General features: G+C 35.1%; 6 protein-coding genes and 1 long non-coding RNA gene across 7 annotated transcripts; 4 read left to right on the top strand and 3 right to left on the bottom strand.

Annotated features, from left to right (window-relative positions):
- Window positions 1-19,155: 19,155 nt before the first annotated feature.
- LOC135117742 (uncharacterized) lies at window positions 19,156-20,427 on the bottom strand. Its single transcript, XR_010277105.1, has 2 exons — window positions 20,244-20,427; window positions 19,156-19,832 (listed from the first exon to the last, which is right to left on the bottom strand). It is a non-coding gene; the product is annotated as an uncharacterized LOC135117742 (long non-coding RNA).
- Window positions 20,428-41,950: 21,523 nt separating this feature from the next.
- Window positions 41,951-43,318, top strand: LOC110380396 (protein zerknuellt 1). Its single transcript, XM_021340366.3, has 2 exons — window positions 41,951-42,046; window positions 42,230-43,318. Exons 1-2 carry the CDS (start codon window positions 41,951-41,953, stop codon window positions 43,316-43,318), a joined length of 1,185 nt encoding a protein of 394 aa, XP_021196041.3.
- Window positions 43,319-49,292: 5,974 nt separating this feature from the next.
- LOC110380789 (homeobox protein Hox-B4) lies at window positions 49,293-61,917 on the bottom strand. Its single transcript, XM_021340902.3, has 2 exons — window positions 60,641-61,917; window positions 49,293-50,770 (listed from the first exon to the last, which is right to left on the bottom strand). Exons 1-2 carry the CDS (start codon window positions 61,170-61,172, stop codon window positions 50,118-50,120), a joined length of 1,185 nt encoding a protein of 394 aa, XP_021196577.1. The 5' UTR covers window positions 61,173-61,917; the 3' UTR covers window positions 49,293-50,117.
- Window positions 61,918-112,866: 50,949 nt separating this feature from the next.
- Window positions 112,867-115,051, top strand: LOC110380676 (homeobox protein Hox-A3a). Its single transcript, XM_049836888.2, has 3 exons — window positions 112,867-113,622; window positions 113,863-113,932; window positions 114,111-115,051. Exons 1-3 carry the CDS (start codon window positions 112,978-112,980, stop codon window positions 115,043-115,045), a joined length of 1,650 nt encoding a protein of 549 aa, XP_049692845.2. The 5' UTR covers window positions 112,867-112,977; the 3' UTR covers window positions 115,046-115,051.
- A 1,248-nt stretch (window positions 115,052-116,299) lies between these two features.
- Window positions 116,300-117,275, top strand: LOC110380386 (homeobox protein EMX1). Its single transcript, XM_064037926.1, has 3 exons — window positions 116,300-116,365; window positions 116,486-116,594; window positions 116,686-117,275. Exons 1-3 carry the CDS (start codon window positions 116,300-116,302, stop codon window positions 117,273-117,275), a joined length of 765 nt encoding a protein of 254 aa, XP_063893996.1.
- A 791-nt stretch (window positions 117,276-118,066) lies between these two features.
- Window positions 118,067-120,252, top strand: LOC110380685 (homeobox protein koza). Its single transcript, XM_021340757.3, has 3 exons — window positions 118,067-118,200; window positions 118,335-118,401; window positions 118,632-120,252. Exons 1-3 carry the CDS (start codon window positions 118,147-118,149, stop codon window positions 119,192-119,194), a joined length of 684 nt encoding a protein of 227 aa, XP_021196432.3. The 5' UTR covers window positions 118,067-118,146; the 3' UTR covers window positions 119,195-120,252.
- A 4,252-nt stretch (window positions 120,253-124,504) lies between these two features.
- LOC110380378 (homeobox protein Hox-D3) lies at window positions 124,505-125,784 on the bottom strand. The gene is made up of 2 exons (XM_021340344.3): window positions 125,637-125,784; window positions 124,505-125,518 (listed from the first exon to the last, which is right to left on the bottom strand). The coding sequence occupies exons 1-2, from the start codon at window positions 125,763-125,765 to the stop codon at window positions 124,523-124,525; spliced, it is 1,125 nt and encodes a 374-aa protein (XP_021196019.3). The 5' UTR covers window positions 125,766-125,784; the 3' UTR covers window positions 124,505-124,522.
- Between the last annotated feature and the right edge of the window lie 8,499 nt (window positions 125,785-134,283).

Raw genomic sequence — 134,283 nt, 5'->3', positions numbered from 1 at the left:
AGCCTATGTGTTATTCTGATGTATAAGCTATATTATTGTAAAGTTTCATTAAAATCCATTCAGTAGTTTTTGCGTGAAAGAGTAACAAACATCCATACATCCATACATACAAACTTTCGCGTTTATAATATTATAGTAGGATAAATTGAACATTATGGAGATTTTGAATTTTAAATACGTTAATTAGAATAAAAAGTTCGTGTAAAAATGCCAAACAATGGCTGACGGTCACAATATTTGCTCTAGTTACCTACAGTAATTAAGCCATTCAAATTCCTAAATATTAATTTACATTCCTACATAAGAAATGCCTTAAACGTTTTTAAATTACACAGTTTGCTTTTTTTTATTATGATTGGGTTATGGCTGTACTTTATAACTGTAAATGTAGTTTTAATTTATGTTCAGAATATGCCAATTATTTTCTACGCTAACGATTTTTATAAGTGCCAATTTTACAAAAATTTATTGAAGAGAACTAAACTAGATCAAAATACTATTGAGATAAAACAAAGATTCCTAATGTCTCTATTTTATCTGTATAACACGAATACAGATTTTAGACTGAGGCTTGCAGAAGCTAGTCTGTGCAAAAAAAATATTTTAGATGACTCGAGCGCTTTTCCCGACGTCCTAGGAAACTATTTTATTTAATAAATATTTTTACGAATCAGGCTATTTTATCTAAGCATATTTTTCAAACAGTTATCAATCAGCCATGGCACTTTTTAAATACCAACGCGATACGTTGTCCGAGAGATACCTAGTCATTTTCCGAGTTTCGAATGAGTTCCGATCTTCGTGAAACTAGTAGTAGGGGTCTCTTAACAAATCCTGTTACACATACAGTCTGGGTTGAGTTTGGCTAATATTTTATTTAGAAAAAAAGAAACAGCAAGTATTTCTGTTCTCTTCTGGACAAAATGGAAATAAGGTGCAATCCGTGGAAGGAAAAAACAACACGTTTTAGATGTAAATAATTTTAAAATATTTAAATTAAATACATTTTCAAATAAAATATTAGATATAGATAAAATTCCACGATATAAAAATGATAAAAAATAACAAAAAAATATTCTACACGTGCATCATTTACCTAAATCAAAAATCTGCAACATCATTATTCTACAACCAAACCCGGTTCATCTTCTAAGATAAAAATACGTTCTAAAAATCAATCTTTCAAAACAGCTGTTTTAAACGAGTTTCCTATGAATAAATTAGTCAGCAGATGTAAGTATATTGTATAGTCGTGATCTCTTTTGCTCCTGAGATGGTAGCAACAGTTAACATGATGACTCATTCGCCCATAAAAATATGGGTAGGTTACCTACCTATTCATATCGCGTAGTTACACAACTTGTATGAAATGTGTACCTATGCTATGAGTTAGATTGTGATAGGCGCGAGAAAAAAATATTCCTCTTATCATGTGAATTGAAATTATTCGATTTATCGCGTCAAAAGGAAAGGCATATTCAGTGTCAGCGCTTTTGGCATTATTCGTATAATACCCTATTTTATGAAAATAAAATCATAATGATAAAAAGCTTTCTATACGTTCATGAAATGTCTGTTCCGGTAAATTCACACGTGGATAGCTTTCCTTATTTATATTTGCTATTTCCAGCCAGTAGCTTCAATCTTATAATATCGATATCTAATCATCGAAGAACAAAACTATTTCAAACTCTTTTAATTTTCGATGAAAAACTTTCAAAAAGAGAACACTTAATAATCTGTTCGAGAACGACACTCGGCAAAGCGCCGCCTGTCAGCTATATTCGAGGGGAGCGGATTAAATTGAAATTCCTTTTTTAAAATTCACCAATAAGGGGAGGGGTGACGTCGGATTGGCTGCGAGCGTCCGAGCAAAATAATCCTTCGCTTGAGTGACGTGGGGCATTGCAGTGTTTGCAACTTATAATTTTTGAGTTATTTTAAACGTCTTTTTCGTTGTAGCAGCTGTCAGCTTACAACTGAAGAAACTACTGACTTACAAGTCTTACTTTTTTAAAGACACTTAAGTGTACTAAAAAAGGGACAAGCTCTTTCTGCACACGTTCCGTGAATCATTTTTTTCTCATAGATACTCCTATAGGTACCTAATTGATTTCAACTCTCCGTTGACTTTTATAATTAACAACACTAAAAGTGTTATTGTACCTTGTTACGTAGTTAGTTTGATTATCACAATACAAGCTCTCACGACTTGAGCAAACGTTCACGGAATGACGAATTCTTTATACAAGACGTCATACCAAACTAAATATCCAGCTAATTAACGAGTCAAATAATAAAATATGTCTATGTTCAATTAATTAGAAGGTTAGCATATCATTTTTAAATGTTTCTAAGCCTGGTCTTCCAAAACGGTCAACGGTCAAAAATTTAAAATTCGAACCAGCCGCCATGACGCAAGGCGCAGCCCATACCTACGACAAATTAAGGACAAGCGCACTACAAACAATAAATCTATAATACATTACCTAATCGCAATGATATAAACGCATAAAATCGCACGCACGAACGGTTACAAAGAGTTACATACAAAAATGTATTGAGTCATTCGCCCGTGAACGCCATATGGCTTGTTAGTCCGACATAGACACCGGACGAACATGTCACGAAGCATAAGCGCCGTTCAGAATGTAAATTCTTGCTCTGCGACAGTTTTGTCGCACGCACATCGCCGACAAAAACGGTAATTAAAATTGAATATTCTAAGACGAATAAATATTAGCATAGAATGCATTTCACGTAAAAAATATTTTATTTATTTGACATTGAGATGTCGTGGTATGTCGCTATTGTTAGACAGAGGCCGACTGTGTCTCTGGAGAATTAACATCCTTATTTCGAAATTATTTAATAGTTTCTTAGTTGTTAAGTAATTTGTCTTTTTCGAAACAATCGGTACTGATTTTGGATTTAAAATATACCTAATATTAAAAATAAAAAATAAATTACATTTACCCTTTGATGTAAATTAAGAAAAATATTATCCGTAATTAAAATTCAATTCCTTCATTAAATCTATAAATCGCTGCTGCAATATTTTTTACCTTAAAAATATAATCGTATGGTAAAAGATAACCCATGTGAACCCGCCTCCAAAACCGGCAGGCTTGCTTACGTCATACGTTAACGGTTTCACTGTCAATAGGTAAGCACGCATTTTACTTTTGTTTGCTCATCTTTGTACAAACATGCTCAACTTGCGTATTTTTTCCATGACAACTAACGGGCTTTTTTATCTTTTATATAGGTAAAGTAGGTAAAATTAAAATATCATATTTTTCCTGTCTTAATCCTAATTTTATTTGGGGCAAGCGCAGTATGTTTTCTTCTTCCATACTCTTCTGTTTGCCGTCATTTCACACGTTAGGCACAGTCTTTATAGCCATGTAGAAGAAAGATAATTTCTACCTATTTTATCCTAGTTTATGGTAGGAAAATTATCACAGGTTAGAGTATTAAACAGCCTAATAAAGGGCAATTAATAGGTATTATTAGATCTAGAGCCTGTTAACTCAGTAGCGAGGGGTTGTGTAGACAAATCTGTGAGGAGTAAGTCGGGGGCGGGGCGTCGGGAGGGGTGACGCGGTAGGCTTGTGTCGCCGCTCGCACTTCGCCCAGCGCAGCTGCCCTGCGCGCCTCACGGTAAGCGAATTTTATAAAAATTTCTCGCGATATCACCGCTTGACAATATCAAATTAATATCAGTACCGTAAATGAATATCAATTACAAGGCTGTTTGATTTAATTCCTTTGCGTGTTTTAGAGTAGCATTTTAGATTTTATTGTCGCTTTATTCTAATTTTGAATTAATTAGGGTACTTGATCGAATTAATATTTTTGTTTTATTGTCTTGTTATCGTATTTTATTTTTGCGAAGATGCTTATTTTATTCATAGAGAAAGGACTCGAAACATTATTCAAAGAAAAGTGGTTTCGATGACATTTAACCCGTCCACTACAGCGTGCGGTCAAATGGTACGAAACACATCTGTTTTAAATTGCTTGGAACGAATTGAGTTTCTTGGAGCCGTATTTAGAGAAAAAAAAATTCTCTAAATACGGCTTTTCGTCGAATATTTTTGTATAGCGTTGTCAGGGTGTGAATACCTATCTACGCTTTTATATTTTATTATATTTTCCGTCTTTTCATTTTGATGGATCATAATTAATTAATTTTAATGAATAGATCCAATCAATGAAACTGAGACTATTATAATGTTATAAACAGTAATTAAATTGTTTTTGCACTGACTGCGAAAAGGTTTCTCTTAAGACTGCGATTTTGCTAGAATTTCCCATTCTGCGTTGATGGTCGACAGTTTACGTATTCAAATTATCACTCAAAGCCTAATCTACGAAAAATTTCCTTGTCAATATTGATACGAACCGTTATACCGACGAGGTCATCCCATCAATTATACGGCTGTCATAAAAAAAGTCTTAAAACCGCGACAAAATCTCATATCGAGCCGCTTCAACAGTCCATCAGGCTATGTACCTACAGAAAACAGAGGACATTCAAATCGAGTGGGATTGTATTATTTTTATTGTATTATTTACGTTATCGGGGAAGGGAAGTTGCGCGCGACGCCCGACGCTCGTCGATACTCGCGCGCGTTCTACGCATGTGCGGAATTGCCCGTACACTGATAATATTCTGATTTCTCCTTTTATGCATATTAATGCGTGATATCAAAAAAGGTTTGACCTTTCTATTCTCCGCCCATTGTCGTGGTATTTGGAGTATGGTTTTATTGGTCGCTTTTTGGGAACATCGCTGCCTTTTTCGAACTGTTGGACCGTTTCGAAATGTTTGTAGGTTTTATTCTTTTATGTTTAGGAATTTCGCCCTTAGACTAATTAAATTGGTTCGTTTCATCAAAATAATGTTAGGTACTAATAAAAGGCAATTCATCAAGAAAGTTCCATCGATTTGGAAGTAGCTCCTCAATACTTTAATAACATTACAAATGTATATTTTTATAAGTACATAGACGATCCTATTCACGACTCAATAATGAACCGGTAACAAAGGCTTCCGGGTCTGAAAGAGACATCTGGGCTTTAGTCACTCAGCCAAAAGAGATTCTATAACTACTGCAAGATGCCCCATCTTTCTTGAATATAAAACAGACTATATGGGAAAACCGAAATTCTCATTATACACGAAGTGTGTAATCTACATGCACATACATAAAGCTGTGTTTCCTCGGTCCTGTGAATTATTATGCAATTATTAAAACACCGAGTTTTTTGCTACCTCGGAAAAGTAACATAAAAATTAGCCCGTCTTGGTTGCATGTAATCCGCGCGTATATTTTCATATAGTCGGATACCCTTTATTATTAGTTATGGGTTAGAAATATGAATGCGACGTTTAACAAATAATAATACATTTCCGTTTTGTTTTTACTACTCATATTTTTGCTTAGCAATTTTATATAATGATGTAGATATTTTTTTCGTATTTTGATTAAATTAATCGGTCACGCATGCTAGGGTTATGATAAAAAGGAAGGAATAATTAATTTCTAGCTAATTAAAATGACCTACCAATTCACATTTGAATTAAATTAAGTAAACATACATGTCATTATTATTGTTAAATTCTGTCAGACTTAAGTTGCACAGATATAAAATAAAATTTAGACTGCCAACAGACAATAAAAGTTCCTATTTTGAACCCAACTATGTTTTCAATAGACAAACACGCAAATAAAAATTCAATCGTTCACACTTAGTTCTACGTGACTCGAATCGTTCAAGTTTATGAGTTGGTGTCATGGAAGCCAACATGTACTTATATTTTGTCTATACCATTACGTTACCTCTGTCTGTATTTGCATAAAAATAATTGCAGCCATAAAAGTAACGTCAGAAATTCAATATACTCTCAAGGATACTCGTAATATTCAAAGGAAGACCGCCTTAGAAAAATACATCGAGGTAATTTAAAAGGAAACATTTTCGCTAATACTTTCCTTAATAACAGTCTTTGCACTTTGATATTACATTCCTTACTTTTAAAAACAACATCTGCGCTAAAAGTTGCACCTGCAAAGTTTCCAAGAAGCTTCCAGGAAACTCAACGGTCCCCGGAGGAAAAGTCGCGTGACAAACTTGTGTAAGAATTAATGTATTTTTATTACCGACGTAAGTTATTTTCATTGTCATTAAAACTTCCCAAGTTCATAAACAGCCCTGTAAATAAATAATAATGTTCTCAAGCATTGCGTGACTACGAGGATATTTTCTATTTGACTTATCATGGCCACGTTTTACAGTCCCTAAATATTTTATTATTTAAAAAGTCAGTTTATCGTCTCCTCCATGCAAGCTTTAAAGTTTGAGCTTTCCTCTTTTTAAGATACCTTCTGGAATTGCGTGATGAATAATTAACTTCTTCTCATAACTTGAAACACGTTCGCTGTAGTATTTTATTTAAATTGAATAAGCCGTTGAATCTTCTCATTTATTCAGCTACTACATTTCATCATTAAAGTTTAAAACAATTCCTACAATAGTAATCTTCCAAATACCTATTCAGTAAGTACTAATCATTCGTTTCGTTTAAAAATAAACTGCTAATTGCCCGTGGAATCTTTTCAAAACTGAATAGGAAAAATAACCTGTCTAACTGACCTAACCTACCAACATCGTGATTCGTTCAATCTCAATAAAAACATTTCAATACGAAGTCAAAACATTTCCGCAAGATGTACAAATACATTCCCATTTCATCTGAAATCTCGTGTACATTCGCGCAAAATTCGAGGCTTGCGGGATATGCGAGGTGCCTCCTCGATGCCGATCGATACAATCGGCACGCCTCGCTCCTCGGCAGTCATCGATGTCAAAATATGCTTTTGCCGATAAAACAAACTGATGGTACAAATAAATACAGGGCATTAGTTACAGTCGATCGATATCAATGTAATTACCAACAACGTCGCAATGTACTCTGCATTTGTGTTTTAAACAAATAAGTACAATACCTTTTTGTTTTTCAGACCGTTATTAATATCAGAAATAATTGTGGCCTGAATGTTAGCTAGGGATCATTTACAACATTGGATTATTTTTCCCATTATTTCCGACTTACCCAACAGAATCTTATTTGCCACAAAAGATGCTGAAATGGAACGACATAAAGTATTCACGCTTTTTAAGCCTATTCACCGGTAAGAGGAAAAGAAGGATAATGTTTTTTCGAGACCCTGGAAAGTTCTTTGTTTATCTTAAAGTCGGTGTCGTAACATCCCAACTTAATTACAAAATGGAGTCAAAATTAATGAGCCCAACATTTTCGTCGACGTTTCTGTTTTGTACGTTCATTTGAGGGTTAAAATCTATCTGTTCTTGTTTCTTTAAAATGAATTATCTTCTACAGAATTTCACACCGGCTCGTTATCTAAGTTAAATAAAGATTTATCAGCTACCTACAGGTGACATACTATACAACCTTAATCTTAGTTGATACGATATTATAATGTGAATGCAAACACGGCTTCCGTTGCCTTAATCTCTTATCTATGATATTAAGTTTAACGTAAACCAGGTTAACATAATAATCGGTAATCTTATCTTTTCTTAGAAGGTATCTGGCAAACTCAACAAAAATATTATATACGATGTTCGAGGATCTTCTCCTAACGCCAGGAATATACGTGTTTTGATCAAAGCAGAATACCTATATCCGTATGTCTCCTTCAATTTCAAGTACTCAATATAGCTACTTGTGATACAGACAGAAATCTACCTAGTATAACATCAAACGAGACAGACGCTCTTGACAGCTCCACTGCGCAGGTGCGCTAGCCAATCCGGTGGCCTGATGCAAACCGTATCAGCCAATGGGAGGTGTCAGCGATTCCGTCCTATACGTTGTCGTACATGTCTATCTCATTCCATATCCAGTACAAGGAAACGCTATAATGTTTATTACTAGCAGATGTAACTACTTGCTTAAACAAATGTATCTTGCGTCGATATACTTCGATAAAGTTGTAAGTGATAAATAAGATTACTCGGCTAGCTATTTCTCATTTGCACTAGGCATTTAATTAATATCTAAACGATTATCGATCAATTATACAGTATATCGATAAGGCCTAATACATATGGATGGATAATCGATATCTAAGCTCGAGTAATAAACTCGTTCGATTGCAAAAACGTGCATCGATGGTTTTAAAGTGTAAATGGTTAAATGAAACCAGTTTATAGAGTGCGATTCGAATTAATACTGTACTATTACAAATTACAGATATCTAATATAGTAATTATAGGTTTTTGTCTTTTTAACGATACGCTGCAATTTATAAAGGTGCTAGAGCTGAATGCGATTATTAAGGCTCGTTGTCTATTATTATTACAGTTGAATTTGCCAATTAGGCCTCTCGCATGTAATAAAAGTCATTAATATCTTTATAGTGACAAGTATGCAGACCCCAATCATTATTATCTTAAAAACGACTCTTAATAACTTCAATACCAGTATCGATACTGCCGTTTCAGTCGGCTTGACATTATAAATGTCAAAATGAGTCCATAATATGTCATTAGCGTCCATTCATTTTTATTTCTCTTCCAATTTATTTGAAGCAGTATAAAAATAAATAGTGCTTATATCAAAAAAGTTGTCACGATTCTCACGCTTTAAAGAAAAGTAAGTCTTGGCACGCAAAAGTGCCGTAAACATTTAACTTAAAGATATTTCAAATGTTAATATCCTGGCAATGCTATAAAAGTCTTCGAGGACAGATTTGGATCTATTAATCAAAATAAGTTGACTTGATTGAAATATTTCATCTATAACTGCCATCGAAGGGAGGAATGTTTCAATGGTTGTGTTGCCATAATGTGTAATTCAATCGCATTTTTTAACTAAGTAGTAAATGAATTAAGTTTAAAACTGAGACTGTAGTATTTGCGATTACTTTATAAGCACATTTTAGGGAAGGGTAAAATTAATTTTATTTTTTACAAAATACGATAAGTCATCATTCCTACAACACTAGTAGTATTTCTGTGTGTCAGTGTAAAGGTTGTAGATTCCTATATAATTATAGGTAGGACAAGAGATATTAATTTCAACTTATCCTCTAGCACCTGCTTCTGGCATGACAGCCAGACAATCAGGTGCTTGTCTCCTATTTTACCACTGTATTACGAACTTTATTCAAAAGTCATTAGGGTTTAAAATTACATTTTAATGTTTGGAGCTCAAGCCAAGTCTCAAGTAAGGTCTCGATAAAGAAAAGATGTAGATTGGAGAAATAATTTATTGTTATCGAGACAAAAGGTTGACGACATAGACTGAGCTTTACTAGACTTAATGGAATCTTTTAGTCAAGTATCCTTTCAAAGACCTAACATATTAATGGGTGCTTCTAAAGGACCTATTGAGCCTATAAGGAAAAGACGTGAGCGGTGTTCATACATCACGGTTAAAAATAAAATACATCGATACTTAAAACACGGTACAACTACCGATGCAATCTCATTTGCTCGTACGTGTGTCCCACCTCTGCAGAGGAACAATCGACTTTACACCTCAGGTATTAAAGTTCAATTTAAAAGGATGTGTCTCATCCAGAAATGATGTAATTGATCGTGCATATCGTTCGTAAAATAATTTATAGTACTATGCGACTAAAATAGAACTACAATGATAGTCGAATAAATAAAAAGCGGAAGACACATTTGGTCGGTGAACCCGGGTTTAGGAAAAATATGAAGTTTAATAAAACGGCAGGAAACCAACAATAAATCCCGAGTCAGTGACCCCGTGACTTGAATACAGCTAATTCTGTTATGCGAAACGTGTTTTGTTAGAACAAACATAACCACATGTTAAAATTATCATACTAGAAAAGAATTCCGGTTGTATCATAAAAATGCCCACTAAGGAAAACTGGCCTGACATTAAAGACTAATGAGATTTTTAATTACTCATGTCAAATATTTTAACTTTACCTTCATATTATTTTAGGTAAAATTGTAACAGTAATAACGCGGGGCTAAACGTTTCTGTTCATTCCCGAGACGATGGACTGCGTCGCAGCAATGTGGCAAAAATGTCGTTCAATTTATGCCCAAATTTTAGTCCCGACTGGTCCCTTTTTGTTGCCATCTGCGCGTCTCGCCGACCCGAAACTCCAGACAGCTCCACCCTAAAAACCGTTTAGATGAGATTCTTATCCTTTCGCACTCCTGTCAAATCGCATATCGTTATCTCTGTCTAAAAGTTCGAGCAGCCAGGACCTGTCGTCCGTCTCTTTTTTGCACGCGCGTACAGATTGTTCTATCCTTTCTGGCTCGTAGTAATTCGTGTATTTCCGCTTCCCACACGAACGGCAGCCATGTTTGGCGGGACTGTCAAGTCAACGCCAGTTTGGCGCGTATCAAGCAGGATGAACAAGGTCGGTTTCCATCAGAGGAAGCTTTTTGTAATTCCTGCTACATTGAATTACGCTGCAGTGCTTTCATCTTTTGACATAACATTTGTGATAAATATTAATGTTTTATGTGGAAATCATTTCAGATGGCGCCGAGAGGGGAGGGCTGAGAAAATTATCACGTCTTAAAATGTAAGTAAGTACATAATATATTAACTGCTTTAATTACACTTCGCGGATGAGTTTCGATAAAATTGTTTCGAGCTTGTTTAAGTTTCTCAGACGTTCTGGCATCGTGCCAAAGGACATGTTTAACCAGCTAAACATTTTATGGGCAATTGTCTGCTTCCGTTATTAGATGTGGTGGAAACTGTGATGATATTTTTGTGATTTACTTTATTGTCGTAGGGCTTTTATTACTATAGTCTGATAGCATTCAAGACATAAGGGTTCATTTCAAGTAGGCATATGTTCTCGAACCTACTGCTCTTCATTTTCAGTATTTCATGAAACAAGATACCTATAAATCCGTATATCATCTGATTAATAATTTACTTATTACCTACTACATGATCCGAAAATACTGAAACTGCAATATTCGAAGACATCTCTAACAGAAACCTTTTCCAATGAAGTCTAAACAACATGGAATATGGGTACCAATAAAATCGGTACACGCTTTGATGTTGCACCTCAGGTACCTAAAACAAACAAAGCTGTTTCAAATAAACTCATAAAGCCTATAAAAGGTAAAGATGCTCAAACAATAGATCCAATGTGTTCGGCTCTAAAAGATGTAACAAAGCGTTCCCGTTAATTGTTTGCGCTCGAACAAACTTTCTGGGTCGGTATTTATTAGCGCTATAACTACGTCGTATTAGTCATTGCCTCTGGTATTTTTGGACATGATATGCAAAATTGCTCAATTTTTTATACATAGGAAGTACTGCTTCTTTCACAGAAATCCTTTTGTCAATTTTTTCTCTAGCGTCTTTGAGTCTATATGAATTCAAATATCTGTCCGAGTCGCGCCTTCCATTTCGATCATAGTCATTGGCCAAATCCGCAGCAGTAACATTAGATCTATTTTTGATTTAGAACAAAGTTATCTCTTCAAACACATCTGTTATCTGCTTGCTTAATTTAAATGCTACCGGACTGCTTTTGTCCATCACCAAGTCATAAATTATGGTTGCATTATTGTAATGATCTAACTAGCTATTCATTGTTTTGTCTTAAGCGTATTCAACGTCAGATACTATGCAAATAACTAACCGGTCGCACACATGTTCAAATGTATTATAAAATTCGTAGTCGTAACTGTTCATATTTGACCGTAGTTCATGGTTTTTCTGATTATTTAAGAAATCTCTTATTTACATATTACTCAATCGTGTCGTGTTGAATAATTTATTCAGTTGCTAGGTCAAAGTAAAATCTATTTGCAAAACCTGTATGGCTCTATGAGATTATCTGTTCAAAAATCTAAATTATCTTCTTCGTTATTTACTTTATGTTTCAAGTTTTTGGACAATATCATAAAATTTGGTCAATCTGTGGCTATGTTTGGTCTTTGTAGACTGGCTTCACACATTTCATCTTTCGTAAGACTATCTCCACCAAAGACCTTAATGAGCAAATTAGAACATCCTCTAATATGTCTATTAGCACCTTTAATACTTGCCCTTCGAACATGCTCTGTGGCTCGATTTTTTCACCATTCGTGGTTGGCAAATTCGTTTCATCTCCCATGTAAACAGGCAACAATTATGCACGCTGGACTAACGAAATGTGTAAATGGGCCAATTACCGCCGCCTATGTAGGCTGCCGTACAATTAGTGGCTCACTAATAGTTTTCATCACCAATAGTTTCAAGCGGTACGCCCGTACAGGAGCACATCATACCGAGATCGTCTCTCGTTGTGTTCACATCGTGTTTTGTTGTGGTTTTTTTTTCTATCATAGAATATCAAATACTGTTTCGTAAATTACTTCCATCAATTCAATTTTAATCAACTTTCGGATTTCTATGGTGAGTTTTCAATTTTCTAGTTTAATTATTTCAACAATTCGGCTCATAAATTCAACTATAGAGTAAAGCGTTGGCTAAGTTAGATTTATTTGACAGAACTAGGTCAACAGTGCAGGCTTCTAGGGTTGAAATGTATTATACAGCTTCGTATTTAGTGCGCAAGAAATTTATGTTAACGACTACAAAATGTAGTTGAATCCGTTGTATAAATCTTAGCCTTTTTCATTTTATTTCTCAGACGTCCATTCCAATTGTTCTCCCGCAGCATTTTTATTTCGTTTGTTTATTTGAAATTCTGAATCTCATTTCTTTCAATTTAAACTAGAAAGGATTTTATTGTAATATTGAAATACTGGACTGCTTTAGACTTCAGCATTACTTATGAGTTTGGAGCGTAGGGTTCAGTGTATGTAAAATAATGGTTCAACAATTTGACCTGTGTACTATGTGAGTGTTAATGAAAGAAAGAAAGGTTTATTACTTTATTAAGTTATTCTTGAGAATAACTTCATTTTGTAAACAGTTGAATGATGATTGTAAGCTTAACTACGAGAAAACAGAAGCTCTTCTTGATGGAATTAATTCCATTAGTGAAATCAAATATTTCTCGCGAAGTCAATAAAATGTCTCCAGTGAAGGTTTCTTTCATAAAAATTTAGTAGAAAGATACTTTATGTAACACTGTTCTAGAATACAAGAAAATAAAATGGAAATAATGTACATAAAGGAACTGAGAAAAGTTCGCTTCCTTCATAAATTATTCTTATGTTGAGAGCTGAAACTGAAACAAGATTGTGTTTGTTCGAAGGTTCAAAGGAAAATGTGATTATTGGACATGAAAATATGGAATGTAATGATATTACGTACATAATCATACATTCACAATAGAAATTGCTTTAGGTGCGTCTCTTCCTTTGTCAGAGACACAAGAATATACTATTGCGACATGTAATAGAATGAGTTCATAACGTAGGTATATTGAATTGACGCTAAGCTGATTTTATCTGATTGGTAGTTTATTTGAATATCCTTGAAATAAATAATTCACTCGGAAGCATAAATCTTAACCTTTGATGTTTATTGGTAGGCGTTATATTGTGAAGTGGCAATAGCAATAATGAATGCCTACACAGACAATAGACAAAATCAAACTTCCCAAGATTCGCTTAGCAACTAGTGGGCTGAGCGCTCAACAGATTTGTACAACAGCTGCTAGGACTGCGGACCAGGTAGGCAAGAGCTCTTCCAGCCTTTGAGCCACCCCAAGTCATGCTGTCATCGTAAATAGGATCCTAGGAAGGGGAGGTCAGGGAACGCTGGTTGGTGGGTCTAAAGTGGGGGGTCCGGGCCATTCATTCGAGGGCGGGGGCGGCGCTCATTGCTCGTGTCCGGAGCGCATGCGCGTCCCCTGACCCACTTGCCACCGCCGCGCCGCCGCCGGGCGGATGGCGACCTCGTTACGCCAAGGTTGGCGAATCAACCGACGAATTCGCGGCCCGCAGACGTAGTGACGCGCTCATCACTTAAAGTTCGATGAACAGTGATTAAATATAGAAACGATGTCGATGTCGTCATTATCGACGTCCCGGATCGCAATAAGGAACCGAAATGATCGATCAATAATAACGTAAATATTTTAGGTAAGATCTTTTTTTATTAAAATACAATGTAGAAAGAAGATTTTCGTATAAAAAAAAAATGTTACCGTTATAACTGGAATACTAGTTCAAGTACTCCGTGAAACCGGTTAAAATATTTTAATGATTCATAAAAGTTACGTAGCCCAAAGTTTTTTGTGAGTCAGCATGATGCAACCTTCGCGAAACAATATTACGTGTGTATAAAAACAAACGTATCTTTTTTGTATTGATTAGCATGCCTAGTCTAAAATGCGTCTGTTAACAAGTTCCTTCTCGTGATGTTAAAAATATACTACGTAATAGATTTTTTCACACAACTTTCTCTATTTGCCTACTTTCAGCCTCGTGTTTAACGCGATCACGGGGCCATTATTCATCTGGGGACAGTATAAGGCTGTTCAAACACTAATGTCCTTACCTGTCCCTGATGTTTACCTTACTCTTGTCTATAGATAACCAGTGTAATTACGATGACCGATTGCGACACTCGGCTTCTGTTACACGCTTATTAAGGAATCCGATTGTGTAGGTGACGCCGCCACCGTACGATGATATTGTAATCGATAAAATCTATCGCTCGTTGACAACACTATTAATTTTGATGGATGTATGTTTTGACGTTATATTCAAAATGTTGCGGTTATTTATTGTTAGTTAATTTTATATTGTTGTGTATATTTCTACGTATTTCAATGGAGTTTTCTTTTTTATTTCAGGTGCGAAACGGAGCGTGTGCCGCGGTCGGAAGGCAAGAAAAGCATCATCACTGACATCCAAGGACATAGAGAAGTTTTTCTTTTTTATTATTAATTCTAGTCAATCTGTAAAAGTAATCGTATACTTAACGTACGATTCTAAAATCTTTGACTTTGGCTCTTTGACTTCTCACCTAAAAAACTAAAAAAAAACTGCCTGAACACTGACATAATTAGTCCAAAGAAGAGACTCATAATATGACTGAAAATATCAATCTTAATATTTGATTAATAGTAATTTATTGGGCCTTCTAATCAGAATAATACGAGACATTTAAAGTAGCTTCTTTATATAGGTATTTACTTCACCTAAATCATGTGTAATTATAAACATAAATTAAAATAACAAGCCATAAACTTTTACAAACTCTTGTATGAGGGTATAAAAATATCACCTGGGAATTCAATAATCTAGCAAGAAGCAGCCAGAAAAACTGGCTTATCTTACACGCAAAGTCACTTAAATAGGCAGTTATTATTAGTTAACGGGTGTATTTTAATTAATTAATTCCCTATATAAAAGCAAAAAAAACCTCAAGTGTTGTATTAATATATTTAACAACCATCTGACACGTTTTACAACACACCTTCCGTAATTTAAATGACTAAATAAAATATAGCACATAAAGTTTACTTTATCCAGCATTGATAAAAAAAATATAAACTCCGCCCTACAAAAAATCTAAAACATCATAACCACCACTGCATAATCGTGCAAATATAACTCTTATATTTACAGGAACAAGGTGCAGAATGCTAGAAGCAAGTCGGTGCCCATCGGCATCAATATTAGTGCCCTACATCTACCCTGTAGATCCGAATTTGTTTGAAGTCAGGCGACAAATTCGGTTCTAGAGAGGTTTGTGTGGTGCATGCACCGCGACGTTTCAAGTCTATGGTGACCACAGAATAAGGAGAACAGACAGCAGCGAGCTTTAGTAAATAAGTACATTTTTGTCGTAGTAATCTATCCTATCTAGGGAGTAAAGAATTGTTGCATAAAATTACACTCAAGTAGGATCTCTCAAAGGATAAATTACTTCGATAACGGAATTTTTAACAACAATGTATTTATTACTCTTGTGTATTTTCTTCTCAGCATTTTCTTATACTATTATTATTTTTTTAAATGTGCGAGAAAGGTCATTTGCTCTAGGCTAATCTATGATGAAGAACTGTTCACATATTATATGGCAAATAAAAGTATTAATCTTCAAATTCACCGAATAGAACGTGAAAGAATAATTTTCAGGAAATAAACACTCGAGTAATACATGTAATAGCTTAGACCTTAATACATAATAACTGAACTATTTCATTTCGCAGCTCAAAATACATGAAAAAAGCTGAGCACGTACAGCATAAAATCTAACTGAATATATCTAGAAATATGAAATTCCAGGCATGTACTAGGAAAAATTGTATTCCCGACACTCGTTCGGAATGAGTGTTCCTCATTGCGTAGAATATGGTAATAGGATAGAACCTTGTAGGTATTGTGTGAATATTTGCATCAGTATAATAAAAGATTTTCACATTTTTTATACTGTGGCCCTTATATATAATATGCCAGTAACATTTAGTTATTACTCCAATAAAAAAGTACTGATTTGATGATCATTAGATACAATAAAATAAATGTCGGTCTGTAGTATCTACCTGTCTACATTAACACTTTCATGATATTTCAAAAATAATCTTAACTTTTATTTTAATTGAAGAATGCCGTAATTATTTTATATTATGTTTTTAAATGAAAAATAATACAAAGCATTGTTCATATTATAATGGGTAACACAGGTACTACTGGGTACCTACAGTAATCAACATATTATCATTATTATACTTCCTTAGCATAATTGTTCAACTACACATATAATATACAGTCTGGTTAGAAAACTCAACATTATGTAGGTATGTTATATAAATACATAATGTACATACATACAAAGTCTCAATATTCAATATTCTCGGCGCCAGTCCTAATACGATGATTAGGTACAAGGGTAGCATTTCAATGAATCTCATGCTGTACCAATGACTTTACTTGGTAAATAGTTATACAAATGTTTGTTTATGAACCTTCAAGTACCTACATTGACGTAAGAATTTAATGTTTCAATCGATACGTCGATTTGATTTTATAATATTGTTAGTTTTATAGGACTTGGTGTTATACAGCAGTCACTATTACGTGTTAACTTAAATGCTCTCTACTATTACGGAATTATTTTGTGGGGAAATAGCACAGACACACCTTCTCTTTTCACTCTTCAAAAAAAACTTATCCGTATCCTAACTAATATAGACCAAACTGATAGTTGTCAACCCTACTTTAAAAAACATCAAATACTTACCTTACCATGCATCTACATTCTGGAAATATGTAAATTTGTGAGAAACAATATTGCCTTCTTTACAAAACGTGGAGACAAACATGCAAACAGATCACTAAGACATAAAAACCGACTAATGTTACCTACTTCTAATATGAGCCTACATTCCAATAGTCCGTATGTAATGTCTATAAAAATATATAATAAGCTACCAGAAGCCCTAAAGGAAGAACCCAGAAATATAAAATTTACTAATAAATTAAAACAAATACTCATAAATAAAGCATACTATAGTATTAAAGAATATATTAATGATAAAGATTTAAAATAAATACTGTAATTAAAAATTAAATATATGTACGACATATATAATATTAATGATTAAATCACCTATTACAATACCCATATTTAAATATATAACGAAAAAAATGTATTAAAATAAATGTTTAATATATAAATATATAAACCTACATAGAATATATAAGTACATTTATAAACATTTTCATAAATAATACTAATAGCATTACAAAATAAGTTGAATAAAAAAACTACTTATAACTAGTAATAAAAAATCTGTGATACATAATCTAAATAAAATTAGCGTCCTCCTCTCTTCTGCGTTGCCGTGCCCTACAGGGTCCATACTGTACTATATTATTATGTAACACCTTTTAAACATATGGAGTGCAATAAACGTATTGAGTATTGAGTATTGAGTAATACTAAATACTCTTTATAAATGTAGAACTTACTTTGTCTGGAAAGAAGTTAGGATGAAAAGTGTACCTAATAATAAGGCCTATTTTCATCAACAACATATACTACACTACGGCATCTGTTTAATATAAATTTTCACGTTCCATTTTCAAAGTACTTTTAGAGTTGTTCGAGAAGAACTGAAGTTTATGTTGTCTTTGACAATGGGTCCAAGCTTTGAACTTACCTGAACTTTTGTGTAATAAATTGTGTCGAAATGTTCTTATTTAAAATTTATATCTGTGTATTTGACTATTTTTGTATCTGTTTATACATTTGTGTGTCTTCATCAGGTATTGCAAATAACCAGTTTTCCCCACCACATAGTGCAAGTGCATCGATTTACACGAAAAGTTCCTTGTACTTGCAAGTTATGTGTAATCTAATAGATTGAAACTGTATTATTTGCAAATACTGTGTTTTGTATATTCATTTGTTCATTGTATAATTTGTGTGTTAATTCTATGCTCAAATTAAAATTGTAATCATATCATGTCTCAATACTAGGCAGGTATGTGTGGTCTGTGATTATGCATATTAAAAGTACATAATCTTAAGTGTGGAACCTGATTCCTTGATTTCCTCCATTAGCATTGTCCAGATAATATACCTAAGTAATGTGTTGCTTCTAATCTAACTGGTTAATTACACTAATGAAAAACTGAATGTTTGAGGAGTAAGGTATTTTACGTTTTAATGAAAGATACATTGATACACTTTAAAGGAACTTGTTGTTTTACCTACGTAAATAAATTATAAAAAAATAATTGAATCGTACAAATCTACGTTACAGTTAAAGGGGATTGGCACTGTTTCTCCTTAACACAGACTATCTAATAGCCTAGCAAGGAGAACAGCACGTCCCCACTTGATTGTTATAAATATTTGGATCTACCCTTTTTGTTAATGTGTAACATTAAGCTACAATCTGTAGGGGAAAGTGGTTACCCTTCGTACGCTTTTTAGATTTTATTTTTTTAATTTATGATTAATAATCGAATTTATCTAGTTTATAGACCTAAGTATAACAAATATATTGTAGTTTGTTACCAAAAAATCCGACACTATTATGTCAAAAGGTTATAGAGTTATAGTCATTTTTCTACGATAAGATATTTGTACGAACTTGCCCCATGTACGGGGTACGCTCGTACAGTAGGTGGGGTACTTTCATACGCATGGGGTAGATTCATACAGGGTAATTAAAAAGCCTATTAAAGCCGTTAAATTTTTATTAATTATTATAAAAAATATGTATTTCTCAAAGAACTAACTTAATAATATTTGACTTGACTCATAGTCGATAAATCTTTCTTTAGAAAAATAACAAAACATTAAATCATTCATCCTTAGTTTACTTATTGATAATTCGTAGGCAAGTTTGCGAATTTGTACTGTTGTAAGCCCATAATGCATTTTGCAGCAATTAATAATGTAGTCATTTAAGCGTGTCTCTTCTTCCAAGGAGAAGACTTGTAGACTCGTGAACTTAGAATGCAATGTTCGTGAGGGTCCATCGCTGTTAGAGCCTTCGTTGAATTTCTTGACTCTGCTTTCCAACGTCGACGTCTTGATGTTATACTAGCTTCCGCCAGCGGCTTCGCCCGCGTGGTGTGTTGATAAAAAGTAGCCTATGTGTTAATCCAGGGTATCACCTATCTACATACCAAATTTCAATCAAATCGGTCCAGCCATTTTTGCGTGATTGAATAACAAACATACATCCATACATTTCACATTTATAATATATAAGTAGGATATAAGTAGGATTTCAACGCGGCTTTCCTATACGACAAGCGTCCATGAATTACGTCGTCAACTGCTAATTTTATGGACTCCTCATCCACGTCTTGAGTACGCATGCCCTTTTTTTTATTTTCGCACCATGATTCTACAATAAAATATTAATTGTAAGGCTTATTTAATAAAAATATTTCATGTTGTTAGAAGAACAATACTTTATAAAAGGAATGTAATTGTGCTTTTTGCCTGGTATTTTAAAAGTTTACTATATTTTACTTCATAAAAATCTAATTATGATATTGTGGTGGTGAATAAAACCTGAAGAAGAGCGTTCGTATGCGTACGAATGTGCCCCCTGTTTGGCTGTACGAAAGCACCCCCCCATACCTTGCACAAAATTAAAGTACAACTTTATACAAATTCTAATTTAGTTTGAGAAATATAACAATTAAAGCTCAAAATAAACAATATTATCATTAAATAATCATCACCATATTGTCAAAAACATAACAATTCTACTAACAATTGCGAATTACACCTAAGGAAAAAATTTACTCACCGCGCGCGAAAACACATTACGTCTTGTCAGCCGTGATACACCGTGGTGCGACTGTCGCGCCACTCCGCTAACAATATGGCGGCTGGTATATCAATGCACACAAGCAAAGGAGTGTTTGTGTGCCGTTTAGTTTTTCTGCTATACTAACTGTACGAATGTGCCCCACGTACGAATGGTGACCACTTTCCCCTATTACGTTTTTTCAATAAAGATTAAGATTATATTATATGTATAATTAACGTTACTATTGCTTTTTTTAAATAATGATAGTGATGAAGAGTTTATTTTATATCAGAGTGCAGGTATCTGAAGAGAAAAAATACCCACTGAGGATAGGATCACCGAGTTATAAATCATTCCCGATCTCTTGGTAACCTAAATTCTGCTTAGTTTTTTCTTTGAATAGTTCTTTATCAATTATTGTTAAATTCCATACAATTAATTGGTGTTCATTACCATTAACGCTGTGTTTTGAAGATTCACAATATAATAATTATGTTGATGACTTAAGCTTCTATAGACAAGGCTTTATTGTGTTTTACATGGTTGTGGTTTAACTGTTATTGTCTTCATATGTTTATGTGCTTTCATGTCATTGATGTGTTAGGAAAATAAATTCATTAAATAAAACATATTTCGTATTTATTTTATTATTATTTAACCTTCTTTTAAGTACTGAAGTTGAATCTAGAGTGGCAGAATTATATCATGGGTATCTAACATCAGACCTCATCTGATACAATTTCAGTACAAACAAAATAGACAGTATTGTAAAGAAACATTTTGAAAATGGGAGCAACGAAAATATTTAGATACAAGTTTTCCTGCTAGAGCTCGCTGAAAAAAGTTTTGTTACAGCGATATCCCTGATTTTAAAGTTATTATGAAGTAATGAGATAAATACTCGTAAAACAAGCTGAAAAGAGATGCTTCTAATCACGTTAAAGGTCCTAGAATATATTACATATAATTAGTTTCAGCAAAGATACTAAGCTACAGAAATAAGTTATTATTTTAATAAAAAAAAAAGTACTCAACAGATTACACTAGGATATTTTATATACTGTCCATAGTCATAAGTTGATGCACTACGCAAATAAAAATACTCAGAAAATTGAGCCAACGATTTTATAGCCTTAAATAAAAACCAAATTATACGTTGCAGCAATAAATTAACCGCCCCTAGGGACGTAAAGCGCACTAATGTATTCAAAGTTCCGAAAATCAATACTTTGGCTGCATCCCTTAGTTACTCTATTGCCTACTAGATGGCGCTAGTGGATGATAAAGCAGTGCAAAAAGCTTTTGTGCTACGATGTTTGTTCTATTCGATAATAGATGGCGTGAATGTCGCATTCCTGTGAATTTTATTCTGTGCATCTACAGGTCAATTTGTACAAGTGGAGCATTTGAAATGAATTCATTATAGCTGAAAGAAGTCCTTGTTCTATATTATTTTAACTTTATTAAAATACTAGTTTTTTTTTGGCTGAACCGAAAAAACCCTTGCCAATTTTTTTAGAGGTTGTTTGGGATGTCTGGCAATTGGGATTTGCTAGCTGAAAATCTTTAAACATAGTTCTGAAACACGTTTAAGTCATCAATAATTGTATAGTTTACGCATATATTAAGCTAGACTAATCAAAGTAATAAAAACTGCTGTTGAACTTTTATTGCCAAGCCAGCAAGCAACTTATTTAACTATGCTTCTCTGAGGCTAGCCATTTGTAGTCGTACAGATCTTATCCAAAAGCTTTGCTTATTTAAAGTTGGTTCCTTCAGACTCCAAGATTGTCAAAAATGCAAGGGCGCATGTGCGAGATGTCCAATGGTGAACACCCTGTCTGTAGCACTTTACCGAAAAAGGAACCGAGCGCGAATTATTTTATTGAATTCTCAATTATACAAAGAGCTATGAATTCGTATGGACACTCGCACACGAGAGGTCGAATCGCTCGACTTCGTCAGAATTACAGAAATGACAAACGAATTCCGATGACTTCTTTGCTGCTTATGGTTGTGTTTGGTGGTGTAGGATAAAGGAAATATAAACGATCCTCAGTGACGCCTATTATCTAGAATTCGATTAGTTCGTTTCTTCAGCATAGGTAATGGGAAACTTTAGAGAAGAAAAGTTATTAATTGTTGCGAATTTTAAAAATATAACCAACAACTAATAATAATTATTTATACCAAAAATCCTTTAAACCATCTAAATAAAACCTTCTATTTTTGGAGCGAACAATTTCATAGAGCGAAGAGCCGGTATGAGGTACCAGGAATGTATAAGGAAAGAAAAGATTAATGACTATGGCAGGATGGCAGACAACCGCGGCCGCGTTTGACAAGCGCAGGTGCGCTATTTTCATAATTGGCCCGACCCGCGCCCTTTCAGCTTTCAGGAACTATAGTGAGTGTGGTCATGTGAGTTCACGAAGGCTTTGTTCTTTGTTGTAATTGGAGTACGCCATAAGGCTTGTACGTAATAATATTTTCGTTGGTGGTTTCTGGTATCAGCACTTCGAGATGGGTCTCCAATGCGATTGTTCTGATCGCTATGTTCTTATTTACTCGTAGATATGTCAATGAGAAGCGAATGTAGAATGAAAGTACATGAACACTATATCATCAGTCTCTCATTTTACTGCCCTACTTCAGGGCATGGGCCTCTTCTCTTATGGAGTATAGCGGATTGGCGATTTCAGATTTTTAAATCATGATTTTCCTCATACATTTTTAACCTTTGAATTAAGCTAGATAATGGCATTATTATGAAGAAGCCTTTTGGAGACCTACAGTAAGTTACCATATGCATATGAGTATTTTATTTAAAGACCCCTAAACATGCATCATCTCACAAGCTTACCATATCAGCTCAGTCACTTCAAGACATTGCACGCCACACAAAGTGGATTACGTCACTAATCCCGCACCGGACAGGGGTGCCACGTGTGCGAACATGAAAATCTGAGCTACAGGGGCTCACCTTTCTCGTAATGAGCACTATTAATCACTAGAACCGTACAATGTTCGCCTAAACATAAGCACTACTTGACATGGATCTTCGGCCCTGCATCTGTGCCAAAACTAACGACATCTGATGGATTAGAAAAAATATAAGACCCCTATTATACTTTTAAAGATAGACTTTTTTCGTGAACTTTTGAACTGTCAAGTTTTGAGATTATTCATTAATCTTTTTTTGTTGGAGGATTAAATGCAGTATGATGTCTGAGTTGAATTTAGATATCCAATCCAAAAATCACATTGAAATTTTGTGTATTTACTCTCAAAGACGTATTGTCGTCCTGCAAATTCGGTTTCAGCAAACATGTACACCTTAAATATTAGCAACATTATATGAACTGAACAATGAACATATTTCAGCATATACCCATTTACAATGACTACTAGGTACATCCGAGAGCCACCTACTACTCAAATTACCGATGTGACACAAACATCTTCACCTTACTGAAACCTACACATAAAAAGGTTTTTGATAACAAATCGACAGCTACCAAAGCCAAACCATACCATAGAAAGATTGTGTAACTGAGCGAAAGAATTGCAGGCAGGAAGGGCCCCGTCAAAAATTACTATTATACCCCCGACATAATTAATGAACTGCTTATTCAAATACATTTAAAACTATTATTCATGCCGTTTACGTTTGAAACGTTCCGACCTTTTCTTTGAAAGGACTCCTTTATGTTATTAATTAAAAAAAAAGTTGCCTCATGCGATTTTTAAATAGTCCAGGTTCAAGCCGTAGCGAATTTTAAGGATAAATATTTTTTGTCCACAATAGTTCGTTATTAGAATATTATGTAATGCTTAATGATCTTTGCACAATTAAATTAACATTGAATAGTAATAATTTACGTCTTGTTAGATGTCTGTTTGTTACTTACATTATAAAGAACACAGATTATAAGTTTGTCGTTTTGTAAGAAGTTGCAGAATATTTTGCACATAAAAATGTTCCCACTTTTGGAACTTCATCTTACAGTTATACCTAACAATAGGAAAGTGATTTCATGATATTTTTTTGTAAAAATACGTAACGTGATTTAAAAAAAAAACAGATTTCAGTAATCCCGACCAGTTCCCACTAAGTTAATTAAATAGCAAGACAGCTACCAAGGCTTCGAAAAACAAAAGAAAAATACTTTACCAAAGTAACGAGAAAACGTATTCCGCAAAAACAGTGTTTCATACGTACATTTCTGACCAGATTAGGATGACCTCCCTCGCTCTTCTTACTTCATGAGAAAATGGGCAGAAATGGGGTGGGGTAGTTAGCGTTTAGGGTCCTAGTTATATTGGTTGGTAGAGATTTCCCGAATGTTTTTTCCTTTTGATATTTTCGCAGTTCGTCGGCTTAGTAGGCAAGTTCTTTATTATTATTGCTGTAGCGAATCCCTGGGAAAGGTGACTGGTGTTTTTGGTATTCGGAGCCATGCTTGCTGGCAGTCGCCTGCTTTCAATTAGGTAGTATTTTGCGTCAGTAAGACTGTCGTTATATTTGCAAAGAGCTGTTTATTGTTGATAATTATTCATGAAAGGGTTTCGTATGTGGGCTGTCTTCATATGGTAAAAAAGTAATGACTGGAAATTGTCTTTCGTCTAACAATTTTGTAGAATCGTTAAACTGAAAATTATGTACATACCGTCGTCTTAGAATGAAAACCTCGGAAATGCATTTTTTCTCAATATTTTTTATTGCATTTTTTTGGAAGATAATCGTAAAAAATATCTAATACTAATCTTTATCCTGAAAATTTATCTCTTGCACTAACGAGGTTTTCACTCTAAGACGACGATACGCAGAACGTGTTTTTTGTAAATACATATATTGCAAAAAAATTATGACAATAATTTGAGATAAACAATAAATCATCTTCCAAAAAAGCTGAAATATTAAAGTGACGTGTTTTTCACATGAAAAAAGACTCGTATTTCTCGCGTTGCATCATCCAATAACTATATTTGTACAAAACAAATTATTTTTTGCGTCTAGAGACTTATAATATTGCAGTTTCCATATCGAAATCCCATTGCAACATTGCACAGCGAACTTTTAATCAAGTCCTGGAGAAACGATTTACTACGAACAAAGAGTAATGACAAATACGCAGAGTGGACAGAGCTGCAAATACTATTTTTCTTTTCTGTACCTAAAGCATATTTTTACCGTAGAACTTCAATAATACCTTCACTTGCTGACTTTTTACAGCATAAAACAGAAGCATACACAAACATCTAGTGGCATTAAAATAGTTTAAATCAAAGAACTTGGAGATTTTACGGTTTTACAAAATATTTGTAATCAACCTTCAAATACATATCTTTGTATACGGTAGTCTCACCTGGAGCTATCTATTTTCTAGCAAAATGATGTTGTTCTCAGAAAAAAAATCATCAACGTAATTATCTACCTAAGCATAATCATTTCAGAACTCATCAATATGATTACACTTGAAGCATATACTAAATCTTGCTAATCTAATCTAGCTTCAGTAGAAACATTATTCTTCAGAATATATCTCAAATGAGTACCTTAAAAATCGTTTTTTATTAGCCTATGCTGTCCCACTGCTGGGCAAAGGCCTCCCCCATAGCCTTTTAAACAATCGGAACTACCAAAATGTTTTTTCAGTAGGCAGAAAACTACAATAGCATTGTCACTTCTACAGTTCGCTAGTCTAGCCCGCCCGCAGCCGCAGTCGTCGGGCGGCGGCGCCCGCGGCGGGCGTCTACCATTAATCACTAGTTTTAGCTCACGTTGAACGTTGACTAGCCGTACCTACTGCACTGTACAGCTTGCGGTACTGCGGAAAATTGCTTTTCTGTTATTTGCAGTACCTATCCACAATTTTTGAAATTATTTTTATTTTATTTTAGATATAAATATGGACTTGATTTTAGATCGGTTTTAGGTTCCCCAAAAATCATCTTGATAGTTTTGCCATATCAAGGCTTCCTGGGCTTCAAGAATTGTTCAGAACATAGCCCATTTATACCCATGTTATTTCATTTTCAAAGAACGTCCAGATAATACTGTCATACCAGACTCGTTAAAGAGGGTCTCTGTTCTGAATATACCATGTGTAATTGTGTACCCATTTAAGCTGTATTAAAACCATCAATTGAAACAAAGTTTAATACTTCAGCTTAGAACCAACCCTGATATTGACCTGTTACTTAATCTTTAGCATGATATTTTTGAACAAGATTCATCAATACGTTGGCTACTAGTCTAAACAGTAGTTAGACGTAATTCTGCTTCTTCAGTACCGTATTTCAATATATGTCTATGCCTTCATTTGAGCAACGCTGGAATAAACGCTAAATAATCTAATATTCCTCAGATCAAAAATCATCAAAAAAGATTAGAAATCATGAGCCAATGATTACCAGCACAACCAAAATCGGCAGTAGCTACCAATATCATACCAATCCTTATCAAGTTACAACCGATCAGTATTTCTATCTGTACACCGAAACATTGTTAGTATATAGTTGTCGAGTCATCTAGGGAGCCAGTATCCAACAGTAGTTAGCGCTGATCAGCCATATGGGGTTCCAGGCTTCAACGAATTAGATATGCCTTTGTTGTTCAATGAAAGTTTTGGGAAAAATAATAATGAATTAATTTTCGATTGTGCATGTAAGCATTACGGTTGTGAAGAGTATTGATGCGTATCTGTAGCATGTTGCTGCTGTGCCGGTTGAAAGGGTGCCTATTATACTGATGTAAACTGTTTGCCAAACTTGACCAGTACTCTCACTTCGAAATTTAATTTTGATTTAGCGCAATAGGACACTATTAAATAGCAGCTAAATCTTGTACTAAACTCCTCTTTGGCTGGTTACGGGCATCAAAGCCTCTTAACTTCCCGTCTCATTGAGCTTTTTAATACCATAGAACTTTATTCTGGTTGTCCCCTAGGTCATAGAAGGGGAAATCATGCTTCAATTTTCGATACTTTTCATTCCAAACTAAAAAAAAACTTCTTATAAGCCGGAATGAAAGATATGTATATTTTAGATTTTTTCTTCTTCTTACAAACACGATCATTAGCATTTTTTCAGATACGTTCATGTGTAATACATCAGCATGTGTTTTTGGCAATTGCATTTAACTGCTTCACAATAGAAGAAAAAATACATTGTAACTGTTTGGAGGCGTCCCAAGATCATTATATCCAAGACTTTGCATATCACAAAGAACAGTAGCACAAAATGATATATTGCTTCTAAACAAAAATGTTTATTGTTACAATTTGCAACAATAACAACCCTTTTCTTGAAATTTTCGCAAACTACCGTTTGTAACTGTTACAGTTTTGTCTGTGGACGAATAATTTATGGTGTCGTAAAGGTGGTCTATGACAATGGAAGGTTTTTGCAAGTCACTACCCTTTGTAGGTCAGTTACTGTTTCCCTATATCGATAGTTTAATATATCGGTTGGTCTGTGGTGCTCAAACTGAAATGAGGATGGAAACCTGAAGAAAAAAGCCGGGGTATGCGTACCGTAGGGGCTGCTAAGTGCTTTAGACAACAATGCGTATAATGTGATACTTAGTTGTAGAACTACCTCAAAATCTGCTAATGACAAATCGCAAGGAAAATCGACAGATAACCGAATTATTGTGGTACCAAACCTCTATTGAAAGTATATGAATGGTAAATGATCGCAAACAATACGCACACGCCACTTTTTATCCACCACAACACCTACACAGCACAAACATTTTCCATAAAAAAATAAAATATAACTCCTTCTAATTGAATTCAATAACCTCGCAGATAATAGTAAAATTAACCCTCAAGTGCTCGTACAAACGGAGGCATTCATTGCATACAATGAGAGTTTGAGAATCGCCGACATACCGTGCCACAATACCTCACTAATGATCTTCTTAACATTCAAATCGCCCACGATACTCTTTTGTCTCCGAAAACCCCATAGTTTTTCGTTCGCACAACTATTTTTCAAGCAGCAAGACACTAAATAAAAATTGCCAATGATTGAAGCTTGTGGGTCAACGGGTTACGTATGAATGGCGTCCGGTGTTGCGACATGTAAAAAAAACTTCTAAAAAGAAGGTTGATTGGTTCACGGGCATTCGTTGTTTTGCTACCGAGTGTTAATTAACGTGCCATAGACGAACTTTAATAGATTCGTGTTAGGAAGGCTATGGGTATGTATTACGTGACGCTTGTTAGAAGTTTCAAAGTTAATTCAAAACAAAGAGCGTACACGTTTGAATTCTCATTTTTTACCCATCCTTAATCTTAAAGTCGTGTATCAAATTACTACATCAAATATAAACTTCAGCCTTTTCTATATCAACATATGCAAGCAAGCCACATTAGCAGACCCGAGAATCATATTTGGGATATTCATGCAGGATAGGAGCAATCGTTCTTGCTTACAATTCTTGGTTGACGACAAAGTCCTACAACGCAATACCTGTGAACATTACTTTAATCTAAGTACAATAACGAAGTAATTCTTAGTATTAGAAGTGCACCAGTCAAGGTTACTCTGACTAGGTGATTCCCAACAATGTCATTTAAAATGCGATTTGCGGTTTAAAACCACTGGCTCCTTTATTATATTCAAGCTAATCATGTAAATTGAAGGCTATCTAAATTAGTTTCAGTTAACACCATAGGTATGGTTGATTTGAACATTACCTCATTATATTGGAGTCTAAGTTGACATTTGTGCCGAGATGTAGGTCGATGGAACTATAGAAAAGCTTGATAAAAATTACCTCGTTAATGCCTACTAAGAAGGTCGATTAATACAATACTATTGGCATTTGCCATCCTTTTATATAGTCTTAGATTCCACAGGCAAGACCCAGACTAGTCAACCGCTGTTTAAAATTAGGAAAACGACATTTCTCCGCATGTCAATAAAATTATAATCTTAACTAGAGCATCACACTACAAAGCTACTGAAGCCTTACAAGTGGGCTTCTTCAACAAAAACAACCTAAGAATAATATGAACAGCAACTCCAAAAAAACTTTCAAGCACATTCCAAGGCTGAAGCTGAAAATGTCAACCGAGTTCCGTGCTCTCTTGAAATAATAAGCAATGCGTGCCGCATGGAGAACAAAATGACTAGCAGAGATGCCATTACGGAAAATCTCCTAAGAAAGTAAGCTCACCAAAATATGGGTGTTCGGGGGACGAGGAACGTTGCTGGCTCCAAGCTTAGACGCCTTCTTTGGACCTGCCCATGTTTTGGAATTAAAAACATCATTGATGTCTTGAAGAACTCGAACACTTCGTTAGTTCATTCGTACGTAACTGATCTTTACGACCACTGTACGTATTGGACCTAGAAGAAGGCGCCTGACCTACCTACATTATAGCATCTCCGCTCATCTCCTTACTCCGTGTTGCCGCGGATGATCCGTGACGTCACAGCCATGTGACATTGCCATCTATTAATCATGAGCAAACCGCCGCGTACGATCGGGGATGTAAAATCGTTTACAAACATCCGCAGCTTAAAATATCTGTTGTGGAGTTTATTTTTAATAAGGTTGCTTTTTAGGTTGGTTGGGAAAAGTTTTGATATGTGAAATCTATGTAATGCATTATATACAGATCAGATACATTGATACTTGTGAAAAACTGCATGCTAAAACCCGACTATTTTGTCATATTTGGTTTAAACGAATCAAGACAGTCTTATGATTAATCCTAGTCCCGCTTAGCTCAGGCTTTTTTCCAGTACAGTTAATAAAAAATACAGGTTTTATAATGCATTTTTTAATCGACATACTTAGATAATAAAATAAATTATGTTTCATTACTTTATATTGTCCAACTAACGCAACACACACTTATTGGTACTTACTTGGTAACCTGTAATTCATAGACGAATCGGAAATAAAATAAAATTAGTTTCATGTACCTACCTAACTGAAAAATCATTTCCCGAGCAGTAAATATAGGTTTGTGGTTGACGGCTCAACCATATCGGAAAATCTGTGCTAAGTTATTTTAAAAAGTTCTGTGGAGAATTCGAATATCAGACTAGCAGATGTTACCCAACATTGTTTTGTCATTGTGATAACGTCACAGTGATTTTTTTTTTTTATAAAAACGTAAAAACACAGTCCGTTTATCAATATTATTGCAAAAATCGTGAGAATAACTTTAACATGATCATTAACATCACAAGTTTAAACCGAATTGTATTGTAGCCCTGAAAATGGAAAACCTACCGATACGTGTAGGAATTCACACAATGCAACAATTTCATGCGCCATAAAACATCTCTACAGCATCCGAACATTTCGACGCGAGATGAAAACGAAACGAGTGGCGTCCGTATCGAATAAAATAAATCGATTTATTTTCAAAAACGATTTCGTTATTTTCTTGACGTGCGATTGAGGGGCGCCGATGACAGCGTTTGTTATTTACCAAAAATTCTAAGATCGATGATGGTCCAGGTTTTCAACAATTGTCATTTGGCAGGCATGGTCGCGAACGATTAACAGAATTTTTATAAAAATGGATTGAGAAATTCCTGCTGATATCTGTGTGTCCAAAGATTCCTTTTTTAATTTAACTGATAATACACTAATGATGTAATTTGTGAACCAATACTCAATTGGATAGATTTAGTACCTATCTATAGGTATAAAGTTTTACAAGCAATTTTCTTGAGAAAACTATTATTTTGGTATTCTATTGTACTTCTTGTGTGTTTCTTGCTGTTCGTTTTCTCCCTAAAACTTGATTCCGACCCACGCCAAACACGGTCCAGTCCCCATCACACTGGTGTTAATTCCCAATTCCCAAATGGCGAGTGGTCATCATAGTGCCCTCTGTAATCCACTAGAGCTGTACCAATCAGCACTGCAAGGGACGTGTGGCCCATAGGGATGTGACAACGAGGGAGGACCACGGGAGGACCGGGAGGCTGCGGGGAAGGGGAGACGAACGCCGAATTGCGAGGGGAGCAAAAGGGAGTTTTTTAAAATCACTCGCATGGAATGGGAAAATTGTTGAAGTGTAAATTTGTCGCTGAAGCTAAAAGATGAAGAGTTTTTGCTCGTGTTATGTTATGGGGCGGATTTTGTGTTATGGTTGTAAGTACTGGTGTATAGGTAAGTTTAATGTTTGATATGAAAATAACAGTTCAATGCGATGCGCATATTTGACTTCAGTTTATCACTGAGTTGAAATTCCTGGAAACTTATCTATAAATAAACAATTTACACAATCTCTTCTCCGTATACATCTGAAAGGTACAGTCAACTTCAGGTCAGTGGTAACCGTTTTATAGAAAAATCGTACTTATTACTATTGTGTTAAGGTGCATGACAGTTACCACTGATGTGCGGTCTACTGTACCTATCCCGCTTTAACAATAGCGATACTGTAAATTACCAAAAAGGTTGCCCTGATTTATAGTGTGACCACTAGCCTTTTAAAATTGTTCTGTAACTTTCCAGGGTAAATTCTAAAACAGAACAAAATCGCCCAACTTTGCTTTCAATCAATTCGAACTTTTAACCACATTCAACCAAGCCACACCCTTTGGAGGTGCTAATTAATTGTGGAAGTGCCCAGAGGCTATCCAACATAGTCCATTAAGCATAAAGCCCTAGCTTAACCGTTACTGTTGTTTTCCTGACCCTCGGAGTGAAATCCCTAAAGTCCAGTCGAGTGACCAGGGGAATTAGACCTTCTCCTCTTCCCTGCTGCGTTTGCAAATATGATTTCGCAGGTGCGATGGTTTATACCGCGTGGGTCAATTAAAAGTGGTCAGCAAGTGACCGCAACTTTTGTTTTATTCATCGCCGTTCTACCTGCTGAGAGGTGGCCTTTAATTGGATTAAAGATGGCTGATAAAAGGGCTGTTAATGTAAGCACTGAAGCGGTCGCTGGCCGTTGACATTTAATTAAGGGATGACTATTGATTTTAAATGTCTGGCACGCTATTGGACTGTATTTGTTACGCCTCTATGATGTAAAAAGAAAACTGTTTATTTACATTGTTTGAATACTTTAAACTCGGCACATGGAGCGCCTGGTCTTACATATTCATGTCTCTACGTCGACAAGTTGTTAATGTAGCTATTTATTTTTGAGAAATAATTGTAAGACAATTAATCAGCATCAGATTCCAATGCCTTGTTTTATTAATAGAATTCAAAATTAAATCATTAATCTGTTACCCGCGGCTTATGTATAAAAATAAGTGCCAATGCGAAACAAATTACTTTCATGAAAGAGAATACTAAGTATGTTGAAATTTTTGGTATAACTACTAACAGAAATTCAGACTTATGTATAAAGACATTCTTAAGCATAATTTCTAAGTGTAGCTGTATACCAATAGTATTTATGTGAGACAACATGAAGTGTTTGATGTATTACAATATGATACATTCCTGAAACATCTAAAATCTCTTTCTAAAACATTTGCTTCAAAGATAATCGAAAGAAGAACATAATTTTATATTTTCTGCAAAGAAACCTCACAAAGAAAGTAGGTACATGGAACGGAAACCTTTCAAAAGTATAAATAGTCGCGCGACTTTCAAAATAGATGTTCGTGGAATGCGTGAGTCAATATATCGGGCGTCGCTGAAGGTGGGCGTTCACGAACGATTTCAGCTAATTATTACACGTAAGATGTTTATGTGTGGTCCGCGGCTAAGAATATACCTGCGTTGACATCGATGGACTCGTAAAATGTTTGATATTTATCTTCTTTTGCAGCTTATCCAGGTATCTTCTTTCATTTGTTTTGTATCATGACAATTATTGCTACTTTAAAGAGGAATAAATTAATTTATTGGGAATTAAATTTACACCGTACTAATTACTCAAATAATAATTCTGTTGTAAGAATAATGTGCACTTCATGCTTATGGATTTTCTGCTGGCGTATTTTTTTCACAGATCGATCAAATGATGAAAATTGCGGTAATGCCATCGAACCACAGGCGTAATTAATTACATTTGGAAATATGCATAAATTCAGAGTTTTCCTACAATTTATATAATTTTCGAATACTAAGTAAATAAAGCAATGAACGATTTTTATTACACCTGAGGCATAGACAATGCAATTCACACGCAGTTTTTACAACATCTAAAAATATACCTAACCTTTTTTACCGAACAAAAACGCAACCCAACCTCCACACAAATTAATGCCGCCTCCAAAAAAACTCATCCCACTTTATTAATACCTATATAAAATATACAAATGAAAACGGAAATAAATCCACACAATATATCAAGCCGTGGGTTCGGCTCGGAAGGCTCGCCGCGCCGTGTCAACCAGCAGGATACCTCCGGTTAAATTGAAAAACAATCTCTAACCATTTTCGCTCGCCGAACGTAATAAATCTATGTACAAAAATTGTACAATGTTATTTATGAAAGGTATCAGGCGGCGCGCCGAACTATGCGTTTGTTGTGGCGGCCCGTGTATCGGGTTAGGCGCGTACTTTTTGATGAGATGGAAATATTTTTCGGTTAGTTAGTTTAGGGTCTTGTTTTATATGTAAAGTGCAAGAGCATCATTCTATACTATACTCTATCCACGGAAGCAAGAGCTAAAAGGTAAACAAAGAATGACACTTTTTCAAGATGGCGGTATAACCCGACCGATGACAAAATCACAGATACTGCGAACATTTTACACAAAAATGTGACGTTTTGTCATCGGTCGGGTTATACCGCCATCTTGAAAAACTGTCATTCTTTGTTTACCTTTTAGCTCTTGCTTCCGTGGATAGGGTATAGGTATGTATTTGTGGTACGTATTTGTTGTACGTTACTTAGGGTTTATTGATGTAGGTAATACAGGTCCATATCATTTGTTTCTCCGTGTCGGTCTGGCGTTTTAAAGGCTATGAAATATGCAATCATGAGTATTTGCTTCAGTGTCAATGATAGTAGAAGTAATCTTAGTAATTACACACACCTTGTTTTAAACAATTACAACAAAATCCAAAATAAAACAAAAGCTTTAAAAATTGAAACGCGTCGCTTTCAATGGCAGCCAGTCTACTGCGGCCATTGCGGGATTAATTGCATTAATCATTGCCACTGACAGCTATTACATTTTTGGTGGCCGACTTTGGCCGACTTTTGGCTCGGACGCGACAGACCGAGTTTCACTATACAATACAACAATGTAACGTTTTCGTTTGAAACAATTACGAATCTATTTCGACTGTCAGTCGGTGGTCTGAAATTGATTGAGATGCCTTTTCGGTACATGTAAGAGTTTAAATTGATATGTGAGGGGCGTAAAATAATATATAATAGGTATTCTGATGTTGAAACCAACCAGATTACTTATATTAAAATGCACCTAAACCTGCACTGCGAATGCCAACTTTGGCTGTTTCAAACCATATCAGAAAACGCTTCCCATTCACAGACGTGGACTTTTCAGAACGTTCAATTGTTAAGGCTTATTTCAGGGTTCAAACAAGCAGTTTAAGGCATTTATTTGTCACTCTTCTATTTTATTAAAATCGGAATATTATTTTTCTCAATAAATAAGATCTTCACACTTCTGAGCTTGAATACAAAATTCAAATAACTGTAAAGTGTACTTTTGGTACAATGACGCAAAATGATTCATGGTAGTCTCACTGGCAGTGACTACACCCACTTGTGTTTTATTCGCTTTGCATTGCTCCGCCCTAAGCGCCACGTTTCTAAATACGATGATGACAGTGTCAAGAAATGTATTCGGAATCCATGCTTTCCATCTTAAAATATACGAATTATACTGCGGTGTGTTAAATAAAAAGGTAAAACATTTTACATATTTTTTTCTTTCTCTTTATTAAAGCTTAATCGTTCACAAATAACTCCACCAGAACATAAAATACATTTAGAGTCCGCACACTGCAGATTATACAGTCGGAGGACAGTCGACCCGATAGTTGGCAAACATATTTATTAAAGAAAATCTTGATTCCAATCAAAGTTTTCAGCCGTTTTGATACCAGCTAAACACCTGGTCTTTGTAATTGACGATTAATTAATTTATGAGCTCAAGCAAACTGTCTGCCAACAAAAAGTTACATACACACTGCAATCTTTTAGTCGGCAGTGTGTGAGTCTTCTTAGGTACTCCCAAAGCGCCATTTACATAACCACCTAAAAACCATCGAGCACCTAAATAATTTACATAAACACTCCTAATAATACCCCTTACCTGCCTCGCTTAAACTTAGATGTAAAGTCCATAATTTTAAATTGCAACACAGCTCAAAAACATGAAGATCGATTAAGTTTTAAGAGCTTTTATCCATTAGGCTGATGGCTCCGGGATGTAATGACTTCATTAAAGCAATTTTCCATGCGGTAATCGTCGCGACGCTCATCTAAAGAGGATTGAAAATTAATATACCTTGCACATAATAAGCTGTGCACTGTAATTACGATCGTATATTGATTTTGTATGTTATAAGTTAGTATTAAAACTTTGCTACTATGTGGGACAGTTTTTGTGGGAGCATCGTTTGAAATCTGTTGATGTAAATGTGGCGCCGACCTGTACATCATAGATTTGATATTTTGTTCTTTAGGATGCTTAATATACCTAAATTTATATTAAAACATATGTAATTAAGAAAAACATATCATAGAATATAACATTGTAACAATTTTCATATCATCGACTATGTCCGGTGTATTATTCTCTAATTTTGATTATTATCTGTCCAGATCGACTTAATTTACACTTGGATTTGGTGCGAAAAAGAAGTATTGTAAAGAGTTTAAATAAAACATTAAACCAACAACTTCTACATACATCACCAACATGCGTACAGTACTTATCTAAAAGATTTGGAGAAGTTAAAAATAGCAAAGCAAAATGTTTAAAGGTATGTATAGCACTTTCCTCTGCCAGATTCTCGAAAACTCTCGAAACATAATATTCACGTAAATATCTAGATAGATGCATTGTAGTAAGTTTTCCTCACACACGTAGGTATTTCGTAGCTCGTAGAAGAGGCATGCGCAGACGCACGGCTCGGCGTGACAGCGGCGCGCGCGTTCGATTGGTTTCGCTTTGTGCCATGGAGTACATATATAGCAGATGGACTGGTGAGACGTATTCGGGTACAAAAGTAATGTGATAGCCATGGTCCGTTATATTCACGGCTGCAATTTTATTTCGATTTCAATAAATAATTGAAATTCATTTAATTTTGCTATATTTAATCATATAATAATGGTTTTCACCGTTCGCAGGGGGACCTTCAACTATTATAACCAACAATTTATCGTCTATTATCTTCAGAATAAATACGGCAATCATTTTGCCACCACAAAATGTTATTATTCACTTTTTAGATTCACCTCCCACAATTTTCTTTACATCTTCCTAATAATGAACCCTATTAAATTAAGTATCAGGTGTTTAATCGCATCTGTAATATTGTATTATGAGCAAGTCTTCAAACAATCTCTAGTCTACCAGCCTCGCTGCTCGCCAGACACTATGTTTTTTATTGGGAAGTATCGAAGCAAATTCCCCAGCTACGTTTTTGTTATCTCCATATAACTACTACTCCATGTCCCACTGTATATGGAGTTGGCTTGCAATCATCAATTACGTCCGATTGTAACGGAGATCAAAGCGGCCGACCACTCATGCGCAACCAGAATGTAAATTATGATATACATTGCTAAGAAGGATCGCATGAAAATTTCTTAGGTCGTAAACAAATCAATAGAGCATACATAATCTTGGGGATATTGAGATTCGAATGTAAAATCCTGTAGGTAGATATTTTTATTTTATCAGTATGTCATTTTATATGGTAAGTATTATTTTATTTTATTCGCTAGCAAATACCTACATAATTGTCCATTATTTGTTCTTAATTATTTGTTTTCTTTCTTTCTTCTATTTTATTTTCAAATCATTTTCTGATTTTTTCGGACTTATTTTTATCTGTCGAACAAAAACTAAATAAGTAGAAATAAAAAAGCCAAAAAGAAGCTGAGACTCGTTGAGTGGAGGTTGTCTTTCACTCCACGATTTTTTCGATGACTAAATTGAAAGACTGTTTTGTACCTACCGTAGCAGCCAACGTAGATTAGTAGCCAGTGTAGAGTAGATTTCATATCTTGTTCCAAATTATTCCACACCTGCGTAGACACATTAGTATAAAAACTAATTTGTATAATTTGGTAGCACAGTAGGTAATACATTTTAGCACTCTCAATAATAAATCATATTTTGCTTGAAAAATCGCTACATGGTTGCCTCCAATCAATTAAACAGCACTAAAAGCGAATGTTTAACACCCTTTCAGACAGATAATAACTTATAAAAGAGCAGATCGCTTGAACTTTATAATTAAGTACTTCTCAGCTTAACCGTTCTGTCTCTCACACAATTGGAAACTAGGTTAACAGAAATGAAATCACTGTTCGCAACAAAACAAAAGGTAGTGATCGTGAGGCACCAAGCTGATTTGATATATTCAGTGCTGCAGAATCGTGAGCACGAATGCGACCCAAGATTTATTACCCGTCAATCCTCCACGCATACAAACATACAACCATCCTCATTCTCAAACCTAGTGATAAATATTAACTGTTTTTTAGAAAATTTCAAATATAACCTATTAATTGATTGGTTGAACTACAGTAATGACAGGTAATAAATATTTTCTTTTGGACACATGATGCTTCGAGTGATTGATCGTATATTTTTTAATGTACCTAATGCGCTTCTGACTAGACTAAACTGTATATTTTCGTGTTTATTATAGAGTGAGATATTACGGTTCAGGGGTCAGATTTCAAAGTTATTGATCTTTAGTGTAAAATAAATCGATGCTAATTTTATGTTGATTTAATTTTGGAAGCCTTAGGTAGCATTTTGAAGAAAGTCCATTAATAAAGCATGTAAAATATAAATTATATCTAATGTATGAAGACCAGTTACTGGAACATCTATCGTTTAACTATGAGATCTTTGACACAGTATGCAAATCGCCTAATATTTTTTTACACGGGTACCTACTGTTAGATTTCGTTTCGAAATAATAATTTTCAGGGCATCCACTACATAAAATATGTTACACATTTTTTTTGCAAACTCCATTAAACTTACCACGCCAATATTCAATAATTCTATTGTTCAATCACTCAATTATTCCACACAGAGAAAAATCGTCACATACATTTTACAAAGTGACCCAATTACACGGGATATGACCGCTGAATGGAGGCTATGTTTACAAACAACTAACCTAGGCTAATGATGAACGACAGGCCGAGGTAATCAGCGTGCCGTTGACCCCGTAATGACTGCCCGATGACGATGCATGTACTGAGCACGTGCTCGAAGGGAATGAGACAGATGTGGGCTTTTTATGCTCATTTTTATTGGGGGTTATTGATTGGTTTTTGTTTTGAGGTTTTTGGAAGTAGCCGTTGTGCAAATTTTTGAGAGTGTAGCTTGTTTTCCTCATGTTTCCCCAGCGTCCCGTGAGAACTTCATCGTGCACCCAAAAACCTACAGATATCCTCGATAAACATGCTATCTAAGTCTGAAAGACTTTTAGAGATCGATCCAGAATTTCTTGAGACTAGAGCGTTCAAGCAAACAAACGAACAAACTCTTCAAGTTCATAATATTAAGGCTCTAAAAAATAAGTTAGCAAAAATATTTCTCACTTGCATTACAGTGCCTACAGAAGTCCATACAACACTACATGTACATAGTTGTAATGGAGGTGTTATCGCGATCACTGCATTCCACACAATAGAGGACCATTGTCATGCAATGCACAATTTTATGCATGCGCTACAAATGTACGACTAGTAGGTACCTACACTGCGCCTGTACTTAGTACATAGTTGTGCAGTTTGTTCCACCACTTCTCCTGGAAAAACACATACCTGTAATTGGCGACTGTGTAAGTCCCAGTAATAACTGAAATTGTACTCTTAGATTTATTTACACGGAAGCTGTTGGTAAACCCTTTAATAAATAAATAAATACCTACCAGAGTGGTGTAGAGCGAACATTTTAGTAGCGTACTTAAAAAGACGTGGATTTTCAGTTACTTTTGTAGAAATCATATTATTTAGATATTCATTAAATATCAGTAGCGGGTAGTTGTTGATCTTCTTGCCATCTTACCGCGTTCTAGTTTTCCATTATCTTTTTTCGCTGCAAAAATTAAGCTCAATAAGAGCTAATTATCCCACCAAACCCAGTCACAACAACTGACAATATTTACGTTTGTTTAGAACTGCAGATTAGCATGATAAGAACATTTTCACCAAGCCATTTGTCTCAATAAAAACTGACAGTAGCCACGGTTTTTATCATTTTTAATTCACACCATTGTCTCACTTTGTGTGTGTCAATTCTGTCAGATTTCTGGTCATAGCGTCCAGCATTAGGCCGTCACTCGAATGAAGACAAATTTATGTTGGCATGACTTTCAAAAAGAAAGTGTTTGCGCAAATTGAATAAAGTGCAGTTATGGTGGTAAGGCAGTAGACATCTCTATTACGTTTTGGGGGCATTTTAATAAACGATCTGATGAGTAATGTTTTGAAGGAAATTAGTATGTGGGACTAGTGTTTGAATGAGGATAAGACTAATTATGTAGATCATTAGTTTATTGACAGTCGTTACGGATAGTAACTACGTAATCAGGAGCCAGCAAGTCTGTCAACGAATTTACCAAGACTCAGAAAGGCACTTAACAAATATACATATTCAAATAGGAAGGAGGATAAAGCAATTTCTAATAATAACTAGAAAATGGTTCACAGTACTCTTTTTTGTTGATGTGAAAGGGCGTTGCCAGCTGTTAACACATATGCTATGCAGGTAACAAAACCTTGCACATTGGAACTTCAACAACATTATGTAGGTAATATTTGAAAACTTTTAAGGGAATCGAATATGTAAGAGAGTAACCATGGAGTATCTTTGTTCCATAGGTGCTTGTAAATGTTTCTGTGGAATAAACACGAAGTATGGTGGGTTATCTAATACAAAGAAAACGTATTCTTAATTTGAAAATACAAAAATAAATGAGGATCTGACTAGACCATCTTTTCAAAACCTTTTATTTGATCACACAAGCCTAAGTTATATGCTCCATGAAACAAAAGAGTATCGATAAGTTCTTATGTTCTCATGATTTGAAATAACGTTCTACAAATATTGGTAAGTCAGACTGACTTAACAAAACTTGTCATTGACACATTGTATTTATGTAAGTACACACATACACAAAACATTTTTGTACAGTTTATAATACATACATAAACTGTAGTGTTGGCTTACGGCCATTGAGTTAGTTATTGGCTCAAATTGATATGTCCGTCTTCATAACGGAAACCGACGGATTACGTTCAACCCGAAAATTGTGAGTTGCTGTGTCAGTGCTTTATTTTACAGATTAGTAGCACTACTATTTCTCATTTATAAAAATGCAATGACCAAAGAGCATTTAGGACATAATCTCATTGTAAGTAGATTACTATTTCATGTAAACTGCATGCACGCCTGAGTTTCAGTAAATTTGCCTATCAAAGAAATACTTTTTACTGATTTTCTGGTTACTCGTACATATTTCAACGCATAGTAATTGTATAACCCTTATTTCCTTTGACTAGGTAAAAGTATAAACAAGATATCTATTCCCCAAAAATTTAAATAACCTTATCACTTACAAACGATCCCGTCGTACAATACCACCGAAATCCGCATCAGCATAATCGTATTCAATACAGACAGAATGACTAGCATAGTTAGACACAATCGGATACCGAGCGGCACGACTGACATGTAAATTGTGATCGACCGGGATTCGAACCCGCTACCACGGACTACCGGTGCCACCGCGATGATTCAGCACTTATTCCACACCTGCCTTAGTAACCCATCTAACATTATAAGTAACTAGAAAAATAAATCTTATTTCAAAGTGTTAGTAGTGGTTTTTCGTTGAGTAATTTGGGAAAAATAGTCTGTGATGCTGCCTCAAGATATGGCTCGTTAATTAGAGTATTTACAAGGTTATGTTTTTGTATTTGATTTTATTAGCGTTGTTTATTTATTTTGGTCTTTTTGAACTATATATATGCTAGGAACATCATCATTTGAGTTGCACGTTAAAGATTCTACTGAACAACATTTTCTTTAGACTATCAGAGAAGTAGCAATAAGCATGATCAGAATCCACCTTCAGCAAGCGTGATGATTAACACTCATTTCAACTTTATATCACAAGAGCTTATACCATCAGTAACACAATAAAAAGGCTGATTGCGATGTTAACCTGTAGTATAAGTGGTTCGATGTAAATACGCTTATCATCCAAACACAGACGCACATTGCACATGCTCCACTCTAACATTTACTCTACCGATAACCACAGTATCATTACCAACCAAAATATCAACAGCAGTATCTAATTAAAACAGAGTATACACGTTTTTAGCCACAACACACATTAAGTAATTAATAAGACACATTATCATAATCACTAGTGGCCTGACTATAATTAGTTAATAGTGTACGATTAGGTCATGTTGTCATTAAATAATGATTTTCCAATCATAACTATATATAAGACTAAATCATTCTAGAATTCTTAGTCACTTCATATTGGTGGTGCCAATTGTTTGATAATGAAATACTTGTGGTTGAATCAAAGTGGTTTGAAAGATAATTTTAATATGCAAGCCAGTGGTGATTTTATTGGAAGAGAATATCATATTAAAGTGGTAAGTGATAACATTATTTATACATTTTAGAGTTTTTAGGTCCACGTGCTGTGTCAAATTATGTTGCAAACGTGTTCATTTAAATATATCATTTTGTGGTTATTGGTGAAATTATAATGCAAGAGTTCTTCTTTATTCTGTATCTTTAATTATTTAAATACCTTATTCGTATGTTACTTTCAGATGGACAATTCGCAATTTGATGGCCCGAAAAAGGTCAAAAGATTCAGAAGTGCTTTTACAACGGACCAAGTTAATTATTTGGAGAAGCAGTTCAAGAAGTTTCCGTACATAGGAAACGCTCAACGCAAAGAAGTGGCCGCTGCATTAAATATACCTGAACGAGCTGTCAAAATATGGTTCCAAAATCGCAGAATGAAGGAAAAGAAAGAGAGTACTAAAGAATTTGATGACGAACAAGGAATTAGAAAGTCTGTAGAATTCACTAAAGATCCATTAAATAATTTGAGTGCGCCATCAGCTAATGAACAACCGCGTCCATTACCACAACTTACTAATGTGAATCAAGAAACTTGTTATGGCAACATGAGCACGAATAATTTGATAAGTAATAAACCTCAACAAATGGTGCAAAGTGTTGCAGTCAGAGATTCTACAGTAAAAATGACTGCACCAGTCATTCAAAATATAGTGACAACTGCTAAAGTGGTCCATCCGCCTCCCGTGTTTGTTAAAGCCAATCATTCACCTACTGAATTCAAAACATCTGCTGAATTCTCTATTGGTTTATGTAAGAAGTTTAAAACCAACACGTTTACTACACCTGCTCACACTGCACCATCTTTTAAAAAGGAAGTTGAAGATATAAAGAAATGTGAACAACCAAAGCCTGTGGCTTTTGCAGAACAAATGTTACCAGAGGATTTATCGCAGAGTAGAAAGATGAGCATGCCTTCTATGGTACAGCAGCAATCTCTTCCAGCAAATGCTTCTAATAATCCAAGTTATGTATCCTTGGTACCAGCTGTTTCACCGTTTTATACGCAGCCTTATATTTCTGCTAGTGGTGTAATCTGGAAGCCTGTTAGTGTGATGCCTGTTGTCACTTCTAGTTCGTCACCTACATCGGGAGGCAATCCATTGATGAACATGTCTATAGCGCAAGATAATATTTCCAAAGGTGTTTGTAATTGCAACTGTCATGTGAAACAAGTAATGCCTCAAGTTCCGTATCATTTTCCACAGCAATCTCCAAATCCTCAGTATATAATAACTGCGGTGCCTTACCAAAATCCCAGTACAAAGTTTTAACTAATTGTATTGTTGTTATGGGGCTTTTGTTATTTATGTAATTGAGCTATTTGTTTATTTTTTCAAATCTAGTCTTTATATTAGAGGAGACTTTTTGTTTATGTAAACTAATTATAGGTCTAAGTAAGGTTCTAAATTATTGTTTTTTTTTTAATGTGTTTGTATAGATATTAAGTTTATATGGTTTTATGAATTAAAATTAATTTACTAATTGCGTGGTTTTAAGACTTTATTCCAACATCAAAATCTGAACTTTTCCTCTGGTAAGTAATGATCACAACTAACTTAAATATTTTTTTTAATATACCATTAAGTAGGTATATCATAGTTTCAAATCAAAAAGTCTATGCAAATAGGTAGTCATCAGATTCGGAAATCTCTAGATGAAGGAAATTGTACATGAAACCTCTACGTCCTCGGAAGTCATAAGTTTTCAATCGTTGATTTTGTAACAGCATTTTTCCGCTTTGTTATTCGAAGGGACTAACTCTGGCGTATACGATTGTAACTTTGAAAGTCTCAAAATAAACCTCTAAACAGGTCGCCCACAAACACATACTCCTTAATACCCAAACCGAAGGAAACCTACCTGTATCTTATATACAGCAACAAACAAAATACATAGCCACGGATTCTCACCGACCTTCGTCAAAACTTTATCTAACGCCTCATAATCATACAGCCCGAGTTTTTTTTTAAACATAATTCCTTGATCCTCTGAATGCTAAAAAAAGTAAAGATGATGTTTTTAATCTAACGTTTGAAAGATTGACAGGTCGGCTGCCCGCGGCCTAGCAGGTAACCAGTTTGATTAAAAATATTTCAGCAAAAGATCGCTGGCGATGGTATCGGGTTTTACCTTTTTATTCCCCGATTATTATATTCCGTTCAGCTGTTCGAATTTCGAATTTTTTATTTGTATTTTTCTTTTGCTGGCTGGAAAGCTGCCAGGATGTGTTGTTTTTTTCTGGTATTTCGACAAGATGTCTATAATTTTGGTTTGAGATTTAGAATTTGAAGAGTAACCTAATCCAATCTGATAGGTATAATGGCTTAAGTGACAAAGATTATGGTGATCTTTGAAAAACAATACCAGATCTGGAATAATAATTATCGACATTGAATTCCAACATAACTTTAAATCAATCCACGCTCACTCCAAAAAATCAATATCAAATAAAATAAAATAAAGCAAAAGGCTCATTCATATTCATCAAACGTCTTTACAGCGATCTGAACACAGTTGAACGATTTCAAATGTACAGAGTTAAAGCAACACGCACATAGAACTCAAATGTGCGTAAAAGATATATCACAGTTGCAAACGTCTCAACCACTAGTAAATGCACCCTACAGAAGCGGCCATTTCTCAAATTGTACGCATTCACCGACCCTTCGTAAAAAAATATTGAACTAAAACCAACCCCCTAAAATTATTTTAGTGAAAAGAAAGGAACTTAATACAGTCCCCACCATGCCTCGGGCGCACCCCTGGCGTGTGTGTATGTGTGTAAGTGTCGACTGTATTACATTGTGAGTGTGTGAGTGCCCTCGGAACGAGCGGCTGACAGCTAAGTGTGGGAGGACGAAAGTACGGACAGAATGATACCTAAAAAGTGGTGAATGTCGCAAGTAGACATCTTATACAAGGTTTAGTTAAGTATAAAAACTGAAGCATTTCTAATGGTATACAAATACAATAATTAATACACTCCTTAACTTTTAAATTTCAAGATACGGAATATTCCAGCAAATTATACCTTCAACTGAATTTATTCTACGAATAAAGCATAACAATAAAAAAAGTTTTTGTTATTATTATTATTTATCTATAACAATATTTTTCAATATTTTCATAAGTTCGATTACGAAACCACTCCAGCCTCTACACAAATTCTGTCTTAAAGACATATTTAATTCAATAAACCACAGCACTTTCTTCCAACCGTACTTCAGAACCATACCAAGCGGGCGCGGCGCGGCGTCGCGTCGTGTCGGGAAATCAACGCACACATACACATACTCACCACCACACACACATATCGTACGTCGCCCCACAGAAGGGCACAAAAGCTTGGCCGACTGACTACCGAGATATTCTATAGGTACCTACATACAGCTGTGATATATTGTATGTCTTTATAATAGTCTATGTAGTATATGGAGCGTCTTGAAACGCGTTTGTAAAAGCAAAACCAGAGTACAATGCTTCAGTGATTTTAAGACTGGGACGTAATAATTGTGACAGTTATGTGTTTTTATGAAAATTAAAATTTGTTAATACATAATTAAAAGTTGTAACGTTTGACTCTTGAATCACTTAAAGTAACGAAGATGATGGAGTGAACAATTTATTAAAAAAAGTTACTTCTGTCCTAATGATTATTTTTTCTTGACACTTTAATAAATCAATGGAATATTTCTAAATAGGCCCCTTATGTTTCTATTATATTAATCAATGAAATCCCCAGTACAAGAAATACTTACAACCCTAAATGAATTCGAAACAATATCGTAATTATTTCGTGTATCAAATGTTTGCGCAAAACACAGAAATCCAATATCTTAAGAACCCCAGCGCATATGTTCGCTTCTCACGTACATTTCTGCAGCTCTCAAATCGACTTGAGTGTGGATTACATACAGCCGACGACTTGAGCCACCCTATACTATGATGTACAAACGCAAGTTATGAGAACTAGCGATCAAAATATTAATCTTAGTTTTATGGCAAGCTTTTGAAGCGATAGTCATCATCAAAAGACTTGCTTGCCTTGCTTGTTTTATACAAATCAAGATGACGATAGGAAGAAAAATCGATGCCTGCTTCACAATAATCTGTTTCAATTTGTTTTTTAAATAATTTTTTGCACTTACGTTGTGAATAAATCGGACTGCCACAAGGTAACATTTTAGGTTCCTTGTTATTTTACTTTACTTCTTCAAAATGCAGTCACTATCAAACCAAGATAGTACATTTCAACTTAATGTCAATTTAAAAAGTTGTGTGAGTAACGCAAAACCTGGCCTCGTCTTCAACAGAGGAAGATAAAACGTTAATCACTCAAGCGTGAAATATAAAACCACTTAAAAATTCGAAAACTGCAGCAAAACAAAAATATTAATATTATAAACTTGTACCACAGGAAAACCATCCGCCATATTCAGTTGGCTGGCGCCCCTAGGCAGCGAGACGATGTATTGAAATTTGTCGCATCGCAAGCCCTTTTGAGTTCAGCCGCTGAAGTTGCTGACTGTAGCTGAAGTACGTCTACGAAGTTCGGCTTATATTTAAGACGGCCTTTGTTCTGTGTGACGTGTATCGCTAATTATGTAAGTTGGTTTTCAACTTGTCCAAAAATTTTCAACGTGTTTGAAGAAGTTGTTGATTGAAACACTACTCGCTACACTCGGATTGGTGATCGATATTTCTGTTTGTGATTCAATTTAATTCATAAAATTAAATAAGTTATTTTCTTTTCTTACAGCTTTATTAAAATTTATTCTTAAAGTTTCAGAATCGATATTTCAGTCTTCGATTCAATTTCACATTATTTAAAGCCCTAGTACTTATGAGCAAAGAATTCTAGCGCAAAAAATTTTCACTGAAATGCTGACAATGATGATTTGATATTATTTTCTTTCACGTTATTTGTAGACAGTCATACTTACAGGCTTACCTGAATACTTACCGATGTTTCTGCAAATCGGCAAGTCACGCCAAGGAGTAACACTAAAGTCTTCTTCAGAAAAGTTACCGCACTTTGTGTAACCAGTCCCAGGAGAGTTTTGGACTCTTCTAGTAAATTGTTCTAATATTTAAGTCCGGTTGATGTTATTGTTTTAGTAATAAATATACGCTAATGATTGAATTGTATGCTAAGATTTTTGGAAGCATTAAATTCAAGTTTTTTTGAATAATTTCCAAAACCTTTTCTTAGTAAGTGAGATGGTTAAATACAATGTCTTGGTATTTTGATCAAAATCATCACTTCTTTTGACTTCAACTCGTTTGATAAATGTTAAGTTAGTTATTTTTTATTACAGGCATTCGTTGTATCTCGTATAACTCACCTACCGATGCCGTGTAACTTCTTATTTGATGAAGTAAGCAAGTCACTGTCTCGGCGGCACTTTTACTCTACTTCCTCCAACCAGTCCCGCGGGACTCACCTGCCGAAGCCTCCACTGTCTGGGACCTTTTACTTTACCGCCCTTTGTTTCCCAAATGTTAGAAGGTAGCAAAGTAATGCCTCATTCCCTAAGGAACTGTTGTCTGCAAATATAAGAGCTACCTAAGAAGGAAGCTCTATTTTGCTGGTCAAATCTGGTACTCCTTAAATATACATCAAGAGTAGAGTTGTAGCTTTGTGCAATTGTTGATTAGACCTATTTTGCATTTTAATAACACACATACAGTACATGTTTCTAAATCTTTACCAGCTCATACGTATCATACTCGAATATATATTATTTTCATATCCGGATAAATATATATCACAACCTATAATTTACTGTATCTTTGACTTTGCAGTTTACCCTACAGCTGTGTACCCTAGCATCTGTAGCAGTGTTAAATATTTGGATGGACAACTCAATACAAGGAACTAAAATAACAGTAAAGCAGCTACCGTCTGATGTGACAAAAGGGCCTCAAGGGACAAGAAAAACACTAAACATTTTACAAGCGGCAAAGTACAATAAATCCTTCAAACGGCGACGGTAGCATAATCTTGTTATTTGCATACAAATCTCAACAACAATAACATCTTTTGTCTACACTAAGAAGATCTGCAAAAATTATAACTCTTTAACGCGACGAGCAAAAAAAGGGTTATTGTGAAGAAACCTCGCCAGTCTTTTGCGAATGAATAAGAAAATGTTTCGGCTAATTTGGGAGTTTTTGCAATATTTTTTGCACATCATCTGAGACTAGGACAAAAACAAAAATCTTTTCGTAATATACTGGTTGGAGTTTTGCCAAAGTAACTGTTATACTTATTCAGTGACAAGAAGTAAAGCTTCCAATCAGTTTTAGTGTAACACATCTAGGCAGCCATTTACTTCATTATATCGTGTAAGATTAGCGGTCACTTACTGAACAAATGAGGCACGCGATCTATTTTTTGTTGATCGGCAATTTGGTTAATGGCTTTTAATATCTGTAATTGGTGCCTACTAATTTATTTATGTAAATTACCGTATCGATTTGGAACTTTTATTGCTAGATAGAGGTTTTTCTATTCAAAATATTTATTTTACTATCAGAATCGTTTCAATGTAACATCGGCTATTCTTTAGACCCTGAGGGAGCTATCTAATACCCATTGTGGTTAAGTTAATAAATTAAAAGAAATCAAATTAAAAAGCTCTATAATTTAAGAGTGTTAAACCTTTAATATCGTACATTAAAACTGTGAACACAAGTACGAGTTATATCAGAGAGTTGATAAAACTGTAGTCGTCAGCCGCGCAGGAGATGTTGCGTGCCGGCCACACAATGAGCTGGCGACGTTGATTAATGACCTCACATTCAACGAATACATTACGATTTTTGCTTTCATTTCGTTCGATACGAATGTCACAAGGTTATGATATCGATGCCAGCGGAGCTGCGTAGGAGTGACTCGTGATGCTTACCGATATGCTTCGATGCAATTTTCGTTGAATTTAAATTGGGTGCTTGTTTAAAGAGATGTGTGGGGAGTCGAAGTTAAAAAGTTGTAATTGAATTTGGAATGGATCATTAAATTGCTACGAATCTTGCAATCAATAGTTTAATGGTTTATTGTATGTTTATTGTAATGAGCTTGTAGAAATTATTTTGTGTGAACCATTTGGAACTAATTCAAAACATTTTATTTCATTCAGACCTTTACAAGCACTTATGAACGCCTTTGTAAACATGGAGGTATGGGGATTTTACATTTTATTTGTCAGATGATAAATAAAAATAAATGCATATTTTTCATTACTATATTTATTGGTTTTGTATTCACATTTTTCTATTTCAGTTACAAAACAATTTCTCGTTAAAAATTAAATCCACATTTTGTACCTAAACCTAAGTCATTGTCTACATCACATAAGTCGTGAACTTTATAAACGACATCTTTATTATAATGATTATTTTTAAACATACACAGTATTTCTACCCACCTGTAGCTTTAATTAGGAACAGTATATTAAATAATTCAACATAATTATTATATTATGTTACATCAAAGCTTTTGCTAATCACCAAAGCATACAAAAATCAACCTCTGAAAATTCAAAGAAATTTTTTTCTATCTCCAAAATTAAAGATAGATCCTAAAGTGTAGTACAAAAGCTACATTTTATAAAAGTGTTATTCAAATGGACTGCTTTGAACAGATTAGTGTGTATTTAAATAAATTAATTGAATAATTAAAATGGTAACTAAAAAGTAAGTAGACAGCTTAGCAAACATCGATGAAAAATATTGTTATTTCCTTGCAACGTATAAAAAGTTAGTTATTCATTTAATAAATACAATATTGTTACTACTGACAATGACTTAAAATAAAATGTACAAATTCAACACTCAGAAGATGTTTACCTACCCTAAAATAATAATAATCACACTTTTGACATTGTAAAGTTTTCCACCTAACTATCCAAACATCCGATTATGACTGGTTACTCTAGAATACTTACACAACTTAAAAATAAATCTTAAATTAATTTAATCACTTTATTACACCTTAGACATAAAGGAATGGTAAGAATTACAGTTCGATAATGAAAAATAGAGTTTTCTTCTTTACACATCTAAAGATTATAAGGCGGTTAGACCGTAGTCTGATTTGATGACTGGTTGGTTGGTTGGGATGCCGGTGCCGCAGCCTGCCGAGCCGACGGGGGAGCCGTGAGCTGCGAGGTTCGCCAGCAGCGCTGGATCCATGCCTCCGTGCATGCTCATCATATGAAGGTGATGCGGGGTCATGGGATGCCCTGGATTCATCTGGCTCCCTGGATGAGACATCGGACTGATCGCTGGGTCGTGTGACAAATTCTGTTGCGCTCCAACACAATGCAAATCATTCATTATGTTATCAGTAACATTTTCTATACTGTCCGGTCTACCATTGTTGTTTGATTTCTTCTTATCATTGTTATTTGTATTCTTATTCGATCTACTCTTTGGTGTACCTTTAGTCGTGGTTGTGGTGACGCCTGCCGGATTGGTTTTTCTTCTTACATTTTTGGTGTTGGGCAACTTATTGTCTTTCTTCCACTTCATCCGCCTATTCTGGAACCAGATTTTGATTTGCCTTTCGGACAAGACTAGAGTGTGGGCGATCTCTATTCTTCTTCTCCGTGTTAGGTATCTGTTGTAATGGAATTCTTTCTCAAGTTCTAGTATTTGGTGTCTCGTGTAGGCTGTGCGTTGGCGCTTCGGTTCCATTCCAGGTTGAAATTGGCCGTTTGCTGTGAACAAAATGAGACGTTTTAAAAACTGAAAATAGTTTTTCAAAAAAGGGAGAGGTCTGTGTGTTTCTTTTTGATTTTTTGAATCCACTATATCACGAATTGGTTTTCTAGTAAAACATGCAGCTTGACTTAATGTGAATCTGAAAATCATTACTCAGTTTCTTCATTATAGGTCTAGTCAGGAAATTGTAAACTTCGCTTCCACTACGTATACGTTCGGGTACCGCACCTCTAATAAAACTGTGCCTAACAATATATAAATAAGGCCGTGCCTACAACAGCGGTTGCGTGCTCGACGTACAATAATTTATGTACCGACCTGTTGTGTTAATTAATGTGCATAATAATTACACATGCATGCGCCTGAGCTTCCTTTTTGTTTTGATTAATTGCGCCTAGTAAATTAGTTGTACAGACAACGTAGACATTGATACGATTTCGTACACCTTGTATGGCATGTTACAATTTTGCATATAGTATGTACGCATATAAAAGGAAGTTACTTACATATGTACTTGTGTGTTGTTGTGATTGTGTGCGTATTTTTAGTTAATTTCAATTTCGTTTGTTGTCAATTTTGATTGATCATGTTATATAGTAAGACACTTTTACTTTTAGATTAGTAAGTCAAATTGCTTGTCTGATATGTGTAGTAGTTTAAATTAACTATCGTCAGTAAATAAGCATCGGTAGCTAAAGTTTTAAACCATGATTGATTTTATATGGGCCTGTTTTAATTAACAGATTGGCACTTGAGGTTATTTCAAAATGTTGGTACCGCTCCTACTCATTTTGTTTAGTCGTACCAAAATCTTGATAGCTATACTCCATTTAAAATAACATTAGAAATTTAAGGACACCTTTTTTACTGTTTGTTCAACCGATTTTGACTTCTATTCCGTAGACAAAAGAACGGAATTGAAAGCAAAATAGTGGTTACAATACCAAGTATTTATTGCAGCCGCCATTAATCATAATACTAACGCAATAGAAGTCAAAATCGGTTGAACAAACAGTAAAAAAGGTTTACTTAAATTTCTAATGTTATTTTGAATGGAATATAGAGTATGTTCAAGTCTTTTTAACAATCAATAATATTGTTCAACCCTTGCCAAAAAGGCGAGCTATGGGGTTGCTAGCTGACGTCACTCCTGCCCTCTTAAGCTTCATAAATCAAGTTTCACATAATTCGGGTCCAATCAACAAATTCTATAGCTTCACCCTTTCAATTACTTTAATACCAAGTACTAGGCACATAATAGATTAATATTAGTATTTTAGTACTATAAGATTGTAGGGTTGAAGGCCAAAGACCTTCAAGCTTTTGTATTAAAGCTCACTTGAATGCTCAAAAGGACTAATAGTCTTGACAGAATAGTGCCATTGTTGGCAAGTCCTAGTAATTTTGTAATTTCCTTTGAAGGAAATTGCCTTTATACTTGATGTCAAAGGAGGTTCGCAGTCAATGTAACGTCTTTTTTATTTGTAAATAGGATACAATGGAAAATTCTTTGGTTTATTAGCCTGAACAAATATTCGGAATTTTTCCGAGAGTGAATAGGCAATTTTGCTTATAATGCCTAAAACAAATTATTGAAAAATGTTGGGTTGGGACTAAAAATAATATCATTGAGGTAATAACGAAAATTATTATGATGCAAACGTATCCAGAGAGCGATCACAAGACTAGGTAACCAAGGCGAAAGCTATCTAAGTAAACGAGACTCTAAGAACAATGATAATTATCCATTTTCTCAGAAAATACAGGTTGTAACGGATGTAACTGTTGTTTACAACATCTTAATTACAGTAATATTTACGATTTGCTACGCTACTATTTTGTAATTGCTTATCCTTTGGTAAATCTTTAATATATCTTTGAAAGTTTCCCCACAGTTTTGCTGTAGAAAATTTTTCGAGGAAATTCAGGTTCATAAAACTATATATGTAATGTTAAAAAAGAATGTAGGTACATACTTATTTGGAAATTCGAGTTAAGAGATATCAGTATAAAAAGAAGCTATCATAAAAAAGCAATCTAAGAAACTCCATCCAACGAAACGAAACAATTGTAACACGAGTAACATAACGCACACTGAACCCGACTTCCTTTTATTTATATCGATAAAACAAAAAGATAATCAGGAACGAGATCACAAATCACTAATCTATATACGAGGACCATAAGTGGGAGAGGGATAGACACATTTCTGTGGGGTACGTCGTGGTATTTCTTTGAATCTCTGCGGTCCTCTGCGGTCCTGGTATGTGCGGTCGCGGCTAAGTCGAGATTCCCGCTGACCACTGACAACTCCACATTGAGCAGGGTCTAGGGATCGTACCGAATAAATATGGAGATATACCCGACTAGTTTTAGGTATGTTGCTACCCCGATACAAGGAAAATATAGGAGGCGTGTCCGTTTTTGTGGAAATGTGTAGCGCGCTACATTTCTTTTGCTTCGGATTTTGCCATCGCTAATTTATCTATCCGATGATAACACAACAGTAGGCATGATTTTAGTTATGATACAGAACCTTACGATAAAATCTTTTAAATACATCTCTGTAATATTGAACGAGTGTGAATATACAGGCATTAATTCAATAGATACTGTGAGAACTTTTGTTATTTTACCGTGCTTTGGAAGCAATGACAGGATGACTATGCATTGTAATTGGATAAAATAGACTGATTCAGCTTTCATTGCGAGAATATCAGTTTAAAATCTTTCTAACCATACTTTGCAGTTTTTATGGTTTAGGTAATCAATAACTTTCGTCTGTAAAATAATATAGTATACATGTATGAAGAAGAAAAACAAGTTTTTCAAACGAGTAGACGATTGATAAGTTTCGACTTTCGACCGGTGTTTTGTTGAAGTAGTGGTGATCAATTATCCAAACGTCTGAGGCGACAAATACAGTTTGTTGACAAATTAGCCGTGAAAAACTATTACAGTGTGTATTTTTGGTTCTAACGTAAACGTAAAATTGAATGCTATTAATCAAACATATCCATATTTACAGAAAAATCGTTCACGAAATAAGGCAAACGTAGCCGTATGAATACTACAGAATGTTTGAATTCTCCTTAGTAACTTTACTGCTTTGGACGCTACTATTACGACACCGAAGAATTATTTTAGAAAACAAACAGTTAATAATTCCATCAAAAGATGACAACCTCTCTAATGAACGAGACATCATAATAAAACTTTATAGCGTATTATTTTAATATTCTTTTAAAAGCTTGTATCACCTGCCAGACGCAAGCAACAACTCATTATTTTAGTGGCGATCGCGAACCGCTAGCCGGCATCGCTACCGGTGCTCGATCTTCGCTTCGTTAGCCACTATCACGTCATCAAGACGATGACAATCTCAATTGAATTACGAGCTACCTGTGACCAACGTGTGGTCCTTCTGTTAATCTCGAGTCGATCTTACGACGCATGCGCTATCGGCCCCTCGAGGTGGTCCCGCCTCATTACGTCCAACTTACGATGGATCTAAAGCCTCTTTGTCCCACTATTGTGTACCATGAAAAATGTTAGTCCAATGACAGGTGTCGATAAGCCAAGTCTCTTTTAAATTCGGAATAAAACGCGCGAATGTGATACTAGCAATTTCTTGGGCGATCAATCAATTCGACCGGTTCATTAATGATGTAAGAATGGATGAGGATTCCTCTCATGTTTGTCGTTTTAATCGCGAAGCTTTTCACTTTTAATGTAATTTTGTTTGACAATATCGATAGGCATTGGCTTTTGTTTGAGCGTCTATTGTTCGTAGTAAAATGATTCCCAAATTATTACGAACGATCTTATGAAAAGTACCAGCGTATTGTTTGCCGTGACCAGTGTAATTTTATCACTTATAGTTTGAATTTCTCATATAGGTACAAGTACTAGCACTAAAAGCTTCAACAGATTTTAAACTTATGTTAAAACTTATTTTTAGCACAATGATTGAATCTACGGAGAAAAAAATCTCAAAGAACTACAGCGTAAAATATAAAATTCACGTTATCACGGTCTTTTCTCGCAGTAAGGTATTTTGAAGCAAGAAATTCGCTGCGTCATGATCGAGGGCCCTGCTTGTGTATTTGCTAATCGTATCTTCAGTCTCTTTACAAAACTGAGAAGAAATATTCTCACCTTTTATGAAATTTTATTTTAGTATCGCAGATACAGCATTTTTGTATTTTTGAACAGAGATATTTTAAAGATTTTTCCTTTTACTATTCGAATTTTCTAGAAAGAATACAACATTGTGTAAATTTTCCTTTTACTGATATTCATGTTATCCCCTAATATTGGCTGGATAATTTCGGCAATAGTTGTGCCGGAATCAAACCCGATACACCTAAGGCAAACTTGATACCCAGTTACGAATCTAAATATAACTTAACTTTATGGTATGCAAATAAATATGAATATGACTTCAAAGTAAATAAATAAAAATCATAATTACATACTTCTAAAAGAACTTCAGAACAAAAGTTTGTATTACTGAAATCACAAAAACCAGACAAACATGTCAACACATACATTCATGTTTTTACTGCAACTGAATACAATATGCATAATTTAGTCATGCAAAGAAAAAGTGTCGACAGATGAATTCTGAGACAACCGTCAAAGGTCACTAGTGTTATAATGACATATTATGTTTTATGACAATATGGCAAAATTATATATAGGAAGGTACAATCACGGACGTTAATGTTTGAGCCACTTGTCACTTGTCGGGCTTAGACAATTTCATTTGCAGGTGACTCAAGCACAATTTTTTTTTGTTGCGGCTTATCAGGCCTTTTCAGGCATTACAAATCCAAGACTAATAACTATTATATAACTAACTAGCCGTTTTCCCGCGGTTTCACCCGCGTCCCGTGGGAGCTACTGCCCGCACCGGGATAAAATATAGTCTATGTCATTCGCAGATAATATAGCTTTCTAGTGGTGAAAGAATATTTAAAATGGGTCCAGTACTTATAGTTTATCCATTACAACCAAACAAACAAAGTCTTCCTCTTTATAATATTAGTATAGATCTAGCCAGCAAATTCTTTATTTCTTGAACAGAAATTATTTTGATTTTGATTTGATTATCAAAATGATATTGACGACATATTTGCCGATATGATTATTTTATGTATTGATAAAATATATCACCTAGTTAACCCGGATCCGGGTTTTCCGTTAAATATTAGTGTTCAGTCGTTTAACTACGATTTTTTTCTATTTAATTTAAAATCTAAAAGTTAGAAATTGACTCAACCACTAAAGGCCGCGACTGTACCTAGGTGCTGTACTTTGCCCGCGACTTCGGTCTCTGGGACTGTCCCCGAGTTAGATATAAAATATCTTTATACTAACTTCGTAATTTGCTTAAATGATTTATAATTAGCATTTAGTATATTATAACATACAATTCAACCTATAAGTAGGTAAAGAAGACCAAACATGAAATTACTAAATAATTAAAACTTGATTGTATTGTTTACCAGTCACATGAAAATGCAAATGGAATATGTAAAACAGTATATTTTTCAGAAATAATTTAAAATGCAAATGTATTTTATACAGATGCATAGATTCTAGTGTTAGATTGTAAATAATACTGAAACAAGTACTTGTATAAAGCAATGAGCAATGATCGATGTACTTGCGTTTATACTAACATTGATGATTATGACTTTATGAGTATTGTGGAAGATGATTGCATACACATAATACTTTGTGCTTGAATAAATTTATTTGTTTGCTTGTTTCTCAGGCTTGTTTATTGCATAGATGATTGCTGAAGATGTGAACTTGATATTTACGCTTTAGCTTTGGTAGACCATTTTTATTTGCATTGGTAAGTATTGTTGTATTTATACTTCAGCTGCTATTAATGGAATGTTATCATATTATTAAGAAGGTCCCAAGCGGCCTCTATTATTTAATGAGAGTAAAATAAACGGTAACTTCAAGTATTAATTTAAAGGTTTAGAACTTCAAACTTTGTAAATGTTGGAATCGTTTTTTTCTTTTTCGAATTGAAGAGACAAATGCGGTGGATCTGAAGTCACAGGCAAGTGAACACGCAGTGCATTGTTAGTTTAGTATACAAAATCTTTTTATTCAACGTTTTCTTTTAATGACTAAAAATTGGGATACACTGTAGATACCAATCCATTCATAGGTAGTAGTTGGTAGTAATGGTAACAATGTGTCCAGTGAATAAATTCTCATTGAAAGAAACGATCTCTTACTATATTTTTATTAAAAGGCGATAAAGTTTAAGCGTTCTTTTATAATAATAGAACATGGTAAAATCTCTAATACGTCTCTCTCTAAACGTAAGTTTTGTTCAATATTTTCAGGATTTGGTGATGGATTTGGTGGTACTAGAACCGATATTTTTAAAGTAGGTATTCAACCGTTTTACAAAAAAATATATGCATAAGTAATTAAAACTTGCACTTTTAATATCCGTAGCTATTTCCTTTCAATTTTATTAGCTGAATAATCTAATCAAAAGTATAGTGAATAAGCATGTCAAATATTCTTGCATTCCAGACTATTCAAATTATAAAAATTAAAGAAAGAGTAGGTATGCTTCAACATTTAATAAAATATCTTGATGAGAGGATCAACAGCGAATATGGATCAATTTATACAACTATAATTTAAAGAAACCAAATAAGTACTTGTAAATGGTATCAAATATGATATTGACTAATCGCCTCAAGTGCGAAACTGAGCGTCGCATCAAACAAAAAAAAAATACCTTCACCTGAACCAAATCGGCTAAACCAAAAAGGACAATAGGGAGACAACACGATACCAAAAAAACTAGATATTGATAATCTCCACGGCAAATGTACAACCACAAACAGCTATTTAAAAGCTATAAAAATAAATGACTCTCATTAACATGAGTGTTTGGTCCTTTGTAACCCTACAATGGTCCTTGCGCCTTAAAGGACCATTTTAATGACTTCGCATTAGTAAAATGTCAAAACAGAAAGGACACACTCGAAGACGAGTGCTTGAAGTAAACATTTGAGGGTTATAAATTGGAAGCGATTTGTTAATTCTTTTACGTATCCACCGCGAACGTTTGTGTTCGAAAGATTTTTGCATTGATTGTACACAATGGTGAAATTAATGTGTGGATATTAATCTTGGAGAACTACATATTTTATACTCATTTGTACATTATTAGGAGCTTTTAACTTGTGATTTGGGTGCATTGTGTGCTTTTTTTCGGTTTTCTTTGCATTTTGTATCTTCAATATTTAAATCTGTTTATAGGTACTTTGAACTTTTTTTGTAAAGCACGTTCCCGTGCATAATATTCTTATGATTTGTTTAAGTTCAAAAGGTCTGCCAGAGTTATGCTCAAAAAGCAATTTGTTCAGTTACAATTCAGTAGTACCTTTCACAAACATAATTCTTGCGTAGCAGTTTCCGTCAAGTAAATTTATTTCAGAAGCCATTCCGCTTCTTGCGCATATGCAGTAGTGTTTTGGTTGAATACATTTTGAAGACAATGTACTAAGATACTAAATTATGTATCTGCATTATACTAATGCTCCATTTCTGAAAGCTACTAGAAGTCCAAAATCATTATTTTAGTTTAGCTACGTTTACGTTTGCGTTTAGCTATATGAGTATGAGTAACTATAGTTATTTCTGCCTTAACAGGCATTTCATCTTAATCTATTGCACGAGTCAAGTCTGAATCAGGTAATGGAAATCCCTATCTTTTTGGTTCAACTTTTTTACATTAACTGCCTGATAATAGTATTTTATCATGTCATGTAGATGTAATGTAGACTCCATGTAATTGCCTACATGAATTTGAAAAACCTATACCTAGTTCCCGAGGGTAAGAGTCAAAACAGCATATGTAGAAAAAAAAACACCTAAGGAGGTTGCACACTTAATACTTTAGGTACCTAGAACACCTGTCTTATTTCTTAGTAAACAAAGTTATTAGCGGTACCTGAGCACTTTACGCGCAATAGTTACCTAATACTTGTGTTGATAATGTTGCAACTAGCGTCTCTTGCAACTATATTCACCGGCTCTCTTGTGTTTTTATACAACAAATTAATTAACACATGTTATTTCCAAGAATGTGGCAAAATGTTTTACCTATTTATTGCTCTTACTGTCTTAGTAAATAGTAGGATAGAAAAACTATGAAATGCGTCATTATTTACGTCATACAATTAATTATCTAAAAGTAGCCTATTTTTGTAGCGAACAAAATAGATGACTTTTAAAATAAAGCAATGGATTAACCTTCCTACATAAATTATCTTTACATCTATTATAGTTTCTCGCCTGTCAAGAGCACTACGCTGCTAATTTGATTTTTAATAGGCAAATTATAAATTCATAAAGACTTGTTTTCATTGCCTTCGAGATTTGCAAGGATTAGGTAGTCATACTACATTCTATTAACATTTATCTATCTATCAATATTGTAGTCCACCGTCGTCTGTTCTCAAAACCTACCAAATGAAATGAAGTGAAGACGGGTATACCTATAGACTACACTCATGCGAAACTGAGGTGGGTACCTATTATCTATAGTTATAATATCCTGTGACTAACCAACCGACAAGATTTTTCAGATCAACATAAGTAGAGGCAATCTATCTTTTATCTTCTATTTAAGGCTAACATTTGAGAATAATTATATTTGCTATATAAAAACCTTTGAAAGACTCTGATTGTCATGATTTTCATCATCATCATCTTCTAAAAAACCCCCGACCCAAAAAAAGTACGCAATAATTATGACAAAAGGTTAAAAACGCTAAACCCTATAAAAACCAAAAAATAACTTTTAACACTACGTAAACTAAATTTTGTCGTGTCGGGGGACCGCTCTAATTCATTACTTTAGATACCTACGTGTTTTTTTTTTAAACGAATGTTGTAATTAGGTAGGTATCATTTGATTTATGTAAGTATTTATGAAGGTAAAAAGCGGTCCCCCGACACGTCAAAATTTAGTTTACGTAGTGTTAAAAGTTATTTTTTGGTTTTTATAGGGTTTAGCGTTTTTAACCTTTGTCATAATTATTGCGTACTTTTTGGGTCGGGGGTTTTTTTAAATTTATAATTTAATTTTATTTCATGCTTTTTAAAGGAGCTCCTTAATTTTTCCTTCTTTCATTTAATTTATTTTATCTTAAGATGGGGTCGCTATATGCGATCTCAGCCAAAGGAAGCTGTTTAACAATCCTCATGACAAACTGGCTCTGGGAGAATTGCACAGATTGAGAAACAATAAAGATAATTAACCTTTGGACATTCTAGATTTTCAGCAAAAATATAAATCGGTTTATCCGTTTCATTCCGGCAGTTCAGGGTTTCATCCGCCACATTACATTTGCAGCATCAGGTTCTCGTCAATTAGAAACATGAAGAGAACTCGTCAAGACAAATTCAACGAGCCCAAACTCGATGGGTTTACTAAAAGGCAGTTCAGGGTTACGTCTCCTACCTTCGTGCCCTAACAGCAGACCAGCTCAGCGGTTCCAAAAGACATTAGTGTTTCAAATTTCAGATCCCACATATACTTGCAAGTAAACTGAGCGTGTAACATTCCTATCACATCTAGCAAACGAGCTGATGACCTTGAAGACCTGAACCGATTTCCACCAAACATAGCTAAGAACACTCCCGACTGACATACCTTTTAAACAAAAAAAACCGCATTTCAATCGGATAATCCGTTTGGGAGCTACGATGCCACATACACACACACACACACACACAGACACGTCAAACTTATAACACCCCGTCGTTTTTGCGTCGGGGGTTAAAAAACAAAATAAATAAATCATACTCACAGGCACCAGCAACATGAATCTTCTTCATCCATGGATAAATTACCCTGTCAGTGTTGTCTGAACATATAGAGGAATCATCGTCTTCAACTGGTGGAGAGTCCAGCAGTAGCCTCTCATCATCAAGTTCAGAACCGGGAGACCCTTCTCGGCCTAACGCATGTAACTTTCTTCCTGCTGGGGCTGCTTCTTCAATATGCCTCTCTAGCCTTAAACCCAGTTCTGCTAAACCTGGGGCCGTATCAGGATTGTGGGCAGGGTACCCGTGATCTGCGTCAGAAGGGTGAGAAGGCTCAGGGGGCCTCGGCGGTGGAGCGACAGGTGGGTGCTGCGGCAACGGATGATAATACCCTCCGTACCCATAACCTGTCCCAATCTGAACTGGAGCATATTGGTGCTGGTATCCGTACTGCAAATGTTGGTGCTGGTAGTACTCTCCTGGTGGTATGTAGTCTGCCTGGCTGTATTCCTCGGAGGGCGGGAATTTGGGGTCCGGCTGCGGTTGGTACCCACCGTTGGTGAGGAATGAGCTCATGGTGGGCGTGGTCCTCTCCGCGCATCACCTCGCACACACAACGCCTGCTAATATGGCCGCCATTCAATTTGACGACATTTTTTTACAAATTGTCCTTTGGCCCTTTAATTTAGATGTTACAGTCATCAATGATCCACATAAAATATAGCTTTAATCTTATTTCTCAACTGTGGCTAAGCCAAAGGTAGAGCCTACACTTTATTCAGTACAGCTACTGTGTCTCAAGGATGTGGTTTCAATACTGCAAAAGCTCTTAGCTTCACACCAAGTACTGAATCTTCTGATTCAGTCTATGAAACAAGATAACCACTGAAAGTTAGAACGGTAGATTTCAAGATCTGGGAAGCTTTACGAGTCAGTAAGCTTCACAGTAATTTTACAAAATTTAATACTAAGTATAAAATGTTCATAGACTTTCATTCACTTTGTTCAAAGATAGGTAAGTAGTCCAAAATATTGCAAACCTGACTCAACGTCCAGTTTCGTAAATCTCGTATTGTTACAATTTATCACATTTATTAACACTATCGTCACTATCTACAGCGTTTGTCCACTGAGCACTATCACACACCAGTCAGTTCATTTCACAATTTTGTTCGCCAAGTTTTAGAACAGCATTATTGCAAAGTCATTTGATTTATCACTTTTTGATAATAAACAATGGTGCTGGAGGCGCGCTGTCCTGCAACATTTTGAGACAATATACACTGCCCAACACGCCAGCACACTCTGTCACTTTAAGGACTCCTATACATGTTCATCAATTTTTACATACCACCTTCCATTTTTAAGGCGGAGCTGTTCTTCTTGTTACTTGCCTTCAAATCGCCAAACGATTTTCAACCCTATCACCATGACATAAATCCTAATTCGACTTGTAGCTGTTCTTGAAAGCAATAAGCTGCAACCACGCTTTTCCCCCTCCCGCTTGTAAACAACCGAATGCGTGCGAAAGAAATAGACGCATAAATCGTTCGTCGACGCTGTAACCAATGCTATAGTGCCGTCTCATTCTTTCATATATCTTTTTGGACGAGAGCAAATGAGAACAGAGATTAAAGCGTAGTTTACTATAGAAGAGATTAAGAAGCTGTTTAATAATAATACAGAACGAACATGGTCTCTGTTCGAGGCGAAACGGGCGGCGGGTTTTAAATATTTAATATGCAATTTCCTTTATTTTTTATTATTATACTGTTCATTATTTTAATGGACGACAATTGAGATATAATTAGGTAGAAATTAATAGTTTTGATACAAACTGTGTACGGCCATCATACGGTCATTTGCATTTTAGTATCCGTCACTCATGGTCAACGTAATATTAATGATTTTGAGTGTTTAGTACTGTTTTACGGTTTTACTTATCACTAATTAATTAAGCTTACATAACGTTTTATAACGGAACATGCGTAAAATTGATACTGGGTACACTGTAATTTATTTTAGGCAATGCTGAAGTACCTAGTACTTACTTACAAAATTTTAGAGCAAAGAACATGTATCCTGAATTTTATACTTTAAGCCGTTACATCTTAAAAATGAATTGATTGAATGTTAACAATGTCAACTAATTCTCTGCATCAAAAATAATTCCAAAATGCGGATCTTAGGACCAAAAGAAAAAACAAAAGCACAAAACAATAACAAAACACAAGACTTAAACCAAGATATCTATCTCAAAAATCACACGACAAATCCGATCAGTCCTTATGCTCCAACAAAAAACAAAGCAACCACTAGTCACGGTACTATGATAGCGTCTAAGCCACTAATACTACACTAAGACCCGCCAAGGGAGCCGACATGGACACCAAATAAACAAAAATGGTGATTTTATTGAATTAGATGATCACAATGGAGCCCGATGAAATTCTGCTGAGTCATCTCAGCTCCCGAGCGATCACAAAAGGTGGTAACACCCGATCAATGGATGTTTGATCAATAAATAGACGTGTATCTGGTCTGGTTCGGGCTTTTTTGATAGTGATTCTGTTTTGGTGGGATAAAGATTCAGCTGCTTCGGGTGTTCTGTGCAAGTTTTCTAAAGGTGTGCGTTCTTAAATTGTAGCTGTAAGCTTTCGTTATATTATTTTGTGGAGAATTTACTGGAAATGGTGAAAACCTCTTCATATTGTTCTTAAGTTGTATTTTTTGTGTGCTCTTTATTCTGCTGAGCTTCAAAACAAGCTGCTAAAATCCAAGACAAGCATGTCAAGATAGGTTTCTCCATATCAAGATAGGACCAGTCGACATCTGAAGAAAGTGCAACTAGCTACTTGATTAATAGAAAAGTTGATAACTATAAACAATTTATAAACAGACCGGTCAAATGCATATTAGATCTACCCTATATCCTTATGTACCTACTTAGTAAGTACATAAGGACACATCAAAGTTATAGGTAAAGGTAAACAAACAGATGAATATAATATAATAAAAACATCCTATTTTCCACTACCACACAATGACCGTTAATTGCAGCTCGGGGGATCCCTGATGATCTCTTATTGTCACTATGGCAGATGATGACAATGATAATTGCATAGCTACTGCCAAGTAACAAACCGGTACTTCTAGTACCTACTTAAGACAAGGAAAATGACAGCCGTTAATACGTACTCTATATCGTGCCTAATCACTGTGCAATGTGTCGATGTGTCCGTCAGAACACAAAATACATAGGTACAGAAGTCAATCTCATGTATGTACTTCACTTTTCATGCCTAAACTCGGCGGTCGCGCTAGGGTCGTCAACTTTTTTATGCGCATAAAACTAACGTGGTAGTGGTACTCGTATCTAATTATTTGATTTATTGTTGAGAATAAAACAGGAAAAATGAAATATAAACCAATAATAATAAAATATTTAATGTGGCATACATGACGTTAATAAACACTTTCAACGGAAATTCGTTTGAACGAGATACCGAACTTTTTCAGAAACCGCAATTTATAATTTTGTTATTCATACATATACTTATAGGTACTAACTTATTACTCTTTACTTGCGAAAAAAATATTTTTGTATGTAATGGGTTGGTACAGTCCCTGATCTAAGCTTGCTTCTACCTACAGAAACCTTGATTTGCGAGTTTTATTTCGTCTACCTTTACAACATACTCTCGCCATGAATTATCAACTCCTACTACTTAGTAATAATCTTTGAGGGTAGGTTGGGCGGTTCGCCTGGGCCGACACTAGCAAAACTTATTACGGCATTGGGCCAGAGGCCGCCAGGGCGCTTACCTACCCACCTAACTGTACCTACCTACTGCGTTTATTAAAAGAACCATCGAAATATGAGAAAATAAGTAGGTCCATACTATAGGTAATACGGCAGGCTAAAAAACGACAGTTCACTGTTTATTGTTGTATTAAAACAACCGTCCACTGAACAATTACATATAATACGACTTTTTTTGTTACTCCATTATTACTTTTTCTTTTGTTATAAAATTAAAAATATTACAGTCAAATTACAGTTAGGTAGGTATCAAAACGCGTGCACATTTATCTACCTTGTGTGTGACGCGCGTATCTCAAGAAAACGGCAGCCCCGCTCGCACTGTTTTGAGTTGTTTTGAGACAGCGCGTCTGTGAACACGCACACATAGACACCTATGTCTGCGTGACTCGAACGCGCTTTATATGTAGATTGACTTCTGTACCTATGTATTTTGTGGTCAGAACGTTATCAGTGATCTTGACAACCAACAGATTATTTGAATCTTAATTGTTTTTATGGCTTCATGCAAACTTGAGATTTTTTAATTTCACACTGGACATGTCAAGCTTTAAGCAATATTTCTGAAACTGTGTTTTCATACACTTCCAAGACACTTGATTAAAGTATTTGCTTATGAAAGATAAATGTCCCCCATTGAAGACATCCTTATCGGCGCAAACTTTCTTCAACAAACTTGCTCACTCCCGTTGTGTTTTTTCTCGTGACGCTAACTGCCTGCCAGCTCGTTCTATCCAGCGCAAACTTAATCCAAGTTTAATGAACAATACGACAGGCCCTTAATCAAACTTTGGACTTCCTAACTTTTCGCTCAGACGATTCCGAACTTTAAAAGTTGCAGCAGCGAGTTTAAATTCACCTGCCCACTCAAATGCAGATAAGTCGTTTTGTCTTTCAAATTCCCAGCTGGAGAAAAACCTATTTAGCTGACTTTGATCGTATTATTTGTTTCTTGTTTTGCCTTTAGATACAGTGTCGGAATAAAGAGAGTTTATTTAAACTGGATCTTATTAAGATTTCAACAAGGTCATTTATAATATTCAGATTTGATAGAAACAAAGTTTTGTTCTGATAGGGATTTGGAAATAATTTGTTTTTGTTTTTGGTCGATATTAAATGGGACTATCATTAAAGTTGAGAGCAAAAAATACAATTTAAAATTTCGCAGTCGTGTTCCCAATCACATGTTGTGAAGGGGATCGTATAGCCAATTTTCTGTAATGGCGGGTTGCGTTTCCTATCTTTGTTGAGCCGAGTGCCGACGTTTTTTGCAAAGTCTCGCCCCTCCCATGCCGAGGGCTGGCTTCGATGAAATTTATGGGATACATATGTACCTACCCAAATACTTTTATTTTTTGCGTGCATTTCTACGTCTCATATGTATGTGGCGACAGCCATATCCTCTTACAGCGATATGATACACAGTGGTATGTGTATGATTAGGGAAAAAAATACTAGGGCTTGTTTCTGATTCATCACTCCAAATAGTTTGATATTAACAATGTCAATACATTGTGTACGCGTCTGCTCTGAAGCAAGCTTCTCAAAGCCACGCACAAGTTTCTGACGCGGGTACGTCATCGTATGTCAGACATTTGACAGCCGACACCACTCTCGCCTCCCTGCCACCTCCCATGCCCCCCTTGGTGACGTCACCCGTTAAAGGAATCCGTTCTGGATGGAAGGTCTACGTCTAGAACGGTTTGAATTTAGAATGTCTTATCATCAATACAATGTACTTACTTCAGTGTGTAATAATTACATACCTAGGTAAAATAAGTAGGCCATAAATAGTGAGTACCTACTAAAACATAAATGTCTAGGTACATCGAAAATAGCTTTATGTTGGAAATCGTATTTTTCAGAGCTAGAATTTCTAACTAAGTACTCTTGGTACTTAAATTCTGATTCCAATATGTCTTCGAAATATATTTTCTCTAAGATTTATAGAACATTTTCTGCCAGAGCCAAAGTTCATATTTTGCCATTTTATGTGTATGTATGCCTCACAAAAACGTCAAATGTTACAGCGTCGAGGGGGAACGTTTGGTATTCCTGACAAGACCAAATGCTTCAACCTAACTCCTAACAGCCCCCACTTTATTATGAACTTTAGCTACTGTTACATACGGTACACTTTTGTCTGTTTCGTCGTTGGCGCTTGTGATGGTTTCCACCTGAGTGAGCAGATGTTTCATTAATCAGCGAACAGTCGCGACAGTGCAGCAGCGCTGGCGTCGCGGTTCAATTTTTTTCCTCTTGCGCCCTTAGATTGGATATTGGACACGATTTCCTGGGAAACTTGGCAGAGACTGGGTGGTCGCTAATCAATAGTATACGTATCTATTACTTATGATATGTACTGAGACAGATAATAATTCATTGCTTCCTTCCCCGTGTTTTGTTTTTGTGCTTTTCTTGTTTCGTCTGGGAGGTCTCTCTCACAGGGTGTGTTGTGTTGTGTGCTGGTTACGCAACAGTAATTTCTGATTAAAATAAACAGAAATGATTCAAATAGTAATTACTTTCCCTAGCATTTAACTTAAGGTTCGAACAGTTTCTGTATCTCTTCTGCTGAGATCGATGAGTTTTGTCGTTAGGAATTTGCCTATCCATATATTTCGTATCAAAGTCAAACCAAATAAAACAACAACCTATCTATCCCTCTATACACCCACAAAAAATACTATCAGCCCAACACACTCAAATTAAACATTTCATCTCCACTCAACAATATCCACGGACCCAAATCTTTTAACCCTCCTCAACTTTATCTAAAAGCAAAAGCAATTTGCATTTCAATGCATAAATTTCTCCCACACACGCTTACCCTGTGAGTGTTGCCATCTCCTCCCCTCTGCACTCTGAGAATTATCCCTCCATGAAAAGGGGAGCTTTTGTTACTGCAGTTTCATATTATGTATGAGCTATGTAGATTTTGATAACCATATAAGTCAGTATGTTTATTGACATGGTATCCTTCACCGTGTTAAATATTATTGTTGTTATATTAACAATTTTTTGCTCGATTTGCTTAGTTGAAGTTTTGGTGGCATTGATTATGAAGTATTGCCCAATTAGTATTGGAAACTGCTCAACGATACAAGTAATCTAGAACCTTAGTTGGTAGTCAATGTGATTTTAAAATCAACATGAAATTCTCACTGGCTTAAAGAATAAAGAAAGTTCCTACTAAAAAGATTGTTTAAACAAAATATAATAACGGAACCAACAAACGCAATATCACAGAATCATGATGCTATAGATATTCATAACAAGCAAATAACAAAAACGAATCTGCTTATAGTACCGATCGATCAAACGCTGACTGTTACATTAAACTTAAATAAACTAAAATTTCACGCTTACATCTTACTTTCTAATGATCGATTGGCCGGAAAATCGTACTCGATTCTCGATTCTCGATTCAACGTAAATATTTTGACATCGAGGAATCGTATGACGAAACAATCGCTTTCATATCTGAGGGGAATGTTAGAAAACTTAATATCTGCAGACGTTTGATAGATCGGTCTCGCGGGTGTTGGGAACTGCGAACGGTAGCGACTCGCCTTTACTATACAATGGTGAGTCTAGAGACAACTGGTCGCTTGGGACTTCGATAAGATTGGCAGCGGAATGGTTAAGGCGAGGAAGTGGTCAACAATAATTCCATAACCGGCACGCGCATCTAAGGCGCCAAAAGGGGTCGGAGCGTCTGAGCGGGGCGAGGATAACAATACGCGCGCTAGCTTATAACTAAAAGTCGTAAGCGACAAAATGGTTTTGTAATTTTAATATTTAGAAATGATAATTTAATAAAAATTCCTACTACCATTTTAAAGAGTATGTATATACTCAACTACTAAAAAAGTTAAGAGGCTTAAATCGGTCCCGTTTGCCCATAATATGTGAATCTCTTTTTAAAAAGAGGTATGTTTGATATATTTTTCTCTGTTATAAAAGTTACCTAATCATGTTTCTACAACTAACAAAATAAGGTTTATATCGTGAACTTTCAGATAACCAAGTTGTATTTTGATCCGTTTTGTATTTACTGAGAAAAATTGAAATCCTTGGGGCCAAAAATTCCAATTCGTCCTCTTAAAAGCTGCTGTATTGAAGTACAATTTTGTTTGTTAAAGATCCCAAGCCGATTGTAAAAGGCTTCGGCTTGCGTTTTGACCAGATGCATGCAGATTGATTGCGAAATGACATAACGTTTTTGTACATTGAGTTTGGGATAGATATCAACCTAATAAAAGCAGCCGCTGGTTGACTTAACTAACTATTCAAGTCTTGAACTTTTGTTCAAGATGTAGTCAAAAATCTTTATGTTAGTTTCTTGTAAAGCCAGATGAAACAGAGTTAAACCCCGCCATGCACCAATCATATTCAATAATAGAACTTGCGTCACACATCTACGCTTAAAAGATGACATACTACAACAGTGTACCCACGACTAACTACGCATAGTGACGTCACAACTTCCCAGTCACAATTCCTAAATGAATAAAACCCAAATGGAAAAGTTTAAACAGTTCCAAGTTTAAAACAGAACTGTCGAACAAACCTCTCGGATGCATCGTTTCGTTGCAGTTCATCGCAAAAACCTCTCGACACTCACAATGACTAATGATGTTATGCAGTGGATCCCGAATACCTCGTCCGTAGACAATGACGATTGGAATACGTATAATTGGGTAAAATGTTCAAAGATACCGCGCTTTTTGGGAAATTGTGGTGTTTTTTTGCTGGTTTGTTTTTCAGTTGCGTGAATGCTTAGAAAAATTAATGGTTGACAAGTTTTGTTAAGCAAAGTTTTTGCTCAGTTTTTACATACTTACGTATTAGTATCACATACTTACTGATGAAAGACATATACATATAAATATGTGACATTCTATTATCTAATATTCAAAACTCCAATTTAAAAAGTCTTTTAGAGATATTAGATTCAAAGATTGAAATGGCCATAATCACATAACATACACATAGTTGCCAAATGTTCTATACCAGTCAACCAACCATCACACGCGACAGCTGAAAATCTAAACAGAAAATCCAGCGTCAAACCAAATTCACACAAAGACTAGAACGGTAGGTATGTACAAGCCGATCCTTTTGCACCAGCCAAGAAAAATAGTAGAATACCCATTAATAACTGTCACGGTCTCCTTGTTAAATGCATACAATACTTGGAGCTTTTTAAAAGGCTCACAATGGGGACTTGGCTAAATTAAAAGTTTTTCGATACAACGCTCGCGACATTGCACGGAACTGGAGACGGTAATTATTGTACGTTACATCGTATGGATGGCAGAAAAGTTGTTTACGTTAATATTTTGAAAAATATTTCTATGTGTTAAACATACTTACAATTAGATAGTAAAAACATAAATTTTATAGCTATATTTTATATACTATAGCTGTAGATAGTCGTAACGAAATATTGCAAAAAATAATTAAAATTGGAAATGAAAAAATTGACGTGTAAATAGCGAGTAGAAGGATAAATAAAATAATCAGTTTACAATATCTCATTTATAAAGTACTTATAGTTACGTAATTCTCAGTAATAAATAACTCATAGGTATTACCTACAAATAAATAAACATATACCCAACAGACAAGCAATTTACTTGTCATCAGTATTTATGTAGCGTGAATTACCGTAAATAAAAAGGTAAATAACCATGTTCTTTGAAACGGAAAATTGCTATCGATGATCTCACATTCTTATAAGGTAGGTATTTTATAAAATAAAATTAACAATGAGTTCGTAGTCCATGCCATATTATACCATAAAAAAGAAAATTAAAATTCAGGAATCTAAATCAGGCTTGGCCACTCATAAGTTAGGAACCTACGAGTGAAATCGTTAGATAGTTACTTAATAAAAAAAAATCCTATCTCATAGTAAAAAATCATTAGGGGAAAAATCACAAGGCACTAAGTTAATTTTTAAATTACCTCAACATACAACACACAGTTGTTGGTTAACCTCTAATAAATAAATAAACATTTTGGCAAGTGGTTGTTTTTGACAACCATACTCGTAAAGTTGGTTGGTACGTCAACTGACGCTGGTTTGTAAAGACACATTTAAGCGGGAAAAAATCAAAATTAATGATATCAGTGGCAGCTACTAGGGCACAGTTGAATAGTCTTTTATAGTTTTACCTCAATACGTACGTTTCGTGACTTTTCTTGTCCTAACAATTTTTGTTCGAAGCAGGTAGATTAGTTTGTACTCAATTGTGCTAAAGAAAATTTCGTACAAACTTCAAACGAAGCGTAAACTTTTAAAAACTACTGAATATTTTTCAATAGTCTTCATAAAAAAATACGAATGTAAATAGAAGGTTTTATATAATTTCACTGCACAACTTTATCTACCACTTACATTTTTTCTCTAACCGCTCTGGCATTTGAACATCTTAAAAAAGATCATAACTCACAATATTTTCCCAAAGCAATCAGCACGCCTGCAATTCACGAAACTCCGACCATCCCATCACGTGACCTGGATAGCACCTTGATTGACTTATCATTTCAATCTCACTGACTACCATGAGAACACGAAACCATTTCATATCACAATTTTTGCGACAAAACACCTCGTTCGTCTTCCATTGCGTGTTTTGTTCACTACGTTAGTCTGCTCTGCATAGCTAACACGCAATGTATGCTACATTTACTTTTGTTGTGGACTGGTTTGTGAGTTGTGTGGTACATAGTTTCCATCGAGTTAACGCGGGGGCGCTTGCCTCCGCATCATCGGATGATAGCATCTCCAGACAGTCGGTGTGACGTCGAGCCCTGAACACCCGTCAATGTTTTGACGTGGGCTTTAGTACCTATAAGTACCATGGTTCTTATGTGTTGTAAGCTCATATTCTTTGTTGTGAGTACGGGTAAGTAACATGTTGGTTTTATGAAATTCCACATGGTGCGAATAAATAAGTGATAGAGATTTCAGTTTTAAAAATATAAAACAGGTAATCAACGGTATTAAACTCAAAGGGAAAAAAGTATCTTAGATAATCTGTAGATCAATCAATTGTCTTGAAAAATTAATTAAAACTTTATTTTTTCGAAGCAAATTCAATCGTCAAAATAAAATAAAACTCCGCAGCGCTCCAACCCAACTTCCAATCCCAATTCCATCAAACAATCCCAAAGAAATTGCATATCGATCTCGAAATTTTAATTACTCTAACAGTGAGGCAATCAGGCGAAACCCTGTGACCCATTTTAAAAGTTTTAATACGTACCGAGGAGCCAACGAGGGGAGTGATAAATGAATAACATCAATCAGAAGAATAAGTGTTGCAAATTTTCACCCGGCACCGACTTATCGTGGATGGACCGACTTGTTTTAAACGATAAAAATGATCGAGTGCGCTGTATTATCTGTGGTATGACGTAAAGGCTACAGTTTTGGCGGGACGTGTGTATTTTCTTAAATTATTGTCTGTGGGATGTGTTGGGTCTTGGGTAACTGATTGTCTTAACGGAATAAAGAGCTTTCGGAAACTTGAACTGTGTACTTTATTTGTTTTTTATTATTGCATATCCATATCAAGGAGAACGTTTTGGCCCAAAAAACTTAATCAAAGACAAAACCTATAACCATAAGCATGTACTTAGCATAAAACCTTACTTATAAAACAATCGAATTATTTACCAGAACAGGATGAATTAATTAAAGGGTCAATTGTAATCATCAACCATATTTAGAACTAAGCTTTCTCAAATACCGACTCAAATAGATAAAGTAATAACTTCAATTCAGCTCTCTCAATTGCTCCGTCTTCAAGTTCATAGATTCGTAAGAAAGTTTTAAGTGAAACGTTGATTCCAAAGTGGATCGAAGATCCGACTTGACGGCAGAGCGATTGTTTTGAAGAGGGGTGCAAAACTAGTTAAGAAGATAAAATTGCACTGATGTTAAAGAAACAAAATTAATGAAAGACGTATTCAAGCTGTCGATTTGATGTCGTCACGTCTACTTTAGATCTAGACTTTAACTAAGATTTTAGGTATAGAGGTATTATAGACTTTTGGAGTCTTATAAATTACTTTAAAGCTGGAAAAATCAAAATAAAAAAGGGGATATAATAATTATTAGATTTAGGTAGTCGGTAGGGATTAGGCAAGGGACGGAAATCCTAGTAATTTCTGCAGCAAAATAGCTCATTACTAATCCAACTTAGCCTAATCATTACTAATACAGCCTTCAATTGATTTTACAGTAACCACATTTCCACATTCGAAATCGGATACACAAACCGAATAAAAAATCCTTTTCTCTTTATTTTGTTCCTAATCAAACATATAAGATAAGACGTATTAGAAGCGATAGCCATCTCATGTACGCGAGGGTTACGGAAGGTGTCCCCATCAATAATGTGTTATCGTCAGACGACGGACAAGCGGCTACCGTGGACAGTGGCACTGGGCACTTCCGAGGGTATCTATAGACATGTTTGTTGCGTTGCTATGGATTAAAAGAAGTATTTTATTAATCTATGGTTTGGTAGTCCACCTAGAAGATGCGATCAGTGAAAAGCTTTAGAAACTAAATGCGTCAAGATGAAGCACTGGGCAATATGGCAAACGTAGGAAATGATCTGAGCCTACTTTCGAGGACATAATAATATGCTTATGATGTTTAATATGAATTTGTAGGATTTAAAAATTGACTACTTCGAGTCTGAATTCAAAATTTCCATTACTAGGTGCCATATGTGTAATGAAAATAAAAAATATATTAAAATAGAAAAAATAAAATGTTTGATACACTCACTATATTCCACACGAACGACGTGACTCTAGATCGGGGACTGTTTTAGGCAACTATTAAAAAATAACCCTGTCAAACGCTATTAATCAATGTTCGATAAGCCAGTTCAAAATGGGCGGTCTGTGTTGTAAGGTAATTTATTTCATAAGTCCGAATGCGATTGAAAGACGAACTTAACCAGTGGATGATGGCCTCTGCTTCAAGTACAAGATTCCTTGATACTCCTACATTTTGTATGGTTGGGGGGTGTGGGGTAGGTCATCGTTTCTGGTCGCTTTATATTAGCGATGGGCGATAGTGGCCGCTGTATTGACAACGTTCGATGGACAATAGCCAATACGTTTATCTGTACATCACTTGATTTTCTGTGTACGATTGAATAAAGTGAATAGTAGTACAGTATTAGGAACAATGATACACTGATAGTCACAGTTTTCATATAGTACTGAAACTCTTAGTTGCTAAATGTCTCTGATCCATCTTCACGTCTCGAAATCGGACGTCTTACCAAGGGGTGTCAGGTTGCCTTTTAACCAATTGCTACAAACGTAAATGGTAGGTACCTAGTCATGTTAGCAGTCATAAATACAAGTATAATAACTGTTTAATCAAATGGTGTGTCCTCGATGAAATGTAAAGTTAAAATTGAAATGTTTATTCATCTCTACATGCAATGTAAATAACAATAATAATATAATACACATTTGATGTGCTCTAAATCAAGATTAAATTCAAATTGAAAATTAATTGAATTACTTCAATACTAGATCTTATCAATGTCAAAAGGTTACTCAATCAATATTCAATTTAATGTTGGTTACACTGAATAATATCATCAAAAACAAATTATTTCTTTGTATATTTTAAGTAACAAATTACTTTATGAAAATAAAACTACAAAAATACCAAAGACATGTAGATTAGTTTATTATGATTTTTGTATATCAACGGAAAATATTTTACTTACTATATTAAAAACTTTTGGATTAATTCTAAAGATTATTGTACCTTTGTATTTATTATACATATCTGTTGTCATGTATTTTTTCCATACGTAGGCCACAATACCTTTCTAGTGGTCAAGCCTAGAATACAGATAGCAGTACCTAAACCTCAAAAGCTTCCCCAAAATATGATTTATATTTTCTATGAACAATGCAACGCCATCTATTACAAACAACAGAGAAGTAAATACATAGTAAGATTGTTGCTACGTCGTAGCGGCCTACGTTATCTACTACATAATATACCACCACTGCCATCTGCCGTCGAGTAGCGTGCTTCACGTGGTCACATACAAATCTACGTAGTTTACTATGAAAACACTACGACTATGTATTTACTGCAGCGCTACCTGAGGCATAGATGGTTCATTCCTGATCATGATCAGCCTTTTCTAAATCACTACACGCAAATAATGTACAAAAGCTTTCTTGAAGGTTTACATGCATTTGTTTTTTAAGTTTATTTATTTATTTTATGCTTCTTGCAGCTAATGTACAATACCTTAGGCTTTCTCTACCAGTCTACCCAGTAAAAACTAGCTCTGTGTATCAGTCTGTGTCTGTGTATCTCTGTGTGTCTGTTATTATAAATTCATGCCTACGCTACGTTACCTTCCATTTTCATTGGAATTTTCATATAGGATGAATATAATAACAGAATTTTGTTATAATTTAATCCCATACCTTTATATTTATTCACTTAAAGCTGAAGACGGTTCATTTCCCAATAATTCTCAGTGTACGCTATTTTTATTTCAATACCTCTTAAATTATATTCAAAGAACATTAATGGAAATAAATCATATCATTATGAGAAGTTAACCGAAAGCGTTATTTATAGGTAGTAGGATAATAATTATGCATAATTGTAACATGATCTATACATATAATAAAATGATAGGAAAGTCAAAACTGTACATTGAATATTTTTTTTAAAGAATACTTGGCGGGTGATCCATGATCGATTCTGAACCCAAATATGTAGTTTTTAGAATTTTTGTCTGTATGTCTGTTTATCTGTTTGTCTGTATGTTTGTCCCGGATAATCTCAAAAAGTACTGCATGGATTTAAATCAAATTTTGCATGACTATTACCTGGAGGCCGGTTCAACACATAGGCTATATATTATCACGCTATCACCCACAGGGGTTGAGCAATGAACGATGAAATAAACGAAATTGGAAATTCTATATTGCCCACGCAGACGAAGTCGCGGGCAACAGCTAGTCATGAAATAACTACTAACTAGCTTACGACTGCGATTTTACTCGAGTTCCGAGAAAACTACTACTACTATATTACTGTACAATCGTTTTAACGTGAAAGAGTGACAAACATACCCCCACACATAAATCCTTACAAACTTCCGCATTTATAATACCTATTCCCCATTCTACTAATGGGTTGACGGTAAACATGGTATCTCTAATAATTACCATATTTAAAGAGAAAACTCTAAAAACCCATGACCTATCGATATTTTACATACTGTAAGTAGGTATCAAAGCACCTAGTAGTTACTAAAGTTATAGCATTTTTTATTTCAGGCAATAATTTCTAACAAGTAAGTAACCTAATAAAAAGGAATAAGTAGGAGGATAAACAGTCAAACGCTAACGTAATCTCTATCCACTTCTCAATGTAACTACTTCTAGTTCTGCCGGGAAACTACTTCCCATATATGAATCGAAATTATAGCCCAGGGTGAATAACGTGTCTTTCTCTAGTTAAATGAATTTTCAAAATCTGTTCAGCATATACGGAGATTACCTACTGACTTTGTACATCTTCATAATATAAAGTAATAACAGATGACATATACATATTTTATTCGGAAAAGAACAAAATCTAAGAAAAAGGGTTTTGTTTTAATTATTAGGCTTTCTTTTTAAATTATACTACATGCAGTATTTTTATTAATTTAGTTTCTTTATGTAGTTTGAAGTGTTACCTAAATAAAGATGGTATTTCTAATCAGGAGGATAAATGATTAAGTAGGTACTCGACTCTTAATTGGTTTGAGAGAAGACAAAGGAAAATAAAGGGAGGTATAAAATTTAATAGATGTTATTATTTTATTTATAAGCAAGATTGTCTTGGAAGACCTTCACCACTGGATCCAATGACCAACCTGAAACATAAACTTCTTAGTAACACATACACAGGGAAAAATATACATACGGAACAACTTAATTCTAGGTAGATCTTTATATACATACATACAATATGTAAGTGAAATGAATAATCATGTAGGTAATAGAAACTTAATAGGACTAAAGCTCTTTATTATTTAAACTTCATATAATACACAGTTTTAATAGTAATAAAATCGAAAAAAATCAAATATGTAAAAAATAGCAAATGCTTAGTGATATATCCATAATTTAATTACGTTTCAACAGTAGTAACATTCAGGTCCATTTTCACCCTACAAATGTTTATGAATTTTGTTTCTAAAATAAATAGTTGATTTAAGAGAAAAGTTTATGCTGTCGGTTAGAAGATTAGCAGACACATCGTTGAAACCCAGAAAATATGAATCGGCTACTAAAAAATCCCAGTCATAAACCAAACTTTATTGCCAAACACACAAATTCGAAACACAATTTCAAACTAAAAAATGTTCAAACCAATCCGGTACAATATTCCCTCTATCCCATAACATATTGAGGCAATAACATAGTGCTTCGAACCACTGAAAGCAATCAAGCGCATATCTACGGATCATAAATTGCTCTAAAGCCCTAGTACCGCAATGCGCGAGCAATAAACTATTGGCACTGCATAGATAACACTCTGTCTTTATTGGACATAACCTGACAATATGTCTACTATTATAACCCACTTATGATAGAGTGGATTGGCAAATAAAATGGTATGTTATGGTCGGAAGTCGTTTTGTGAGCGTGATTTCTTGTTTGAGATATTGTGGTGTAAGAAGCCTTGTTTGATGTCGACTTCTAATTTTGAGGAAAATATAATATTGTACTCATTTTGAAGTAACTGGTTGTTTTGCCCATACTTATGTAAAACATATCTCTGAATACTTTACTTATGTTGGAGTATGCAGCAGAAATGAAAACTTTTGAAATTCTTGAATTACTTCAACATTGAATGTTCAAAAGTAACTATGCCAAAATATTTTGTGTGTGTCACTATTATGTAAAAGCTCTGTTATATTCTGTATCTGTCATGTATATATCTCACTCCAGAAATCTTGATAAATGGAAAACAGTTATAGCATGTCTAGAAGGCAACTTGACGAATGAACCACAATATAAAAAATACATAAGACATAATAAAAACAAAAGCAAATCAGCAACAATCTTCCAATAAATTCTTCTTTCTTCAGAAACCATTACCACTTGTCTTCAAACTCGATTGGTCGTTCAGTAGCGTGGTCTTCCAGCCGTGAGATACCTGTAGAGACGAGCTTCTGATGTGAACTAAACTACAAAAGCCCGGATCTACAGGGTAGATCACGAATGTGCCATGTAATGTTGAAGATTCGAGTTTCAGTGGTAGGTTTCACATTTCGAAGTTCGAACAAAGTTTTCGGCTACAGCTGCCGTCGCTGCTGATCTGAAACTTCGAAACATATTTTTTATTTATATATTTTGTTTCTTGTCTTCTCTTCGGCGATTTGAAAAGTTTTTATGAATAGAAGTTGTTCTTTAAGAGTTTTTTTGTACACGTAAACGTTGGGCATGGCTTTTAAAAGTCATGAAGTGTCCGTAGACTTTTCATTATGTTTTGAAAGGATTTTTACCGCAAATATATAAAACTAAATTAAATATTTAACATTCAGTAAAATTGCCAACAAAAATACATTCATTTCGACCCCATTCCGTAAAAATAAAACTTAATTAAAGTCCATTAACACGACAACAATATCGGCCGGCCGCAAAATTTTAATACGACGTGTTAACCCCATACGTCACATTTAACGCAAGCTATATGATATAGGCTAAACGCGTAATTAACATGACAGACGCCAGCATCCGTTTAATATGGAAATCTCGTTACACATACATGACAAGCTACCTATCATTTATTACTTGCGAAAATGCCGAGTTACCCTGGCGACGAGAAATTTTCATTAAGGTTCGTGTTTGCTAGTGATTTTGTAGTGTTTGGCGTGTATTTTATAGTTGAAATCAATATACAAAATAGATTAACAAAATTTCGGAGTTTAAATTAGGAGAGCGCACTAAAAATACAAAACTAAAAGGGATCTGTGGGAACAGTCGCCAGCCATCGTAATGTGAATCTATCCCATATGTGGTTGTCCAGGTTATGCTTAATTTACGATTAAATTTCAGTCTGCTGAAATTAAATGTAACTTTAGGTAAATACATAAATCAGTCTCTCGAACCTAAGCGAATAAGGTGCGACAAACAGCTGTCAATTTCTTCCGTACAAAAACCCAGCGCCTTCCAGAATTCAATTTGCGCCCAACAATACAACACTTTCACCCTAATCTGATACCATGACGAGGGATCACAAATCAGTAGATTCAGCATCGAAACCTCGCGGGATACGCCACAAAAAAATAATCTCGTCGTATTTCCGCAAATCATTGTGACCATTGTATAGTCGATAATGTAGTTGAGGAAAGCGGGCCTAACAAAAAGGTTCACTTAATTGCACGAGGGAAGAACCCTGAAAGGCGAACGGGCTTTGTTTCCCGCGTGGCCTTTGTACGAGCTCACCCGATCGCCTGACTCATCAATTCCCTCAGATTGACGTAAACGTTTCAGACTTAGATTGTGCTAATACGAATAGACGCATGACATGTGCGGAACTGCCGATGTGTAGCTTGGTGAGGTGTCAGATTTTGGAAAATATATCTGAGAAATTTTCTTGATCACGTTATCTCTTATGATTGGAAAACTAGGGTATATCTGGTAGCTGTTCATATAATCCTCTTGAACTAATTACTGCAAATTAATATGTCATTCCAAAATACCTACTCTTAATCACACACACAATACCAACGCGTCTATAATTGATCCACTATAATTCAACAAAGCAAACAACACGAACAGAGCACGGCAGTTGAACTATATTAACTATCGGGTCTAACGAGGCGCATCGACAAAGCCTTAATTGAAGCTCATTTATAAATCTCCGAGCCGAGTATAGGTGGCTCACGTAAATATCTACAAGCAATTAGACCAAATAGAACTAACGTATTACAACGTTTAGGGGACTGAACAGAATCCCTGGCTCCCCCTTACCCCCCAAGTCTGCGCAGTGTCGACCTGCCATCATTAATCTTGCCTCTGTGCAAACAGTCCTCCACAAGAGCAACTTTAGAGCTGTGCCGTGTCGATAATGTAAGTAAACTATCGTAGATATGAGCGATAACTGCCTAGAGGCCTCCCCGACCCGACGACGGTGCTTAGTTAATTGGAATTTAGATACAACCCCGAGAAATTTGCGTTCAACAGAATTTAATGCCAATTAATTTGATTTGTTTAGTAAAGGTACGTTTATTACAATTTATTTGATATTTTACAGGACATAATAATTTATTTATCCTAAATTAAGAAATTATTGGTGTAATGAATCAACGAAAAAAGCAGTACTTTCGATTTTGGCACCATTACTTTCACTAAGAAAACATAAATCAGATTCGTAACTACTGTCTTCGAGTCGACAGAGACCTCTAGACTTTAGAGGTCACCCGAATATCTAAGCGCAAAAATCCTAACAAATTGGAACGATCAGTCTTCTTAATTCTCGACTCATCGATACAAATTCGTCTGCTAATGGAATCCTTATCTCTTGCGAGTTTCATGGAAATATTCAGCTGAAAGATTTCGCTTTAGATTCATATCGTATTGAAGACGATCCTCTTTTATCTATTGAGAACGAGGGATATCTGATATGGGCATTTTATGTGAAAGAAAAGTGGGAATATTTTATTATCTGTAGATGTGTGCGAGATTAATTTATGCCTGAAAGACATTTTGTAACAAACTTTTCTATACATTCTCCATACTAGGTATAGAAAATTATTTATCCTTTCGAACAACAACTACGACAATTACCCTATGGTATATGACGAAAAACCTATTGGAAAAAGTCAACTACTTTTAATAACACGTACCTCCGACAATGCATAATATACTTACCTATAATACCCAATTCTATTACAAACACAAAGAGAAACCCTGCAAACAAAATACGATCGAAACTCCATACAAATATTAGGTTCCTCCGCGATGAAAAATACACGTTAACATACGACGTACCTGCCATTGTTTGTTCGGAGTTTTTCTCATATCAGCTTGTTTTCCCCCGAGCTCGGCTCTGAAACATTCAATACCAAATGTTACACTTCAATATGCTGACTAAAACAGCGTAACTTTTACTTCTACCCTTCAACCCTTCCCAAGCATTTTATTCGAAAGCAATATGTCTCCATGTCTGCACACATAATTTCATATTTGTTTTAGGTTCGGAATATGTATGGAGAATCGGGATTTTTTGTAACTGGCTACACATAAATTTTATTTATGAATATGAGAGATACGTAAAAGGGATCATCAATTTTGATATCTAAAAGCCACCAATAAAAAATGTTCCAGGTCGTAAATTATTTAAATAAATGAAATGGTATGTATTGTGTTCTGCGCAAACAGGGTTGCTTACTCGGCTAGATAACTACATTTGGGTTCATTAAATGATTACAGCCGGTAATACGGAGACATTTAATACGTAATAGCGAAAATTAATATTAATATGCCAGTACGATTTCTGTCGAAACAAATACACCTTACATCATCACGCAATGGTTAAATTTTTCAAATTATTTAGTGACGTGGAGACCCGAGTCATAATTTACCCATCATGTAATTACAGGTCATAAATAAATTAAAAACAAATGAACATGGCCATTTTATTTACACCCTCAACATGTATCTCGCGGAGTGCAAAGTTTGTTTCACCCTATGCGCAAAAATGCGTGCCTACCTGTAAATTTTTAACGTACACGAACATAAAAGAGAATGGCACAGTATTGTACGAAATACATCGTTGACGTAGGCAATACACAATGTGTATTGAAATTGGGAACGGATTTTTCAGTTGCTGACATGTAAAACAATTCAATTTCAGGTGATTTCCCAAAAAGCACGAGGTTCTCAATTCGAATGTTTTTTTTTGACAGGAAAAAAAACATGTGATATTAATTGTTTTTCTATCAAATATTGAAACATAATACAATAATCTAGAATCCTGTGTATAATTTAGAACAAAAAGAAAGAAGTACAAAAGCTCTGTTCCTAGTAATTATGATAATTTCGAGTGTGGAATGAACATAAAACTGTACTTGAGTTCAAAAAGCTTAAAATATGTATCCGTCTAGACTGGGATTTGACTTTCAAATGCTAATGACGCAAAACTGGTATTTTTTGTCTATGTTGTATGCAATTTGTATGCAGAAAAAGACTAGTTAAAAAAAAACTCGGTACAAAGATACGTAACTTTTGCTACCATAATTTCTTTCATAGTTGCGAGTTAACGACTTTACAAGCTCTGAAATTTTCCAGACACCTAGACACATAAAATAACCAGATGCTGCTTCTACTTTAAATAATTTGTCAGTGCTACGTTAGTAATGTCTTCACTAAGACCTGGCACATTATAATAATTGCTAAAATTGTGCTCTTCTAAGAATATCATAAGCTACAAAATTAATTCGTTAAAGCGTACAATCCATTACGTCGGTGCATGAGACCCAAAGCATCAGCGACTCGGCGTACATTAAACTTGATCCCATTAAACACAAACTTTCCTCTTAATATTTCGCTTAACGAGTTAACTTTGGACATACGCCCTTTTGAGTTTAACTTTTAAAATTTGTCGAGTAATGTCACCGTTAAAGTTTATAGGGCACATTTGAAATGTAATAGAGGTGTGTTGAGTAAAAATAAAATAGAGTACCTAGTAATACCTATATCTCTTTGTTAGAGGCACATAAAGTTTAGTGCTGACGCACTTAGGAGGCAGACAGTAGTCAGGATAAGGGGAGTCTAGACCTAACGGTTATATTGGCTCGTAAAATGTTGAACCACCTTCTATGTGAGTAGTTTGGCAAAAATAAGCACGTTGTAACGGCATCGGCAACTTAAAGTTAAGATAATGTAAGGAGTTTGCTTTTGTTAATCAAAACAGAAGAACATGAACGAAAATGAAACACGAGCTTATACATAATAATATTGAAACCAAATAAAACGATGTCAGTTTAAATGTGTCAACACAAATGACGTGAACGCCGACACAATAATCCTGCTACATAACTGCAACATCGCTCCAGCCTCGGAGGCTTACGCTGCCAAAATTATCAACACAGCGCAACTGTGCCCTGATTAACCATCACTTAAATCAAAGAGCCGAGGGCAGGGCTTGGCAGCCAGCCAACCGACCGCTATAGATTTATATTTGCAAACATATTTCCATATACCCCCGATCGATAGGCATATCATATGGGATGGTAGCATGAAGCCAAGTCTCGCGCGCCAGATGAATATTTTACTGCGTTTCCGGACACTGCTGTAAAAATGCCGGCCGTACTGCGAGTAATAAAATGCTGTTCATTTACAACTGCTGCATTAATACAGCTTGCTGTTAATGTTGCAAGTTAAATTGACTGTGACTTGCATAATATATGAATTTCCTGGCGCATAATAAAAGGATTTAAAATTATACAGCTTTGTTACTATATTTTCAGGAAATACTGCTACATAATATTGTCATAAAGTCTCAGCTCTTATAAAACAAAAGCCATCTTCTGGTTTTGTTCACAATCCAAATACAAAAGAATGAATAAAATAAAACAAACGATTGGAAGAACCTTTAAAAGCAACATTCTAATTTATTCTTCCGATAAACGCCGGAGAGAATTACAGCAAAGTTACACGGAACATTTTAAGCATCGCAAGTCCGTATTTCACGGGAAGAAGCGAAGAGCAAAATTCAATCCGGAAAAAAACGACAGCTACTAGTGGAACTTTCAAATTGTTTTTCTTTTAAGCACAAACAAAGGAAGACGATGCCAAGGAAATTAAAGGTGGCTTGGAATAAAACAAAATAAAAGTTCAGCGGAGCAGCGGACTTTTTGTCAGATAACAACATCTCAAGTACGAACTTTAAGGTTTTTTGGTTGCAAAACTAATTGGAAGCTATTACATTGTTTTTAACTTTTATTATCTTGAGTTTTAATGAGCGTTTTCCTGGCTATTTGTGTAGGTTTTCAGCAGGTGTTGTGAGAATGCGGGAAATGGGATGTGTAGTAATAGTTAGCGAAGTGCACATGAGCTCGTGTTGTGGGGTGCTTCCCCATGCAGTCGGCGACCACAAACGACCGAGGGGGGAAGGGAAGAGGCTATAATCAACACGCTTGCATGCCAGGGGAATTACTGACGCCGGTGCAATGTGTCGGACACAAGTGCATGCTGATACACCCTATTGATAGCTTTTATTGTGTACTTGCGATGTTTATAGTAAAATCAGCTACTGAAAGTTGTGTGATCGAAAATGATTGCAATTTTACTATGCGGTAGGTGTAAGGATGAAAGAAAGTGAGACTAAAATCAACATGACAGTAGAAAGATTTAAAATTATCTCAGGCAGTTGAAGACTTTGTACTACAGCGATTGAATAACTAGATGATTAAAGTAAAAACTTTGTGTTGCAAGCTGCTACACAAATGTTTGATGTTTAATAGTTATTTTAAGCTGCGAAGCTGCATAATTATTGATGCAACATCCAACAATTACGCATGAAACAAAGCAAACACAACGGAACAGTAGCCACGAACATTACCCGTTGCATTAACTTGAATAAACACTATTATTCGTACTTAAACCCGTACAAAGCGGCGACATAATTCAAGCCTAACTTCCAGAACAATCTACGCTACATATCTACAATTGTTGGAACTAGAACTTAATTTAGTTCGTAACTGCAGTCGCTTTATCTGCATAACGGAACTAACCCAGTTAAGCTAGGTACATACATTTGTGCTGTCGCAAACTTGCTCGTGTGTATACGCCTAAGCCATACACCTACGTGCATATTTCAAGGCACACTAAGCCGACAAAATTAACTGTTAATAGCTTGAGAAATGCGCCCGTGTTTCGTTTATTTGGGAGCTTTATTCTCGATTTTATGTAACTTTGTACGTTTTGTTTTAGCAAGGAAGTGTAAATTGAGCTTGCACGTTTGTTTCGCCTGCTTTATTTCAGCTTAGGCATATTTTGTATCCCAAATCCTCTGTATTAGTCAAATAAGAAACTTTACAATTTGCTTTGAATTTCTAATAAAAATGCTTTAAATCTGCTGTTCGTGGCTGGAGAATAAGAAAAACACAAAAATATTTCCCATGTTACTATTAAAATGTTATAATTTTACTATGTGGTTTAAAAACATTAAGCTAAGAGAGAATAATGCATCAAATAAAAACCTATTCGCAATGACAAACCATTCAACGTATGTATATAATAGGAATGGAATTCCATTTTTACTATATCAGAAAATAGAAGTTTCTAGAACTTCAAGCACACAACCTAACACTCACAAACACGCCCTCATAAACCAACGGCGGCAACTTACCCGGCTTTATTCAAGGCACGCTAGTGCTGTTACTCTAAATTGCATTTGCATAACGCACGGACCGCTGCGGTGCGCGAATTGGAATGCATTAAAAATACAACACTATTCGTAGGAGCTTCGTCTTTGTTTTATTTAGATTCTATTGTTTGGTTTGGTTGTGGGTATCCCTCTTCTAACCAGACGAAGAATGTTTTGTTAGGTTTTCCGCAATAGATATTCCTAACAGCGAAATAATTAAACAGTGATTCAAAATTAGATAGCGTTGCCAAAAACTTTTTCAAGTAATAAAGTTACACTCCTTTTTTGCTGCGCTATAGCCGCATAAGTGTTAGCTAAACAAGTACTCATAACCCTACAAAAACACTAGTTGAAAAGATGTTAAACTACATTCAACAAAAGGTCTTGCTACAAAGCAAAACACTGCAAATAAATTACGCAGATGTCCGACAGAACATTCCTCTGAAAACAGTATTCTATAACCATGAAAATAAATAGAGAGAAAGATATTACTTTACATTAGTAGTCGAGTTGAGAAACTCGTTATTCATATTTATGCAAGTTTCTGAGCGCCCGGCTAAATTAATGCGAGACGGCGACCATGTAAAGTTAAAATAATACAGCTACGACTGAAATTATTTACTGCTTTCGCACGTTTTTATATATTTTTCATTTAACCAGTACGTAGAAAGTTTCATTTGGATTTGTACTGTGTTGACAAAAAATATGATGGATGATCAAGAATCCAATCCAGGATAGCTCTAAGTTGAAAGATCGTCGAAATGTGTAAATGCCGATAAAAGTTTATCTCTAGTGAACTTATTTCTAAGACATGTTATGAAATTCATCGATCATGTTACGTCGAAAAAGAGAGGAGATTAAACCGATTTTAAAGCAGATGAAATACGTGACTTTAAACTACTAAAAGTGTTCAATGTGGACACAAACTTCAGTATCGATTTAGACTAAGCTCTAGTGGCAGCATTATGTATTAAAGAACAAGCTCATACTTGATCATGTGTTTCTTGACGTCATTCATAAAAGATTAAGAGAAAATATAATAGGCGACAGAAAGTCGCGGAAAAGCTTCATACTGATAACACATTCTACTCATGTTTGAAACATTTTTATCTACGACACCACATGATACGAGCTCACGAACAAAATGAAAAATTCAAGTCCAACCCTTGCACGACACCCGAGGGCCCAAATCCTACCACAACATAGTCTGCCAGAAAACCTGAATAATAAAACAATCTGAATATATTTTCAGACTAAAATAAGGTCAAAATAGCTAGCAAAAAGGTATTAGTCAATCTAGTTGTGTTAATTTAGGGTCTATTAGCTATTATTATTCTATGGTAATCTGGGCAAAAGACTATATTTTTTGTTAACGTGGAAAGGCGGCCTTCAGATAAACCGGTTAAGTAATATCAGAATTTAAGCAGCCCTTTCCCTGCCGATTCGGTAATGTAAAGGGTAGAGCTAAGCTTCGTATCCTTGCAAATTAGTATTAAATTCAGTAAAGGTTCCATCTGAAGGTTTACAGCCCCTCAAACCCATATTACGGAATTGGGGTCGTACATTATTGAGACAAGCGTGGGTTTAAAAATATAATTTCGGACGTCATGGAAACGAACATAAAAATGTACTCAATACTGTTTTTGTATCGCTGATATCGGAGAATGAAATTTATTCAAGCTCTCGACGTTTTCATTATATTTATGCATTGTATATGCAGATCCAGTAATAAATCGTAAAACTTATTAAGCTAATAAACGGGTCAAAATAAGAACCCTAATTAAGACCGATGCATAAAACAAACGACCTCTAAAATGAGACCAATGAGAAAATGCGGCAAGCCTTACAACTGGATGCTGCCGGCACAGTTCTACATACCAGTAAAAAAGGACATTAGCACGCTAGTGTAGGTGGTTTACTGCATTTTAATTGTGCCCGCGCGTCGAATCAAATGGCAAGATGGCCGCCACCGAATGGCGGGAGTTGGGGAAAGGGGATCGTAATTTCGCGCCCGGGGCGACATCTATAATTCCAGAGAGCTATCATAAATTAGCATACGTATTAGATTGCGCGGGCCGCCGGCGAGGACAAATTCCGTTCACGATTGTACATAGACACAAATCCGAGGATCCAGCAAATTAAAGGACCATCAGAAAAATTAAGACGATATTCATATTGATAGAAAATTTTAATCGGGATAAGTTTCTTTGGTACGAACAAAGTTCAAGGACCGAGATTAGGTTCGAAGTAGGTATATAAGTTCCTTTCTGTTCAATGTACCTACGTCTGTACGTAAAATGTGCAATTTTGAACACAAAGAAAAATTTAGAAACGTAAATAGAGGTTGAACGGAAGATATTTTGATTTATTATTTAAGTAGATACCTATATAAAATCAACTTCATTTTGTAAATGCGACAGAAAAAACAGTAATCGGGTGATATCAAAAACGAGGAAAAAGGAGAATGGAATCAAAAATCCCCTTGGGAATTCAAGACATCTAAGAATCTGGCAGAGTCCATCCATTAGCAAGCATTTATTGGCACTCGTTAGCGGGGCATGCCAGCGACACGCGAAAACCAGCCATCAATTTACTTTTACAAGCTTCCCTAACATCTAAGCGTAAATGACTTGATACTGTTTATTCTTTATTCTTTCTGCTATTTCATTTTGATAGAATGGAGAACCTTGTACCAAATAAATGTCGATCAAGTAAACAACAAAGAAAACCCTTGAAGAAAAACCTTGCGAAGCTAAGTTATAAAGGGATGTGGAAAAAAAGCCTAATAAATGGAACCTCAAATAAAATAGGCACGACGAGGTTTATGAATGGAACAATCGTTAAAAAGATCAAGTCAAATATTCAGCCCCACTAATCAATGACTGTTCGCAAACTATTTTATTATTCAAAGTCAAAAGGTCAAACAAAAGAAGGCGTAAAAACTTGTCTTTATGTGGTCTGGGGACATCATGAGAGCAATTTACGCTAGTTTAACGGACTTCAGCCGAACAAATTGTTAATTTAATATTTAAATTCAGCTATACAAAAGCCGGATTAATTTAGACTTTTACAGATTAAAATAAAAGTCTGGAAATGTTCTGAATAGGATAAGAGTCAGATAAAACAAATTTACACTGGTCCCGTAATAAAAGATCCCCTCTAAGACTTGTTGAGCACGCTCATTAGTTATTCATTTTCATTTTCTTAGTTATAGCTGTAATTTTATGTGTTGTATTTTACGCCAGTGAAGTGATAAAATTTTAGTATAATAATAAAGATAGCACACCATGTGAACTACTTAAGTGCTCAGCTGATCTTCTGGCCGGAAAATGCGCTCGTATAACGGATACTATAAATTTCCTAAAGAAATCAGATCGAGGTAGTAAAACCTTGGACCAGATTATCCATGAGTGAATTTACATTAAAGGAGACGGGAAGATTTTTACGAAAGTTCTACTATATTGAACATTATTATTATAAAGCGATCATCTGCTCAATTTAAAAATAAATCTTGAAAAATTATACAGATTCCCTTACAAGTACAAACTCGTAATGAGTTAATGAAGTCGCCTCAAAGGACCAAAAGTAATCAAGATAAACAGTTGAATAGTCGGCTTGCGGTCCTGACAGAATATAACTAACGTCCAAAGGACCGTCACTCGACCATTGGCGGTCGCTTAACTCCCTACAATTCTCCACAAAGTCTCACCAAGAGAGACATAAAACCTTGTTAGTATTGTAAATTTCCCTCATTCTTCTCTTAGTGAACAAAAGGAATCCACTGAGTCTTATAAACGCGTTGCGTATACCAAATTGTTTCGGCCATATTGCCGGCCACCGGAGGATTAAGTACAGGGTTGCTACATTACCGGTACAATGTGACAGAATGGTATTTCGGTAATAAACCAACGAGATAATTTGTTTTTGGTGGAATCTGTACATACGTTTTTGTGGTTACGGAATACGGATACGGAAAGCCTCAATGAAAGATCTATGTATTTAATTTATTTTGTTAATGTACCATCTCTTCCTCAACTATTAAGGCGAGGAAGTGGTCAACAATAATTCCATAACCGGCACGAGCATCTAAGGCGCCAAAAGGGGTCGGAGCGTCTGAGCGGGGCGAGGATAACAATACGCGCGCTAGCTTATAACTAAAAGTCGTAAGCGACAAAATGGTTTTGTAATTTTAATATTTAGAAATGATAATTTAATAAAAATTCCTACTACCATTTTAAAGAGTATGTATATACTCAACTACTAAAAAAGTTAAGAGGCTTAAATCGGTCCCGTTTGCCCATAATATGTGAATCTCTTTTTAAAAAGAGGTATGTTTGATATATTTTTCTCTGTTATAAAAGTTACCTAATCATGTTTCTACAACTAACAAAATAAGGCTTATATCATGAACTTTCAGGTAACCAAGTTGTATTTTGATCCGTTTTGTATTTACTGAGAAAAATTGACATCCTTGGCGCCAAAAATTCCAATTCGTCCTCTTAAGTATGAGGCAATCCTATCTTGTGTTAGAAGTCTACTAGTAAACATCTGTGTTTCAATTTAGGTAGTACCTATCAGGTACTTTGAATCTACGAAAGTAACGTTACTTTTCGACAAGAGAATTAGATACCTAATAATTATTTTACAAGAAATCCTCAATCAACCACAAATTCGTATGCAATTTCTATACTGACATAACTTCCAATAGTCCTACCACCTTCTATCTAATACGCTTTTTCAACCGCGCTCAATAGCATCGTTATCCGGCATTTCGAAGCTCGCCCGATTGTGTGCAATCTTGAGAGTGAGTATTAATCTCGGCCACTTCCCGGCGGGGCACTATAATGGATAGTCGCGAAATCGCGCCCAAACAACCTGTTTGTACCGTTGAAAAGTGTTCGTTATGTGCCCGTATATTATCCTCGCCCCTCCTCTTAGTAAAGCTTATGGTAAACTTTCGCCCAAGTAGTCTGATACGGCTTATTAATTTTGTTTCGGTATTTCATTTATTCTTAATGTTGTAATGCCTGGTTAAATTAGCTATCTTTTCCATAAGGAATAGTTTTCTTTGTTCTATTGTCAAAGGTATTGTTCCCATTAATCATCTATTCAAGTTAATCATCAATATAAATCGTATCAATAAACGTATCCATACATCGGCATTTGAATCATTTAATGTAAACCAAAAACATTGAAACCCAACTCATTTATTTATCCTCAACCCTCAAAATTAGCATCGGAATTATTAATAAAAACCTAATTAAGTACGCTGGAGGGAAAAGAATTTTCACGTAAAGTCACGCTTATAATACTCGGTTTACAGAAGTCCGGAGTCGCAAAATCCTTATTTGCTTTTGTTATTACATTCTGCTCCTGGCTTCATAAATATGGCCCTCCCGGGATCGTTTGCTACACTCGCTATGATATGAAAACGGAGAAATACCTATTTACGCTTTCCTTATATTTTTGGTCCTTTTGATACGGGTAATGCCGGTAATTACGGATCGGATAATAACGAAATGGGGTGTTTTGGAAATGGTGGCTTTTCCGCTTTTAGATATGGTTGTTATTTTTATTTGGGTGGAATTGGGTGTGTTGAACAGGAAAGGTGTTTAGACTTTTTGAGATGACTTTTAACTATAAAACTTTATTCATATTTCATATAAGAAAAGTGTAATGTTTAATGAAATTTTAATGTAAAATTTTAACGTCGAATGAAACGTTACTAATTTTAAAAAATATCGAAAAAATACCATTAATAAAAAACTTATTTTTGTATGAATGTAATTTTTATAAGATCTTAAACTGATTTATTTTTCGACCTATCTATCAATAATTAAAATTATTGATAATACAACTAAGATACATACCCAATTTCGAAAATGAAAATGTAAGTTTGGTGAAAAGTAAATCAGGTTCTGATCCTGATAACGGCTATTAAGTTAGAAAGTATAGAACAAAGTTTTAATCCCTAATCTCCATCGTAGCTTAACGCGGACCGTCGAAAATTTGCCGATAAGTGGCTTAGAAAGTACCTGTATAATTTATCAAAAAGAAAATAAAAAATAAGGTAAGGATATACTTTAAATACCTACTTTAAAAACTTATTTTTTTAGTATTTTTTGTTAGAATTGATCTAACAAAAAATACTAAAAAAATAAGTTTTATGACAATAATAAAAATAAATCATACAAAGAAATCTAAAAAAATAAATCAAAATTAAACGAACTAAATCATAAAAAAGAAAAATTAAATGTTATACATTACCTGACACAGAAGACCGCGACATGCTGACACCGCACCACACGAGATCTGAAACAGCAGACATACAATTCACAACAACCGCACTAAAGAAAAGGACCAAAAGTTAGAAGAACAAAAAAGGTGCAAATAACTGCCAGTTAGAATCCAACTCAAAACAAAATAGAAACAACAAGTCAACAACACTTGTCCGCGTCACGACTCACGCGGGGGAAAAGGTGAGGGCACCAAATCGCATTAAGGGAGCGTTTGACGCAATCAAATTATACGAAAACTTCACCCTTCAAACGTTACACGTACAGGACACGTAAAAAATAATCACAAATACGTACCTCAGTTTGTCCACAGCCATGGTCTTTGATTTTCAAAAATATTTAATTTTAAATTGAGAACTGAATGTAACATGAAGTGTCGTTATCGGCAGGAGCTCAGTTGCGTCTAACTTTGCGGCGAGCCGCGCCCCTACACGCTACTTGTACTGAATCTCTACCCCTATTCCGGGCTTCGGGAGGCGACCGCGCTCGCGTACTTTAGGTCGTAAGCGAAACCATTTCAGTTCAGGCAAAACTAAGCTCTGTGGTGTTAAGAATAAGGTTGAATTTTAAAAGTGCAGCAGTGAGCTTCAGCCTTTATGGAGTCTGCGGACTGCATTTGGGTACCCGGGGATGCTGCGCAAAATAGGAACACGAAATATGAACGAGACTGCGAGGCGCTGGCTGGTGGGGAGGGGTGTGAACAGACAGGGGATATTTGAATAGACCTCTCCAGCTCTTTCCCGCGACGGCGGGCTGAGGGGAGCGCGGGGGACGAGGGTACCGCTGTTGTGTCGGAACCACGCTCCGCGGTACAAATCGCCAATGTACACTGAGCAACGAATGTGCACTTTACCAAGCCCTTGCTTTGGCGAGGGAAAAACAAAGAGATACGGTAATTGAATTCGCTCTCATTACATTATCTGCGAAGCAAGATGTTTTTGCTGGGGGAATTTATTCCGGTATTTTGTACCAGACATGAATACTTACAGTATTTCACACGTAAATGTTTAAAAAATGCGGGTAGGCTACGTAGATGTTGTTTCACCAGCATCTTTTGCGCAAAGATTTCTGGTAATATCATGTCTGAACAGGGTACGATGTTTGCAAAAAATGCCGAAAGCAGTACAATTTCCATAGATGACGTAAAAATTTACAAACAACCAATGAAGGGAACATTGGTAAGTTGCTGACAAGGACGGGAGACATAGTCGTGACATTGAAACTGGAATCCCTTACTTGCCAATAATAACCACTGCCATAGTACCGACTGTCTCAACTTTTGCGTAACCCTATTTGCCATAGACTCTACTAGATAGAAGTTATCATTTTTTTTTAAATTTTCATTAGTTTTAGACAGTCGCCTTAGCGACCGGTGGGCTTGGTCGACGGAAGTGTGGAAGCAAGATAGGAGGGCCTTTGCCCAGTAGTTGGACATATAGGCTACTGATAAAAGATCATATAGAACTGAGAAGATGAAATACAAAGAGCAGTTATACATTTCTAGTCACAAAACCATTTTCTTTGTCCAACTACCTATCCATTTCAGTACTAAAACAGCGCTTACAGTGAGTACTGCTTTTATTTCTTTTTGATGGTGAGAATTACCATTTTATACTCTGAGAAAAACTATTTGCTTTGTAAACTCTAGGATAAAGCCTTAGATGGATACATACATAATCAAATAGTAGGATTTTCTTTTAGCTCGATAAGAATTTCTGAACCATATTTTGTGCCATGTACAACTCAAAAAAAAACATAAAACGTATTTCCAAAAATAACCTCACAAAAATTTAAAAATAAACGCTGTGCTATAAATCACTCTAAGACAAATCAAAGTACAACAAGTTTAGAACAAAATAAGCACACAGAGTATACCGTCAGAGTTTTGCTCGCGACAACCTCACGTGAACTTAGAAATAATGGTCGCAACGATGTTTCTGCACCCGCTATCAATTTGTCAACCTATTTCCCGACCTCGGCTAGATTGAAACAAACTCTCTATTCTTCACTTTAATTACCCAGATGTTTGATATAACACCGTTAACTTGCTTCGAGTAAATCAAGTTAAAAACTTCAAGAAAAATCTGACGTTTTGTTGTGAATAGCTCATAACTTTTCAACAGGTAGACGGATTTTCATCAATTTAACTAAGTTTCATGAAATGCATTAGCGTTCTATCGATAACGCAATGATGGCACAGATAGACACAATTACACGTCCATCAAAATATCATCCCTGGTGTTTTTTCGGGAGCTTAAATACTCGATGAACATGTATGTCGTTTAAGTATGAAAACGGGACTCGGAACAGGAATTAAAAGTTTTGCACTTGAAAGTTCTTATGGTTGCGACTTATAGCTTTCCAATATCGGCGATAATGCTCATAAAACTACACTTCAGTTATTTTGATCCCAGTTTTGTGTGTGATGTGAGTCTATTTAGACTTCTCTTTTGTCTTGTGCCCCCATGCTTAAAGAACTTTACAATAAAATTAAACAGTTCCATGCCATGATTCATATATTTGTTTCATCTAAAAAACTTCAATAAGTTCATTTATGTCAATCCTCGGCTGGAAACGGCTAATTGTTACCTCTTCATTACATTTATTTGGCTGTTGCAATTATTAATAAAAATTGCTGGTCTTTGTATTTTAATTGTATCATTGCAGACAACACTACTTCTTCTTGTTTAAAATATCACCCTAAAATATATGTACTGTATTGTTCGTTTTCTATTCATATTTTGAGTTGCATACCTATTCACGGGGGTAACAATGGCCGATGATAAATCTATACGGTATCAGACAAGGAAGGAGGACGTTCAACCCTAGAATGCAGTGTAGTAAGTAAATCCGTGCATTGTCCAGACTGGTCGTGTGGAATCGCCAAGATATCTCACAACACCTCTCGCTGCAAGCCTGGGAGGATGCCAATACATACATACCGCTTGGATTTGTGTTCATGTCCAGGTTTTGAAGATTCATAGCTTTTTGGAAGACTTTGTGCGGGTTAACAAATGTGCTTTCATAAATTTCGTTTGGATGCCTTGATCTATGTTGGCTTTTGTACTGAACTTATACTGTTTCCTTTGTTTATTTTCAATTCCCGCTGAGATTTATCACTTTTCAGTTAAGCAAGCAAGTATTATATTGCTAGCTACATTTATTTTGATATTTATTTTTCCCCTTTTTGTCTGAGACAGTCATGATCGCGTATTACAACGCCAATGCAAACCTATATATTATGAAAACTACCCAAAACAAATCGAGAGAGACAACAAAAGAGATCAAGGACGTCTGACTAGCACGAACAATAAGAAAGACGATGCGAAGGCCTAAATAAGCAGCATTTCAAATACTGAGCGCTATGTAAAGGCCCATTAATTGGGCACAAGCGCTGCGCTTGGGCTTCAGCCAATTTAATGTATTGCTTGGCACGAATGCGCTTCGTAATCCTATGTTGAATAGAAATTATGGTTATGCATAGTTACTACGTATTGGGTGCTGTAAAGGCATATTTGGTGTTTTATAATTTGCCGAAAATATAAATAACTCCCAAAATAAACGGTATGCTGGACTCTGATGAAGATGTAGCTTGCAATCGTTGACCACCTTCAAATCGTTACAAAGGCTCTATGAAAACTCCGATAGATATTCTTACAATATACTTACAGCTGAAAAGGGAAAAGTGTTCATTACACACAAGAAAAAGTCAAACTATAAGACAAAACCCAACAATGTTCACAATGTTAGACCAAAATAAAACTACACAGGGATAACATGACACTGGTACCCAAATTCCATTCCCTCCATGACAGAGCAAAATAATCTTCGACAAGCAAAAACTTCACGTCCAAATGTCCCCAAGCTGTCTAATTACACAAACATCGCACCCTTAGTTTTGGCAGCAAGTGTACAGCTCAATGTACAAAAACCAACAGTTAGTTTTATTATCTACATGTTAATTGGACCCGAAGGCGGTTGGTTGGTGCTCCGCCAAATGGAGCGCCGGACTTATTCTCTTGCTCTGATGTGCCAAAGATCCTGTTAAGATACGGTCTAATATCAATAAAGACGATTTTCGATGCGGTGTGGACTGCTGATAGTGAAGTGGAGACGCTATTTTTCATTTGTGAATAAAAAGCACGTTTATTTGTGTGGATCTGTTATAATTTTGACGAACTTCATTATTTTTACCACTTTATTTTGCAGTAGGTACCCAGGCCCAATTACCATACTATTTCTTTTTAATTTAAGTTTAAGTGATGCATCCATTTATCCAATATATAAAATTATGTAGCAGTCATGTAATTATGTCCAAATACCTTTAGTCTTATATTTGTTCAAAATAAAAACCATTTGCGAAACTTATCAACGTAGTGTCATATCGCCATCTAAATTTTATTGAACGTTGATTTTGATTACGCGATGAATCGAACATCGATTGAGAACGTTTTAATCGCAGTATGATCGAGTAGCAACCGTTTGACACGTATTAACCCTCAGTAACATCAGTGTCCTTTTGCTCTTTATTTGATAAATATAGCTGACTGATGAAGATACCTATTTTGTTTTAAAATTGCACATTCTTCTGATCACATTTGGATCACTAACATTGGAAAAAATGTGTAAATAAGTTGATGCTGTCTTTATTTGCAAGGATTTTGTATTTTTAGATAAAAATAGAACAAAACAAATGCAATTCCATTTTAAAAAATCGCCCCAAAACATTCTAAAGCAAAAAAAAAGAAAACATTTCCCAATTGGAACTGGCCAAATATTTTCGCGTACAGAATAGGCTTGCAGTAAATGAGGTCAACACTGTCAATGGAAGTTGGAACGGCATCCGGCACTTAAACGCTTTAATTTTACATAACATATAGTATAGTATATTATGTGTGTATGTACATGCAGTTGTTTCTGACAGATCGTATATAAAGCTTGCGGTTGGACTCTTGGGCAGACGTTCAACGCTTACTAATCGATTATTATGTTTCAGATTCTGAGTGCACGTTGAATGGTGAGAAGTGGCACGTTAGGTATATTGTAAAGCTATGCATTTGGATTTTTGAGCAACATTTATTTTTTTAGTGGATATAACATAAACCACTAGGTACAGTTTTGTGAAATTTTCAACGCATATTGCACAGTAAATTCTATATTTACGTTTCTTAGTATTCACAAAAATTATGATAACAGTAATTATGGACATGTGGATTCAGCATTATCAAGACTGGAATTTGACAGTATCTTCACCACTTGATACGGCTCCAGCAACAAAAGAAAACCAAAACAATTGAATATAGCCAGACACATAACACAAGACCTAAAACGCACTAACTACTAGTACATAGACAAAGAACCAAAGAAAACCAAAACAATTGAATATAGCCTGATACCTAACACAAGACCTAAAACGCACTAACTACTAGTACATAGACAAAGAACCAAAGAAAACCAAAACAATTGAATATAGCCTGATACCTAACACAAGACCTAAAACGCACTAACTACTAGTACATAGACAAAGAACCAAAGAAAACCAAAACAATTGAATATAGCCTGATACCTAACACAAGACCTAAAACGCACTAACTACTAGTACATAGACAAAGAACCAAAGTCAACGCACATTACACACATCCAAATTACCCAGAATCTTCGGAAACAGAGGAAGTTTCACACAGTAACGAGGTTATTGCTACCGACTGTGGTCTTCTCACAATAAGTTGCTAACTGTCACCAAGAGTGTAAGAACTTACGAAGTAATATGAGCGTGCAGTTTTTCCTTCGACCTTTAGGATTGAACTTCGTATCGGGTTGAAACAGTTGTTTGAACGAGCATTCGCTTTTGTCTTTTGGAATACGAAATGTATTTTGCTGCGTTTTGTATATTTTGCTGTGTGGTTGTCTATTTCAGACGCTGCCTTCTTTTGTTTCACATTTGAAACGTTGTTTTGATAATTTTGTTGAACGATGCTTAAATCATATTTTAACGAGTAATTCTGATAAATATCTGGACAACGATTACTGCATTGATGTTCACGCCTTTTGACTGCATTTTAAGTTAGTGATATGTCATCAGGAAATTAAACTTTTACGTTCGGATATCCAAGAGCAATAAATATGAGGACCGACATCAGGTTTTATAGTCAAAATTCAAACCAGGTTCATAAACTAGTTCTCCTGAAATTCACGTGCAGCACAAAATACTATATTCCGGAATGTTCGACGTATTTCACTAGCAAATCTCGCCGATACCAAAGAAAGTTATTAGGAACACGTTCCTAACTTTCAGTGTTTCTAGCAAACTGTGCGGGCAACTTTTATTCATTTGCTTTTGTGTTTTACATTCATACATATTGTTTTAAAGATTTTAGGTTCGGTTTTGCCATATTTTCAAAATTTTTTCCAAAATTTTTTTGGACTGGATACAATAAAATGGCTCAAATTCTTAACTGTAGGTTTATCGTTTAAGATTAAACATAGATTTTGCCGTACCATGTACATTATATTTTTGATCATTACATGCACACTACTATGTCTCAAGAATGTACACTACAACAACAAATCAATCTTTATCTTCCAAACTTCCACATTAACATACCACAGTATTTCCATCTAAAAACCTAATCACCATAAAAATATAAAAAAAACTAGTAAAAAGTTCCAACATTATTATGAATCTCATATCAGACTACAGCGCGATTCGGAACACGTATCTTTCATTCTGCAATCAGTTGGACCGGCAGAAAGTTCCGAAGCAATCAGTGAGCAGCTGCATGCGCTGCGATATGGAAACTCTTTGCCAAATAAGCCAGCATCAAGCCGTCATGGAATTTATTGGAACTACGGAAAAGACTTGGATGGAATTCAATTTGAGGATTTCTTGTCTGTTTTTGGGGATTAAGTTTTATGTTAGCAGGTGAAGTTTGTAACGGAAATGTATGATAGTAAGTTTAGTAAGTATATGTGTGTGTATGTTCGGAAAGAAAACTAAACTAAACCTAAACTAAATATGAGTGTATATTTAGTTACACTTAAAAACTTTTACACTGTTTTTAGGGTTCCGTACCCAAAGGGTAAAACGGGACCCTATTGTTTTCGCTCCTCTGTCCGTCCGTCTGTCCGTCCGTCCGTCCGTCTGTCACCAGGCTGTATATCATGAACCGTGATAGTTAGAGAGTTGAAATTTTCACAGATGATGTATTTCTGTTGCCGCTATAACAACAAATACTGAAAACTAGAATAAAATAAATATTTCGGGGGGCTCCCATACTTATTTTTGCTCGATATCTATAAATATATGTATGTATATAGAATAATAGTTTGGATGGTTCCCCTACGTGCGCGAGTCCGACTCGCACTTGGCCGGTTTTTTTTTCCGAACTGCAACAGAGCAAAAGATATTGTAAACGCTACTTAACTGACTAGGAAACTGACCCCAGCATAGAATTGGGAAAAGGCTCGGAATATGATGATGGTGACATCTAACCGACTTTAATGTAATTATTGATTCGACTGCATTACTTAATTAAGTATAAAATGGCATAAAACTAAATAAATACCTTTTGAAAATCACTCTTAGGTAACTCCCATGAACAGCAGGAAGATTTATGTCTTGAATACTAATGCAGTTGCAATGTAAATCTCCAGGCGTAGCACAAAACAATACCACTCTTCAAGCCTTCCAATCTTCAAACATCACGAAACACCTGAAAAATTAAACTTAAGTAATTTCACAGAAAATGAGCAGTTTAAACTCTGCTCAAATTAAAACGGAGAAAGGCAAATAAATCACAAGAAAAGCTAATAACTATTCAGCTAATTAGTTTTATGTCGCTACGGTACTGTTTATATCTGCAAGGCACATGCAGCCTGAATATAATTGGGAATTTATGACGTCATTAAATTGATGCAGAAATAGTGCAGTGGCAAACATCAAGGACGGACAGCATATACAGGTGGGCAGGATGGAAGTTTGTGGAATAAAACGCGGGTATTTTTATGTTTATGAAAGGAACTGCCTTGTGTTAATATTTTTATGATTGACTTTTATTTTATAATCAACTTACTGAAAATAATTATACTTCATATTGAGCTGGAGAACAATCGTTTTGGGTAACTTAACATTTTAGACATCATAAAATAGTGGTGAACGCAAGCCCTTACTAAATACATACTTAAGTAAAATAAGAAAATTTTTTGTTGCTTTAACATTGATATCAATTTAGAATTACCTAAGGGGCTAACGCACTTTTTACTTATTATAAAAAAGTTCGACAACACATATTGCTCGCATACCACATACACATGAAGCTATAAAACGTTTTACACACAAAACGTCACATCACAAACACACACGTCACTCATTCTCACAACATAATTACGACACACATAATAATCAAGTCTTGATTATACCAGCAAAATGTTACCGTTTATATTCTGCAAACGCTACCTCGAGCTATAAATCAGTGCGATAATAATTATACACCGGCCATTTGTAGCCTTATGGCTACCAACAGAGATATATCTGATAATATTCGACGCATGACTACGCTGAAGCTCACCAGCAAAATAAACGTCCGTTTTCTTAAAACAACCGTTACCGATTTGCAAATTATTATTTTTTTGTTTAATAGGGGGTATACTTCCCAGGTGGTCCCATAATGATAGGAATGGCTTGAAAGTCGGTGTCCTGGAAGTTTATTTCGTCACAGACTTCTAGGCCGATACACCTAAGAATAGTTTTTTTTAGCTTTTTACTGTTTTTGGGAGTCGGTTTTATTTTCTTGCAAAAAGCTTTTTTAAGAATAACGGACAGCATAAACGTCAGTTCTCTTAAGTATATACTCTTAATTATAAACGTATATTCAAGTATTGTTTTCGAAGTAAACTATTGTTTTGAGAAAAACGGACATTTATCTTGTCAGTGAACTCAAGCCTTAGTCAAATAATACAATTAATTGATGCGCTGACAAACAACGGTTTAAATCTGTGTTTGAGGATTTGAATTTCGAATTGTTGGTTTATGCCAGTTGCGTTTTAAGCTGACGCGGGAAATGTGTCCGATTTCTTTGTGCTTACTATGAAAATACGGGCTTAATTTTATATTAAATATTTTTAGCATTATTTTTTCGAAATATTTTGCTGAAGCGAAAAATGAAATATGACGACTTTCATTCGTACAAGTGGTGTTGATCGTATTTCACACAATAGACAACTACCAGTACAAATCGAGACAAATTTTTGTTCAAAAAAGAAAAGCTAACCAACTCCTCAGTTTCATCTCAATTCAAAACCCGCATTCCGTCTACAAAAAAAAAGCTATTCTAGGCCAAAAAAAAAAGACAACATCAATTACCCAGCATGTAGAATAAGAAAACCGTGGTAGCCGTCAGTTCGTCGTGTCGGGTACGGAACCCTTTTCCGAGAGATTACGCGTATCATAGGCTAGCGAGTAAATAGCCACCCTCCTTACATTTATCGGCTGGCCATGTAAATAACAACGGCATTGGAATTCGTGTCCTTTCATATTCCTGAACGCTGAAACTTATCATATTGTAAATAATTCAATGGGGATTGTTGTGTGGTGTTAAATATTGTTTTGGGGGAAAGTTCGTAACTTTTCTTTGGAATAATGGGCAACTATATTTAAGAACTAATTTTCCATCCTTTTCCTTGCAAATACGGTAATATCTGAACATGGTTTTATACAAAATCCAACTGATAAAGACAGACATTTGAAACGATCCTTCAAAATTCGATAGATGAATATAATAGTTCGAAATTGTAATCTATGACGTCATAGAAAAAGGAGCATTTAGTAACGCAAAAAAAACGATACCCCGAACAAAATGACCCAAAAATATAACAAAAGATCGTTCACGCCAAACAATATTCATATCCCATCTAAATACGCACTCAGTAAAAAGACAAATCGTAAGCGTTGCCCGATCGTGCCGGCGTCACATCCCCGCATTATTGCCCCACTACTCTCACCCTTTTTATCTGAGCCCAGTCGACCCTCACCAGCTTCCTCAGGAATCATCGCCTCAATCCCGCCCTTTAATATTGTTACATAATATTTTTAAGATAACCCGATATCTGTGCAATTTATGATCACACGGAATCAGTAGACCGAATAATGGTCTTAGGATATAAGCAGTAAGATCGTCCTCCCTTTTCCTGATGCACGGTACCGGACTGAATCTTAAACAAAATTTCTCATTCACCATAAACTCCATATCAATAAATATATTCTCATTAAATCAATCACCGATAGGTATGATAGCGTCTTCGAAAATAATTCCAAATGTTCTTCTATCAAATATGAACATATTCTAATGCAAGTAACTTCTTTTTAGACTTAAGCTTTCGATAAATATCTACGATCAGCGCTTTAAGCAGGGGTAACATTTTTGAGCGATTTTCTTTGAAGCGTAATGTTATTTGAGTATTCACATAACAAATAATGTCACGATATATCTCAGTCAGCCATCATGCGCGGCATCACCGCATGTTTCCTCGACATGTCAACGTATTACTTCTTGCAAATACCCGCATTTTTATAGCGATGTCTGTCGGATCGACCAAATAGGAAATTGTTGCCACTCCCAAGGCGCGTTCCATGTCACGAGATATGTACGCGAATTATTCAGGTTTTTACCTCCTCGAGGGATCATCCGTGTCGCATGTCAACTGACGTAACCATTAGCGCCTCAATATCGAAATCTAAACTCTAATTTTGGGCCGATAGGGAAGAAATTTCTTTGCTGACGACCCAAAATATACATGTTTGATAAGTGACGAGTGCAGATTCCTTGTTTTTACTTCTTCGGTGGGATTCCAAGAGCTTTTGTTAAGTGTTCAGCCAGTAAGAATGATGGAACGGGGAAAATCCTGGCTATGTAAAACGTTGACAAAAAAAAACAGCCGATCCTTCATTTGAATTAAATTTGGAACGCTTGTCAGTAGCTGCCTATTGAATTGGTAATTTATTCTAAATAGCTTTTAGCGATTGAGATGTTCCGAGAGACGGCAGAGAGTTATACAGGATGAGTAGGTACTTTTGTTCTATCCATAACTAAAGACATCCATAGATGGATTTTTTCGTTTTCGCTACGGGACTGTAGCCATCAGAATCGATGGGAGCGGGCAATAAATCGGGCAGCTTCGTGCCCGCACTAACTCTTCGATTACTAGCGACCCGCGAACGACCTTAATGTAAAGCTTTAATGAACATATAAAATTGGATTCGATTCACGATCCTGGACTATGGCAATATAAATCGCCAAGAGATACACACGTCATTAAAGTAAATGCGTAAAAATAACAATAAAGTAGAAAACAACAGTGGCCATCGTAAAATCATTTGATACAGCAATGGAGGGCAGTAAAATGGTCTTATTTATTATTTGTTTTTTAAACGTTTCGTACATACTATTATGTACCCAAAATGTTTAAAATCTCAAACAAAAATTATTGCTACAAAATGTGCTGAGAATACTTCAACTAACTATTTCGCAGCACAAAGAAAGTAACGTTAAATATCTTGGTCTCGCAACGGACAAAAGTTTCATTCCCGCAATAAAATGCTACTTTTCATTGTGCGTCTGCAGAACAGCGCACCGTTTTTTCAGCTTGCTCAGTGTACGTTCTACAATAACCGTATGTTTTGTATTTTCGTGACGTACCGCCAAGGATTAGATTAAACAATTTGCGATAAACAACCCGAGGACGTTCGCTCCCCTATTTTCTCAGGCGCCCGACTAAAAATTTAGTTATATCACAGCTTACGACGCCGTGAACATAACTAGCTCTTATGTTTCCATCCTGTCTCACACCTTTTTATATTACTTGGCTCGTTTTAACTGTAGCAGCACAAAGTATGCGTGCGTATTTTTTACTTTACAGTCTCGTATTAATTCGCGTTAATCTCAACTCAAGCCATGCTTACAAAATATCGCAGACAGGCTACCTACAAAGTTTCGGCACACCTATAAATCAACGCTTATATTTCCTGGAGTTTTTACAACACAATTTTTATGCACGCCATGTCTAAATAAGTTTTAAGAACCTTTTATAAAAAAGTATTTTTCAGAACGGCGCTGTATTAAAGGGATGAACAGAACGGGTTTACCTTTAATTTTTGATAGCTCCGGTTAAATCGTCTATTTGTTATTTTAATTTCTGGCGAAACGAAGCAGAAGTTCAATTAACAAAATTAGCAATTAAATGTTTACACTCCGTAAAATAATTTTAAACGCTCGAGTTTTCATAATCAAGCATTATCTCTAGGCCGGGCGTAATGACATTCACCACAAATCGCTAATCGCTTTACAAACATAACGTGCTCGCCTAGAACTCTAAAAGGTTCACACGTCAAAGGACTCCAGGAAAATTCGCAACTGAAATCTGTAACGTCATACGACATATCGAAACTGTGATACGCCGCTCCGACGGACAGAGACCGACGTATAAACCCAGTGAGTGAGACAAGGACAGCCTCACCTTTTGGTAGGTCATATTGATCTTTCACCCGCCATTTTAGAGCGTGCCATTTTCGCTCCGGGCTTCACATGTATACCAAGGCTCGGCGCGCTGGAAAAAAAAGAAAACCTTTTATTCGCCTGTCATTTTGTGTTTTAATGAAATATTCTACAAAAACGAGGATGAAGGTGGAATTTGATGTACAAAAATTAGCATTTTTGATGCTGTGAAAATGAAGGCTCGTCAAGCTTTGTGGCGTACCTAACTAAAAGAATTTACATAAAACGAATAAACGCTCCACCTAGCTTCTTTAAAATAAACCTTGCAGCTTACTGCACTAGCATAATGTGAATAATAAACGGGTTTATCGCACTCGGAATTATTTCAAGAATAGGATAATAATCAGTTCCAAGAATGACTGCTTTTTACTCTTACTCAGACTTGTGTCTCAAGCCGTATAATTGCGCCATTTTATTCACAATTCAAACTGTCTCGTAAATAACAATAAATATTATTTTTAATTATATTTTCCATTAATTTGTACATTTAGAACTGGTATATTTACATACCAAACGTTTAGCCATAAACTGAACACACAACACCAAAAATCAATTACATTTAATATCGCAAACGTGAAGAGTTATATGTACTTTAATACTGATATCGGACGAGTTCAAATAAACTGGGGTTAATAAAAAATAATGCCAATATTAAACTGGTAACACCGACTCATCCCGCGGGAGTTCCCTCCGCTCGGCTGTAAGCAATTTTACATTCGTAAACTCAAAAAGGTGTCTACAGTTTTAAAATTTATGTTAACTCTATGCTGTGCGTTTTTTTTTTGTTTTAAAAACAGCCTTAACATTAATCTCGTTTGGAAATGGAATGGAAAAATATATTGACTCGACTTTGTAGTTTATTGCTCGAGTTAAGGAGATATTTTAGAATTAACGTTTGATATGTTTTAGAACCTGAATTCTGCAGTTTATGCGCTATTTGCTACAAAATAATCTATATTTTTGTTCTGAGCCTTTGTTCTGGCAGTTTCAAAAGAGTTTTGCTCTAATCATTAGCATAAAAACTGTTTTGGTACAACCTTCTTTATAGACCAACATAATTCAGTTTAATTCTTACTCTGTGTCGGAAACACACGAAAATATCCGAATATTTATCTCCTAAGAGGGTTATTAAGCGGGATTTCATCGCTACTAACACCGGGTTCAAAGAAATAGCTGCCATATTGTATTAATACTCTTAAAAATACAACAGCCACACGAATTTAGTCCCTACGCCGTGGTAATAAGAAAGCGGAGTTTATCAAAATATTGTCAAGGCATTTGCAGACATTTAGGTACAGGATTAATTTATATCTGCATCCATTAAGGACTGCAAATGGATTTTTCCATTTGCTTTACGCATTACACTTCGTGGTGATATTACCAAATAGCACTAATTCAAACTTGAAACTAAATTCATGATTAGAATTTGGCAACTGGTCAAAGTATTGTGGTATTACTATGCTAATAACCGAAATGACCGCTAGTGTCCATGTTAGCACAGTGCACAGCTAAAATGTTATTACAGTATATTATAAAGAGGCGATATATAAGCAGTTTCCAATTTGCAGCGGGATGGTTTCGCCAGCAGTTGCGACTATTAGTCGTGATTTAGCGCGACTAATAAACATAACGTTCGATACTGCGATGGGACAGTACGTGACGTAAATAGGAAATGTCCTATCCGAGCTATTAACGGTAACGAACTAACATAATTCAATTAAATTGCTGCAGTAATTGTAATTACCTATACATTACTGGTTCATTCGTCAATTGTTATCAACGGAGACCGTCACTCTCGTCTTGAATTCTTGATTCAAAATGCATTCATCTGTCTTCATCGTTTCTCATTCGACGTCTTCCTCGGTATCTGGAGGAGATGTATGTGAACAGGTCAAAGTATTCTTGAGTGGAATCAGCCATTTAAAAATTTGAACTGTTGTCATTTCAGCCAGCTTCTTTGTTCTGTAAATAAGACAAAATGTTGTTAAAAATAGTGTTAAACATGATGTACATACGAAGACACATGTGCAATGACCACACTTTGTCCAGGCTAAGTATACCTACAGATAGAAAGTGAAACACACCCGTAATTACAGTTCAACTTAAAACAAGCATAACTAACATTATTTGCGGAAGTTTAGTTTCAGATCGTTGAGTACAAACACTAAAAAAGGTATAAAGGTTGAACGCAGTCCTAACAGAAATGACCAGTTTAACTTGAGCTAGCAAACTGTTTGCTGCCCCTTATTTTGTAGGTACATTATATTGTTATAGAGGGGGGTGGGGTAGGTCTTTGTCTACTGGTGAGATGGGATCTACATTGGCTGGGGATGTGACCCCCGGATAATTGTCGCCGTCAATGGGAACAATGACCCGAAAATATGGTTTGGTTATTTAGTAGCAACCTCTTGCTAAGGGTATGGGAGTCATGTTTGTGTTATTTGCTCATGGAGTTATACTTAAATAAAAGTAATTATTATTTTCATTTTTTCAGTCCTACCTGTATCATTAGATAAAGTGAAATAAATAGACGCATTATGTATGATGCGTCTCAAGAGTAAATCTTAAAAACATTCAGTCTTTCGTTATTTACTCTTCGGGTTAGCTACAGACATAAAAAATAAACCATCCCTTGTATAATTGGATGGTAAATTTTACAGCTGTCGTAAAATTACCATGCAACACTGTTAACGGAGAATCAAATTAAAGTTTTTTTTCATAGTCCCGTCTTTAAACTAAGTAGAAATTCTGTTTGTTTGTTTTTTTTTTAAATTCAATTGAAATACATGATGTTTTAAACCAGTTATGCATATACTTTAATTATATGTAAGTTAATAAGTTAGTTATTAAAATCAATTTCGATGATATTGGAAATTTTCATTTTGACAGATGACTGCGTAGTTACAATTTACGTAATTTTAACTGAACTACTTCAGCCTAGCAGTAATTTCTAGAAACATCTACAAATGTGCCCCAAACCATTGACGTACGAAACGCTGGCATAAGTTCAGAACTAGGCGTTAACAGAACATTCACAGCATCTGTCTGCGAGACTCGCAAACCTTTTTAATATCAAGCCTTTGTTAAATGCGTCTGTGTGCGTCTGTATGCGTAAACTACACGCACACACGCTCACAAAGTTGCGATGGCTTCCACAATTCCGTAGCTAGTTTTCTGATGTTCTTTTTTTAATCAGTACCCGCTTGGTTTGCTATTATTTTTTTTTTGTATTAGGAACAGTTTTGCGAAAAATATACGACCTACATGTTCAAATACTGAGCTGTAGAAAAACCGATCGGCACTTGTTTTTTTCGCTGCAGTCTGCTGAAAACTAGGACTGGTGATAGCTATGCTGTTGAAATAAAACCATCGTAATATTATTCTACCTTTTCATAAACATCTTAATAATGTACGTTATACATACTAATAATGTACGTTATTAAATTAAATGATTTAGGTTACCGCTCCCTAGATGGTCATAAATTAGTTATTATAAGACTGGTTCAGCGTACCTAAGAGGCGATGTCTTACAATTACAGAATACACTAAAAGATAAGAAAAATATAGCAGACAGTCTTTGTACATTAGGAAATTTATTTTAGACAAGTTTCTAGTGAAAATGGTAAAATCTTAGGTCGATTTTAGTCTAGAATGTTCCAACACATTGGGACGAATAAAGTCATTTATTCTATTTTTCTGTAACGATTCAAAATGTACTACATCAAAATGAAACAGGTGGAATCAAGCCGAGACTTTGCTTATGATATTGCAGAAGGGTATCCATGCAACCTACGCTTATAAAGCCTACCCATAAAACATTTCTTATTCCTCCGATTAAATAGCACTATGCAAGCGTGAGACGAACCAACGTAATCAACACAAGTTTTACCCATACAGACGCTGAAGGACCATTCCAACTTTCACAGACTAGAAACTCAACGCAACTTGTACATTGTAAATTTTCTAGAACAAAATTAATTCAGACGCCAGCGGTTTTACCGACCACTTGAAAATTTCTTTCGCGATTTATGTACAACGAGAACGGAGCAACTTGTACAATTATTGTGCCAACTCGCAAATCTAGCTGCAGCCGTAAGGGGAAAAATTCCAAATATTTCTGCTTGTTTTGAAACTGAAGTTTGTCATCGGGAGTACTACACAGAAGTATTACAGCACTCAGGGCAAGTTGCATTGATTTGAGTCTGATTTGTTTCTTACCAATTTTATAGTACCTAGTAAATTATAAAAATAATTTATGTTCTAAGAACTGGATTGGATTGGACTGGATGGACACAAACAGTAGTACTTATCCACAAATTATATATGGACAGCCTGCACAGACGTTATGGCTTTTTCTATTAAAACTAAAAAACATACTAATTTTATCATCTCAACAGTTGATATCTACTCTACAGATTAAACCTAAAATAGTTATTAGAATAAAATAGGTAAGTATTCCTGAAGGTAATTTAAATTTCATTTGGACTGAGAGCTGCCGTGACAAAGGCAGCCAGACGGAAGCCATTTCAAGGAACGTACAACTGGAGTAGTACCTAGCTATAGAACGTCGATTTGGCTAGTCGCTGAGACTGTCTAAATGTCTACGGCTAAGTACGAAGTAACTATGCATATTTCTAGCTATGTAGGTACTCGTGTCATGTTGAATTTTGCCTACGGAATAGGAACATGCAAATGCATTTTTGAAGATAGTTTGAGAAGCATGCTTAGCATTCAGAACGCTCCAAGAATCATTTCAGTGTGGTGATGAAATGGAAAAAGGAGTGGAAGCAAATTTTAGTTTGAAGGTTCAGGCCTCATCAATACATGATTGCAAATATGTGTATGGTTTTTAAGGAGATATTTTAACCTGATTAAAACTATGGACATGGTGTTAAGGCGACTTTGAAGTCAACATCTATGCACATACCTACATACGTTACTCACAAATTAATAAGATATATAAACAGCTATTGTACTTTTAGCAAGTCAGCTAAACCATCTAAACGGCAAAGTATAGGTAAAGTTTACACAAAGAGCGGTGCAACGATCCTTGTCGTCCACAAGCGAAGCACTCCGCCCTATTATACGTAAGTAGTATGATATTTAACATGATTTTAAGTAAGTGCATACTTAAGGAACACTTACCCGTTCACTGAAATGAAACGGGAAATGCGATCTCGTTCAATGCTCAATAATGCTGCAGACAGTAGATTGCGTTGCTATATTCTAGAATCTTCTACGACTGGACAGTCATATTTTGTTTTGTTGCTGTAATTATGATTAGGCGACAACTATGACATGCTGTATATATAATGTTTATTAATTTAAATAGGATCATTTCAAGTTCTATCAATATTTTAGTCAAGCCAGTAGCCTGAAAATCACATTCTTTAGACCAGATATTTTTTAAGGAATTTTTAACATAATACATGCCAGTATCATAAGGTGGTACCTACTGTGAATATAAGCATTTTCATAATTCGTCTGATAATTAAAACTAGATAACTCAGAAACTCCATAATTTACCTAGTATCTTATGAGTGAACCCTAAAGACCACAATTCTGTAAATTAAAGAATCCCAACACAATATGTAGATACAAATATAAAACAAATAAGCAAGTAGTTACAAAAACATATATCATATGATGTCGTAGAAAGAATATAAACAACATAAACCGTAGAATATCACCAAAAGAGAATAACTACTCACATAATAATAACAGGCAAAACAACTACCTATTAAAAGTTTTCCCAGATGGTTAACTTAATTAAAGTTGATGATGTATTTTTAACGTATACCCACGGCAATAAATGTCAAGTTCTATAGAAGCCTATGAAACAGAGGCACTGCTTAGTTACTATAAACATACTGCAGATGGCGCTTCAAGCAAACAGGATAAATGGCATTAAGTTATAAAAATACCCAAACTATAATAATAATCTGCCGTACATTTTAGAAATATCATCGAAAAAATATTTGAGACCAGAGAAAATAAATCAGAAGTAAAAATAAACGAAGAAATATTCAGAATACTAGTAACGCCATCTTCCCAAACAATACAGTGACTACAATGTACCCCAAAAGCCTTCAAACCTTGAAAACACTAGGTCTGTTTCATAGTCAGATTTCTTTGGAAAGATTATATTCAGGTTGTTAAAGATGGCAGCATATTTTTTGTATCCACTAGAAAATATAAAATCCCTTCACAAAAATAAATATGTAGGTATATTCACTTACTTGTCTATTAAACATCCTTGTTAAAATGAATTTAATTGTTGTCTTTCCAATGGCAGATACTCTTATTTCATCACTATTTCAGTAGATATTCACATAACAAACTTTAAAGCACTAGAAATATTTTTATAAATATTGCCACAAACATCACTAACAGAAGTCTAAAGCAAACTGTTGATAGCGATGCAAACATCAGCTCAGCTTGAATCACTTTCCTCTTTGGCGGGAACAGATAGACCCATCTTACATCCTCGTCTCACTCGCAGGTCTCCCTATCTCCGTCTCCCTCAGTGTCGATTAAAGTAAAACCATTACGGGCAGAACAAAAAAGGGTCCCCTTTGAGCAAATCGTAATATATCATCGCTTTGACGTTATGAGCTTGGGGTCTTCGGCCGAACCAGTTGGCATTGTCCAGGAGCAGTAAATTTTATTGGAGTTAACGGTTTCTATTCGATAGAAGCAAATTTTTGGATACACTTTGACTATGTTCCCACAGGACTCGATGCATTTCAAAATGATCTACGAAAGTTATAAAAGGTTCAAGTGTATGAGTATGTGTAATTTACCTATTTTAATAAATACTTATACTAAATTTACTTTACTGTGATTTCAATATCATATTATTATACCTTCTTATTTATAGTCTACTTTATTTTTGCGGGATAGGCAGATTAATATTTGTAAGCCTGTGGTGTTATAATTTTAAAAAATATGCTTTAGCAATGATACTGATTCTTTGATTCAATTTACTTTTGACTATCAATATCAACACAGTTCAAAAAAACCATATCAATTGTACCAAATAAACTGCTTCCACATCCAATATTTCCAGCGACACATAATACAAAGGACAATGCTCATGAAGTATGAGAAAAAAACCCAGGCCCGGCGCAAAAGAAATGTAACTCAAAATATAGGTAAAAATAAGTAATTAAATATTACATAAGGGGCATTATCGAAATCAGTGGCTAATTGTGTGAAATTGCTATTTTAATTTTAACATCTGCGGTACATTGCTACTCAAGATTTTAGAGGTAACATAATGTATTAGTAAAAGGAACAGCAAACAGATACAGTTGTGGTTTAAGAGTGTACATAATGACATGTTTATAGCAACTTCTCCACTATTCTACCTACTTTTACAAGATAATAGGATGATAGAACTAAAACAGGATATGAATGTACTTTTTATTTTAATAATAACGCTTAAAAGTCATCGATTCTTTATTTCTAACACGACGAGATCCAAAAATGTTGCGAGATGCGCGAACTGTTCCTCATGTCTAGCCCACCCTAAGTAATGTAAAACGCTCATGACGCGATGACGTGGGCGCTGCAGCCTGTACTTCGGTATTGATTTATCTTTTTGGAGAAGCTTATTACTTGCTATATTACTTGTTTGTTGTTTCAGATAGCACTTTAATTAAACTATAAGCCCCAGCTGCTCATGTTACCCCTTTAAAAAATCAAATAGCAATTTCATACATTCAGCCATTGATTTCGATGATGTCTCCTATGCAGTATTTCATTACTTATTATTACCTATAATTTGAGTTACTTTTCGTTTGCGCCGGGCTTGGGTTTTTTTTGAGCATTGTCCTTTATGAGGTCATAATCTGTCTACTCAGGATCGGAACAAACGTAAGCTGCGAGAGCTTCCATCCCTCACGGATGTAGCTCATCCATCATCCGAGACAATGGCCAGGGTCGGTTCGATGCCGGAGCAGCTGATTCTCGAACGAATACTGTAGCTGCTTTTTCGCTATTGTTGTGAAGGTCATAAACTAGGATTTTTGGATGTTTGGGATTTGTTTTGTAGTTGATGTAAGAATTATTTTTTAGACTTTGTAACCTTTTAATTTCTGTGTATTTACAAATATTTGTCTTTATAAAACGAAGCCGTCAAATGTGTCATATAACGAAATAAACTCAATAATCAGAACACTTTTTTATTTTACTCCCATAACTCTAATAATTGAGTTTATAGTTTCTGCAAATTACAGTAACACTTCGACACGCGCCATCTCGTTAAGTATCTGATACAAAGTCAATAGGTTTCTGATTGTCTCAACGAGGAACATTTTTAACTATATTGCTTAGCACGTTACCATAATTGTTATGACCATTATAATCCATTTTAATTTTTAAAGCACTTATTGGATTAGCGAAATCTATACCATCGTTAGATTCACACTTTACATCTGCATTATAACTTTTGGAATTAATACCTATTCTGTCTATATTTGTGTGGATATTTCCCTTCATATCTTAATGAGTTTAGTATCAGGGGGCACTTGTAGGTAGGAACCTACATAGCCTACGTAAAAACTTGTGGTTTCAATATCATCAGTACTTCTGTAGCCTAATTGATTGATGACGTCATTAATAATATTGATTAAACCACACCTACTATAACTAAAGAAAATATAATTTTTAAATTACTATTGAAGTTTATACAACGCATCGAATATACCATGGTAACGAAGCTGGAATACGATGTATATGTAAAATATGCAGGACTTAAGTTTTTAACGATCGGAGATCAATTTGATCTTAATAACGCCATCACAAGTGTCAGCAATGATCAGATAACCATGTTAACAGTTTCTTGACAGATGGGCCAGAGTAACAGTACTATACCACCATAAGAACTATACCACTCATTGTAATAAATAACTTAAAGTACGTAAAGTAATATAAATAGTTGTGACAGGCACGTTAGCTACCGAAACAGATTTCAAACTTTTATCTATTGTATGTCCACTATCGGAGACCCGGTATGTTCCTCTTATCTGTTGCACACAAATGCACCAGCCCTTTAAAATTATACACACAAACAAACAAAGTCATTACCAAATTAACGACGTACAGGTGACGAAAAGCATTTTGTAAACAAGTCTCATTCTGTACGGTCGCCTAGCTGCTTAGTGATTGAACAATTTTACGTGCTCCCATTAACACCAATCATAATTGTAACAAAGTATGTATTTGTGATAGTCCTGTTAGTGGAAGGATTAACAACATGTCGACACCCACCCCATCACCGCCAAGCCTGCACTCTGATCAAGATGACTCTAGAGACACTACATCATCCGAATTCTCAAATCCGGGAATGCCAAAGTATGACGCTGTTGAATTATCCCGTAAAAATGATTGCAAAATAAGTGCAGTGACGTCACATGGCGTGGAAGACATACTATCAGAAGGTGTCAATTATAACGTTAATGACAATGTGTTCTCTGATTGCAAACCAGAAGTTTTGTCTTCCATACCAAACTCATTTGTTCAGGATTACAATTCAAGAGATTCGACAGGATTTAGCATTCAAGATATACTTGGCTTGCACCAATCCTACAATTCAACTAATGCTCAGGATGACTTGGAGCCGAGATATGAATATCAGATGCCAAACTACGAGAACATCAGTAACAACTCCAACAACTATGGTTCAGGAACGGAAGAAGTGATTACCGATGATTGCATTGACAAAAGTGACAACATGTTTAGTTCAACCGCAGCGCATATTGGAAATCAAGTTATTTACACAAGAAGCTACACCACTAATGAACTTGTTCGATACCATGAAAGAAGTGGTCTAGGCAGCGATGTCGCAAAGGATCCAACAAGAGAAATCAATGAATTGCACGATTCTAGTTTTCCCGGTCAGGTAATGCTACAGTAAAATATGCTTTAACTACATAGTCTTAAGATCGAAATGCATAGTTTTACAATGCCTGTAAAACAGACAGTGACTTTTGTGATTTACCGCAGAATAACCGGATTCTTAATTGCATTTTAATTTTCTTGTAGAAGTACCAATTAAGAATTGGGTCGAACTTACCTTATTGTAGTAGTGCAGTTAGGCAAAGTTAGACGTATTATTTATTTTTCTTTATTTACTTTTTAGAATCCATCTTGGACTAACAAATCTGCAGCGAGTACTCCTATCCGAGCTTCTTCTTCTTTATCAGCCACCGGTAAGTTCACTTCAACACCTCAAACAATTTTATGTGATAAATCGACGACAACGTAACTTAACTACAGTGCATTTGTTCTTCCTTTCAGTAGAATCATATATCAAATAATCTTTATCAGTTTGTATTTTATGGTGCAGTGTTTTATCTCCGTCTATCATCATTTATTATTATTTTTCAGAAATGTCAACCGAATCAACTTACCAAAAGGGTTTCACAAAACGAGCTCGGACTGCTTACACTAGCTCTCAACTGGTAGAATTAGAAAACGAGTTCCATCAGAACCGATATCTCTGCCGCCCAAGACGAATTGAACTCGCCAACTACTTACAACTTTCGGAGCGACAAATCAAAATATGGTTCCAAAACAGAAGGATGAAATACAAGAAGGATAACAAACATAACAAGCCATCCTCTTCTGTAGACGACAGCAGTCCATCAAGCTCTAAGGAAATGTCACCTAGTCAAGACCATAAGATGAGTCACGGACGAAGCTGTGGTGGACACGATCGACACAGGCGCCTTCTCACTGACAATCACACAGCTCACCATAAAATATATCTTCAACCAAACGAAACCATTACAAGACCTCCGGAATACTCGTCAATCAATTCAATGAAATCTGTTATAAAAGGTCCTCAAAATACCATTGAGCTCCCGTCATACACGCCGAATTTGTCTTATTCATCGTACTACACGGGTCCAAGCAGGGCTGCTTACTCACCGATGTCTGAGGTTTATCGATACAGTAACGATGAGTCACTGCCGTCGAATCCTAACACACTTCCTTCGCTAGCATCTGATAGCTACGTACCGAATGGAGGTAACTTGAAACTAAACGATGATTTAGTGAGGTTTAGTGCTGCGCCAACGTACTACAATCCACTATCTAGTAGTGTAGTTATGCCTCCGACGACCACAGATAGCTATGCATTTGGTACAACAATGCCGACTGCATCGATACCTACTTATGAGGATAGCGGGCTTCCTACAAGAGCATCTAACTTGGCTTTGCCTCAAGATCCGTACTTCTCATACTTGACGCCATCTGATCCATCAAATCAACACTCTTCTGCGTCTACAAGCAAGTATTCGTCGTCTTATATATCTTTATAACATATCCTTTTCTATATTTTATCTTATGCTATTTGACTTCGTATTTTATTTACTGTATCCTACTGTTTTATGTGCAAGATGTATAATATACTTCAGTATAAATGTTAAATAATAATTATTTACAATAAATTCACAGATAAATATTTTTCTACTGTAATTTTATCAGATTTGATATGATTATGATTTTTTTGTTTTGATACTTACTGCTGCTAAATTAATGTTGTAAGTAACAATAAATTCAAATTATATACTGTTTATGTTGTAATTTTATTTTTTTACACTGTGTCTGGTTCATGGAGAACCAGAGAAATTGTTTAGAAAATCTCCACTGGCTAAAAGTAAACTGAGCGTAGATACCTGAAGTCATAAACTTTTTCTACGATCACTCTATATATGAAATCATGTTTTGTCCATATATGAACAAGAATTTGATGAAATTTTACATAAAAATTACTTATCACTTCTGATTAGGGACTACCTAACATCACCCCAGCCATAGGTCATACACGTGTTTCTTCATCAATGAAGAAGGGATAAACCAGCTATAAGATAACTGAGCTAATTATTGCTAACCTAACCTCTGGCATCCAGTAGCATTTGAAATTAGCCATACATATGATTTCCTCGTTGTGTCTGTATGCAGTACGCAAGCATGTTTAAGCATACAGAAGCTACTTATATTTAATACCATAAGAAACAAATACTTTTCAAAAGTTTCAAAACATAGCCCTTAGACAAGTACAAACATGTTTTCTTACACAATGCAACACCAAAATTGTCGAAAACATATTTTCGTTTTTTGAACCCTATTTATCCCACAAAAATAAAAGGATTAATGACAGCCAATAGAATAACACTTCACCTGAGGAAGGGGTAGCTAATTACTAATTAGCCTAGGATAGAACACGTATAAATAGGAATGGTAAATTGTTAATAGATATCATTCTATCCCAGTACATAGAGCTACAATGAGTTCCTCTCCTAGTGAAATGTACTGTGATACCAGAATGGATAATTGCATTGAACAGTGTGAAGATCCAAATGTATACCAAACGATAAACCAGTACCCAAATTATAATGTAAATATTTCCTACAAATAATAACAAAATTTTTGCCCAAAAATTTTTGTACACGGTTTTAATGATTCATATTTATCTCGGATTGCAGGTCTATGGAGGTACCTATTCACCTGAACATTGTGCAAGTCAGGTGCTTTATCCAGCTCTGATTCCTGAAGGCAGTAATTATGATACAATGCACGGTCAAATCATTTATGAAAACAGCCATTTTTATGAAAACTGTCAGTATAATCCAATCCAGGTAAGAATAACAATTATTGTTCATTAGAAAATTGAAAAGCTGTGTTGAACAACTTCGCCCTATATTTATTACGGTAATTTGACATTGTATTTACCTAATTGTATTTTTGTTCAATTTCAGTATACACCACTAACACCTGATCCAGTGCCGTATCCAGTATTTCACCTAGAACCAAGATCAAAACAAAACCATTACTGTATGGGTAAAAAGCATCGTGCTCAGATTACAAGTAAGTATTCTAAACATGACTAATAGTTGTCATTAGAAAATTATTCATTCTTTCATGAACATTTGCTAATATTCTTTTTCTTTATTCTCAGTCCTGCCATCATCGAAGGGAACTTTTAAAGCTGTTGTCAAACGTAAGCGCAAACGCACCGTCTTCACAACAGAACAATTGGAAGCTTTAGAGCAAATCTTCCAATCGAAACAATACATCACTCGTGAAGAAAGACAAGTCATCGTCAACAATTTACAGCTCAATGACAAAGCTGTCAAAATCTGGTTCCAGAATCGACGACTAAAAACCAAAAGGATGCAAGATCAAGATTTAGAAGAACAAGACAATTATAGTAAAACAGAATATATGAATGAAGAAAGAAGTTCTCCAGAAATCGCTCGCCTTGACTCAGTAGAATCTGAAATTCGACAAAAGACTGATGAATTTGGTTTTGTTACACTTGATGATGGAGTAATGGGAGACCTAGCTACTGTCATTGATGATTTTTTAACCAAGAGCAATGTAGATGTTCCTATTGAGGAAATTACAACTGACAGTAGTCCTGTTTATGAACCTATTTCACCAGCAAGCAACACTGATAATAGCGAAGATAGTTCCGTGTGTTGGAGGCCTTCAGAACCAAACGAATCGTTGCAAAGACTTTTTGATTTACAAACTATGTTGTTGTAAAATTGTGTGTTTTAATTTTTTATTTGATTTTTGTGTAAAAAGTAGTTGTAAAGATATTTTGAAAATAAATGTGTTTTTATGTAATTTCTGTATTTAATTTAAAAATTCTGTATTTAATTCAATCCTGTTTTTAGTATAACAAATCACAAATCATTATGAATAACTTTGAATAACAAGCACACAGTTTGTAATATAAAGTACAACTTATGGCTAAACTAGCGAAGTCGTGTGCTATTGCTTGATACAACTTTGTAGGCGTCTACGACTAAGTACCTATCTATCTTTGAATTAATCTAAACACAATTTATGCCACTTATACCTTGAATGATTTAAATAGCAGAAAGTATCTATTCAATACTATAACTTTAGAAAGATAAAAAAATATTTTATTTGATTGTAATGGAAAACTCAAAAACATTTTGACTAATTCATCATTGATTTTACAAATTCTTTCACTGTTGGAAAGCTATACCCGAGTAGCATAGGCTGTATTTTATCCCGGTACGGGCAGAAGTTCCCACGGGACGCGATTGAAACCAAAACGGCTAGTTCAATTATACGTCAGTACGGTCAACTTCAGGTCAGTGGTAACAGTTTTATAGGAAAATGGTACTTATTACTATTGAGTTAAGGTGCATGATAGTTACCACTGATGTGCAATCTGTCAGTCTGATGTGCAGACATGAAACAACGATACAAAAGTAAAAAAATTGAAGGTATTTAGAAAAAAATATTAGCAACGCCACCCTCAAAATTTGTCATAAAGACGAGTGACCCGATAAGTTAGTCTATGGACCAGATAGAAGTGATCGTTAGCCGTGTGACCTGTGATTTCCTTATAACTAACAATTTTATTAGAAACTTCTACAAAATGATACAAAATCTGCTTTTAACTACATTAGCTCCTTTGAAGAATAAGAATGAGGTAAATATTTTATAAAGTTTTAAGTTTTTTCGTGTTTTGTGATACATGATGACGCAGTTAGTCACGTTGTGTAAAAGTGATACAATGGCTAGTTCAACATTAAAATTAAATGCATATTTTTTTGTTATTTCTAGATTAGCTGTTGGGAGAACCGACCGTTTACTACAGTGTGGCCGGAAAATACTCAAGAGCGAAAAAGAGGTTGGTAACTTTCCACGTTGTAATATTTTTACACTGACCTCGCCCATATTTTTACTAAAACTATTAACTTCATTGGATTTTTGTTTAGTTTTGGAAAGTGAAAGTGAAATAGAAAACTATATAATTTAGTTTGTATCATAACCATCAATTTCACCCCATTTCTTTTCTATAAACCATCTAGAGTACCTTCAATAATGTGATATAAACTTAATTCATTTTATACATTTCAGATATAACCAGAACAATCAAAAAGAAACAAAAGCGAGTGCGTACAGCCTTTTCAACTGAACAGTTGAGAGCATTAGAAAGGGCATACTCTCGCCACAAGTACATCAATTCAGAGAAACGTGCCGAACTATCCAACACCTTGAACATCGGCGACAAATGCATTAAGATCTGGTTCCAAAACAGGAGAATGAAGGAGAAGAGGGAATCATCAGAGTCCAGCTTCGATTCTTCGAACGAATCAGTTAGTAACGAACCTAGTATACCCGCCTCACCCCCGTTAGAAATCACGCCTGAAATTCCATCATGCGAAAAGTATCAAAATTATCCTCAATACCCTAACCAAGGGTATTTACTACCCACTTATTATAACACCAATCAAATTTCATCAGGCTATACAATGCCACATAACTACGGGGCTTACTTTTACAACGATAATAACGTTTATCCAACACAATATTACCCGTGTGATGTAAATTATTCCAATGAAGGCAATGGGTATAGCCAATATGGCAATGAAATGAACAATTGTTGGCCAAGTCATCATCAATATTACTATGATATATAGACTTTATTTATTATTTAATTTAATTTTATGACCTATTTAAAGTATTTAATTAATTTTAATATATTTTTCTACAAACCTGCACTAGACAAGTGCGATTCAGCTTTTGAAAGAATCAACCCTAACATTGCCAATTGTTTTTACATAAAAACTCTGGTTAAATGCTTAGTTATATTTAAAATTAAGTAATATTTTTTTTCCTTATTATGACTTTTTTTCCTATTTATGTTTCGCTGTTGGTGTTGTAGTGTGTAATGTGTTGTTTGTGTATCGACAATAGTAGGTAGATAAGGTGTGTACCTTCTTATTGAACAAATAGGAGTATTGTTAATACATATGTAATATTAATATGTGTTTTTATGTAGGTAAGAAGTGAAAACATATTTTTGTGCGGATAGTTTAATGTATTAGTTTATAGTTTAGATTTACAAAGCTACCTCAAAATTTGCCTATTCTAGACTATTTAAGTGATAGTTTATAATATAAGATTTATATTTACAAAGTGAACAAACTAGTTTAAGGTTAACAAAATGTTCCTTTCTATTTAGGTTAAGCTTTATTTCAATAAGTGTGAGATATTTTTATGAATAGAATTAATATAAGTATGTACATAGTTACATGACATAAAAATAAACTTATTTATATATATGGCATCAAAAAACTCCTCATTAATATATTATTCCATATTCCTTGTATTCGGTGAAAGCGACTGGTACCGGGAAATTGAAATATAGCTCATAAGTTGTTTTAGTTAGGTACATGAAAACAATTTAATTTAAACAAATTCTAAATAACTTTGTTATCAATTTATAGTTTATTCTTTTGTGTAAAAAGTGTTGGTTACTAGTCCTAGTAGTTATTATTTAGTACCCACTGCTAAAACTTTTTTTCTACGTCTTGTTATTTTTCTATATTTTATCTTTAAATCTTTATTTCTAACTTAACTAACAAATAATCACAAGTGTTTGGTAACGAAGTAATTTTATGATATAGACTTAAGAAGTGTAACCTACATCTCAGTGTAAAATTATATTATTTAAATAAAACATCAATCAAAATTATTATTTTCTTTTAATTGTCCTTTTACACACTTTGATTATACTAATAATTGGAAATACAACATAACAAGAATTATATTATGTATATATATGAGGGCGCAGGTTCGATCCCTGGTCAGGCAAGTACTAATGCAACTTTTCTAAGTTTGTATGTACTTTCTAAGTATATCTTAGACACCATTGACTATGTTTCGGATGGCACGTTAAACTGTAGGTCCCGGCTGTCATTGAACATCCTTGGCAGTCGTTACGGGTAGTCAGAAGCCAGTAAGTCTGACACCAGTCTAACCAAGGGGTATCGGGTTTCCATGGTAACTGGGTTGAGGAGGTCAGATAGGCAGTCGCTTCTTGTAAAGCACTGGTACTCAGCTGAATCCGGTTAGACTGGAAGCCGACCCCAACATAGTTGGGAAAAGGCTCGGAGGATGATGATGAACATAACAAGAATGAAAAGTTTCAAGTTCAACATAAAACTGTATTAGTTACTTGAAATATTAAAATATGTCTTGTATTCTAAAATTATGTCCAAAGCAAGAACAGAAGGATAGATCGTTACAGTGACTTTGCTTACTACAATTATTTTACTACCCGTCATACGATTAGCAATAAGTTACTTTTAGAAATAACTTGCACTTACCTATGACGGTATAACTAGTTCACATTAGTAAATTGCAATGAACATGATGTTCATTAGCTGATGGGAATCACGTCATTAATTTGATTTCAGAGAATTCTATGGACTTTCTAATTTCTTGTTGGTCATCAAATTCCTTGATATTGCATTTCTTATATTCCTTCGTACCTAAGGTGATTTAATCAATATGTTTAAAGCCTGCTTTGTTTAAAGGATGCTTCTTTTTACACGCTTTTTATTAGCTTCACCTGTATGTTTGTATGTTTGTAGGTTTGTAACCGACTTCTTTGGGCGCGAATTTGATCCACTTTAAACGGCCAGATTTCGTTCAAACTTTGTAGATTTATTGAGGACCGATGACAATACACTAGTTTGATAAAATTATTCCATTTTTAACCGACTTCCCAAAAAGGAGGAGGTTACACATACACATCGATTACTCCGAGGTTTATAGACCGATTTACGTGATTCTTTTTTTGTTCGACTCGGAATAGCTGCCAGTTGGTCCCATAGTCATCAGGTCGGGATCTGATGATGGAAACCCTGAGAAATCGAGGGCAACCTTCGAAAGTTGTAGGCATACATAGGGTAAAAACTTGACACTCAGGTGTACGCCTAAAAGCACTATTCAACAGTGAAGATTTGGAGGTGATCTGATGATGGAGACCAGAGAGGGTCGAGGGAACTCGACAACTGAATATGAAAACTACCTCGTGTTTGGGCTTAAATTAATTGTATTGACAAGACCTTTGCAACAGTGAAGGTTTGGAGCTGACCTGATACAAACTAAAAAGTAGAAAATAAATAATAGTTTAAAAAAACTAAAAAACACGCTTTTTATAGAAAACCTAACTAAAAAATTTAAAATAAATTTTAATGAATTTAAATTAAGAAAATAGTGTTAAAAATTTCAATGAATATAAATTAATAATAGTGTGAATACAAAAAAAAAATATTTTATTAAATAAAAGCGTGGGGTGCATGGTGTCAATAGTTATAAATATTTTATTGACACATATGAGTAGAGTGATTTTCATTTCGATAATATCTTAAAAAGCACCCCACGCTTTTTTTAATAAAATATTTTTTTTTGTATTCACACTATTATTAATTTATATTCATTGAAATTTTTAACACTATTTTCTTAATTTAAATTCATTAAAATTTATTTTAAATTTTTTAGTTAGGTTTTCTATAAAAAGCGTGTTTTTTAGTTTTTTTAAACTATTATTTTTTTAATTGTGCATTTCTTACATACAGATATTTTTGAAATGATTCCTCAATTTACCTACCTGTTGTGTTTGTGAGTCATCCATCTGAAAATTAAATTAGAATTAGATATGTGGATGAGTTTCTATTACTTTTTATAAAAATAGCTCATGGCTGAGTTAAGGCCGCGCGGGACGATCCATCATGAAGTTAAGCAACGCTTGGCGCGGTCAGTCCGTGGATGGATGGCTTCTTCTTCTGTGTTTTGAAAGGCACAATAATCTGGTGGGTCTCGGCTGTCATTTGAACAACTTTGGCAGTCGTTACGGGTAGTCACAAGCCAGAAAGTCTGACAACCAGTTTTACCAAAGGGTATGGGCTTGCTCGGATAACTGGGTTTAAGAGGTCATATAGACAATAACTCCATGTGAAACTCTGGTATTCAGCTGCATCCGGCTAGACTGGAAGAAAACCTTAATATAGTTGGAAGAAGACTGAAAATCACCTCCGATTTGCAAGGTTATTTTACTTATTTTTTAAGCAACTTATAACCACCCGTTAAAAGCGCTGACAGGGACACGCACAGAACAATACCTCCTGAATAACGAATATGAAACTGATTAAGACTTATATATTCTATCACAGTATGATTAGAAATTCATTATTTAATGACAACATGACCTAATTGTACACTATTAACTAATTATAACCAGGCAACGAGCGATTATCATAATGTGTCTTATTAATTGTTGAATTGTGTACTTAACGTGTGATATGGGTTAAAACGTGTACTCAGTATTAATTTGATATTAGAGGTACTATACATATTTAACTGCCTCGTTAGTCTAGCTATCGCATGGTGCGGCTGTTGCAGATGAGGTCTCGGGTTCAATTCCCGAGTCGGAAATCGCTTTGTGGGTTCTAGATACTTCCAGAAAGTAGCCCAATGCCTGGATGTTGGTGATTGATACACCCGTGGATCTGAGAGCACGCAAACGCCGGTCCTGTGCCTGATTTCTCTCCGGTCGCATCGGATTATCATCCCAAGGAGCTATGAGTGAAGGGATAGTGAGTGTACCTGAGTCTGTGCAAATGATTGTGCACTATAATATGTCCTGCATGGTTGGCTAATCTCTCCTCAAATAAGAACGGCCGTTGTGACCAATAAACTAGGAGGACATCATCATCAGCATTTCTATAGATGATATTATTATGATTATGGTGCACGTAAATGTCGGTCCTGCGCCTGATCTCTCTCCGGTCGTGTCGGATTTCCGTCCCATCGGGCTATGAGAGTTAAGGAATAGTGAGTGCACCTGTGTCTGCGCAAATGCTCGTGCACTATAATATGTCCTGCGTAGTTGGCTAGTCTCCTTACATGAGAACAGCCGCCGTAGCTGATAATCGGCTAGGAGGACATCATCATGATTATGATGTTATATATATGTAATTTATGAGGAATTGTAATCAGGTAACGAGTAACTTATAACTGAATTGTGTACCTATCTGTTTTTTAAATTAAATTTTATCAGAAAATATTATTATTTATTTTGCTTCCAAAAAGAAAAAAATATACTGTGTCAAATGGGTTCGTCATCAGGTTAACCATGGCAGCTCCGTCACGTACTTTAGAAATTGGAAATTATTTTCTTAGTTTATTAGGTCAGTCGCACATGCGACACTGCAATAAGTATAATATTTGTCTTTTTTTCAATACCATTTTTGCACATATTGAGTGTACACATATGTATGTCATATTGAGTGAGCTAAAGGTAAGTTATAAGAGCTAGCTGCCGACTGCAATGATTAAGTCAAAAGTCATTTGTTGATTGTTATTTGTTGTTTTTTTTTTTCAAGATTTAAGAAAAAAAATCAGTTCGCATAAAACCTACCTAAAAGCATAAGGTTATAATATAGTCGAAGTAAATAAAATACCTCACCACCAGCTTCAGGCCGCGTTACGTGGGGCTATTTAACAGTTAATGTAGGTAATAATTAAATCGGCACTCCTGTCTAGCTTCTGATCCATGAATAAGCGAATATCTATTGTCATAATAAATTCTATCGTGTTTCAGAAAGCACCAATAGTAACGGTTGTAGCCGGGTGTATTAGATTTCAGAACCAACGACATTCTGGCTTCTGACTCAGAAGCTGGAATATCCGACAAACAGTCTTATCTAGGGATATCCAGTTGTCCTGATAATAAGCTGATTAAGGCGGCAATATAGGCCCGTCACTTCATGTAAAACCCATCCCGGAATTAGTTGGGAAAAGTCTGATATTTGAGTCAGACATTTTTATACTTCGGTAATAATTATATTTGGGACTATAGATACAAATAATGAAATTAACTATCTATTTAAAAAGTTTATTCATCTCAATATTTACATTTTAACCTTAAAATAGGAACTTAGAACTAATAACTATATTTAATAATATTCATCTTCGTACTGAATAGGTCTGATCCATGACAAGTCGCAGCTTTTCTCAATGATGTTACTGGGAGCGCTCGGTGCATCAGCTTCTACTTTAGGTTCCACTTCTGGTGACATCTCCTGTACCTCAGGGTAAGCAGGTTGGTAAGGCTGCATCTGTAAATGCACGTGCTGGTACTGCCCCTGACATTCCTCCTCCGACATGAAAGTCTGGTACATAGTCTGTACCGAGTTCTGAACAGGCATCGAGGTCGATAAGCTGTTAGCTGGCATCGCTACAGGAGTAGACACAATAGGATATGACTCCAAGTAAACATTTCCCTGGTTGTATACCTCGTTCTTCATGCCTGGGTACTGCTCGTGAATCAGCAACGGAATATTACCCATTTCAGGAGAGGATTCAGTTGTACTGGCTTCTTCAGAATCTTCCAAACACTCAGCTCGGTCCTTCTTTTCCTTCATGCGGCGATTCTGGAACCATATTTTGATGGTGCGTTCGTTTAGACGCAGAATCTCAGCGAGCTCAATCCTCCGAGCGCGGTCTAAATAGCGGGTCCTTGAGTATTCCTGTTCTAGCTCCATCATTTGCTGGCTTGTGAACGCAGTTCTGATGCGTTTCTGTTTCTTCACTCCTCCTGCAGGTTTGTTGCTTGTCCATCCTGGTGACTGAGAAATGTATCTTCCAAGAGCCGACTGATTCTGCCAAACGGGTCCTCCAATTACCTGACCGTTTTGAGTGCGGAGGAGATTAGGTCCATTTACAATCTGGGTGTTTAATCCTCTTGAAGGATTTAAGGTGGTGTATCCGTTAGGTGTTCCGTTTCTTTGGTAGGGTATGTTCATGTAGCTAGGCGGGTTGTAGACGACTTGGTTGCTGAGTACATTGATGTTGTTGACGCTGCTGGTGACGTGGTACTCACTGGACACATTGTTGGTAGTCACTGGAATCGATACTACGCTGTGGGGTGGTAATTCATTCCACTCCGGGGGCTGTAAGAATAAAAAAGAAATATTAGTTATTATGTCAGTCGAACCTTTTATTTTACCAAAGGGCAGAAAAAAGAAATTATAGTTTTGTCGTTAAAATTGAATTTAAAATTCAAATTACCGTTGTATTCTGCAAGATATTAGTGCTATCAACTTGATTCCAACGGCCGTCACTAGAAGTGACCACCCCATTGGTACCATTATAAGGATTGGGCGTCGAAGGCTGACTAGAAGTAGTAGATTCGGGCATTTTAAAATAATCGGAGGAGTACTGTTCTCAACGAAAGCACAAGTGATTATAATGTCCGTCAGGATTGTGTCCGATTTTATATGTACACAACAACCCCTAAGTAACGGGCTAATTAACAAATTACTTAAAAGTTGTCTCTTTCGTTTAGGTGATTAGCTAGTTGTTATGACGTTTCTCATATCTGTTATTATTAATACTTTCTCAAATAAACAGTACGGCAGGTTACAGGGTACATTTGTTTGAATAATTATTATTAACAATATCAAATGAAAATCAAGTAACCATATCAACATTAAATTCGGCCAATATATTATTCTGAAAAAGTCGCCGACAAAAAATAATTTAGCCAATCAAAATTCTGACTATAATATTTTAGTTTTTTTTTATTATTATGAGTTAGCATACTTCCCTAACTTAATAGCTGAAGAACTTTAAGTTACTTAACATCTGTTTACTACAGTAAAAGATTTTCACACTCCACACTAAAATTGATATTTTGGATTATATTCTAGCTTATCTGCATAGTAGTACAATTAAAATTTATTCAAAAATAACTTACAGTCGATAGGCATTCCGTCAGCGCTAAGTTCAGAACTGAATCAGAATAGCTGAAGCACAAATTCTTATACCAGATGTAATCACTAATCTAATGGTCAATTAAATGTCATAAGTTTATGTGATGTTAACTAGCTTCATCTAATTGGCACTAATATTGGCGCGATTATTGTTTTTGTTTATAAACCGTATTTTAGGGCAAAAATGAGTGGTTTAAAAAAAAGCATATTTTTAAGGACTTATTTTTCTTCATTTTTGGATTATGGGTTTGTACCTAATGAGAAAACAAGATATTTAAGTTTAAAACAAAAAGTATCTCATAGCTTAAGTCAATCTCTGACATTCATCCATCAGTTTCCAACTATTTTTAAAATCAGTTTGTACAATTTTTATCTTAAAATTACCTGGGTACAAATTTTAGTAAACTACATAATATAACACCTGCCTGCAATTATACCTAATCGTTTCATTCATATAAGAACAGCGCCATCTAGTAACGACCTCAGGAACAAGAAACAAGGCTTCCGAGCTAAACACGACACCCTCTTTTCATAAAACGAAGTTCATCGTCCGTGAACGTAATGTTACAAACAAATTGTTATTATACAACGATTTACATACATATTTTCTACAGTAGCATAAGATTGTATAATTTCATAATCATGTAGACAGTTTTATTTGTGCTTTAGGTACCTATATTGTCAATGCATATAAAGAAAAACTGATGACCGAACTTGGAATGGAAAGCAGGTTGGAAAACCGTATGTGCGTTTCAGTTCGTGTAAACATGGCATTCGAGTTAAGCTTTCTGAAAACAAACAGAGGGCGTTACCAGTCGCAAACTAGATGCTTTGAATCTTATAAATCTTTGGAAGTTCGTACTACAGTACTGTATGGACTTCTGTTGTAGCATAATCTACACGAATATTAATAGCTAACATTAATATTGTAAAGCTGAAGAGTTGTTCCGCTTATTTGAAAATACTAGTCCGATTTGTTTTTGTGTTACTTTTAATACAATATAAGATATGACATATATTAAGGGAGGCTGTTAAGCTACTTCTTTATTTAGATGCGGGAATTAGTGCCCACGGGACGCGGGTGCAACCGCAGGCAGTAACTAGTACATTCATGTTGAATGAAAGAATATCAATCTATTTGTATTCGTAATAATTGATAATACTTATTACGTTTTATTTATATATTTAATCTAATTACGTTAACATTGACTCACACGTCATCGAATTTATCTGAGTAAGTATTACTTTGAGAAACGTAAACGTTATGACGACATGCATTTATAACGTGTTGATAAACTATTTAAACATTATTAAATACGAAACGTAATACGATAAATACGGAAGTAGTCATGAATGAAAACTACTCACAATATCAAATTCAAATAATACTTAGGCAACAATAGTATTGTACAATAACCTATATAGGTTACGGTCCCGGGTATATAGATAGGCATTGGACGCAAGCCGCTTCCAACCCGACTTCTTGGAATACAATGGCCTTATAGCATTGCCCATCTTACGGCTAGAATGTCAAGTCTTCTCTCTAGATATGTCCTTCCTTCTCTGTGTAAGAAGAGACTGTGGATTATGGACTGCATTGGGACAAAAAAAGGCAGATAATAATCATGAAAACACAGTCCAAAATTCTAATACGAGTATTTTAACTAAACACATCTACCTACCATTGGTGTAGTACATACAAATCTCTACAAGATATTTCATATTCTAAAGAGGTACATATGTACACTTGTAAGTAGGTACATCGAAATGGTAACAGCAGCAACGCTTGACGAATGTAGAATATTTCGCCAAAGTACTTTTACTGTGGCCTATGCCTGAGTTTGCTTATATTGAATAAACGTGAGTTGAATAGACAACTAGGGTTGCCGCGCACCATTTTATATTTAAGTTTCTTTTTTGTATTTTATTTTGTTAACAAAAATCAATGATCCTGGCTGATAGACGGGTAAAATATTTAAATATATAGGTAAGAGATACATAAGTAATAGACTTGATCAAATTTTTTTTTTAGTTTTAACATTCATATCAATAACTAATCGAGATTCTTTTAATAAAGTTCATCTTCAACAATAGAATTTAATAATCATATAAACAAGTACCAGCCACATATTTACTATTTGCAAACTACAAATTGAGGGCGGAGTCTACAACAAAAGATTAGAAAGAGACAGCGATATGATCTGTCAATCATAAACTACAAAGGGGGATTATCTATTGTTACAAAATATGTTTACGATTATTCTACGTAAATTCGAGTAGTATTTGAACAGTTATCTGAGTGAATAACAATAGTATCGGTGGCGCTAATCACTTTGTTGACGGGATTTGGAGATATTCTGGTATTTTTGTTGACAGGATTTCGATATATTTTGGTCTTTATTTGTCATTGTCTATTGTAAGATAAAGGTTAGATGTTGTTGTTGTTTGGTTCTTACCTGCTACCGATTAGAGACTTGTTTTTTTGTTTTTAAATTATAAAATTAATGTCAATAAGGTCAGAAAGGATTTGTTTTCGTTAGGTATTATTACAGCCTGCAATTGTTAAAGTTAAGATAAATCATGTTACTCGGGTAGACTGTAGCTTTCTAATAGTACAATTTTTCAAATCGGTTTGGTAGTTTCGGACCCTTTAGGGTGCAAACAAAAAATGTTTCCTCTTGATTATATGTATGTAAGTACAATATTAGTTTAGATAAACATAGCTACGTTACTATATTTACTAACACAGAAACTATTTTGCCATATCTGCAGTTACTGCGATTAGAGTATCGCATACGTTAACCAAATAAACAAACTGACGTTTGTAGTAGAATTTACAATAGATTAAAAACCACAATATTACCTATGTTTTTGTATCTGTAGTATTTATATAGTACTTGTACATTACAATTGCAGATAGCGGCGTAAGTGGCGTATGTAGGTACATATCTTGAAGTTTTTTTTTATGTATTTTTAATTTGTACCATATTATATTTTGTAATTGAAGAATATAACTATAGTTTTGTAATATATTTCAACGTAATATTCCAATCCTAAAAAAAATCCGTCTAAAAATATAATCCAAAACCACGCTCCGCAACGCCGCACAGCCCTACGCGACAGCCGCCGCAAAAGATCATCAATCATAGCGGCAAGACAATCACAACCGGCGACACATCTGCCACGGTCGCACCGCGCCGACAGAGGTGCAACTCTGCATCGATACTCATCGGCAATCTTCGTTAATCATCGGTAATTTTCGTCAAGATATGCAGCCAGCTGCTGTTTGGACGGAGTTTGAGGCGAGATACTTACTTCGAAGTGTAGTTTTAGTTGGAGAGTAGGTTAAGACTAATTTTTGTGTATATTATCTATGCTAGATTAATTTATAGCAAAAGTTGCAATGGTAAAGGGTCCCCGTGCTAAAGGGAACACCCCAAATCAGATTTTTTTGACGCTGTTCTTTATCGATATGAACGTTGTATGAAGTGTGACTATGTATTTACTTTTAAGGACTTATTCCGAACTTGCCTGATCAATCGAATGTTGCAGTGATGGCTTGAAAAGAGTACATACAATTTGTAAATTTATGTTAGGGCTACTTTCTTCGTGCAATGCAAGTGCGTAGGTATACAGACTAATACTATGCGCGTGAGAAATCAAATAATTACTACATAGGTATGACTGATTTATTATTATTTTATAACATCATGACTCTCACTATCTATATTACCTACCTATTTACCAAATATATTAATACCTCGGTACCTACAAAGCCCACCAAACGATGTTACCTCATAATACTTACATGTTCGCATCATGTACCATCCCCTAACATCAATAGGGGGTGAGTTTAATAAAACAAAAGACACAGCGTGTTCGCCCGATCTGCCGTCTGTCAAATAATGATGCTCATTTGTCAAACGCAATCGGGACTGTGATGTTCTTTATTATATTATACGAACTTAGTATACTGTAAGTTGTAGTGTTAGAAGATAGTATGTATGGTTTTGTATGTGAAGGCATTTTGTTAACAGTAGGTAACTCATGTTGAAGGGTTTTTCAATTTTGCGTTTATGGGAGAATGACGTATCTTAGACTTAGGTATGTTTTATAGTTAGACCTACATCAAAAGATGTTACTTTATAAATGATCTGAATATCTATTCATTTATCAGCGAACTATCGTTAATCGTTTCAAGAATCTGTACTGTATTTGAAAAGAAAAAAAATATTAAATATTTTACTTAATGCCAAAAGATCGAGACACCTGAATGACATGAAAAGTTAGAATTTCAGATGTTCCTGGTTTCCTATTTATTCAAAATTTCAAACTACCACAACAAAGTGTAAGTACATAAAAATCTATATCTCACACACTCTATCACAACTAACATATAAACAAAAACTATAGGGGTAGCCAGGACGCCCTTATAAAGACAAGAAATAAGCAAAGGATAGGCCTGCCGTCGATCCCATCATTTCTTTTATATTTTTTCATCAATGTCACACGTGACGCCCGAATGTCATTTTCATATGACGAAAAAAAATGTTTATTAAGACGGCGTGTTGCGATATTACAATATTGTACTAGTGAAATATGGAAAGTGATTTTTTACGAGAATATAACAAGGTGCGTATGTTCAGATTAAAAGCCAGAGGGTTGCCCTTATTAATGTTTATGTTAGCTTTTATTAAAACTTAGCTTTTTTGAAAACAAGGTTATATGCGTGTTTAAGAATATGTGTTGAATAAACTGAGGTATTTTTTATGACTGTGCAAATTAGTTATTATATTTATTTTTAGCCCTCATATTCCTCATTTTTAGCCCTTGATTTGGGTGATTTTCACCATGTACATACATACCTAATTAAAAATAGTAGTAAGTAAATGGTGACGTAAATAGATTTTTCGTTAGACGAAATCTTGGACAATTGCAATGCGATAATTGTATGTTATATATCACGAATTACTTAAGTACAGACATAATTACACTTAGACGACAATAGTGATGTGTCGGTAATTATTACTACTTACCTGATAAAATCATTAGATACTGACTTGTAATGAAAATAATTATAAAGGTATTCATTAATTGATAACCAATACAATTCTTTAGCAACATTAACACACCACAACTCACGATTACTCATCGGAACAAAACGCTTAATTGAAACATAAAGCCCTATTAAGCATATTAATTAAGCTAAAACAAGTAAATAAAAGCCTGAGAACGCAGCATGAATTCATTACAGGATCGAATCATCGGCTGTCTATTATGCTAGGGTTGCCACAAAGCTGAAAGCAGCGACAAAGGGAAGCACGGAACGAAATCTCGCGAGTCATAAATCATAGGACGACGGAAACAACCCTAGCCCGATTCTCAAACGCTCAAGGGGTTCATTTTAATGCTCCGTTATATTTATCTGGTATTATTATTTTTAATAATGCGGTGTTTTAATCTTTTTGGTTCTGGTTCAAAAAGGTTTTTCTGTGATCTTACCAGAGTTCTGATACGATTCAAATCTAGAACAAAAAGTATTTCAGCCAGAGTTAAATATTAAATGAAAGAATCGCTTTCAGTTTGCTTAGCTTTTAGTTTTTATGTGCCTATGATAGGTCCACGTAAAATAAAAATCTTTTGGATTTGACTTTGATTAAAGAGAAAACCCATCCAAAGAAAGAACGTTCAAAGAGTATTGAATAAATAAATGAATGTACGTCTTTTTTAGCTTCACGTGTAATAACCTAATCAAATTGCAAATTACTCGATGTTTCATACTCATTTCCATGATTTATCAGTTACTAGGGGAGAGCGGGGCTGAAAGTGCCGATTTTGACAAATCCTTTTAAGATTCGGATAAAACAAGTACTATGTCTGAAAGTAGTGGTTCATCCTAAGCCAAATTTAATCTATTTTACGAATTTAACTTCAGATTTTGCACATTTTTAATAGTTTTTATGAAAATGCGATTTTTTTATACAGAGGCGGCAAGGCACTACCAACCCCAATCTGGGGCAAGTTGTGCCGTAGCTGAGGTCGGTTGTGCCGTTGATAATGCTGGGAGTTTTATATGAATGAAAATTAATTAGGAAATTAAAACACATCAGTTTTATAATAATATATTTATTCGTTATATTTTTTAATATATATCAACAGTTTTTAAAGTTTAATTGTATAATACTAAGTATTATAATAAAAAAAACAAGGAAGCTTCTTATGTAATTATTCAAACATAAAAACGTATATTTAATCAATAGTTTGTACTTATTTTTATGCAAATGAGATCAATTATTAATATGTTCTAAAATTATTAACTTTTTAATCAGTCTCGAGTCTTTTTAAGAAATAAAAAATATACCAAAACTAGTTACTCTCCAGGTGATTGATCAGAATAACAATTAGGACATAGAAATGCTTGGTTTTCTTCATCTTCAATACATTGCAAATGGGCCCAATTCTTACATTCTCTGCATTCAATCCATTGTTCTCCAGGGGCAGAGTTAGAATAGGCATCACAACAAATGATACAGAACCATTCTTGTTCGTCATCAGAACTGTCGTCATCTTGCAATACTCTTTTCTTAGCGTCGTTTTTAGTCGGCTTTTTTGTTTGTTTACCCTTTCCCTTGCATTTTCCCTTAACCTTCTTTTTAGTTTCGGTTTCTTTTTTCTTCTTTTTACTAGCCTGTTCTTCTGCTAAAGCATTTTTCTCTGGAGTGTCCGTAAGAACAGCTGTCTTTCTTTTACGTGCTTTAGTATGTCCAATTAGTCGGGGAGGTGCTTTAGGCAGTGGTCTTATTAGCTCTGGTGAGAAAACTGCTGCATTTTTATCTCCTGTGTTATTATCAACTGATTGAGGAAGCTGGAAACTGCAGCAAGGGATAGGTTCCGGAGAGCACTGACATGTCTCTTGCTCTTGATTACCTGATGGTGCTCTGAAGTATCATGTCCAAAAGTATTTTCTTTCTTTCATAATTGCTCGCGTAAATATAAACAATACTGAAACAATATAGGTTGGTTAGGGGTTGGTTGTGCCGCGGCACAAGCAGCCCCACATGAACGGCACACTTTACCCCGTTTATGATAGTGTGATATTTTGTCTCACATATAAAAATCACTGTACACAAAGCATTAAAATTACACTGCATAACAAACTAGGATAAATAACAAACATTTTACAAAAACTCACATATTAAAAGCACGAAAAATGCTAGCTTGAGACCAAAAAATATTGAAACGAAAATATTTACTTACGTGGCGCTGGAGGACCCTCACATGCAGTACGACTCGGTCCGCGTCGCTGACGCAACTAAAATGGCAGCCGCGTGTGCGCGACTGTTAGGCCTTACGCGACACAATACGATCGTATATCTATCTCTTTCTGTTTTTGAGATATTCGCGTCGGAACAATTTACCCCCGGCACTTTCAGCCCCGCTCTCCCCTACGACTAATTAAGTTAATTTTAAATAGCGTACATATTCTAATTGACAGTTCAAGAATTTCATAGAAATAAATTACTCATTGATTCATCAATGATTTGTCAGTTGCGTACATGAATACATTAAGTAATATGAGGTACTTAACTTACTTACGTCTATTTGTCCAAACGATGAGTAGTCATGAATACTTAGAACAAAAATCAATTAATATGATCAATTTGCAACCAATTAAAATAATAAAATCAATTACGATCAGGTGGATGTCATTACGAATAATGATTAGTACTTACCTAATTATAATTAGGCAAATTAATAAAGTGATAGGTATTACACATACACATACATCTGTACTCATTATAGAAAAATGTTAATTATCAATTTGGAGTACTTACTTCGTATCTTCGCGTGCTCATTAAATGATTTACAAATTAATGTGATGTCTGATTTGGCAGTGATAAGGATTATTCACAAAAATAATTATGCTTTGGTAATTCCAGCAC

The sequence above is a fragment of the Helicoverpa armigera genome, chromosome 14 (genome assembly GCF_030705265.1).
Source record: "Helicoverpa armigera isolate CAAS_96S chromosome 14, ASM3070526v1, whole genome shotgun sequence".
NCBI lineage: Eukaryota > Metazoa > Arthropoda > Insecta > Lepidoptera > Noctuidae > Helicoverpa > Helicoverpa armigera.
This window is presented reverse-complemented; position numbering and strand designations above follow the sequence as displayed.

What these genes read in the sequence shown, in the direction of transcription:
- LOC110380396 (XM_021340366.3), top strand. Translation starts at nt 41,951, where the DNA reads ATGAAATACTTGTGGTTGAATCAAAGTGGTTTGAAAGATAATTTTAAT. An exon ending in GAGAATATCATATTAAAGTG is followed by an intron (nt 42,047 to 42,229) that starts GTAAGTGATAAC and finishes TGTTACTTTCAG; the next exon opens with ATGGACAATTCGCAATTTGA.
- LOC110380789 (XM_021340902.3), bottom strand. Translation starts at nt 61,172, where the DNA reads ATGAGCTCATTCCTCACCAACGGTGGGTACCAACCGCAGCCGGACCCC. An exon ending in GATTCATGTTGCTGGTGCCT is followed by an intron (nt 50,771 to 60,640) that starts GTGAGTATGATT and finishes TTTTGTTCACAG; the next exon opens with CAAACGGCCAATTTCAACCT.
- LOC110380676 (XM_049836888.2), top strand. Translation starts at nt 112,978, where the DNA reads ATGTCGACACCCACCCCATCACCGCCAAGCCTGCACTCTGATCAAGAT. An exon ending in ATTCTAGTTTTCCCGGTCAG is followed by an intron (nt 113,623 to 113,862) that starts GTAATGCTACAG and finishes TTTACTTTTTAG; the next exon opens with AATCCATCTTGGACTAACAA. An exon ending in TTCTTCTTTATCAGCCACCG is followed by an intron (nt 113,933 to 114,110) that starts GTAAGTTCACTT and finishes ATTATTTTTCAG; the next exon opens with AAATGTCAACCGAATCAACT.
- LOC110380386 (XM_064037926.1), top strand. Translation starts at nt 116,300, where the DNA reads ATGCACGGTCAAATCATTTATGAAAACAGCCATTTTTATGAAAACTGT. An exon ending in GTCAGTATAATCCAATCCAG is followed by an intron (nt 116,366 to 116,485) that starts GTAAGAATAACA and finishes GTTCAATTTCAG; the next exon opens with TATACACCACTAACACCTGA. An exon ending in GCATCGTGCTCAGATTACAA is followed by an intron (nt 116,595 to 116,685) that starts GTAAGTATTCTA and finishes CTTTATTCTCAG; the next exon opens with TCCTGCCATCATCGAAGGGA.
- LOC110380685 (XM_021340757.3), top strand. Translation starts at nt 118,147, where the DNA reads ATGATACAAAATCTGCTTTTAACTACATTAGCTCCTTTGAAGAATAAG. An exon ending in CTTTGAAGAATAAGAATGAG is followed by an intron (nt 118,201 to 118,334) that starts GTAAATATTTTA and finishes TGTTATTTCTAG; the next exon opens with ATTAGCTGTTGGGAGAACCG. An exon ending in TACTCAAGAGCGAAAAAGAG is followed by an intron (nt 118,402 to 118,631) that starts GTTGGTAACTTT and finishes TATACATTTCAG; the next exon opens with ATATAACCAGAACAATCAAA.
- LOC110380378 (XM_021340344.3), bottom strand. Translation starts at nt 125,765, where the DNA reads ATGCCCGAATCTACTACTTCTAGTCAGCCTTCGACGCCCAATCCTTAT. An exon ending in ATATCTTGCAGAATACAACG is followed by an intron (nt 125,519 to 125,636) that starts GTAATTTGAATT and finishes TTATTCTTACAG; the next exon opens with CCCCCGGAGTGGAATGAATT.